Source organism: Cricetulus griseus, chromosome 6, assembly GCF_003668045.3.
Source record: "Cricetulus griseus strain 17A/GY chromosome 6, alternate assembly CriGri-PICRH-1.0, whole genome shotgun sequence".
Classification (NCBI taxonomy): domain Eukaryota; kingdom Metazoa; phylum Chordata; class Mammalia; order Rodentia; family Cricetidae; genus Cricetulus; species Cricetulus griseus.
In genome coordinates, this window is record NC_048599.1 from 70390351 (window position 1) to 70534529 (window position 144179).

At 38.6% G+C, this 144179-nt stretch overlaps 1 protein-coding gene across 1 annotated transcript; it reads right to left on the minus strand.

The window, feature by feature from the left end:
• Positions 1-50094: 50094 nt before the first annotated feature.
• Kcna4 (potassium voltage-gated channel subfamily A member 4) lies at positions 50095-52059 on the minus strand. Its single transcript, XM_027422305.2, has one exon. The coding sequence runs from the start codon at positions 52057-52059 to the stop codon at positions 50095-50097; it is 1965 nt and encodes a 654-aa protein (XP_027278106.1).
• Positions 52060-144179: the final 92120 nt, after the last annotated feature.

Below are 144179 nucleotides of genomic sequence, written 5' to 3' on the forward strand. Positions count from 1 at the left end.
GAGAACTGGACTCTTCCCTGTGCTCAGACAGTAAAGCATGAAACCAGGTGGCCTACAGTAAGTTAAATCAACCAAATCCCAGCCCTGACCAGAGGGTATACACAAAGAACACAAGCTTCTCTACACAAAATATCAGTCAGACTAAATGATAGTTTTAAGACCAAAGGGAGAACTCCAGTTAGCTTGGGCTGGTGGATTTCAAGCTTTTTTGGTCATGGAATCTTTGCTTCACATAAAATTTTTCATACCTTCAGTGAAACTAAATAAAAGTTACTTTTGGAGAAACAAAAAAACAAAGAAGTAAAGGCAGATTCTCTATGTCTTCATAACATAATCATTGTAGTCTGCTTCCTTATTTTATATGTGCAAGAGTTCTATAAGAGGGAAATGGCTGTACTGTCACTTTATAGATAATAATAGGAAATCACAATTTATTTATTCTTTGTAATATTATATTACTCATATATCAGTCGTACGCACTCTAGAAAACAATGGGCACATGGAAAGTTGGCTAACTTAAAGTGAGATAAATAATGACTCTATTTAAAAGATATGGACAGTGATTCCAAAGCCACTAATGTATAATTCAATACCCTAGGAGTGGTTCTTTAGGCTGGCAAAGAATAACATAATAAACAGGAAATGCAAGGAGAGCATCAGGTAGACAGTACCACAATAAAAGTTCTAAACTGTAGCTGAAGAACACACTACCATGATCAATCTTCAGAAGAGGAAATGTGAAAAACTTATCCACCATCCTCATTCATTTTACTCTCTCTGATTCTCCCCAGGACTGGCCATAGCAACTAGATACCAGAGAAGTAAAAGGCTCATCAATGTATCAATCAGCCTTTCAGAGCATAAAAAGCAGTATGGGAAAAAGAAGAAAATAGATATGTGTTGTGATATATTGTTTATGATCTAATAAAGCTTGACTGGAGATCAGAATGAAAAGATAGCCAGAGCCATAGAGGCCAGGCAGTGGCGACACAAACCTTTACTCTCAGGACTCAAGAGACAGAAGCAGATTGATCTTTGTGAGTTCAAGGCCACCCAGGACTACATGAGAGTGAATTTGTCTAGAAAGAACAGAGTTCATGCCTTTAATCCCAACAGGAGAGGTATATAAGATAGGAGCAGGGTCCCAGAGCTGACATTCAGTCTTAGGCAATTAATCTCCAGCCATGTTAAAGACAGGGTCAACCCAGCCTTGGGAGAGGTAAGAGTTCTCTTTTGGTTTGGCTGCTTTCCTTTTATGATCGTCATCTTAAACCTCAATATCTGTCTCTGAGTTTTTATTATTCATGATACAGATATGGAGAGGAAAGCTGACATGGTCTTCTGTACTTAACTAGAACCAGCATCAGGATTAGCCAGGTGTTTAATGGTGAAATCTATGTTCTGGGTTACAGTGCTCTTTTGCACTTTCGTTTGCTCTAATTAAACATACATAACTCCTTGGTACTAAAGCTAGTATTGCATAGTATTTATTTCCACTATTCTATAAATATATCTCATTTATTGTTCTATAAACTTGTGGATGCTGTCTTCAATTACTAAGCAATGCATTGAAAATCTGAGGCACATGCAATTAAGTTTTTAATTATTATTTTTGAAATAGAGGTATGTGTTGGCAGTGGATGTGTTCACATTTGTGAAGGTGCCTTCATAAGTGTCAAATACCCCAGGAGCTGGAGTTACAGGCAGGTGGTTGTAAGCTGCCTGATGTAGGTTCCTAGAATCGAACTCAGGTCCTCCTGAAGAGGAGTACATGCTCCTAACTGCTGAGCCATCTCCACAGTCCATTTTTCCCTTCTTAGTATAAGTCTAAGGCAGAACAATTGTCCTAATGTACTTTATAACAACAAAGTTGTGTTTTAATAGCTTTCATTCCAACATCTTAGTTCACCTAAATGCACAGCAGGTAATTCCTATTATATTGAATATTTAACACAATAAAGAATTTAGCAAACACATTGGACTCTATTTCTTAGCTTATGTATGTAATTAATGACCTGTTGGGTCATATTTCTCTCTTGCTGGTGACAGATACCAACTTCTAAGCATACTCCCACAATCAGTGATTCACAAATGAGTTATAACACAAAAGAGGTGTCTATTCATACTGACAGTGAAGGCACAGAAAAAATGAATATGAGCATCTAAAAAGAACACAAACCTGAATGTCCCAATACATTGCATGCTATTAAAAAGGATATTCAATAGAAATGACTCACTTTGTAACAGACAAGAGAATGTAAACGTATATACAAAAATGTCTGTTCTAAAGAATGATGCTATCTTTAATTAAGTATTTAAACTGTTACAAAATGAATTTGATTTCACAAAGAAACTCTTTCAATGGACATTTGTCATTGTCGTAGGTTCAAACATACAAAGATTTTGCAAGAAACCCATGGGCAGAGTTTCAGCCATGAAACACTTCTTTTCCCTTATAGGAGAATCAAAAAGGATATGAGCAGGGATAAACAGAGATAGAGTGGAGATGATAGAGCATGGAAGCCTAGCCTTTACTCAGAAATTGAAGAATGATGTGAAGTTTCTTATGAAAACCAATCAGAAATTCCCTTAAACTGATACCTCACCCCGTGTTTAAGAATCACTCTAGGAAACAAGGGGAGCCCTAAGAGAGACATACATGGTCCCACAGAGAAGGGGAAAGGGAACAGAGCTCCTGAACAAATTTGAAGCATGTAGGGAGGAGGGGGGTAGAAGAAAGAGGAGGGTAGAAGAAAGGGGAAGAGGACATGAGGGATCAGGAAGATTGAGTGGGGGGGTGAATAGAGGAGATCAAGAAAAGAGATACCTTAATAGAGGTAGCCATTATAGGTTTAAAGAGAAATCTAGCACTAGGTAAATGTCCAGAGATCTACAACGATGACTCAAATTAAGAATCAAAGCAATAAGCCGCGTTGGGGGAGGCAGAGGCAGGCAGATCTCTGTGAGTTCGAGGCCAGCCTGGTCTCCAGAGCGAGTGCCAGGATAAGCTCCAAAGCTACACAGAGAAACCCTGTCTCAAAAAAACAAAACAAAACAAAACAAAAAAAAGAATCGAAGCAATATTGGAGAGACTAAATTAAATGCCCTTCCCCTATAATGAATGAGAATCATGACTACCTTAAATGCTATCCTGGAATGTTCATCCAGTAGCTGATGGAAGCAGAAGCAGAGAACCACAGCTAAGCCCTGAGCCAAACTCATGGAATCCAGTTGTAGAGAGAAAGGAGTGATGAGCAAAGGGGTCAAGACCACACTGGGGAAACCCACAGAAACTGCTGACCTGAAGAAGCAGGAGCCCATGGACACCAGACTGACAGCTGGAAAACCAGCATAGAACCGAGCTAGGCTCCCTGAATATGGATGTCAGTTAGGAAGCCTGGGCAGTCTATAGGGCTTCTAGCAGTGGAACCAGTATTTATCCATAGTGCACAAATGGACTTCTGGAGCCCATTCCCCATGGAGGGATACTCTCATAGCCTAGATACATGAGGGAGGGCCTAGGCACGGCCCCAAATGACTTGACAAATTTTGATGGTCCCTTATGGAAGGGCTCACCCTCCCTGTGGAGTTCATGGGGGATGGGATGGGGGTCAGTGGGGGAGGGCATGGGAGGATGGAAGGAAGAGGGAACTGGGATTGATATGTGAAATAAGATTGTTTCTAATTAAGTATAATTTATATATAAAAAAATCACTCAGTGCCTTCCTGTGAACCAACAGAAAAAAATAAGATCCAAGTAGACCAAGTCCCACCTACCTAATTGTTGCCATCTACATATTTTTTTAAAAATCATTTCCAGAGGCTTTCAAGAATGACACGAATTGACAATCTAGGCAATGGTGGAGAGGATAACCTAAACGCCCTTCCCCTAAAATGAGATTTATGACTACTTTTTATGCCATCCTAGAGCCTTCATCCCATGGCTGATGGAAGCAGAGGCAGACATCCACAGATATACACTGATCTGAACTCTGGAACTTAGTTGCAGAGAGGGAGGAATGAAGATCGAAGGGGTCAGTACCAGACTGGTGAAATCCACAGAAACAGCTGGCCTGAACAAGGGGGAGCACATCGACCCAGACTGCTGTCTGGGAGGCCAGTACAGGACTGATCCAGACCCCTGAACATGGATGTCAATGAGGAGGCCTCTGCACCCTGGTAGTGGATTAGTATTTCTCCCTGGTGTGAGAAGGGATTTTGAGAGCCCATCCCACGTGAAGGGATGCACTCTTGGCCTCGACACATGGGGAAGGGCCCAGGCCCAGCCCAGGATGATGTGGTGGACTTTGGGGAGCCCCTGTTGAGGACCCTACCCTGCCTGGGGAGTGGAGGGTGGATGGGGTGAGGGGTAGGTCGGGGGGGGAGGTGGGGGTGAGGGGAGGAAGAGGGAGAAGGGATTGATATGTGAAATAAGCTTGTTCCTAATTTGAACTAATAAAAAAATCAAAAAGAATGCATTTCTATGAAATGTTCATTGAAAGTAGTTTCTGTCAATTGCTCCCTGCCTTTCTGTTCCAAGATTTCTTTTTTAATAAGTATAAACATATCTTTAACAGTATAAATGCTTGCACGTTCTTTGACTGATTCCAAAGCTGGTATATGGTATTACATAAACAAAAGTCTATACCAGTCTTGATATTGAAAAAGATAATATTCAATTTCTAAGTAGTTTTAACACACCCAACTAATGAAGCCCTAAGCACTGAAGTAAGACTCCTTCTCTCCTATTTTTTTCCTCATAACCGCAATAAAAACCTCAGATTATCAGTCAAGAAGAACAGGAACTAAGAACAATCTTTGGTAGTTTATGTCAAGTAGGGATCTACATTCAGCTTCAGAATGTTCTCATGTAATAAACCTGAGTGTACACACTGTCCATTACAAGTCCTGTGTTTTGGGTAACTGTTCCTTGATGGGTGATTGCAGATCACAATTTTGAATGGCAAGCATATAAAACTAAATTTTTATTCTGGAAGACAAGAGTCACTGGCTGGAATGAAAATATTTGGGTATAGTTGAGAGAATGAGAGGAATCAAGAATTGGGTAGCATCATCTGAGTAAAAAGAACTGGATTAGAATTCAACTTAAATGCATAAGAAAGATGGGCAAAGTTGGTCTCCAAGTCATGAGAGTTCATTTGCAAGTCTTCATTATTATCAGAATACAAAGTGACCTGCGTTCAGTATAAAATGTACTTGCAATTTTGAACTTTGGCCTTTCCCTTGAATATTACAATATAGTTCGTTACTATCTCATAATGTTGGTCAGTAAAAGCCTCTGTAGCTTCAACTCAAATACAAAACATAAGGATATCAATCCATAGTGTGTTACTGACTTCCTGTGTTGTATGGGTTAAGAGTATCAAATGCATTTGCAACTTACAATACTGTCAATTTACCAGGGGTTTTCCATAGCATCTTAAGGGAATAGATAAATAGATTGATAGATGATAGATAGATAGATAGATAGATAGATAGATAGATAGATAGATAGATAGATAATCTTTCATCCCAAACTATATTTGTTAGAAGGAAAAATATCATGCTATTAAAAGTAGCCAACAAGCATACTAAAAAGTTAATCCTAGAAAGATTTGATATTCAAAAGAACCCAGAGAGCTGGGGATACTTGGCAAAAATATAAAATTGAGAGATTTCTTACCCAAATATAGATGGTATTGAAGCAGATAATCTTCTAGATCTCCTCGAGCTCTCTATAATCTTTCCTTATTCTGTACCTTGGAAGTGCTTCTGGGATATTTTTCATGGATTAAGGCTTATAATAGGCAGAACAAGGGCGGGAATGAAGAAAAAAAGAAAAAATCCCCAAAATAAAATTCAGCATGATCCAGAAACATCATTAATAGATGTATGGCCAAAAAAGAAAATAAAAGAAAGGCAAAAGATAAAGAGTTATACTCATTCCTATTTCTATGGAAGCACTGTTAATAAAAGTCATTTTGTGGAATTTGGGTATTTATTGCTGTGTAAATGGATAAATGATATTGTTCAGCCATAAAATAAATCCTTCCTGTCTTTTTGTAGAATATTCATAAAACAAAACAAAATCCTGTAATTTACAGACCTAGAAGATCTTACTTTACAAGCAAAGAAAGACAAATACCACATTTTCTCACTCCTTTATGGAGGCTACAACAGCCAATATCTAAAAGAGTGGAAACTTGGTCATCAATAATGGAGAAGGACAGAGAACATGGATGGGAAAAGCTTGAGAAATACGAACACAATTAGATTAGAGAATTAACTCTTAGTATTCCATCTTTAGAGTAAGGAGACAATCATAGATATGAGGTTACTACATATTCCAAAGCAGCTAGGAGAATAATATCTTGAATGTTCTCAGTACAAATAAATGATAACCATCCAATGACTCTGTACCATTGCACATTGAACACTGTGTCTGCTAAATGTGAAGTATCAATTAAAAATTGAGGAAAATATCATCCCTACCCTCAAAAACAATAATGTAATAATAAAATAACTTTAGATAAAACTTATTTAAAGTATATAATTTAAATGTAACAATCTTATTTTTAGTGTATCTCAGTTTTATCTTATAAATCAAACTATATTAGCTAAAATTCTCATTTGGGAAGGTAACGGGAAATTTTAGGATATCGAAGATGCATAAGAATAAGCTAAACATTTAAAGTAATGCAATAACCACTTCCATTATGTTAGCCAGCCAATAGAAGCTATTACAATTCAGTAGGAGTTGGTGAGAACATAATTGGAAGTCTACTTTTCCATCAATTATTGTGGTGAACATAATAATAAGCATTAAAAAGAAGAGCAAATGATTCAAGCATTAGTAATGGAGAAAGACACCCCAAGAGTTAGTCAGTAGGATTGAAACTTAAAACATTAAATAAACATGAGCCTGGAGAAATGGTGCAGCAGTTAGGAATTTTGCTGCTCTACCTGAGGATCTCAGCAACCATAGAAGGTTGCTCATATATGCCTATAACTCCAGCTCCAGAGGATCTGACACCCTTATAGCTTCCATGGACACCTATACTCACATACATACACAGACAGCCACATGCATATATACATAAATAAAAATAAATACTTAAAAAACCCTAAATAATTCTCATTCTAGTGAAGCACCAGCAAGAAGTATTAAATAAGGGTCTGTGGGGGACATCGTTCATTTTCAGAGCATTTAGTGCCTAGCACTGACCACAGACAGATTATATATATATATATATATATATATATATATATAATATATATATATAGAGAGAGAGAGAGAGAGAGAGAGAGAGGGAGAGAGAGAGAGATACAGATATAGATATAGTGATATAGATATATTTAGATATCTATATATACATATAGATATATGTATGTGTGTATACATTTGAATGCATATTTCTAAAACATAAAAGTTCTGGCAGAATTTTACTTGTATAAATAGCTTTTTTGTTAGTGGGCTGCTAGCAAAATTGAGCTTTTAAAAAGTAGTTGAATTAATGAAGACAAAGAAAAGCATTAAAATTTAAATGTGCCTAGATTGCTCATGCAAACATCATGCATATTTTAAGTTAAATCAAGCTCTTAAAAATAAATAATTAGGAGGTAACTCATAAAATGAGATAAGAAAACCTAATCTATTATAATTATATGATAGAAATTCTCATATTGTGAAAAAAGATGACCTAGTTTCCTTTGGACAATATTTCCTAGACAGTTTAACTTCTATAAAAGACCTACTATACACATGAAAAGGATGTTATTTCAACAGAAGAGAATCAACTTAAATCTCTTTTGTATGGGATGGAAAGATGCTGAACAAGGATTTTCATTCCCACAGGCAGTCATCCAACAAATATTTCTTTAACCTTTTCTATGGACAGAGATTAATGTTCTCCAATATGAGATACAAAATAAATATAGCATAGATCCCAAATAATTCCATTGAACTTTGGAGGTAAGGCAAAAAACTGTACACCCAAACATCAAAACTGCAAAATAATTGTATCTTGTTATAACACAGACAGTATAAGCTATAGAAGAGCAAAATTAATGGTCAGTTGGAGTGCCTAGAGACAGCTACCAATTGAATTAAAAATGAAAAGACTGATGGCTTTTCAAAGTTCTGGAAAGAATAGAAATTATAAAGAAGCTTATGTGGAAAAACTGATACTAGAGACTTCAAAGATAGACAAGTTACAGAAATTGGAAGTCTTGGCTACTATAATGTACACTTTGTGTTTTACTATTCTTGTCTGTGAGCTATTCCTTTCTTTCAGTGTGTATATGGCATTAAATCATACACTCACATAAGTGCTGGAGATCAGAAGGAACCACAGACTGAGGGGTAGAATGTTGAAGACTGGTGAATAGTATCATCCCTCCTACTGACCACAGCAGGATTCCATAACTAACTACAGCACTCCACCACAAGCCTGTGCTTGACTCCAGGTTTCATCTCTGAACCATGTTCCACAAAGCACTATCAATCTCTGAGTTAAATGTTGAGCTTGAATCTTCATCCAGCATTTTATTTTTGTTACTGTGGTATAAAATACACAACTGATAGTCAATAACAGGCCTAGTAAGTTCCTTGCTAGGTACAAGTGGAGGAGAAAGAGGCTCCAAACTCAAACAAAATTGAATTTTCTTTTTGGTGTTTTAAGGTGTGTGTGTGTGTGTGTGTGTGTGTGTGTGTGTGTGTGTGTGTGTGTGTGTGTGTGTGTGTGTGATATCCACTAGAGGGAAACTCATCTCAGATGATGGCAATAAGCATGAAAAAATAATCAGAAACAAGACTTGATACAAAGCTTAATGTAAAGCACTACATTTTATAAAATTTGTATTGAGGGGGTATATGTCCTGGGACCCATGTCATGCATGTGTGCAGAGATAAGAGGACAAATTTGTGGAGTTAGCATTCTCTTTTTTGAGGGCTAGAACTCGGGTCACTGGTCTTATGAGAACAGTATATTTATCCCCTGATCCATCTTGCTGGCCCATGTACCACCATTTTATTATTTAGTTTCATGTCAGATCATTGTGAACATCTTTCCCTAGACATGGCATTCTGCTTCAGGCCTTTATATAGTCTGGTACTTTCTTCTAGAACTCCCTGTTACTTGTCCATCAACTAAGCCATGAACCACTTCTTCAAGGAAACTTCCTTGATAATTGTTTCTGTGGAGTTTCATATTTCTGTAACAGTACCTATCACCCATTTTATTCACTTGTCTTCTGGTTGCTATTGTCAAGAATAGTTTTCCTCATCTTCATACTGATAACTTTCCAGGGTGCCTGCACTCCAGAGGGTGATCAATAGTGTGACTTGAGTAAACAAGGAACAAATTAAAATGATCTTCAAACTTTGTACTATAGGTTTGATCAGACTATTTTATATCTCCTGATGTTCATAGTTATAAAACTAGACAATAAAGAAATTACTTTTTGGGTTTTTAAAAATTTTTTTCTTGAGAAGAAATCCAGACACCTTTATTTAGAGGGAGAGGATGTAGCATATGTACACACTTATACGGGTGTGTGCATGTCTGTGTGTAAGTGTTGGGCATGTGTGTAGAGGCCAAAGGTAGATGTTGGATGTCTTCTTCAACTGTTCTCCACTTAATTTTTGAGGAAATTGTTCACTGAAACTGGGACTCATCAATTTGTCTGGGCTGGCTAGCAAATAAGCCTTGGAGATCTGCCTGTTTCTGCCTCCCCAGTTTTGGGGTTGCAGGCATGTGTGACAATGGCTGGGTGCCTGTGGGTACCAGGGGTCAAAACTCAGGTCCTCTTGTCTGCACAGCAGATACCTTACCACCGGAGCCATCTTCCCAGATCCCTCAAACACAATTCTTTTGAAAAAGAATATTCTTCTACATGTCAATTATCTTGAGACTGTTTTCACTTTTTTTGAGCTGTGGATCCACATCATCCCAGAGCCACATTTAACACTGAAATAACCAGAGACTGGCTCCAGAATATCTTCTCTAAACCTCAAACCTCATTGCACCTGACTGTGTGAAGCCTGGCAATAGGCTGAGTGGAAGCTGAAGACCACCAGAAAAGCGATTCAGGATGGTGAACACTGAACTCCAGCCAAGTCCTACATAGAAGACTCTGCCCCAGGGACAAGTTGTATTTTTCTAGGGTATTACAGAATTCCATTGCTCTCAGGGACCCCGGGGGAAAGCTTTATCACTGTACTTTTCAAAATGAGGAAATAGCCAGTGTGCTCAGCCACATATCCTAGGACTTCAATAATAAAATGACTGAGCTCAGAATTTAATGCAGAATATTATAAAATATTTTTATAATGCAGGTATTATAAAATACCAACCAGTGGACATTTCTGTCAGCAAGAAAATCTAAGTTATCACCTCAGTACCACTGCTGTAACTATCACCCAGTGTTATGAGATTATTTGTTGATGAGGGTCCCATGTGTCCAGACAACAAACAAATCCTAGAAACAATAGTCATAAATCTTCTTTTTCAGTCACCAGAAGGAAAAGTCGAGTACTAAAATTGTGAAAAGTAACTCAAGTCAATTCAGTGATGGACAAAGTAAATGACTGATACTTATGATCAATAAAGTTATAATAGAAAATATACATCTTTAACATGGATAAAATTGACTGCACTACTCTAAAGAACAGCTTGGAAGCATTTATCAAACTTGAAATGTGTATACTCTTACCTAATTTATTCTAGTTTTCAGAATCTCCTTGCAGAAGTATCTGCATGCATGCCTGAGGGCTTATTGCATAATGTTTTCCTATTAGTGATAATAGGACAAGGAAGGTGAGCCAAACATGCATCTGTAGAAGAGGGATGAAATACATTATGGTGTATCTATGTAAAATATTATGGAACTCTCAAAAGTGACATGGTTATGTATCAAAACATATATAGATAAAAAATTTACATAGAAAACAAAAACAAGCCGGGAGTTGGTGGCACACGCCTTTGATCCCAGCACTCAGGAGGCAGAGGCAGGAGGATCTCTGTGAGCTCAAGGCTAGCCTGGTCTCCAAGCAAGTGGCAGGATAGGCTCCAAAGCTACACAGAGAAACCCTGTCTCGAAAAACCAAAAAGGAAAAAAAGAAAGAAAACAAAAACAAAAAATCCATCAAGTTCTAGAACAAATGCTTGATATGATGTGAGTTCTTATACACTGACCTCAAGCAATATGTTCTAAAAATTAGAAATAAGCCAGGTATGGTGGGGTCGAAACAGACAGATCTCTGTGAGTTCAAGCCCAGCCTGCTCTATGTAGCCAATTCTAGGCCAGCTAGAGCTAAATAATAAAATCCTGTTTCAAAAGCAGTTGTTTTTTGTTTGTTTGTTTGTTTGTGGTTTTTTTTTTTTTTTGGTTTTTCAAGACAGGGTTTCTCTGTGTAGCTTTGGAGCCTATCCTGGTACTTGCTCTAGAGACCAGGCTGGCCTCTAACTCACAGAGATCCTCCTTCCTCTGCCTCCCGAGTGCTGGGATTAAAGGCATGTGTCAAAAATTAGGCTCAAAAACAGTTTTTAGAAATATAAGTTGAATGGGAATAGTTCAGGAAGAGAATAAATACTTTTTGAAAATTAGTTTTAAATTATTTGAGTTTTTAATGCTTATTGTATGTGACCACTCTCCCCAAAAATTATATTTGTGATTAAAAGCTTTACAAAGCATTTAATTAATCCCTCTTTTTATTTGCTTACAGCTTTTACAATACATTCCTATTCATCATCTGATGCCAACTTCCATCCACTTATGAAGGTAATACCACTTTGTTAGGATGACTATAAATTTAGAAGAGACAGTGATCTGTCCAAGGTCACACTTGTCTAGAAGAAAGATAAAGAATCACTAATGAACTTACTTCCATAAACCTAGAAAGCAGGTAAATCTCTTAGAGGAGGCTTGGTAGTCCTGGTTCTTAATTAGTAAGTAATTTCAGGTCCCCAGTCAGTACAGAAACATGAAAGTGAATCCCTATGGACTAGCTATATAAAAACCATATACCCGACCTATAGCAAGAACAGCTGTCAGTTATGCCAACTCTCAGTTCTAAGGACAATGAAAGAGACGTTCATCAAACCCCAAGAGAGCCCTACTTTCAGAATAATAACCTTTCAAAAATGAATAACCCAGAAAATGACTTGCTCCAAATAAAAGTGGTTTAAGACTTCATGTTCTTTTACACCAGTTCCTTTCTCTCTTTTTATTTTACTTTTTATCATTCACTTAAACTACCAAGCTGGTCAACTTATTTTAAAGGCTATTCTGAAATATAAAAATGATTCATTTTAAAACACTGTAATTTTTTCAATGGAATAATTCAGCCAGTCTGATTCTGTGGGCTGCTAAGACAACTCATCTTTTTCTTTTCTTTTTTTTTTTGTTTGGGGGGGGATTGAGTACTCTAAAATGACACCATTGCTTTTCTTCAAGTGATAAATATTCAGCCCCCCTTCCTGTTTCTGCCCATTCAGCTTTCTGCACTATCTGAACACACTCAGAAATATGAAATTCCAGCACCATTACTGACTAGCTCTGTAGATTAGATAGTGATCTTCGCTTTATTTTGTATATCTTGAGCTTCAGTAAAGACACTAATAATCCAAATCCACTTTGCAGGAATGTTGGCTAGTACTATCACAGTGGTATATCACATAATAACAAGTGTGATAACAATATTAAGGCCTCTAATATTATCAATAAAAGTTTTGACAGGAGCAGGAACATTAATAGAGAGTAGCTGCCATTGCCCTCATCATTTTCTAATGCCCCCAAGGACTTTTAACCACTGTAAAATTCAAAGTGCTTGGCTATTTGTGACAATCTTCTCTCTCTGGCTTCAGTATAATATGAATCTCTTTAATTCAACAAATATTTTCCAGAATGTGAATCCCGGCCTTCAGCAAAGAATTTCTAGGTTCAGATAATAAATTACTTCATTATACTATTTCAAGTTCCTAAAAGTATGTATATTCATAAAACATTTTACATATTCATTCTTGGACTCCAAACTCTGCCCTTGGAATTATTAACTAAAATCCTTGGCCTTCATATTCCATGGTGAATCAAACCCAGCAAACCCCAAAGCAAGAATCTCTACCTTCCTTCCCCATTATTGCCTTCCATCTTTTCTCTTCTATGCATGATCCTAACAACCCAAACTCGAATGTTAGATTAGAATGAACACGTGGCCCATTTCTTTCACTAACTTATAGTTTTCATTCTGATCTAGCTACATTATTTCAGAATTTCCATACTGTTAGCCTGGATTATTATAGCAGCTTTTTCACAGACTACTCTGCCCTAAGTGTCTTCCCCACTCCTTTTATTTACTACTAAATTTCTCTTTCTGGAACACAAAACTCCTATTTAGTAACACCTCTACCAAAACCTAACTGCCTTTCAAAGAATTTTGACTCCAGGCTCAGTGGATCATGTCTTTCATCCTAGCACTCAGGAAGCAGAAGCAGGTAGATCTCTGTGAGTTTGAGGTCATCATGGTCTACAAAGTGACTTCCAGGACAGCCAGGGCTGTTATAGAGAAACCTTGTCTCCGAAAAGCAGGTAGGTAGGCAGGCAGGCAGGCAGGCAGGCAGGCAGGAAGGAAGGAAGGAAGGAAGGAAGGAAGGACGAAGGAAGGAAGGAAGGAAGGAAGGAAGGAAAGAAGGAAGGAAGGAAGGAAGGAAGGGAGATGGGGAGGGAGGGACAGAGAGAGAGAGAGAGAGACAGAGAGAGAGAGAGAGAGAGAGAGAGAGAGAGAGAGAGAAATTTGGCATTTCTAATGTACATATGGACTCCCTAAGTTCAAGCTATAAATGAACATTTTAAACTATTCTTTGTTATAATCATTCTTCAACCAAGAGGATGCCTGCACTACCCCCTGACAAGAATGGTTTTTCTTTTACATTTTGGGGTCCTTGTAATTTTGTCAACCTGGGATTCATCTACATCTTCACATAGCTTATATTTGTCTGTCTGCTTGGCTTTACTTGGTTTGTATACACTCCGATCCCCTCATTTGAAGGAATATTCTCTTTGTTGCAATGCTTCAGATTTAGTTGGTTCTCAACCAATGGCAGAGTCCTGTTTTTCAATGTTCTAAATTAAGATTGCTGTTTACAATACGTATGACCTCTCTCATCATTACCCCATTTTCTTTACAAATTCAGAAATATTGGTGTCTTTAATGGATGAGTCACTCTTGTATTTAAAAATTCTTAACTAGAGACTTCTTTTGAGATAGAAAACCTGACACTCAGTATGTTATGGGATATTTATTTTTGTCCCCTCTAAATCTGGCATGCTCACCCTGGCACCCTACCACCTACCACTGCTCAGAAACAGGACATCTGGTCAAGCTTTACATTCTGTCGCTTGTACTTGGAGGGAGCAAGCCAGTTTTGTTTCCTAATTATATGACTATTGCTTTGAATAGTTATGAATGTTTGTTTTGTTGAAAAATCACTAGTGCAGTCACTGTGGATGAAGAATGGCAACAATGACGCTGACCACCAGTATTTAGTTACTCACAACTATGACTAGAAACCCCTTGTGAATTTTCTGAATTAGTGATGAAATGGAATAAACTTGCAAAATAAAGTAAAATATCTCCACATGTTTATTCATTTGTTTTGACAAGAGCAATTTTGTGTTAATTGCTTAGAGCAGTAAATGTGCTGTAGCATGTTTTCTCAAATTAATTAAGCCCCATTTTCCCACTATGGCACTCAGCTTATAGAAAAAGAAGAAGGAATACATATATTTCATTAAGATGGGTATGGGTTTGGGGATTGAGAAAAAAAACGTGTATGTGTGTGTGTGTGTGTGCGCGCGCGCGCGTGTGAAACTCTTTAAGTACCTATATTTACATATGCTGTATGATTAACTGGAGAAAATGGTTATTTATTTGAAAAGATAAGCAGATATGAAATGAATTTGCCTTTGTATTTGAAAAGCATTTTAATTCTACTCCAAGGGAAAGTTGTTTCTACTCTCCTGTTTTAGTGATTGTGATTTTCAGGAGTGAAAGGACTACCAATGTTAATATATTAGTAGATAGTACTAGATTTATTGTGATGTATTTTGTATCTCACACATCACATTGTAAAAGGGCTCAGTCCTTCACAGTTAAAAGAAGACTTTTTGTTCTGTGGAGAATATTTAAGTTTGGTGCTAACTTTAAATTCATATATTGGAAAATACATTATCCATTAGGAAAAAGGAGTCTGGAGGCAAATCAACACCTTGTCTAAAATCCACCAATTCTCCATAGTGTAACCTAAGATATTCATTCATATTCCATATATATATATATATCCCTTCTCTTTCTCTCTCATATATATTGTCTCTCTCCCCTCTTTCTCTTTCCTCTTGATTTCTCTCCTCCCTCTCCCTCCCTTCCCCCCTCTCTTCTCTCCATCACTTTCTCTCCTCTCTCCCCCACTCCACTGAGAATGTATCCTGGGCCTCACACATGCTAAGTAAAGGCCCGACTACTGGTACTGCATCCCCGTTTTTTATTGTATTGTTTGTACTTTGAGCCAGGGAGTAAGTTGTCTTATATGACCTTAAAGTTGTGATCCTCCTACCCCACTCTCTCAAGAAGCTGAAATTCTGAACTTGTGCCACAGGTCCAACTGAGGAACGTTCTATAAACTTTCTAAGTCTTGATTTCTAAGTTTGTGTATGCAGCTCAGTGGTCTGTGCACTTGCCTAGCATAATACTCTAGATTTCAAACTAAAAAATAAAAATAAAATATAACAAAAACTTGAAAATAAAATAATAATGAAGTAAACATGGTTGCCCAAATCTCAGTTTATGATCTTTTAAAAGCTCAGATGATGACGACTGACTCCTCTTTTATTGTTCTGAGAAACTGAGCATGTGGCAATTTACTCCATTATATGGTAAGCAATGTCAACTCTGTATATGACTATCACCATTGTCCTCTGTGATAGTTTGAAACAAACACAAGTTTTGGAATCTAGTCGCTATCATTGGTTCACTTACTAATTAGACTGAATTAATGAAGTCTCCCAGTACCCTGATGTTCATCCCATGAAGTTGATTTGGTAGCTGTTCAAAAAAATGTCTATTCCAATTGAACATAAACCCATAACTATCCAACCAAAATCCTCCATCACATAATCAAAAAGATCTATCACCTTTATTTATGTTTACACAAAGTATATTGTGTATATGTCATAAGCCTTACTAACTCATGTGAATACTAGCATATTTTACCTCACAAAATTCTCTGACCCTGGAGGGAAAAGAGATGCCTGACAGACTTCTTCTATCATTAAGTATCTTTCACAAAGAGAGAGGGAAGTAGGGAAAGGTGAAGAAAAGTCGGAGAAAAGAAGGAATAGAAGAGAGGAGGAATGAAAGAAGGGAGGGAGGAGGAAGGAAGGAAGAGGAAGTAGGTAGGCAGGAAAAGGAAGAGAGGATTCAGAGAGGTAAGGAAAGAGAAAATATTAAGTAGCACTTAACAAACCCAAGTCAAACCTAAAAGTGCTACATTTTTATTTTATTTCCCATCACACCCTTGAAGCAAACAGAAGACAATCATGTTGCAGATTGACAACAGGAATCCATTTTCTATGCATGATTAACTGGCTGGCTTCAGGTCCCATTGTAAAAGTATCTTCCACTTTATAGTAAGTTTTCATAATTCTAGTTATTACTCAAAAACTCCCCTTTCTTGTTCTTTAAGGCCCAAAGTCCCCAGGATGTCGATGGATATCTGAGAGGCAATTAAACTTTGAACACAAGTTGATGATTCATTATTCTTCACCAAAATTCTAATGGATGTGTAACAGACAGCAGGCCTGAGCCAAGAGAAGCAATTCAAAGGGAAAAAATCATACTCAAGAATGTTATGTATCAATAGGCAAAAATCTAAATAATAGAATCAGACTCAATGAACGCAAATGCTAAAATAACATATTAGAACAATTGATTTAGCAATGGTCTTAATTAGTTCTTTGAATTAGTTCTTCATTCACTCCAAACCAAGCCTGGCTTTTAATTAGCATTTTCCCTAGAAATGTTTCATGTTGCAGGCTCTCTTACTCTTTTTGCCTAACCTTATGTCTATTAAAACCCAAAGAGATAAAGACATGATGTGAGAATTCGAGTCAATATACTTTCTTTTTCCAGAACAGTGCAGGGATTTGCAGGGAGAGAACTATCAAAGATGTGACTTCCCTCTCTCCAAGAGGATTATCCATCATGCTACCATTAACTCTGTCCAGTACATCAGAGATGCATTTTGAAGAAAGCTTTGTGAAAGCAAATACACAAATATTAAGACTATAAGCATAAGCTTACAAACACCTCTGACACAAATTTATCTTTTTATCTTGCCTGCTCTCCCCATTCTTATCTTTCCCAATAGAAGAATGAGGAAACAATATTCTGTACACATATTTGATTTAGTTTTTTATTGTCTACAGATGCAGTCTTCATTATACAGCAACAGTGCTAGATTTACAGCAGGATATTATGGTAGATGTTGTATTTTTACATTACATTGCTATGATACATACCTTATTATAACAGTCAGAGCCATTCATATAAATGTAAGGAGAGGTTAATATAAAGCAACTCCATATGATTACATACAACTCACAATTGGGGATGATACAACGAAGCTATTTGTTCTAACTATTTTATCGAGGTGGAAAAGCTTAATTTGAAGTTCTATGGGGAACAGAAAACACAACAAAATCAAAACACTATGTACCAGCATCAGCACAGCTTGTGTACAACAGAGTATACACAAGCACCCAGCAGATTCTATGTCACTCAAAAAAGTTGTAGGTTACAGCTAAATATATCCCTGCAGAAACTTAATTCATTCATTTTTCACACTGGACATCTATAGCATGCTGATGTTCTGTCTTGTTCTGACATACAGAGTGTGTCAGACAGAAAAAAGAGTTTTATTTACACAGCCTCAAGAATATGATTAAATCATGATCTAGATTCAACTAATTTGACACTTTGGATATAATCAAAGTCTGGGGTTTAACTTACAGTCCTGATAAAGTAAGTTTTGTAATCAGACAGCAAGAAATATGTTCAACCCTCTGAAGAAGAAATACTTTAATGATTCCATCATTTGTATACAATAGAGGGATACTCTCTCAACCTAGACACATGAAGGAGGTCTAGTCCCTGCCCCAAATGATGTGACAGACTTTGATGATCCCCCATGGAAGGCTTCACACCCTGGGAGCAGAAGGGGGAGGGGATGGGGGGGTTGGTGGGGGACATGGGAGGATGGGTGGGAGAGGGAACTGGGATTGATATGTAAAATAAGATTGTTTCTAGTTTAAATTTAAAAATCTAGAGGAAAAAAAAACAAATAGGGGTTTCTAATTGCATATAACTCTTAAATAATGCACTGTAACAAGACTTCTATCAAGAAGAATTTGCAAGTGAAGAATTTGAGGGGCAACAGTTCTTACTTAGCAGGGGAAAGTAGCTTAAAAAACATTATATTTATCAAGATAATAATGTATTTCATTTTAACCTTGGAGCACTTAAGAAATACATAGCCTAAAAAAGAAATTTAGTACTAGAGACTGTAAATAGAGCTTGAAGGCAACAGTTTTTTAGGTTAGCCTTATTCCAATAGTTAAATACATGACAGCTGATGCAGAATAAATCACAGAAAGCAACGACTATCCTTAGTCATTGACTTTAGTGATATCTTCATGCTTTCTATAGATACCAAATATGCAGTCCAATTTCTATGAGGGAATGTCCCTTCTTATGACCAGAGTACACATCATTAATCAAGAGTGTCTATTTCTCTTAGTATGATCAGATCAGAGCCTTGGAATCATTCTACAGATACCATTTTATATATTAAAGAGTGACAAGAGGAAGCAAGTAGAACAGACATAAATAATTTATTATCTTTGCTTTAAGTAATTAAAACCCCTCTTTAATTACTGGTAAGTTTTTAGATTGAAATTCAGCTAAGACTTTATCCTAAGATGGGTAAATAGGTGTTAAGATGGATACAAGATTAAATATTGGTATTACTAAGCATCCTCCATATATATTTCTATTCAACATTATGCTTTACAGAGCAAACAATTGACTCTCTTGCTAAAAACTTTGTAGAAGGCCATAGAATATTCAGATGCACTCGGAAATTATCAAGGCTCATAGCTGCATGGTGCCTAAGTCTGAATTTGTGTGTGTTGCCTAGGAAACAGTACAAGGGAAAGTTAAACAAATTTTAAGTATTATATAAGTGCATCACCTAGCTGCTTATTGACCACTAGCCCCAATACCTTAATGGAATGGCTCTCTAACCAGCTCATCACCAGACTCCAGGAAACAGATACCATCATTAACCTGGGGGCATCAAACATGTCTAGACGCTTATGACTGAAGTATAGCATTGATGCTAAGTGTGTATATATAATTTTGGAGTTTGTTAGAAATGAAAACAGTCCTGTCTGGAATCCAGTGTATGTATTAACATGTTATAGGCTCTGAGGAACACCACCATGTGGAATACAAAACCAAACAATTTATTTTACTTTATTTAATTCAATATGTTAAAACTGAAATTATTTCAACCATTGACTAGTGATGGTGATCCTTTGGGAAATTTACTATAAACTATCATTTCTTTTAGCTAACAAATATATGTAGCTCACATAGGTCACCTAATATTCACACTTGGGGTCCAAATTTATTCAAAGACCAAGATACAGTGAAATCTCTTTGGTATATCTTGGTTCTAAAAATTCCAAAAGTAAAAAAGAAAACAAAAAATCTTTCCTTGATTCCCAGAATAACATACATCAAAATAAACAGAATGAAATTTGCTGCATTAGATTGTATTCACAAAGCTTCTATTTGCTTGGAGTCCAAAGTAGAGCTGAGTAAGCAATTTGAAACTGACCCCTGTCACTGTCTGAGAACAACATAAAAGGCCACTCAATGAGTTTGATGGCTTCTCATCAGGCTTTCAAGTTCAAAGTCCACAGAGTCACCATGTTGGTCAAGATGAATCACAGACACCAGGAACTGAGTTCTGGCCTGCGTTGTGAATATCCACATAGATTCACAGTGAGAATCTTTTCCTCCAGCTGTCTGAAGACTATAATCAATAAATTACTCAAAAACAGAGTGCCATACAACACTCTGCCAAACTGTTCATTCAGTACATGTGAAGCCATGCATTTAAAGAAAGCCAATATTGCCTTAGGCAGACTGAAGGTGCAGCTAAATGAGAGAAGCTGGAGTGGGAACAGAACAAGAAAATCTCATCCATGTGTTTCCTGTCTGTCCTTCAGATGCCTCAAACTGTGAGTATCTTTACTGATAAACATACATACCTTGTCAAATTCTCAGTCTCTGTCACTTCCAAAAGAAGATATTGAAGTAGGTTCTAAAATTTTACACACTCAGAATTTTGTTGAGTTTTATGCTCTAGACAAAGATTAGCCTAAAGGAAAATGTCAACCAGTTATGAAAGAAGCTGCCCTCCCAAGGAGAGCCAGTATCTGTAACCCATGCATCACTGAGCTGCCCACTCAGATGAGCAACACTTGATCATAGGACTGAAGACAGAATCTTCCATGGAACAAACTGCCACTTGTGGGAGCCCAAATGCAGATGAAGGAACAAAAGAATTGGGTGTCTATTTGGGGAAGCAGATGTATCAGAATCATGAGCAAGAACTCAAAGATAGTGACTTAATACTAGAGGCTCCAAGCTTCCAACCCATCAGCATAAGCACTCATCTATATAAAACTATTACTTCATTCCAAACCCCCCAAAATGGAATACTTGGGTTTATTTTAATAAGAGTCCAAGTAGGCAACCATTCAGGCAGTTATTGAGCATACACCCAAACCTAAATGCATCCTCCTTACACCATTAGCAGCTGTAAATAAGTGCAAATAGCTCTTAATTCCTTATTCTCTAATCAGATATATCCCTCTCAAGGTCAAAATTTCATGCTGAAATTTGAAGGGTAATAAGCATTTGTTACAATTGACAGCCAAAGGAGAAAAGAGGTCTGTTTTAATAGTAGTGCATAGCAACCAACAATGTTTGAGCTACATGTATGTGTAGGTTGACAAATAGATAAAAATGCAGACAGATACACATATACACATAAATATTCATATGTACACACACATACATACTAGATACTGGGTTAAAAACTTTATCCCATTTCATAAAAGATATGTCAAATTTAAATGAGAAAATATGACCACTGTGAAAGTAAGAACAGTGAAATGCTTCAAAAAGGCCACAATGAAGATCATATGACTTTGAAGCTAAATAAGGAAGGGGTGTTCAAATTGTGGATTTCAGTTTGGTCAATCTGTATGTCTGCAGAAGAGAGCTACTAGAAAAAAGAAAAAAAGCTTCTCAGAAGTTCTTCCAGAATGAGCCAATTTTCTAATCAGAGCTCCAGAGGCTAATAGAGGTTGTTCTGCTATTAAAGTGAACTATGATACCAACTCACACAGGTGGAGATAGCCCTAACCCTGTGTGGGCAATTGTCACAGGATCCCTAGTACCACACAACTCGAAGAAACAAACGAAAAAAGACCTATTGTTTTTATAGAAAGAAACTTTTGTTCTCTTGATTCTATGGAAGATGAATACTTCCATCAAGATTTTCCCCCAAACAACTAGGCTCCTGCAAATCAACACCATATGACTAATACGACCTAGATACTGACAGAAGTTATTTAAGGATCAAAAATGATTTTACTCTTAAAACATAGTAAAAATTATTGTATTTGGGACAAGTGTAGTGATTCACACCTTTAATCATAGCACTCGACAAGCAGGCACAGGCCATAGTGAGACCTTCCCTCAACAAAAAATAAATAAATAAAGCATCGTATTAATGTTATGCATGCCTTTGAAAAGTCTGAAGACAGTAAGCTAATCACCTACCAGGAAAGCTCTGCTTTCCTTTGAAAAAACTCACATGGAGTCAGAAGTTAGATTGGAATAGTTAAAGCCAGAAAATGGAAGTGCTGGACAACACAGAAAACATGCATAGGAGAATTAAAGGAGAGATCAATCAAAAAGCAGAAAGAAAAAAATCACAGGGCTGGTTATCTCTACATGCTAAATCCTCCTCTTTTAACAGCCAGCTAAAATGCCATGGAAGTGCTGTGACCCCTGTAGTGTTATCATCTCTAAAGCCCCCAAGACCCTTATCTGGACATCTCATTGCTCCTGCCTGGTACTAGAGGTATTTATAGGCATCACACTTTCTCTCTTAGACTGTGAAGAACAAACATAACATCTCTGAGCTTTATGCTCAGGACCAGACACTGTTATTTAGTATTTCAGGTGCATCACCTCAATGAAATTCCTATAACAGTCCTGTGTGGTGTGTCTATTTTGTTACTTTGAACAGTGGGGAGAAAAGAAAACATGTTCCAATGGCCTAAGTATTTACAGCAGTCTTGTGTTTTTACAGAATCTAGAAATGTAGTCAAGACTTCAAAGTAAATCTGAAGTTGATGGTTTCCCTGCTACGAAAAGCTGCCTCATGCATCATGGTATTCCCAGCACAGTTCTGTGAACACAGGAGATGCTCAATAAGCTTTGCTTACTGGACTAGGGGACACAGAAATGTCTAATGAATATAAAGGACAAGATCAATCATCTTGTGTTTCAAATCACTCTCTAACATGCAGCCCAGAAAGTAAAACAACACCAAAATAACTGGCATTATCCTCTACAAGCCACAAAAACTCAAAGTACAAGAAGAGGAAAAGGGAAATGGAAGCAGTGGGACATTTCTAATCTGTCCTTGGGTGAGCTCCATAAAAGACACATATATGTGCATAAGAACAGGCTGTTCTGACAATAGCATCCTGCTGCATTACACATATGAGACGTAGAAAATCAGATGGCACCACGAGCTTAAAGAGTTTATCACATGAGCAATAGCATACCAGCCATTCAGAAATGTCAATTTAGCCTCTTATTGTGAATATTTCCTAACTGTGTCCTGAATGTGAAAAACCCACAGGCTTTATGTTTTCTTCTCTGAAGGAGAAAAACGTTGGAGTGTGAGACATTAACAACAGTCATGGTCAGACATTTCAGAGGCTTTAGTGGAGATCCTTCAGGCATTATTGTCCTTTTAAATAAATGCCACTAAACCAATTTTAATAGATCTACCTATTCTGTATCAAACAGAGTCCAAGAGGGGTGACTCACTTCACATTACACATTAGCATCTGACCTAAAACACTATTTGTTATTTATTTCTAATGTGGTCTCTAACAAAAATTAATTAATAGCTGAGGATGCTGTGTTAAAAAATGGTGCATTGAAACTGTAAAAAGTCAGAGAAGAGATTAAAAAGACATGGATTTTAGTATGGGGTATTTTAATATTTGTTAAAATTTCCTCATCAAAAAGAGGTTGATTTAATGAATGCACTTTAGAACTGAAGAGCTGTGATGCCCTCTATCAAGTATCATTGTTTGATTGTACATGAAACAACAGGCACTGCAAGGGGTCATGAAATGTCTACATCCTGAGCCTGGTCCTCAAAAATTTTCAAGAGGGATTTCACAGCCATATTTAAGAATCTTGAGATGAATCAATACTATGGAATCCCAGATCATCTATATGGACCCAGTTCAATTTCAAGGAAGGTAAAAGGGTCTGTTCAGTGCAGAGGGCTGGGGGAAAATGGAGAGATGTGTTTGGTGCTTGGAAGAAAGCCAGAGACCCATGTAAATGGTCAGGCCCCGGAAGGCAGAAAAGCAAAGAAGCTGATTCTTCCTAAGAAGCTTCAAAAGCAATGAAGTCCTGCTGACAGCTTCATTTTAAAACTTGTGACCTCCAAAACTTTAAGATAATAAATGTGTGTTGTCTCAAATGCCTAAAGTTGTGATATTTTAAAGCAATAGTAAGAAATTAATGCTGAATTGAATTGCTTTAGTGCGATTTGTACACAGCTATGTCACAAAAAGAAATATCGGGGAAAAAATGATCTTTTGTAAAAACTGTTGATTTGATATCCAAGGGAAAAGTTTCTATTGTTTTGAAGAAAAGTGATAAAGGCCTCAATTATTCAGTGTGCATGTAATCGTGAGATGTCTATAAAAGCACAGCAGAGTCATGACAACAATAATCACACTAAGGAATAAATATTGAGTCCTTACTTATTACATGTGAGGTGCCACGGCAAGCACATGGCAGGTGCTATTATGCCTTGTCTTCAACATGTTCTGATTTCAGTGATCATCCTCCTGGTTGACCTGCCATTTCACATGACATATAAGAACCCCAGAAAGAGGGACAATGTGAAGATGAAAGTTAGGATTCACTAATGTTTGTCAGAGAAAATGCCTAAGCTCACTTGCCCTGCCTCAGTTCAGAATATACTCAGATCTGTAGCCATGAAATAGGAGATGGGGCATCTCATTCTCACATCAGACACTAGTTGACAGTATCCCAGACACTCAACCACCACGTTAAAAAGCCATCTCCTCTAAGCCAAGTGCAGACACTTGAAGGGGAAAGAAGTACATCACAGATCTGCTTACAAAGCAATTTTTGTAGGAAGACTTACAACAACTGCTCATCTGGGATTTACTATTCTGCATTTTCAAGGAAGTGGGAGGAGAGGAAAGAACACAGAGTTGAGCGCAAGGTCCTCTTTGACTCAATTTCCCCAGGAAGTAAAATAAGACAAGTTTGACTATTTTAGTGTATAGTTTTATATTTTATTTCCTGTGTATTGGCATTTTGCAGGTGTGCACACATGTGTACCATGTGTATGCAGTGCCGAAAGAGCCAGAGAGGGTGTCAAATTCAGTCTCAGATGCACAGGCATACATACAGACAAAACACTCTCCCAGAGTTACCATGTAGGTACCGGGTTGGAATAGAACCCAGGTCTCCCAAAAAGTAGCCAGTGTTCATCATCACTGAGACATCTCTCCAAGCTCTAAAATTCCACTATTGAGTAATATCATGCCCCTATTTCGATCATTCTTTATGAGATACAGATGTTTAGCTTACTAAAGCTGTCTCTGTGAGCACATTATAGCAGCAGTGCCTAAATATACCTTGTTGATGATACAAAGCAATTAATCTAATCATAGAAACCAAAACGGGCATTCCTCCATAGTAAGTATCAGTGTCTAGTTCTAGAATCATCTATAAAGCATATGTCAGTCTTTGTCAGAACACCCTTGCTTTACTTTATTGTAATTACTTGCTCCCAGCATCCTCTAAGTATGGACAATAATAGTTCTTTCCATTATTTTATGATTTCAAAGACAAATGACAAATGCATTTAAAGTATACTAACTACTTCACTAGGGAGTAAGCCTCTGTTGGGAAGCACAAGTCCAACTGTCTAATTGTTATATCATTATGACTATGCTAAAGAATACTGTGATTAGTTTAGCATGAAATGGAATGAAACAGAATCCCTGGAGCCTCACACAGTGCAGTCAAAGCAACTAGGAGGAGGAAGAAAACACTGTTATTGAAGTAGAAGAGGAATAGCTTTGTGAGGCTTCATTACCTCCTTCACAATATGAAGATGTGTGTCCTATTTTACACATAGACAAATGCATGTGTGTGCAGGTGCACAGAGAGACATTTGTATTTTATATAAATAACTATTACAGTGATTAAGTAGCAAACATCTTGGAAAACATTTTATAAGTATGGATTTAACTAGAGTTCTCTTTGGATAGCAGTCGGAATACTATGACAAAGATCCTAATGCAGCTTCTAAAACAGACATCCCACCAGGATTAATTCTAGGAGTTCTGCCAGGATATAGGATGCAGAACTTGCTCTGGCAGTATTGTTGAGATTTCCATGAAAGAAGAGCAAAAACTCATAGGAAAGATGTCAAGATACAGAACTGGACAAATAAATTCTCTTTGGGTCTTCAAGCATGCCCTAAGATATCTTTTTGGCTAGAGGTGAGGAGGGTGAGAGAGTAAGAAAGAGAAAGAGGGAGAAGAAGGTGTTGAGCTATGGGAAAATGGAGGAAGGAAAGAGGAAGACTGACATGGGAAGGAAGACAGAAAGAATTGTAAATACAGGTGCACAGTAAAAGAGTAAAAGCACCACACGGAAAGAAGAGATGGCAGGAAGGGTGGTGGGATGGAAAACTTTAAGTGCATGTAGACATTAGTTTTAGATTCAAGAGACTACATCTGAGGATTTCCAAGTCAAAGGTATAAGAGCAACTCTCTAAACTTGTGTCTTGCTTTAACACTCATACAAAAGTTGGCAGATTAAAGTTGGCTTCATAAACTGTCATTTATTTAAGTTATTTTTGAATGCAACCTGTAATTAAGAGTATTATCATGTAAAAATAATAAAGTCTCAAAGAGTTTAAGCTTTCGGTAAGTAATAAACATTTCATTTCATTTACCAACTTCCATAACCTAAATCCTTCTAAGCGTCACTTATGGGTTTTATTTTTTTGATACAAAGAAGTGCTTTGTTGGGGGGTTATATGTGGACCTGTGTGTCAGTATACATACCTACAGAAATCACCAATGCTGCCATCAACGTGACAAAATGAGAAAAAAATAGCCTCTTGGAAAAGAATGATACATATTTGATCTTAATTTCCTTTAGGAAAGTATCTGTTTCAAATTAACGTTTTAAATGTGATACGTCTACTTATGTATGATCATATTACATGAACTCTGAATTGTATATTAGTTCTCCTAAGTACTCCAAGTCATATAGTAAATATCAGAGTAGCAATGAATCTATGATTGAGCAATAAGCAATTAGACAATGTACAGAGTACACAATATACTACCGAAAAGCCACATTAAAGCAAGATAGACTAAATATTCATCAAGGGGAATGATTCATCCATCAAGATAGACCAGATAGCCATCAACATGAACCAGCTATTTATCAAGATGAACTATGGCTGCACAAGGTGCTGAAAACAGTGTTCAAGGCAGCCCACAGAATGAGAAAAGATATTCACCAACCCCACATCTGACAGAGGGCTGATCTCCAAAATATACAAAGAACTCAAGAAGCTAATCAAAAAACACCAAATAATCCAATTAAAAAGTGGGGTACCGAACTAAATAAAGAATTCTCAATTGAGGAATCAAAAATGGCTGAAAGACACATAAGAAAGTGCTCAACATCCTTAGCCATCAGGGAAATGCAAATCAAAACAACTCTGAGATACCATCTTACTCCTGTCAGAATGGCTAAAATCAAAAACATCAATAACAGTTTATGCTAGAGAGGATTGAAGAAAGGTAAACACTCTTCCTATGCTGGTGGGAGTGCAAACTCCTACAGCCAATTTGAAAATCACTATGGCAGTCCCTCAGGATAATGGAAATCAGTCTACTACAAGAACATTCCATTTTAGGCATATACCCAAAGGATGCACATTCATACAAAAAGGAATTTGTTCACCCATGTTCATAGCAGCATTATTTGTAATAGACAGAACCTAGAAGCAACCTAGATGTCCCTCAACTGAAGAATGGATGGAGAAAATGTGGTAGGTACATTACATAATGGAGTGCTACTCAGGGAAATTCACAGGCAAATGGGTGGAACTAGAAGAAACCATCCTGAGTGAGGTAACCCAGTTACAAAAAGACCAAAGTGGTATATATTCACTTATATATGGAGTTTAGACCTAGAGCAAAGTAGTAGCAGCCTACAATCCACACTGCCAGAGAAATTAGGAAACAAGGAGGACCCTAAGGGAGACATACATGGTCCCCCAGAGAAGGGAAAAGGGACAAGGTCTCCTGAGCAAACTGGGAACATGGGGGAGGGGACAGGGAGCTAGGAGAATGAAACGGGAGAAGAGGAGGTGTGAGGAGAACATGAGAGAGCAGGAAGATCTAGCCAGGGGAAGAATAGAGGAGAGCAAGGAAAGAGATCCCATAACAGAGGGAGCTATTATAGGTTTAAAGAGAATTCTGGCACTAGGGAAGTGTTCAAAGATCTGAAAGTTTGACCCCAACTAACAATCTAAGCAATAGTTGAGAGGCTACCTTAAAAGGCCTTTTCTGGTAATGAGATTGATGACTACCTTATATGCCATCCTAGAGCCCTCATTCAGTAGCTGATGGAAGCAGAAGCAGACACCCACAGCTAAACACTGAGCTGAACTCTGGAATCCAGTTGCAGAGAGAGAGGAGTGATGAGCAAAGGGGTCAAGACCAGGCTGGAGAAACCCACAGAAACAGCTTATCTGAACAAGGGGTTGCTCATGGACCCCAGACTGATAGCTGGGAAAGCAGCATAAGACTGTTCCAGACCCCTGAAAGAGGATGTCAGTTTGGAAGTCTGGTTAATCTATGTTCCTCTGGTAGTGGATCAGTATTTATCTCTATCATAGGAATGGACTTTGGGAACCCATTCCACATAGAGACATACTCTCTCAAGCCTAGACACACGGGGGATGGTCTGGGCCCTGCTCCAAATGATGTGACAGACATTGAAGATTCCCATGGAAGGCCTCACTCTCCCTAGGGAACAGAAAGGGAATGGAATAGGAAGTTGGGGGGGGAGGGGAGGAAAGGAGGGGGAGGGAACTGGGATTGACATGTAAATGAACCTTGTTTCTAATTTAAATTTTAAAAAGGATGAAAAATAAAAAGAAAATAGTGTTCAATCCCAAACAAGAAAATCTAAGGTTCAGAGAACTAGTGTTAGAGAGGGCAGAAAGAATATAAGAACCAGATGATAGGTAGAAGCACTATGAAATACCATCTTCTGTGCAAGACATAGCAATTGAAAGTACAGACTCAGAGCATCTGTAGATATCGCCATGAGAATGAGCAATCAGCAGTTAGGTATGGATAAAGCAATCTACCCCTCACTGCTGAACTGTGAATTCTTATGAATTCTGTTCAGTTGTATGCCTCAATAGATTAAATGCCCCCAAGCAAAAACAAAATTTATACCGCTAAGGAACTGCTAAGGATGGGAGAGAAGAGAAGGGAGATAATAGGGTAGAAGTACAATCAGAATATGTTCTACACATTTATACATGAATAAAACTGTCACAAAACAAAATTAATAAAGAAGTTGAGAAATATATTGTAGGTCACAGGTAAATGAAAACTCAAATGCATGGATATCAGATTATGGTATCTGCTATTATCCCTAAACTCACCATTGATTTATTCCACAAAGGGAATAGATACTTTGAAATGGCTTATATCTAAATTATAATTACCTAATATTTTTGAAAATAAAATTGAAACAGATATCCATCAATATCAAGCAAATATCCATCAAGGCAAATCAGATATTTTTCCAGGGATATAAGTAAATATCAAGATGGGCCAACTATCAAACAATATGGAATAGATATCCATTAAAGTAAATAGACTATCAACATAGATCAAATCTCCATCAAGATAGAATACCTGTCACAATAAAACATATATTTATCAAATTATACTGGATACCCATCAAGATACAAGAGAATAAAGCAGAATTGCTGAATCTCTGCTTCAAACAGTATCTAACAGTAAAACAAGAACAACTGATGGACTCAATACAATAGATCAAAGATTTCATGCTCATGGAAAATACCCCAAAACAAGAGACCCCAATGTAGTTGATTCTAGTTTTCTAAAATCTAGAAGTTTCAAACAGATGTAGATGACAAAATAAATAGTTTTCTAATTTGTTGTTCACGTGTGACCATGTGGAGAAATAGATTACGAACTTCAAAGGTTTGTGGTGATGATTATAGAATTCCAGTACATGTTTCTTAAACTTTATTTCATTATATATTTAGGTGATATTGTTATGTATCACTAATACTTTAACAAAGAAAAAGCCTGGTGCAATGTTGCACAATATTAATTATGCATCAGAGGCCTAGAGAGATTGCTTGGTGGTTAAGATCATTTGTGTCCTTGCAAAGGATCTGAGTCCAATTTCCAGCAACCCATGTCATAGCTCACAACCATCCGTAACTCCAGTTCCAGGGGATATGATACCTCTTCTTACCTCCAGAGTACCCAGAACACATATAACAAATAAAGCTAAAGGACTTTTTTAAAGGGCACAAAGTTGGCTGTGTAGGGAAGGACAGTCAACCAGGGAAGACTTTGGGAAGAGACTGAATATGATTAAAACACATATAAAACTCTAGAAGAGCTAGCAAAGTAAGTAAATAAACCAATACCAAAAACTGTGAGAGAATGCTTGAAAGAGATGATGCATAAATATTTTTAAAATCTAGAAGACAGAGTTTCTGAAAACTTTTACTACAAAGTAATTATACTTGAGGAGACATTATGCAATGTATACATGTATTAAAACATACTGTTCTCCATTAATATGTTTTATGTATCAATCAAAAATAAATTTTATTAAAATAGCAAAATAATATGTAAAAAGTTTCAATGCATTTCCCAAGATAAATTCAGAAGCCATTTGAAATTTCTAACCATCCTGTGATGAATGAGTAGAAGTTTTGTAGTAAGAACCTCTCCCCTCATGATTTACCTATTGTTTCTGAAACCTCAAATTCACTGATAAGTAAGGAATGAATGTCACTGACCTCCAGTGATGCAGGAGACCAAACCCTGGAAAACCTAATGATCCTAGAAGACCTAAAGACCCTGAAAGACAGCCACAGGGAAGAAAAAATGGCCCAAGAAAACAATGTCTTCTTTTGCTTCTGGAATGTCATATGCCTTGATGTGAAGAGACTTATCTAAAATTCCATCAACTAGGTTAGGTACAGAAACAAGCCTATGCCCTGGCAAATTTTAACAAACATTTCCATATCTCAAAATGTTAAAATCCCCTCAGTCCTAGTCCCTTCATGCTTTCTTCCTAAACACATTTTCCCCTCTGGCTTGAATATTGTCAACCATATAATTGGGCAAAGAGCACTAAGAATGGCATTTCATTAAGTCTCTTGTTTCCACATAAAAAGGTAACAAAATATTTCTGAAAAAGCAAGTAGCTTTGGACAACTCCTGTCTCCTCTAATTAAATGCAGGAGTATACTCCTCTAGTCCTTGGGAATGGAACAAATATCAAATGAAACAACTCATGCCAAACAATGAATACAATTATTTTCTGGCTAACAGCTATTTTAAAAATTATATTTATTCCATATTCATCCCCCTCTTTGTAGCCACAGGATTTTACTTCTAGGATTCCTCTCAGATACCCAATCTGTGAACACTAAAGTCTCTAACACTAAATGACATTTTATTTCCATATATTCACATCTTCCCATATGCTTTAAATCATGCTGAATTACTTAGAATGCCCATAACTATTCAATTGATATGTAAAAGTTGTTAAACTGTCTTGTTTATGAAATAATGACCATGATAAAAGATCTGTGTGTCCAGCACATATGCAAACATTTGCAAATATATTTCCTTCACAGTTGGTTGAATTTACCAGTGTCACACCCACAGATGCAGAGATTTGGTTTTGTTATAGAAAATTTAATCTCCATATACCCAGAGCACATTAAGTGCACTATGTTTCCTTGTGTGCATAGAGAACTGACTCTGTGTGAAATGTACTTGTTGATGGTATCCATAGAACAGGTTTCTTTTCAGTTATTAAAAAAGCAGGATGCTGCCCAAGTCCTGCCTTCTTCATCTTATAATGGCTATTTGGAAAAGAAAGGCAATTCTTAAGCATGAATATGCAATATAACAAAGGAAGCAGTCAAAATCTTTTATGAATAAGAGCAAAGTATTTTGAATGATGAGAAGCAAGAAACACAATCACACTTGTATTTACTCAGCCAAAGCATGAGAGATAATTAAGTAGCTAATAATATATGACTATGGGTAGATATGAGATTTTTTTAAAAAAAAAAAATAAATTCCTCTGTTCAGCAATTATTTTTTCAAGGGCTCTACAAAAAAGTAGTTAAGAATATACTAGCACATATGTTAATAAGCACATCTTTATACCTTGGGGAAAAAGAAAAATAAGTTAACTCTCAAGTTGTTTCTCAACATGCTTGTCAGAAAATTCTGTCTCCTTATCCAAAGAGTGAAACACAACCATGGCCAACATGGCTAGAGAAGAATGGAAAGTAAAACAAAACTGCTATTTATGACTGGAACCAGCAAAGATGAGTCTCTGAAATCACCTGAAACTTAGTGGACAGCTATGAATTTACCAGCAAGATGTACTATCTCCCCATTTAATGTTGCATGGTCAGCAAACTAAACTGTCACTGTTCACTGGGTAATGGCACTCACATTTTCTATGTGTAAGAGGACAGAGCCCAACTTGGACTTGCATTTTCTAACCAAACACCGTAGGACATGAACATTAAATTCACAGAAGAAAGCAATGTTTAAATTCAAGGCACAAAAAGGTGGCAAAAATTATTAAGTAATTATTGTGTTCTAATAATTGTTTCTAAACAACTACAAAAAGCCGCAATGAGTCACAAGAAAATATAACAAATATATAAGCATAATTGCTATGAAATTTTTGTCTGTGCAGCCAGGGTAACCTGTAGTTTAGTCAATAACACTGTGTGTGCCCCTAGACTGAGAAAGATTGCCAAAAACACAGAGTGAACTCTCTGTTCCTCAAAGCTTCCAATTTGCTCCACACAAAAAATAAATATAAGAACTAAAACCTAATATAGATGAAGATAACTTTAAAACACATTTAATAAATTGTTATCTCCAAAAGTACATAAAATCTAGAGACCACACATATCCTAAGGTTCAAAGGCAAAGAGTTTGAAAGACAAGTTAAATTGAACAACTCTTTTCAACTGCATTGTTTCTACATATGGGGACAAGTTATCTATAATATTGCTTCTGGGGAAAACTCTTCATGAAAAGAGATGTGGCAATAAGCTGTCAAGAACTAAAGAACATGGATATGAATAGTTCATAATTCTTGTCATCAAACAGTGAAATCTGTCTCTATCACCTGAATCTACAATTGGCCATATGACTTGTTTGGCTAATTAAAACATTAACAGAAAAACAAAGATAATATAAATAAATGCTTGAGTGGTTCATCCATCACATTTACTTTATCTAACCTACCCTACCTACCTGGGTTTTAAAGATGGATGATTGGTCATTCATGTGATATCTGGTTAAGACACTTTGGGGTAAATTGCCCAAGAGCATACCTGAGTGCTGACTATATTCCAAAATGAGAGCTCTGATAATCCCAAAAGAATGAGCCAGGGTATTTCAGACAAACTGCTAATATATAAAATCTCTACATTCTGAAGCAGGTTGGTAATTTGAAAATGCTAATTGATACATGTGCTAAGCTTCTTACAATGAAATCATGTAGCAATTTGAACTGGGGTTTATGGGCCTATTTATTGTAAATTGGTTTCATTAGTTGCAGGATTAATGTGTATGGACTGAGGTCTAGTAAAAAGGAAAGAAATAATAAAAAAAAAAAAAAGCCAGGCATTGGTGGTGCACGCCTTTAATCCCAGAACTCAGGAGGCAGAGGCAGACAGATCTCTGTGAGTTCAAGGCCAGCCTGGTCTCCAGAGTGAGTGCCAGGATAGGCTCCAAAGCTACACAGAGAACCCCTGTCTTGAAAAACCAAAAAAAAAAAAAAAAAAAAAAACAGGAAAGAAATCTGGAAGATTGATTTCTGAAATATAAGCAGACAGGAAAAATATTAACAAATTAAACTCTAGAACTAATAGTCTCATAAACTAAGTCTCATAAAATGATTATATAGTCTTAGAATTGGAACTGAGTTTTGGAATTCCTCAAAGGGTTAAGAATTTACCTTGAATTCACAGATCTTAAAAGGATACAAGGGGGGATATTCCATAAAAGGATACAATTCCAAGATCCTTCAATCCTTCATAAGATCTAGGAGAACAACTTGAAAATAATGGCCATGGTGGTATGGGACCTAAGAGTCTTTCATTAAAATTTTGAACCTGGGAAGTTAGGCAGACAGACTGTTCCTCAAGGGCATGAGACAGTGCTAGAATAGCATGTATTGTTTCCAGAATACAGTGAAAACATAGCATCTGTTCTCCTTAAAACCCAGGGGTCTAAGCAATTGGACTCTTTTAAGCAGGGCATAGGATTCAGTCCTCCAGTGCTAAGGTGCTAAAAGACAGGTACAAACAGGAGAAACATTTACTCCTCAATAGTAACACATCAAGTCAGTGAACAGTTAGATATTCCTTTATGAAAATAAGAAGAAAAGGAATAAAATGGAGGAGGAAAATGAAAAAGAGAAAAATGAAAATGAAGCCTGTGTTCAAGTATAAATCCTTTTCATGGGAACATTCCTGTGAATCTGCTCAGAAATGTGCAGATATTGTGTATCTTAGGACATTATGTTTCTTGAAATTGAATAAATGGCATAAGAGATGATTATGATGGCATTAAGAGAGACAAGGGAACTGAAGAGAGGATCCCCGGGTAGAATGAGAAGATAGGCATATAATTAATCTGATCTCTGTTATCCACATGAGAAGGAACAGGGGACCACTTAGACCATGGAAAACTAATAGAAAAGACCTTGCGTTCAACTGCTCAAGCAACGTTTGTCATTCTAAAGCAATTTGCTATATGAATAGGCAAAGCTGAGGTCAACATATAGTCATTCTATTATTGATAATATTTAAATGATTCATGCTGCTGAGCTAAAGAGAACACTAAGTGATTCCCAAAGTTGTATCTTGCCATACTAGATTCATTATTGGTATAATACACCCTCTTGTGAAAAAAGGCAATGTCAGAGAAATTAAAATTCTTTTATTTACAAGTGGTAACTTTCTCTGGAAAGCAAGCATAAAAAGATGTCTAAAAACTATCTATATGTATGTTAAGATACTTATCACATATTTATTCATACTAAAAATGTTTGAAGTTGAGAAAATACACATCATATTAGAATGACCAAGAAAAATAAGCACATTGAATGAATAGAATATTGTCTATGTGGAAAACCTTAGTAAGAAAATAAAATAAAAATAAATTATGTAGTAATAGTAAGAAAATGGTAACAATATATGATCAGGGACAAATACATTTTGTATTATAAATATATGACAATTGCTATGAGGTAGGATAAAGATGCATAGAGTAAAAGGAACTGGAGAGAAGCTTATTAAAAATCTTTCCCTCTCTGTTCAGGTTTATATATTAAAAATGTAATATAGCTATATTATTATAGTAAACCAGTTATTTAAAATAACTCCTAAGGTTTTTATTACAACTAAGGTTTTTATAACAATAACTATGGCTTCCTTTCATTAACACTGCATGCCATCATGGTTACTTGAGATCATTTTATTAATCTATACTACTATATTACTGTCATAAGATAAACATATTTCAATAGCAGTCTTTAAAAATACATAGAATTGACTTGCAGCATTTACAAAGCAATGAGCAAGTAATATCTTCAGTCTTCTCAGTATAAAGGTATAAGCTGAATCTTCCAACAACGTGTGTGTGTGTGTGTGTGTGTGTGTGTGTGTGTGTGTGTGTGTGTGTGTGCCTGTGTCTGTGTCTGTATGTGTACATGTGTGAGTGCCTGTAGGTGTGTGTCTGTGTGCTTGTGTGTGTGTGCATGAGTGGGTGTGTGTGCCTGTATGTGTGTGTCTGTATGCCTGTGTGTGTGTGTGTGTGTGTGTGTGTGTGTGCATGTGTGCGTGTACCTGTATGTGTGCGCCTGTGTGCCTGTGTCTGTGTTTGTGTGTGTGTGTGTGTGTGTGTGTGTGTGTGTGTGTGTGTGTATGTACAAGTGTATACATGTGCGAAAGTGAGAGACAACCTGAATGTCTTGCTTTCAGCTTGTTTGAGACACGGTCTCTACTTGTTCAGTTATGTATCACCAGGCTAGCTGGCCTATAGCTTCTGGGGAACCTCCTGTCTCCACCTTGTATTCTGCCACAGGAGCTCCAGGATTATGAGCCAGTGCTACCATATCTGGCTTTATGTGAATGCTGAAGATCTGAACTCAGGTTCTCACTCCTAGAAGCAAGCTCTTTACTGATTGAGACATCTCTCCAACCCCAAAATATCATAAATTGTTGAAATGCATACCACATCCCCGTGGGTCTCTACATCACTGAGTAGCATAAGCCAGGGGACTTAGGTCATTTAGCTTTTACTAGAGTAAATGCAAATGAAGGCACTTTTCACATTTGCATATTAGTCTCTTCTAAAAGACTTCATAGAAATAAGAAGCAAATATTAATCATTTTATTCACTCAAGGCATAGAAAGATATAGGTGGCTTTATTTAGATGTGGACAAATCAAATGACCCAAACTACATATTCACCCAACTCTTTCTCCAAAATCTATACTATTGCATATGGAAAAGCCTAAACATCTCCTCCTCTGAGAAGCTGAAAGAGTTTTTGTTTTTGTTGTTTGTTGTCATTGTTGTTTTATAGCTTTAAGGACAAATATGTCCATTGTCCTAGTAGAGGGGCAATGATAAATTCTGGTCAAGTTGCCCTTCAGCTGACTCCTAGATGACTGTATTTAACTCCATCCCCACACATCCATAGAAAATAATAAATTATTAGAATGTGATGATTTAAGCAGGTTTATGATGGAATCACTAATCTAATAGGTTTGTGTTTTAATCACGCAAGCAAGTATACAAAGACAAGTTTTAATTATTGATGATTAATCAAGTTTTCAACTTTTTGTTCTTGTTATCCATTGAGAAAACAAGAAATTCCTCTTATTAGGACTTACATATAGAAGTAATAACAGTATCTACATTAAAATAAAATACTATTTCATTTCATAACAACCTTCTCCCCCCAATTTTATTTGACCATAGCTAGCATTTGACCATTAAGGTGAAATGAGAGGTTGGTGCTAGGGCAACACTGAACCTAAGAACCTGTGCCCAGTACCTTCCATTAAATGTCTAGGAGCTGCCTGGAACACTGTTCCTGAGTACATGACATGAAGCCATTTTTCTGGCCAGAGTTTAATCATTCCTATTCTATGGAGACTACAAGGCTTACTTCTTCATGGCAAATGGTTCAGTTTTTATATGTATCATGACTAGTTTTTATATGTATCTATGAAGTCTTTTAGAAGAGACTAATATGCAAATTGTGAAATTGTGTGTTTTAAAATATTAAGGAACAGAAAAGCATGATTACTGAAAATTTGTTTTAAATAGCTAATAGAAAGAGAAATTACTGTGACCTTAATTTCTCTGGCCATCAATCAGGACAAACCATTCCTCTGTTTTAAGTATAAAGCTTGATGCTTCTAGAGAACTATTAATAATTAAGTAATTGATAATTAATGTTGATTAATTTGTCATCTAGTGTCATAGAATCCATCCATTTGATTCTAGAAAAAAGTGAAGCCTAAAATCAAGTCATAAAGTCAAAATCTAAAATAAAAGTTAAAAGTAATTAGACTAGTATATTTATATTCAAATACATACATACATATATAAGGAGTTATTTTCTTCTGAAAACATCACAGCCCTTGCAGGGATACAAACCTTCAAATTGTCAAAGTTTGTTCTGCTATCATTCAAATACAACTTATAGGTTTTAAAATATTGTCCAAAACAGGATAATATCATATGGTATAAAGTTATTTAATAAACTAAGAAATGTAATCTACTTAATGTAATATTTCAATTCCAAATTCCACTGTCTAGTTAGGTGAAGATGCATCTTACATGCAATTTCTTTCTCTTAAAATGCTTCTGAATGACCCACACAGAAAATTTAGGTATTCATTACTTTCAATCTGTTTCAGAAAATGTAAATAAATACATGTCCTTCCATCTCTAATTTCCAATATTAAGAAAAATGTCTACATCATTTCCTCCTTCATAATGTATCAACAATCAAGTGAACTGCTTGTCTAAATAGCTTCAAACATTAATAGTGTGCTGGCTAATTTAGAACAGCATACATTTTCAAGGCAACAGATACTGCAGATACTTTCACAAAATTATGTAGTATAGAAAAAGTCTTACTCTCAAGAAGTTGCATTTAATACACAGCATGTCATATTTTGAAGGCACCAGGAATAGTTGCTGCTTCCTAAAGTAAAGGCAAGAAATCCCAGGAGACTGATGTTTTTTACAATTAAAGGTATTTCTCCAGCAAAATGGCTAGAAACTGAAAAGCTTCCAAATTTAAAGAGAATCCAGGATGCATTTGATTCTAATGGCTTTAATGAAGCAGAATTGAACTAATGTGTCACAAGTCCAAGCAATCCACTTGGCTTTATTTATTTATTTGTTTATTTATTTATTTATTTTTCTTTCCATTTGCTGACCTGACCAAGTGTTTTGGCTTTAAGTAGTAGCAACTTCAATTAAAGATAATGCTTATTTGGCTTGAATGAAGAGTCAAACCAGGGACTCTAATGTAAGTTCTGAGATACTCAGAAAACAAACAAGGTAGTCCTTAAGGCACACTCCACAGAAGAGTAGGCTGTTCTCAAAGCAGTGAGAGCAAGTGAGATCCGAAGATGCTATCTCAACTGCATCTCAATAATGGAAGCCTTACTCCCAAGACAGAAGGTCTAGACAAGGTATGAGGTTTAAAAGGGAAGCTGGCACAAGGTTGCTTTAAGAAGGAGTTTCATTAGGAGACATATATTCACCACCATACTCAGCCATGACCAAGTCTCCAAGGAGGAGAGCATTAGAAATGATAGCTACTAAGTATAACATGAAGGGGTGTCCTAAAGAGACAGACCCTTAGCTGGGCGTTGGTGGCACATCCCTTTAATCCCAGCACTCAGGAGGCAGAGGCAGGTGGATCCCTGTGAGTTCAAGGCCAGCCTGATCTCCAGAGCGAGTGCCAGGATAGGCTCCAAAGCTACACAAAGAAACCCTGTCTTGAAAAACGAGAGAGAGAGAGAGAGAGAGAGAGAGAGAGAGAGAGAGAGAGAGAGAGAGAGAGAGAAAACAAAAGGGATTTTCAGTGGGATCAGGAAGTTTGGTTCATACCATGTGACTTAGCTAGGTTTAAGCTCTCTCACAAGGGGCACTAGGCAGGTACAACAAGCTTACATAACTATAACCTGCAAGGCCACAGCATAGAATGTTTTCTTATCAACTTTCTGTTTCCAAAACAGACTGCAGGGATGGAAGCATGGCCTGCTCTCTGGAAGAGAGAAGAGGGTATATAGAGTTTCTTAAAGCTAACAAGACAGGGTCTTGAAATCAAATGAAAATCTGAGCAAATGCCAGCTATATCTCAGCAATGCAGGCAGTTAGTCCTACAGAAACATTAGAGTTGACTTCACATTCTCTCACTTGGCCAACTGCATAATACAATTCCATTATTTTACCTCACAGAAATAGCCAGCCAAAACAAGCAAGCAAACAAAAATAACTTTTTGCATTTAAGAAGTAAATCTGTGCCCTTATTCGGGTCAGAATTTGTAAAAGCCTTATCAGTTATATTTTTAAAAGAAAATATTCTTATGGGAACAGAAAAATGATGATCTCAGAAATGATACTCGAGATTTTTTAAATGACATTTACTGTTTTTCAGATGTTTCCGATTTGTGTTGTCTTCTTTCACTTCTGTACACACACACACACACACACACACACACACACATATATATATATATATATATATATATATATATATATATTCATCATCATTACCACCACCACCACCACCATCACCATCTGTCCCTATACTTCTTTCTCATTATAATGTTGAGAGGTAAAGGCAGGTGGCTCTGTTAGTTTGAGGCCAGCCTGGTCTACAAAGGAAGTTCCAGCAGAGTCAGGGTTATACAGAGAAACCCTGTCTCAAAACCAAAAGGGAGGAAGAAAGGAAAGAAAGAAAGAAGGTAAATTCTATGGAGGAAATACTTTCTACCCAATCACATCACTATTATTACAGCTTTAATAACTCCCCCCAAAAGTAAGCTATGTCATCTTGAATTTAAAACTATTTACTATGCTGTTGGTTCAGAAGCTATTCCAAAATACGTACATTTCAAGAAACAAAATTTGATTTTTTTAATGGTTTTTTGAGACAGGGTTTCTCTGTGTAACAGCCCTCGCTGTCCTGGAACTCACTCTGCAGATCAGGCTGGCCTTGAACTCATAGAGATCTGCCTGCCTCTGCCTCATGAGTGCTGGGATTAAAGGTGTGGGCCACCACTTCCTGGCAAGATTTGATATTTTATTTTAAAGTGTCATTTATGCATGACAGCCTGGCAGTTGAAGCTCCAGTAAGAAACTAGGCCCTGCCACACATGTAGGTAGCTTCTGAGAGAAGAAGGCATAGGAACAATAGTCAAAAATACTGATTTTTTACAAATTCATTTTACAAAAATGAATCATTCTATATCTCAAAAATTCATTTACCAAGTTGTGACTTTCTGAAAATTCAGTACATCTTGCATAGCCAGCCTGCACTTAAGGAACATCTATGGAAAAAAAATAACTACTGAATGAGAAATCTGCACACAGTTTTTTTCTTCTATTTTTAGCCTGGGTAAAACACCAATAAACATCATCAGAATTATTTTTCCCTTTGATAATACTATACAGTAGTATAAATCTGAAAATCTTCATAATAGACCACTTCATTGTCTTTGCTCGAGCTTCCCAGTCAGAGTTGAAGTCAGTCACAAAGAGACCAACCTAAAAATAGACCGAGTGAGAGGACTATAGCCTGCCTGCTGTCAGCTCCTCACGTTCACCCTGAGTGAAAAATTCAGGTGCTGCCTCTTTGTGTATAAACATCTCCCCTTAAGCAAATCAATATAGCAGTCAAAGCAGAGTTTCAGTAGCCTAATGTATAACACAGGAGGCATTTTAAAAGTTGGCAAATTAACATTTTAACTAGGAATCAAAATGAGACTGATGTATTAGACTTGTTTATGAAGCAAAAGACAATAGACTCCCCTTAATTGTGACTCAATGCCTAATAACTGTATCAGAACAGATTTTATTGTTGTTATTATTATATTTCCTGGTTGTTCCACACCAGCATTGTTTCTACACAGTGCTAAAGCATCTGGGTGAAAAATAAGAGGAAATAATCAGTAATAGACAGAAAAGAGCTAGCATAACAAGACACAACAGACCCATAATGCAGGTGACAGTAGGAGCTCTCTGGATGTGCACTGCTATGACCTGATTTATAAAATAGCAAGACATCTTCTTAAATCACACACAAATAGCCCCCGGCAAGAAATATGTGAACAGAGCATGGCAATGTCCTTCAGATTGTAGTCTCAGGTGGAAGTAATGACATATGACCAGAGGTAGGGTCCTGGAAAGATGGGGGAGCCAAACATTTCCTTTGCCTGTCTCTTAGGCCTTAAAATATGCTTAGTAATCGGATGAAAGATTGAAAAGCAAACAAAAAATGACATCTCTGTATAGTTTACTTTTTCTTTAGACATACATTAGAATCTTCAAACTTAACTAATTACCAAACCCCTCCAGGGAGGCAACAAAATGTTTTCAAGTCAAATGGCTTTTTTTTTTTAATCTCTTGCAAAGGTTATAATGCAACTATGGCTTTTTGAAACTGAATAAGGAGAAAAAATACTTCCAGCATGTGATTACCAACATGTTTTAGCAGTGAAGGTAGGATTTACCTCCTGTGACACCAGACTAATCTCTGAGAGTGACACCATAGGGGTACAAGGAGGAAATGGCAGTTCCTGAAGAGAACTGCTCCCATCTAAAGATTCCTCTCTATCTCTTGAGAGAATAAAAATAGGCTGGCATCCCAAGATGACTCACACCTTGAGATACTGTATGGTGCTTCATGCTTATCTATCTAATCTAACCATTTCTTTCTTACACTGCCCGGGAGCCTGTGAAATATGTGGATTCTGGTAGTGAAATGACACATCTTCTCTGTGTGGATGAAAAGTAGTCACTGCAACAGCTAAACCATATGACAGCATATGACAGCAGACTTCTAATTAGGTTGCACAACTTTTATGATTTCTCCATTCCTCTAAGTATTACACACAAGCAATAACCGACATAAACATATCATACAACTCTGTGTTAGTGATGTTCATTCCCAGGGCTTCTGTAGATTATTTGGCTCAGTTTCAATGCATGACCAGTGCCCAAGTGTCAGTCATTTAAAGATGTGAGAATCCCCTTCTCAGAGTGAAAAGGTGAGTTTCATCCTTATTTTGCAGCAGCAGGTGTAGCTTTTGTATGTAAGTGTTCTGGGAGCTCAAAAGAGAATTGTAACAGTGGAACATGCACATCCATATGCCTACTCTAGGAGATGAATATGCTCTTCTGGATAGCTTGGGCTAGCAAAAAAATAACTATTATGAAATGCAGTTGTTTTTAGACTGATCTATCTAATCATTCCAACAAATTGATGACTTCATTTAGGTATCACTCCTTGCTTCTTGCCCACCTGCCTCCTACTCCACCTGTCTCTCAGTTGGCTCTGGTCCTAGATCCTGATTCTGTTCTGGAAGAAACTGGTCAAGAACTTTGAGGTCACTTTAAGATACTTGGAAAAGGTACCCTAATATTCCACTAGTATCTGTTGACTGTGTTACAGAGAACAAGTACATTTTTGTGTTGTATTTTGTAGTTACTAGAGTTAGTTTAAAAACAGACCACAAACAAATGCTGCAAAAAAAGGCATCAAATACACATGTCATCATCCAGTCAATGCATAAGTGCCTTTTACTATGTTAGAAAGCCAAAATGTTTATAGGAAGCCTACCAATAAATATAATATTGAAAGTCAAGAAAGGGAACACAAAAAATGCAAAGGGGTTGCATGATACCTTCAGGAAGAATGAATAAATATGTGACCATTTCTAGGCTAAATCTCTTTCCAAATCAATAGTTTTGATTATATGTTGCAACCTCCAAATAACTTAATTTCTTAAAATAGTTATCAAGAGATATGCCTGATGTTAATAAGATAATGTGAGGCTTGGTATGTCTAACTACTCTTTTCTTAAATCTCATTCTCTTATTAAGAAAATCAACCTAAAATTGAAAACTTCTGTGAGACGGACAGCTAGTTTACTTAAGGGCTGCTCCTAGGAGGTCAAATGCATTCCAGTGAATGACACACACCCAAGAATAGACAGCACTAATGGGCTTGATATTTTTAATGTAGGCACAAAATTGGATAGCTATGGAATGGGAGATAGATCTGGGAGGAGATGGGGGAGGGGTAAATATGATCAAAATACAATGTATGAAATTCTCAATAATTAATAAAAATATTTTTAAATAGATACTAAGTTATTTAAATTCTGCTTCAACCAGAAAGGGCTAATAAGCAAATAAATTTTAAACCAAAGGCATTCCGTAGGGAGTCTATAACCTCTTCACAGACATCGGACATCGGTCCAAAGACAGACTCATTAATTATTTCCTACTCTCTCTGGTAGCAACTGAAAGCATCATTTGGATCATGATCCCTACCATTGAGAAGGAAAAGAAAGACTCACTCAGGTGCTATCAATGCCATGAGTGTTCTTTGGGGAAATCACCAATCCATTCAAGTACAAGCTTATTCGGTCTATAAATAGAGCAGCGTGGATCTTCCAAGTTAGCTAATATGGTCCTTATCATGACTGAGTACGAATTCGGATAATTATCACCTGGACTTATGAGAGAGCCTGTATTCTCTATCTATTTTATGTGAATGCCTTCACAGACTAAGAGACATTAAAAATGTAAAACATTTTTAATGTTATAGTTAAACTTCGGACAATTGAGGAAAAAATATCAAGCAACAGTTATAAGGAAAACACAGAAAGACAATAGCTTTAGATACGTCTGTTTCCAGAGAATGCTAGGTATATCCACAATTCCTTTCCATGTGCATCTTTTATAGAGTAAAAATAATATGCCTAAAAATAAACATTTTGCAGTGTCTCATAAAAAAAGAATTAAGCTTTCCTCCTGAGATAGATACTCCATATCCCTGTATCCCATAGGACTCCTCAGAGGCTAACTCTAATGTCATTGAAAGCCTAAGACACAAAATCCAACCTAAAGTTTAAAGAAATGTTTTTTAATCCTCAAATATCACCACTTCTCCAGAATGCATATTTTTCGACTAGTGCAAAATTTCACCTTTCTGCTTTAGACTGTCTTTTTGCAATTTCTCAGACTACTCATTAGCTTATACATAGTTTGTCCTAACAAAGGAAGAATAAGAAATGCATTATACATGTCACATAAATGGATGATATGGAAATGTGATTCTTTTAAAACAAAATTATTTGGTTCAGCTTTAGTTGATACTCACAGACTCTGTTTATGTAACTGCTTTTATAAGTGATGGACCTCCAATAACCAGTAACTTAATAAACTATGGATTTCCAATAATCAGTAACTTAAGAAGCTTTGGACCCACAACAACCAGTCACTAAGTAAGCTATGAATCCCCAATAACCAGAAACTTAAGAAGCTATGGACCCAAATAATCAATAACTTAAGAAGCTGTGGACCGCTAATAACTAGAAACTTAAGAAGCCACGGACCCTAATAACCAGTAACTTAAGAAGTTGTGGACAAAAATAACGTTTGTTCTCTTGATACATGGAAAATTGAAAAGAATCAAGCACGTTTCTACATAATATTAATGTATAGAAGAAGAGAAACCACCTCCTATACTTAGTGAGTTTTCCTAAGTGAACACTGAGAGTACTGCTAAAGTGGGTTAACATGTCATCTGATATTTCACAGAAGATTTTACCTTGTATAATTGATCCATAGCTAGTTTCTGTTTTACACCTTCTATAGCAGTCACCTCTTCATTATCTATGAAAACCACAGGAAGTATGACAAAATTGTCCTGTGTATTTCATATTTAACCCTGGTTAATTTCCTGCACTGGCTCACCAGACTTAGCTACACAGTTATGGCTTGCTTATTTTCTGAGTTATGGTATGCTTTCTCTTTTCTTTACATAGTGTTTCTTTTTTGTTTCTGTTTCTGTTTCTGTTTTGTTTTCTTGAGTCAAGGTATTGATGATATGTAGCCCTGAAACCACTTGTGTAGCCCAAACTGATCCTGAGCTGGTGGCCTTCCTGACTCAGATTCTCAAGTACTGGGATTAAAGGCATGTGACACTATGTTCTGATCTTCACACTCTATTAATGTACCCTTTTATGGTTTTGCATTTTTCCAAACTGTCTATATATCAATAAAAAATAGAATTCAGATGCTGAGTAAAGGCAGTCCCAGATGACAAACCAACTATGAATAAGCTACAAAATAGACCATTCCCAGGACAGAAAGCAAGAATTAATTAACTATTTTGGATCAAATATCAAAGTCATATAGATATTGGTGACCTCTATATAAATTTACATTTCAAGACACCAGTGACAGCAAATAGATACAAACTAGAGCTTAGGTCAGTCCCACTGTGTCTCATGAATTGGAGAACATGATTTGCAGAATGATAAGGCTTCATTTTGGAACAGGGAATTGACCTTATAAATCCACTCTGATCTTGAAATCTGAATGAAGAATGGTTGACTCCCCTTAGGGCCTCAGTTGATAAACGTGCTATGATCTTCAAAGCTACCAAGTCATGCCTGGGGGTTAATCTTTCTTCCTCTCCCCCAAAATAATCATATTTTCTGAACCTCAAATTGGGCCAGATGGCCTGATACATATTAGCATACTTTTATAAAGAAGATACTGTGAGAAATCAAGACTGCTATGGAAACAGACAACGAAGCCAGAAATAAAATTCCTATCACAGTCCTAATCTTAATTTACTTTTTAGAAGTACATATTCCCATTTATTGAAAAAATATCTTTGGTTTCTTCAATCTTGAACAACAACAACAACAAAAAATACTCCATCAGCCTTCATTCAAATAGGAACTTAGATTCCAGTATTAGAAAGCAAGATTGTGGTCTAACCTAGGGAAGCTACATTGGTCTGGAAAATTCTATACTTAGAATCAAGTTTCTTTTCAGCAGGAAAACCAAGAGGTACCTTTTGTCCATATCAAATGTCCCTTGCAGAATTCAGAATGACTTTTGGGTCAAGAAGATTTCCTGGAACAGGCCCTTTTATCACTGAATGACAGCCCATAACCATTCTAAACTGTATCAATAAAAAAAGACACAAAATATCCATTACACTCTGCATGGTGCACATGAGCCCATCACCATAGGAACACTTTTTAAAATGTAAACAAAATCTCTATGTATATTTCCACTCTACTTCATAATAACATTAATATGACAGATGCACCAATGCCCTGAAAATGAGAAATGGACAACCCCATTTTTGAGTCTGTTGAAAAGCAAGGTCCTGCTGTTATTATTTAAATTAGTTGAAAATCATTTCCCATTGATTACTAATGATATTTTATGAACTAGGACAATACTTGTGTTAACCCTATATTCTCCTTGGCTGTATCTTATTCATAGGTTGGGTTCTACTTAAATACATGCATGCTTAATGAAAGGGTTTTCTGTTTTGTTTTACAAAGCTTTAATGGTTCAATGTGAGACAAACTAGACAAGAAAAGTGAAAAAAGTGCTTGCAAAGTACTACATATAAAATAATTTTCCAGCACAGGTCAGAATACCATGACAACACTGATCTTCAACAAAGTAAAAAATAAAAACATTTACTTACCAACCTTCACTTGTATGTATTCAACTGGAGACAAAGGAGGTGTATTTCATTAATTTAATGCCTTCTCTTTATAAGTTTGTAGAATAATGAGCTTCAAAATACATCCTATTAATCCAGTTTAGTTTATATTTTAAAATTCTCAAACTCCTGCTTTTTCAGTTAATGTTACAATGATTACAAATATTATGCTGTTGTTACTTAAAGAAAATACCTAACCTTTACAGATTATGTTATCATCTCAATGGGGTATTTAGTTAAATCAAAATAGTCTTATCAACTCCATGGTAGAATTTGGGTACTAAAAAGGACAAAATAAAAATGTACCCTAACATTCCAATTTTTATTTTTCAAATGAAGTAAAGAAACAATGAAATCTAAGAATCAAATGATAGTCTGTCCACAGTTCTCATGATCCCCTGAGTCAGCTATCACTCCTCTGGCACCCTCTCCCTATCACAGAAATGAAAAGAATATCTGTCCTTCCTTTCTTCCCCACAACCATTACACATCACTGCTTCCTTTCCAAGAACTTACAAGAAATAATAGTGTGTTCCCCTGTGAAAGGATCCTGATTAAGGTGACATTCAGACAGTGTGATCTAGTTAATGTCATCTGAAAAGGACCTCTGATCCCAAGCATCTTGATCTTGAATGGGATCACTTCTCTTTTTCTTCCCCATAGTGTGAACCTGTATAGATTTCAAACCTGTATAGTGGCATCTAAGAAAATAGTTTCCTAAGTCAGTTTACACAGCAGCATTCTCCTGGGTAGGAAATATTCACAAAGGTTCTAAAGTACTTTGCATAACTTGAATTTGGGACTCACTGTCAATTCACAGCTTAGCTGAATAGCTGACTTCCACAGAAGAGCTACATGTAGAAATCCCCACCCCCCAAGGCAACGGGGCCTAAAAGCTTTCCTCTCAAGGTAGAATTGATCCATGCACCTTAAGATAAATGCATCTTGAATGGAGGAAAACACACTTTGAATAGCGGTCTAATATTTGGTTTGAAAGAACATAACTGACAGTTCAATCAGTTTCCAAAACAAACAAACAAACAAACCTCTCTGTGAGATAAAGGAAACTTCAGGATTCTTAATTATCTGTAGTTTACAAAGTCTCAAAATTATTATTAAATATGTTTCCCTCTTTGTCACAGACAAAGCATTGCTGTTACTTCTGCAAAATACTCAATGGATGCTCTATGTTAGAGAAGCAGCGTTAATTGATTTAGAAAATATATCAATGCATATTAATGCATAGAAAACATGCATTAAACTCAACATTTCAAAGTTTCCAAGCTTCCTTTGTTTTCTCAAATCCTATGGTTTCACATGCTTTCCTGATCATAAAAAAAAAATGAGGTATGGACATGTTTAAGTGATTTTGCAAAGGGATTGTGACCATGCATGTCAAAGGCTCATTACATTTTGCTCTAATACAATGTATTAGAATCAGAATGTCATTTCTGGAATCCTGATCACAAAGTGACACCATGTCTCTCAATCACCTCCGCTGCTTGCTGTCTTTCCTTCTCCTTGTGGAGTTCCAGCAAAATGCTTCCCTATGAGTACAGACAAAAGACAGGGAGAGAGGAATTGATTGACTAGAATTCTTTTCACTTCAAATACCATTAAAGGAGAGGTAGACAATATCCAATGGTTTCCTGCGCCAAAAGTATTTGAGAAAACCAATGATAAGGGTGGTGTAAGGTGTTTCTTTTGTTGTTTATTTTTGGTTTGTTGGTTTTTTCCAATTTGTCAAGTTTGAATGAAATGCAGAATGAAATGGTGGGTACAGGATTTTCCCATAAGTTTCAGGGCAACTTTGGTAAAGAAGATTGTGTTTTGTTTTATCTGGATATATATATATATATATATATATATATATATATATATATATATACATATATATATATATATATATGAGAGTAAGTCTTATGTGTTTATACTGAGTGCTCTGAGCTATCTTTCATGGTGATACAGTGGTGCAAGGCTCATCACTTGGTGCTCCAGCAAATTCAAGAATACCTCTTTTAAGTTAAATGGAAGTGTAGTACTCCAAAACCCCCAGTGATAGATGTGATATTGATTCCAGTGGCAATGAGAAAACCAAATGTTCTAAAACCATTTCCCTCTAGCTCAGTGTTAGCAGAATGCTGTAGCATTTAAGGTGAACTCCCCATATTTTGTGTTTTGGGGTTTTTTGGCTGTTTATAGCTGCACACATACACACATACACAAAATGAACATAAATCTAGCATTTTGTTGCATATTTAATAAAAAAGACCTTAAGCCATAATTGCTGTAGCTGCTGGGTGCCTTAATTCTTCAAGAATTCTTTCTGTGCATGCAATAACTTTGGTTAATTTATTCTGGAATTAAAAGGCATAAGAGTATTTAAAATAGTATGGTTTCTGAAGCATCGTTGTATCAAACCAATTTCAAAAGATTCAGTTGTTGAGTTTACTTCATAGTCCCTTTGTAGATCAGTTGTTCAGATTTTAAAACAGGAATCGTGTGCTGTTCTCTGTGTGGTCATTAGTCTCACAAAAGGAAAAGAATGATAAAATAAGACTAAGAAACCATTCTTCCAATGATTGTCATTGAACTGATTGGTACATTAGTAAACATTCACAGTATGAAGTCTCTCTCGTTCTTCAGCATAGAAAGTAGTGCAAAAGAAAAAAAATTCCAGTCTTACAACCTGTGAACAAAACGTGTTACATTTCCTCCAGAATGTTAGGCATTTGCTATTATACCTCCTCAAAATTAATAATAAAATATAATCAATTTCTAAAGGCCCCTGCAGCCTTTTCAAAAGTTAATTTCCAGTTAAAAATAAACTTTAATTAAATCCAAGATTAAATTGTGACCTATATTCTATTAAATAATTTACTTTCTCTTTCTTTCTACACAGTAATTCTTACAATTTCTAAAAAAACAACTACAGAATCCAAAGACATAGGAGATGTTATTAAAACACTGATAAAAGACTGCTCAAATTCATCAGTTCTTACATAGTAAATACTTCAGAATGCCAACTTTTCCAATCACAGCACAATTCCCAACAATGTTGACAATTTACTTACACACCCGTGTGCACACACACTCTAACACACACACACACTCTAACACACACACACACACACACACACACACACTCCTCAGGACCATCTTTACTATTAACATCTTTTCCCATTATGTGCAAAATTCTTGCATTCTATTAAAAAATATAAAGATAAATCTGCTCTATTTAAGCCTCCCTCTTCTCCAAGATGTATCATTTATTTGATATGCAATACAAATTTAGTCACAATTATGCCGTGTATTACCATTAAACAGTGTACTACTGTATGCAGTGCAATCATTTGCATATTTCATTTTCATAACTGCACTCTCTATGCATGAATATATTTGGAGATGTGGGGAGCAGTGGCAGGTGGAGAAAGCGCTTCACACATCGGTCTCCACCGCTTTTGCGTTAGAACAGTTGTTTTTATCTGTCTCGCTATCATCCCCCTTTCCCTGACACTTCTCTTCCCTTCCACACAAAGATTCCTTGACCCCTTCTTCCATCTCTAGATACTCTGACTTGTCCCCTAGGGATGAAGAAGTTGAACTCCGAAATTTCTTGAGCAAATTAGAAGGGAGGTATGGGCAACTGACTGCATTTTGTGTCAGCTGGGTCTGTTCCTCATTTTCAGTCTCTCTGTGGTAGAAATAGTTAAAGTTAGACACAATCACCGGCACAGGCAAAGCAATGGTTAAGACACCCGCAATGGCACACAGGGACCCCACAATCTTTCCTCCCACTGTGATGGGCTTCATGTCCCCATAGCCCACAGTTGTCATGGTTACCACAGCCCACCAAAACGCATCCGGGATGCTTTGGAAATGGGTAGTGGGTTCATCTGCCTCTGCAAAATACACAGCACTGGAAAAGAGAATGACCCCAATGAAGAGGAAAAAGATCAGAAGGCCCAGTTCCCGCATGCTGGCTCTGAGGGTGTGGCCCAGGATCTGCAGGCCTTTGGAGTGTCTGGAGAGTTTGAAGATCCGGAATACTCGAACTAGACGAATGATCCTGAGGATGGCAAAGGACATGGCCTGCTGCTGCTGACCATTGCCACCTCCTTGCTGCTGGGCCAGATCAGTGCCCAGAGTGATGAAGTAAGGCAAAATGGAGACGATATCAATGATGTTCATGATGTTTTTGAAGAAGAGAGCTTGGCTGGGACAAGCAAAGCATCGAACCACGAACTCAAAGGAAAACCACACAATACACACTGTCTCCACGATGAAGAAAGGGTCATTGAATATTGTGTGCCCTGAGTTGTCCAGGTGGGGTGCCGATGTGTCATTCAACAACCTGCTGTGCCCACCTGCACTCAGGGCCATGATGAGATCCCTATCATCCCGGAACTCTGGCAAGGTTTCCAGGCAAAAAATGACAATGGAGATTAAGATGACCAGGACAGATACAATGGCTATGCCCCTGGCAGGGCTAGAACTCTCCGGATATTCAAAGAGAAGCCAAATCTGTTTTTTAAATTCGTTCTCTGGCAGAGCCCTGTCCTCCTCTTCTCTCACAAAGCCCTCATCCTCCCGGAACTTGAGCAGGGCTTCCTCTCCCAACTGATAGAACTTCACCTCCTCAGTGAAGATATCAAAGGGCACATTGACTGGCCTCTTCAGACGGCCTCCTGACTGGTAATAATATAAAATGGCGTCAAAGCTGGGTCGGTTCCTATCAAAAAAATACTCATTGCGCAAAGGGTCGAAGTACTGAGTCCTCTTCTCAGGGTCTCCCAGCAGAGTTTCTGGAAACTGGGCCAAAGTTTTCATTTGGGTTTCAAAGCGTAGACCGGACACATTTATCACCACACGTTCACAGCAGTCACTGTAGCGGACTGAACTGTAGCCACCACCACCTCCATCATCCTGTGGCAGCAGGTCTGTGTACGAACACCCATCCCCATGGTCATCTTCACTATAGTAAAACCTTCCCTCCTCTTCCTCCTCTTCTTCCTCCTCCTCGTCTTCCTCTTCCTCACTCAGCTCCCTCAGGATCTTCTCTTCAGAGCCACTGGGCATCAGGTCTGAGCAATGAGGAAAACTGCTCTGCCGATGGTGGAGTTTCTTCTTTTCAGTTCGCTGACGCCTCCTCCTCCGACTACCTCGGCTACCTTGAGGATCATGGGAGGAGTAGGCCCCACGCATCTGGTGGTGATGGTGGGGACCGCCACCAGAACCCCCAGTACCTTCCACAGCAGCCGTGGCAGCTGCCACAGCAGCAGCTGCAGCTGCCCTGGAGTGAGCAAGTCTCTCCCGCTCACGGGCCCGGGCCTGGGCGGCATAACCATAAGGCATATGACTGTTGCACCCTGAGCTCTCTGCACTCACCATTGCAACCTCCATGGTGGTGGTTTTGGGAAATGGCTAGTTCCAGTTGTAAGAGAAGAAGAAAGAAAAATAGGGCAGCTTATTTTCTTACCAAATTAAGGTAAGTTTGGAAGCCTTAAGCAGATTGCCTGGAAGACTTAGGATATTTTCAGTACAACTTTGCATTTTCTGTTTTTAAATCAGCACACCCCATGCTCCTTCTTCTCAGAGATTCAGCGTTGCTTTCCAGAGCTTGGCTAGTCTAGACAACAGCCTAGTGCTCCTCAAACATAAGTCATGAAATGTTGCGGTCTCCCAAACACCTACGTGTTTTGGGGTAGATGTTCAAATCTGGAAGTATGTCTGGGATGCGCTGGGTGATGACGCTACAAGACTCAAAGGCAGCAAGTATCTGACAGCCAGAAGTTGTGCCTAGAAAATGAAATATAATTTTCTGCATGGAAATTGTCCAAAACCCAGTCCATCCAATTTAAATAAAATGCAAATAAGTCTTTAGTCTTAGCACTTGCCGTGTAGTGTTGGCTTGACCCATGTTAAGATGTGCCTTAGAATATGTCCAACCATTGCTGCTCAGTCTATGAGGAAGATTTCCCAGGCTCTCTCTAAGATCATCAAAGGCTTCATGGACCCACAGACAACGCCAAGTGGTAGATAGAGGCAAAGACCTTGGAAGGCAGAGAGGGTGGAAGATGAGGCTCCAGCAGAGGCAAATCCAGCTCTGAGGTCTCCATAGAAATCAGGAAATGAAGAACATTCTTTGGCTAACTCATTCAGAAGAAGCACTTCACCTGAGGAGGGGTGGGAAACAAGCACAGGAGAAAAATAAAAAGAAGCAAAGCATAGAGAGCAAACAGCCCTTTACTCTACACGCACGGCTTCTCTTGTCCTCAGGCCAATTGGGAGGCACACACCAGGAGACCATAACTTTTCAAGAGCACAGGGCAGGCTGCTCTAAAATCTCTCCCACTCAACATCCATCTTGCTTTCTTCTTTGTTTATTAGTTCAGCTCCGTCTATTTTTTTTTTTTGTGGCAACTCATTTGCTTCTGTCCATTCTCAACCCACATGGTTCTTGCTTTTCTCTGCCCCTTCACCAATGCCAGGTTTTAATTCTCACTAGCATCCTCTTCATTCCACAACAGCAATGCTGTGAGTTTACAGCTGTTTCCATTATTCATTTATCTCAAGGAATTCTCTTTCAATTTTTTCACTCATAAAATGTTGCTGAATTAAGCACCCTTAAAAAAACAATTTTCTTCAGTTTAGATTCAAACTACTTGAATGAACATCAGTTACCTCATCTATAAAGTGTAAACAAGAGAATCCATTCCCTCCACTCCACCTTTGGAAGGACCAACTGAGATCATGGATGCTATTAGGATAGCACACTATCTTGCATATAATGAATGGCAATGAATATGACAGTTATGGATAACACAGCATTAAACTGTATTGTCACCTATCCACCCACTCCCAAAATTCACATTCTTTGTCACTGTCTGAAGTGGGGAAGGACAGAACTTGAACACATCCAAGGTACTACTACGACAGTCACCAATGCCTGTAAGAATCTGCATCTCACATTCTCTGAGTCCATGAAACATTCCCCTGTTGTTTGTTTCTCTACTCCAGCTTCCTGAACACTCCCTACCACCCACGTCCTAGACGCAAACCCCAGTTCCCACATTGCTTAGTAACTATCTCCTCTCCTTGAAACCTCCATGTTCACCTGCTATACTCCTCTGAAATATGTGGATCTTGCCCTTGAAGTACACACTTTACCCCCTTTTAATTTAATCCTGCTCTCTCATTCTCCAATTCACCCCACAATTTTTTGGCAGACCCCAATCTGTCCTGCCATCACCTCCTGGCCCTCTTTTCTTTTCTCTCCTAAATCCATTGGATTCATCTCCTCAGCCAGGACTTCGGAAATCTTCTGCCCCTAACTTGTCTCCTCCTGCTTCTTCCGAGAAGTCTTCTAAGAATACAGGAAATGACCCAAAGAATGGGAAAGGATGGTAACAGGTAGAATTCAGGACATCCTCTAGCTTCTATTACTGGAAACACTTGGACAGCATGAGAGCATTGGCTTTCTGAAGCCATTAACAAGATCCCACCCTTGAGCACCTGCTGCTCTTTGCTGTTGGTGTCAGTCCCATAACTTAAATGACAATCAGGGAAATGGCAAACAGAGGGTATCTCACATGCATATATCCTTGATTAGACAAAAAAAAAAAAGAAAATACACCTCAGCAGTTATCCCTGGTGACATCCCCTCCTCTGTCTTACATTCAGATGTGTTTACCATGGAGAAGTCTCCACACCTTTCTTATAAAACTGTCCTATAGCTACATTCACTGTGGCATGTCAGCCAACATTTGGCATAGTCCAAATAGCCTGAGAATTTGTTCAACTTCTCAACACCCACAAACAGCTTGCATAGATATCACTTAAGTAAGTCCCGAGTAACTGACATGCTCAAATATTTACAAATATGCAGATGCCTCTCCTACCCAAAAGTCATGAATTAGAGGGTCTTACAGATCACTGTTAATTCTACTAGCCCTAGAACTACCTTCTTTCTGCCCCACAGCAAATGCTTCCTTATTCATTTATTTATTTAGGCTTGTTAATTACCATTTTTCTAATTCACTCTTACACATTCCAAAAGCAAACTGTGTTTCTTTTAATTGTCTCCTAGTTGCCTCACTCTGCTAGAGTGACAGAAAGAAGGAAAGGGAGAAGGGAGGGATGGAGAGGAGGAGGGAGGAGTGGTGAAAGGGGAGATGAAAGAAAGAAAGAAAGAAAGAAAGAAAGAAAGAAAGAAAGAAAGAAAGAAAGATGGAAATGAAGAAAGAAAGGAAGGGAAAGGAAGGAAGGAAAGAAAGAAAGATGGAAAGAAAGAAAGAAAAAAGGATAAATCCACGAAACCATTTTTCCCCAACAAATCCAACTGTTTAAACATCTCTCTTTCTCCAGGTATTCTTAGGAGAATGAAACATACTTTATGCAAGAGACCTTTTCAGGGTTTCCTCCCTCCTTTCCTAGCACCAATAAACTAATAGGATTTTTGCAAGGCACCTATTCCTGTCTCTATGTTCCCAAACACCAGCCAAGCATCCCTCTTCTCCTCTTATCCAACAAGAGCAAGACTGTTTTCCTCTCTAGATGCTTGTTTCTGCTACTGTGTTAGGGTGGTACCTGAACCAAATCTGAGAGAAGGGCAGAAAGAAAGGCGACAAAATTAACAATTAAAAAGGTGATAAAATCAGAAAAGTCAACACCATAAGAAACACATCCTTCAACGCACACCATTTATCCAGTCCCTGTGGACTGCTCAAACACTGAAAATGCATGCCATACTAATGTTGGGAGAGGCAGCAATACAGACCCGCTCATCAGCTGTTCGCAAAGGAGAGGAACGGTGAGGCTGGGATCAGGCAAAATGAAAACGATGCTGAATCTAAACCCCACCTCATTGGGGAACGACATCTTTAATTGAGCTCTGGCCTCCAGACCTGGGTTCCCGCTCGGGCACATTAAGCAGAGCGCACTCGCCCCATCCCCTGGGTTGCCCCCCGGAGCGCAGCGTTGCATCTGCACCTCCCTTCTCCCACCTCCTGGTTTATTTTTAACCGCCTTCCATTCATGTCCTTCTGTCACATTCTCGATATTATTTATTGCTCAAATGTCCACAGTTTCTCAGCAGCCAAAAGAGGGTGGAGGAAAGATAAGAAAGGTATCATACTTACCGTTCCCAGCAAGTGAGAAAAATAAAAACAGAGAAAATTCCCCTGGTGATTTGTTTTCCCCCTTCAAGCTGCAACAGCTGGAGGAGGGGCAGAATCATGGGGGTGGGGGAGCAGTACAAGAAATCACTCGGATTTGGCAGGTGGAGGCTCCCAAATATCCACGGAACAAGTTCTGTCGCCTTGGCCAGGGGTGGGGAGTGGGGGGTGTCACAGAGTCCTCGTTACTGGAGACCAGAGGTGGGGATTAGGGACGCTCCAAGGTAGACCCCGGAGATTCCTGGTTCCTCTGGAGTTCAGCAGAGCAGACCTAGGCTGGGAACGGCAGTCAAGGTTCCCCCGAAAAAGACTCAAAATCCTAGACAGCAGCGATCACTTGTTAAGCCTGGATTCCTTCTCCAGTATCCATCCCAGTCTTGCTCTCTAGCTGGCTGCAGGAGCAGCACACGCCTCCCCTGGCTGCCAGAGCGCACGGGCGGGGGCGGGGCCAGGCCAGGCCGAGGGTGTGGCCTTTGAGGCTGTCACCCTGGGCGCCTCCCCGCGTGGCTGGGCGGGCACAGTCACGACGCTGCGACCCCACCCGTCGGCCCAGCCCCCACGACTGCTTAGCTCCTGGAAACCGTCCCAGGAACACTTGACTATCCCCAAGCGAGGAGCAAATCCCGGAGACAGATGTGTCCCGCAGGAGCTGGAATAGAAGTCCAGGACCACAGCACAGGTGCCACTAGAGAAACTGGGAGAGGGACTTCGATGGGAGATGCAGTCCAGAAAATTGGGGCGGCTTGGGGCGGCTTCCCTCCCTACCCTTATCTTTCTTCATCTGCCCTGGCACCGGTCCTCTGTTTCCTGCCAGAATGTGCAGAAGTAGGGCTCAGGTGCATCTCTGGGGAGACTGCAGGTCCAGGAACCCTTGTTTCCCCTGTGAGTACATCCCAGCCATAGTTGCAGTCTTCCTAGAACACCAGAGTCTGCAGCCTCAGCTCCTGGGTCCAGTCTCCCAGGCTCAGAGAAAGATCAACTTTACTCATAAATTAGACCGTATATTAAAGAGTGAGTGTTCGAATCTGGAAAGTCACCCTGGAGGAAGGTTACTGTGCACCAGGGGCTTAAATCGCAACAGGAGGGAGGTTTGAGTATTTTGAACAAATTACAAAATGGCCTAGGCTGGAGGCTTTGGAAGGCTGAGGTGACCCCTCTGTGGAAGTGTTGCTGTGAAAATATCTGAGTCTTAACCAGAGGCTCCATGCAGGGGTGTTGGGGAGACTTTACATTGGAGTCCCTATCTTTATTGCAATCCACCTACTCTTTTAAAAAAGTATTCAACATTACCGTGCCCTCGGGGCAGGGAAGTGTGTCCCAAGAAAGGCAACCCCACCCCAAATGAACTTTAGATGGTTTCACAGGCGGTTAGTTTGTGAAATGTCTCTGAGAAAAAGATGTGGGTGTGCAATTTTGAATAATCCACAGAAAAGAAGGGTTAACTCAGAGAGAGGATGGGGGAGGAGGGAGGGGAGAGATCCATGTAATGATCAGGCTCAGGTCTCTGGCATCTTCCCCAGCAACCCTGATGGGTCTAGCAAGCACAATGGCACACAGATCCAACTACTGGAGCAGATCCTACCTGGGTTGTTCAGTTGGCACCTGGGTTGCCATACTTTCAGGCAGCTTTGTTTGTGGGCCCTATTGGGCTTCCTTCTTTTGTGATTCCCAATTAATTATTAAGGGAAATATTCCTGAGCTGAATTATAGATATGCTGTGTGCACGGCACTCACCTAGCCGCTGCTGACGCAGGGAAAGACACCTGGAAGACTGCTTTACTTGTTTAATTTTTTAAATGAAATGCGGGGAGGGTCCTGAATTGCAGTTAGTGGGGGAGAAAAACAAACAAATGAAAACCTGGTGTGGGGTCTGGTTCACCTAACTCCTTCCAGTCAGTGCCCCTTGAGATTTTGGTATGAGTGAATTTACCTAGGAACACTCTCCACCCCCACCCTAGCTTTGACTGTAGGTTGAGGAACAGAGAAAGGTACCTCCAGGCAGCTCTAGAGAACCTGAATGCCTCAAGTCATTCTATATTGGAGCTCATTCCAGCAAACAGAAGGGCTGATTTCTCCAAATCTGAAAGCAACTATGTTCACTTCCAAAATAGGCTAGGTCACTGTGCAGCCTCACAGGTGCCAGAAACAGATGACTAACTCAGTGTTGGACCATCAGAAAAACGTGTCTTGGGATGAGAGAATCAGGGCTGAGAGCACACAGTATAAGATCAGGGGACCAGTTTCCAAAAGCAATTTGGAGATCAATCCACATCAACTGTGGAATGCTTCCAGGGAGTTGAAAGATGAGACTGAATATTGTACCAAAGATAAAGGTTCTATTAAAGCTTAGATGTTTTAATTGGATCATGTGGAAATTTTGGGAATTATGCTTCTGTATGTCATTGGCTATTTATTCTTATTATAGACCAGAGAGTTTTAAACACTTAAAAGCTTGAAATCTCTAAAAACATCTTTATTTCTTAGGCATCAGGAAGAGCAACTAATAAGTCATAGCAATAACACAGCTGAATAAAAGTCACTCTAATGAAGATACTCTTTTGGGATATAGAATGAATACTTACTGAATACTAGGTCATGATATATAATAATCATTGAATGGCCAGCCCATCACTGACTATGTTCTAAGTTCTCTGCATGTACATTGTCTTGTTGAAGCTGCATGACTAAACACTTTGTATGACAGGTACTATTATGTCACTATTGTACAAGGAAATTGAGATTTGCATGGATTATATAACATGGCTAAAGTTGCCTAACATGATATAGTAGCAGAACTAGGCCTTATATGTGTGACTTTGCAATGTGGGCAGAGCCTGCACTCAATGACAGCAGTTCTGCACCATCTATGCCCACATATCCATGTAAGCTAATAGCTGTCCCAGATACACAGGGTGGTGATGAATCGAGACGACTCAAGCTTTAATGCAGATATGAAAATGCTGTGTCTGTGGTACAAAGAACCTAACAGCATGCAACAGAAAGGAAACAAGCAAGGACTTCCAAGGAAAAGAGACAGTCTAGAGATGTGTGAGATTTACAATGTCTACTATAGGAAAAATATTGGCTCTGGTTGGGAAGGAGGTAGCACTAGCAGGTAGAACTATTGGGTTAAGATGAGACTGTCAGGGATGAACGTGGCCCTCTCTCAGCCCTCGGCCCCCATGCCAATACACACACATGCAGACATTTGCATCCACATGTATACACTACCTTTTTTAGTTCTCTATCCCCATTCCAGCAGACACAGCCACATGATACACACACTCATGCAGATACAGACATGCACACACATATCACTTTTCTTTAGAAAAGCTTTCTTGCCTTTCTTAATCATCACCTAGTCAAAACTTTAGAGGCATCCCCACCTTCACACTTACCTATTACCTCAAATATTTATCCTTGGATTTGTAGTGTCCCATTCATGGCACAAATGTTTTTTTTGTTTTGTTTTGTTTTCATTCTTCCTGACTAGTGTGCCCTGGTCCCAAGTGAATAGTGATGCTCAGTTTACTCCTCACTGACTCTTCACCAAGCCTGTGATCCTTGCTGAGAACAGGTGCTCTATCTTCAGAAATGAACACTGTATCTGGCCCAGACTGTGGATCAGGAAAGAGCTTTCCATCATTGAAGGAAGTCAACTGGGTGTGCTGGGGAAATCAAACTGGAGATGGCTACTTTTTTGCCTTCTATTTGCACATCCTCAGGTCTTCAATTTCAAAATTCTGAAATGATGAAAAGAAAGAGATACAGCCAGGAAGCTTGTTTCCAAGTCACCCCCCTCCAGATTCATAGGTAAAGATCCTCAGGGCAGTCCACTATTCTCAATCCAAGTGAGCCACTCTCCTAGGTGTCACTCACAGTTTGATTTTTCAATGACTCCTCATCCTCATTTCCCATTCTATTATGTCTTACAATTATGCTACTCAGGACGTAAGAATTCAGGAAGGCATATTTATTTCTGACTACAGTCCATTTAAGTTTCTGTAACAAAATACCATAGACTTAGTGACTTACAAAAAATTTATGTCTCATGATATTACTGGCAAAGAAATCCAAGAACATGATGTTGGCAATACTTGTATATGTAAAATACCTATCTCCGAGCTTACAAAGCCTCCTTCTAGTTAAGTCTAAGATGCTAAGTTAGTTCTACAGGACTTCTTTTATAATGGCACTAATGGCATTCTAAAGGGATTTTCTGGAATAATGGTAAATCACATCCTAATACCTTTCCATCAGGGATTAGATTCCCAACTTTACAACTGGGGATGGACACAAGCATTCAGACCACAGTAGAAAAAGATGGACCACTCAACTCAGTGACCTTGATCATAGCACTTGCCAGACAGCAGACAGGAAGATATTACCTACTGCCCTGAGTGGAAGCTGGTAGTCCATAGGTGAGAGATAAAGAGTCAACCTACTAATGTGATAAAGCTCTGACAGAAGTCACACAGTGCACAGGGAGAACAGATGTGCAGTGGAGGTTACAAGGAAAGGTTGTTGGGCAGAGGTGGGTCCACACAAAAGGCTCATTGGAGAAGAATGGTGTGTGAGAGGATAAGCAAGCACCCGCAGAGGAAACAGCATGGAATGCAGCATTAGTTACTTCTCCAAAGCATTTTTAGATACAGTGGTGCTAGAGTGAAATTGGTATGGTCTTAGTTACTACTAGGTAACCAAGGCAACTCACATAAGAGTTTACTGGGGCTCGCAGTTGCAGATAGTGAGTCTATGGCATCATGGCAGAGAGTATGGCAGCAGGCAAGCAGATACAGAAGCAGGCACTAAGAGCTTCAATCTGATGTACAATTGCAAGGCAGAGAGAAGTAACTGAGAATATCATGGGCTTTTAAATCCTCAAACTCCACCCTTAGTGACACACATTCCTCCAACAAGGCCATACCTCTTAACTCTTTCCCAACAATGCCACACACTGGAAACCAATTATCTAAACATATGATTTTCTATGTTTAGTGCCATAGTACACCATGCTCAGACTGGGGAATATGAAAACAAAATTGCAGCATGTGGTTGCTAATCCTTTCTAACTCCACACACAAGGCATATATGTAAAGTGCCTATCCCTCCTCAAAACCAAGTTAGCCACTTCATGGTGAGTAAATGGCCTGACTCACAGAATCTCCTGTCTGTGATGACACCTCTGTCCTCCACCTATGAATGTATCTTAGAAGTCAAGTGGAGGAAATGAAATAGGCAGAACCTCGGATAAAAGCAGACATAGATTTCTAATTGTAAGCTATTCGGAAGATAGCCCAATGAATTAAAGTATCTCAGCCTCTAATGCCATCCACATTAACAGTCATGCACCACTGCAGTTGAAATCCACTCTGCTAAAGATACTATAAAAGGGTAAAATGGAATCATCCTTTTATCTCCTTGTTCTGTTTTTTTTTTTTTATGTGATTAGGAAATAGGGCAGTGGTGTGACTTGTTGAAGATTAAGCAGACATTGGTGGAGAAAAAACATCACTCTGCCCTGGTTTACTTATCCTACCCCAACCAGAAACAAGCTTGAGTCAAGGGTGGATCAAGGCAAGATGAAGTAAGGACAGTATTTCAGTTTTGCAGACACCGATACCACCATGCCTTCTGGGGCAAATACTCATAGCTTGTATCAAAGAGTTTTTCACAGACACCCACATGTGGGCCTTTGCAATTTTAAAAAAAATCCTAGACTACAGTACAGTACTTGTGAAAAATGAATTCTAAGCCCTCTTAAGGAGCCTTTCAATGGCGTCATTGATGTTAGGCTGAGCCTCATTTTGTTAAAACTTGGACTCTCCCTACTTCCCCTGTTTTGACTATAGTTGGCATTCAGCCTCTGAGGACAGGCATCACCAATTCTTAGACAACATCACTGTTCTACAGCCTAAGTATATCCATGTGCTGTTTCCAGACTGCTAGCACCAATGCACCCTTGACTTTTTCTCCTTCACCAGGCCCACATTCCTTTCAATTTAGACTCATTAGGAAACCTTGCCTGGGAGGTGCTTAGCAAAACAAGAACCATCCATGTAGGAGAGATGCTATGATAAAGCCAGAGGGAAGATAGTTCTGCTGGACAAAGATCAGTTATAAAAATTGCACCAGGTTTGAAGAGATGGCTCATAGGATAATAGCACCTGATGTTCTTGAAGAGGACCAAAGTGCAGATCCCAGCACCTATCTTTTCCGCACAAGCATCTGTAACTTCAGTTCCATTCTGATATCATTTTCTGGCTTCTGTAAGTATCTTTCACCCATGGCGTGGTAAGTGTACATACATACAGGTGAAAAACTCAGACTCATCAAATAAAAAGAAATCTAACTGTTGTGCTTGAGAGATGGCTCTGTGGTTAAGAGCACATATTCCTCTTTTGAGGACCCATGTTCAGTTCTTAGCAGCCTTGTTTGGCATCTCACAATCACTTGTAACTCCAGCTATGAGAATCTGATGTCCTCTTCTGACATCTGCAGGTTCCAGCATGCACATAGCTACACACAGACATGCATAAAATAACTAACTAAATTAATAAAGTATCTATGAGATGAAGAGATAGCTCAGCAATTAAGACTATTTCCTGCTCTTCTAGAGGACCCAAGTTTTGTTCCCAACAATTATGTTGGGTGGCTCACAACCACCTGTAACTCCAGCTGCAGGTGTCATCCAGTAGCCCTCCTGGTCTCTGTAAGTATCTGCACACACATTGGCATATACTCACACAGATAGACACAGACACATAAATAAAAACAAATCAATAAAATCTTAAAATAAATATAACCAGCATTATTTCTTCCACTTACTTCCTTTTGGTTGAAGGTGGAAACGCAGTTGTGAGTTAGCAATGTTTCAAAAGAAAACTAAAAACCAAACAAGGTTGAAACTATGACTGGGATAAGGAGGCTGGTTTACAGTTTCTTGTCCTTGACTACAGAGTGTAGACAGATACGTTTGGGGCTGCCAGCTCACACAAAAAAATATCTGACATGGAGATATTACTAATTATGAAAGCTCAGTCTATAGCTTAGGCTTGTCCCAGTAGTTCTTGTGACTTAAATTAACCCTTTTATACTATCAACATTTTGTCTCATGGCTTTTTACCTTTCTGTCATCTTGCACCTCCTGTTTCCTCTCCATGTCCTCTGGCATCTCCCTCACCTGGATCCATCTCCTCTTCTCTCTTTGCTTGGAAGTCTTGCCCAACCTCTTCCTGCCTAGCTATTGTCCATGCAGCTCTTTATTAAAGCAATCAGATGACAAAGGCACATCTTCACAGTGTACAAAAAGATTATTCCACAATGGCAGAGAGCAGCAATCTCTCATCAGCTTTTATGCACACATGGAGCCACACCAGTTATTTCTCAGGTTGCCTCATAAACCCAGTCCCTGTACTAAATAAGCCCAGAGAACATAAGCTGACATTGCCAAAGGCCACATATGGGGCACATACTGCTCAGTTCCACTCAGGTGTGTCCTACAACAGCTGATGGGATATAGTATGCAGCCAAGAATAAGTATGGATTAGATAAAATATAACATAAAGCATGATAATTTGGGGGATTTTTCCTTCCTTTCTTTTCTTGGGACATAATTTCAAGGTTTCCTAGCATGACTTTATGATAACAACATTGGATTCCTTTGTGATATCAAAAACTTGGACCAAACTGCATGACTTTTAGAAAAGAGCTCCTATCTGAATTCATATGTACCCTTGAACTTGAGCTGTATTTCTAAGTTTTCAATTAGATTCTAATGATTCACAATGGTACTTGAGGAAAAAATTAAACATAAACCAAAGAAATTAATTCTGGACAGCTTGATGGGCTAAACTAAAGGCTAGAATTGGACTGCACAATGGTTTCTCTGGCCTGTGGATTTCATGAGCCTCAGTTTCCTCATTTGTAATACTGAGAAAATCAGCATCTCAGTACTATTCCACAAGATCATGAGTGTGGGTCTTATAAGAGAATGTATGACAAGGTATTCTAGGAGCATAATGGTGCAGCATGTTCGGAGGGCACAATATTTTAAGACAGTAAGTATCTGCCACGCGCTGCCTATGTGGAATGTGTCCTCCTTTCTCCTAAATGCATATGCTGAAGCTTGTACTGGCACAATAATGGTCCTCACATGTGGATCTATGATGGAGTGACAGGGTTGGATGTAATCATGTGTGTATAGATAACACAGTTCAAACTAGTTTGTGTGCATCAGAGCAAGAATGAAGGCAGAGTCAGACCTTTCATTAGTCCAGAAAAGAAAGGAAGACTAAGATTCAGTAAAGTCAATAATAAGCTATTAAGAAGTGACCCCTCTCTCTACTTCTCCTTCACATACTCCTCTTTCTTTCTCTTCTTCCTTACTGTGTTTCTTTCTATTTCTCTATTTTCCTGGCCATCCTCTTTCCCATCTACTGAATCTCTGCCTTTCATTGTCTCTGTGTATGCAGTCCTATATAGCTGATTTAGCCACTTGTTACATGCCCATTGAACAAAGAGAAGAATCTAATTAGGATCTTTTTGTAGCAGGTAGCTCAAATCACAGATTTTGGACATAACTTGTCAAGTCACCTGAAGCCTTTGGAGAGTCACTCATTTGGTGATATAGATGGGATGAGATTTTCTCAACAAAAATATTAGAGTTACTTTTCTCTTGCTTTAATAGAGTATCTTACCAAAGTAACTCAAGGAAAGAAGGGTTGCTTTTGCAGGTACAGCCCATCATTCAAGGAAGACATGGAGGCAGAACCACAGGGCAGGTGGTCACATTGTATCCTCAGTCAGAAAGCAGAGAGATAGATATGGAAAACTCAGCTCACTTTCTTCTTTTTATTCAGCCCAGGATCCCAGCACATAGAATGTTGCTATCCACATTCAAAGTAGGTGTTCCTTCTTCAGTTAAAACTCACAGACATACCAAGAGGTATGTTTCCATACTGATTCTCAGTCCAGTCAAATTGAAAATTATAATTAACCAACATGAGAAGCATCCCAAGGCCAGCACATTAATTTTGTTAATAGCATGTCTGATTCTTTCAAGATCTTGGGGCAGGCCTGATGGTAATCATAGCTAGCTTCAGCTACCAACTGAAGTCACTTGGGGAAATGGAACTCAGTTGAGGAACTGCCTACATCAAACTGGCATGATTCCTTTTCTTCTTTTGAAATTATTTATTTATTATTACTTTATGTCCACTGGTGATATGACTATAGGTGTATCTGTTTGAGGAAGCCAGATCTCTCAAATAGAGTTACAGACATGTAATGGCTATGTGGGTGCTGGGGCTTAAAGCTAGGTCCTCAGGATGAGCAGCCAGTGCTCTTAACCTCTAAGCCATCTCTTCAGCCCCCTGGTATATATTCTTATTGATAGTTGATGTATGATAGCCCAACCCACTTTTTGACAGTGTCATTCCTAGGAAGACTGGCCTGACTATTTAAGAAATGTCATTGGACAAACCAGAGGAATGATCCAGTAAACAGTGTCCTCCATTGTCTTCTGCTTCAGGTTCCTACCTTGAGTTTCTGTCTTGGCTCCCCTCCTTGATGGACTGTAACCTATAGGATGAGTAAGTCTTGCCTTTCCTTATCTGTTTTGTTCTTTGTTTTATCATAGCAATAGAGACAAAAACAGTGACAGTGGTGCATATCTGTAACTCAGCCATGGAGGAGGTTGAGACAAGAAGAACCCCATGAGATTGAAGACACCCTGGGTTACACAGTAAGAATGTGTCACAGAACAAACAAACAACCATCAATCAAAAACAACTTGAAAGACTCTTGAGGTTTGCACATCCCCAGAGTGTAATACTCAGCATGCTTGAAAGTGTTTACACATTTGACACTAAAGTGGTGTCTAGTTTACAATCTTACACTGAAATTTTGGAGCACGTTGTGTTTTTAAATTTTTCCACAGCTAATAATAATTCTAGTTCAGAGCATAAACACTGTGGCCCTCATTAAAGTTATAGATACAAGACAGTCCAGAAACAAGCCATCTGCCCTGCATAAAGAAGTGGGCCTTTGATTGCTGATGAAAACACAGATTCTTTCACTTTAAGGAATTGTTCCATTGCCCCATGGGTTGTTCAACTCTGAATTAAAGGTACACCTGTTTATTTGTGCATGATTCTGCACTGATGTGGATGCATCCTGTGTTTATGTTGTCTTCTATGTTGTGTGTAATCTATACTGGGAAAGCTAATTATTAAACCCTGAAAGTGTGCCCAGAGGCTACTGTGAGAGATGCATCCAAAAATTAATCTAAAAATAACTAAGCAATAAATAACCATTTGCAGATGGGAATTGTTCATGCAGTATTCCAAGAAACAGGGAGTTTTTTTGTTGTTTGTTTGTTTTTAGACATAGTATTTTTGCATTTTTTACTATGTATATTAAATTCAGTCTATTTAAGGCAGATCATTTAGATAACTGTGATAAAATTGACTCCAAATTAATATTATTTTAAAACACAAGATTGAACTGTGGCACTTATGTTAGAAGAGTGTCACGTGCATATTTTTATACGTTATTTAAAGCACCCATTTCTGAGAGGCAGAGCATGCCAATAATTATTTCAGATTATATTGTCAGAAAGTGCAAGGGCCATTCTTCAAAGTAATAACTTGACTGCTCAGTATTTTATTTGTTCACATTAACTGACAGTGAAGAAATATAAAAGAAAAAACTAGACATAAGATGTCCACTGTAGCCTGGGATTGTGCTACATAAATGTGACTGTATCTGTGACAAAGTTGAAGAGTTTTCACTGAAAAACTTAGAAATGTAAGGAGAATAAGGGATTCTTAGTTAGGGGTGTCATACCAACCTTTACAGGGCAGTCAGGTGATAGTAAATGAGCAAGACATAGTGTCAACATATACAGAATTGAACATGATTTTTGGTAACATTAAAGGGCTTATTCCAGTGGTTCTCAACCTTCCTTGTGCTGTGACCTTTCAATAAGTTCCTCATGTTGTGTTGACCTCCAACGAAAAAATTATTTCATTGCTACTGTTATGAATCATAATATAAACAATGTAAAATAAAATCGTGATATACAGATGATCTTAGCTGACCCCTGTGAAAGGGTCATGAGACCCCTGGGTTGAGAACCACTGGACCCAAACAAAATGTTCAGTGTGCCTTTCAAAGATGCTCTTGTTCATGTGGTCTTCTGTCATTACTAATGCATATACAGCTAGTGGTCTGTCCATGTGCTTCAGACTTGTTCAATAAAGCCACTGTACTCCAACTTAGAATGCAATTAATTGTCCTATTCAAGGAAATACCCATCCATCAAATGATAGACTTTGGCTCTGGTTTTAGGTTTGAAGAAAAATACACTTACTGTAGGATAACTTGCTGGATACTTCGTTCCTCTGTCGAATAGACTATGTGGAAAGAATACTGTGACTCTTTTAAACCCTTTCTTGTGAAATACAGTTTAACAGAGCAAAAATACAGACTATAAAATTCCAAAATCTCATCACTTACGAGGAAGAAAACATAAATTTAAAAACTCAGATTTCTTACACTTTCCAAAAGTAGTGTTCTCCTCTGCTAATAAAGGATGGTGATAGAGTCAGGTGTAGTCATGATGTCTCTAAATTGATTTATTAGTACTTGGAAGGCTGAGATAGGTGGATCATGCATGAGTCTGAAGCTAGTCTTTGTGACATAGTAAGTATAAGGCCAGTATTGCAACAAGTGAGATCCTGTCTCAATAAATAAATAAATAAAATTTTAAAACAGGTTATTATAACCTTTTTATAAGAAATCTGTGAGAACTGAATAAAACATGAAAAACAAATATATGTGACAATTGAAATTATTTTATTTAAATTACATAGAGAATATTCATTAATGAATGAGGAAAGTCAAAGAAATAGTGAGGGAACCAAGATTTATATAGAGGGTAATGAGGATACCACCATGCTTATAAGCTGGGAAAACATGAAAATGAGTCTTAACTCAGAATATGCATGGATAGACTGGTTGTTTCGGTTCCTAAGCTAGATGAAGAAAGGTTGAAGAAATATTCTGAGTGATTCTTGTTGTTCTTATTTTTATAAAAGTAGTTAAGCCATCTGTTGCAAGCTCATAGCAGGGCTGAAAAGATGCCTCAATGGAAAAGTCTGTTTCTGTGCAAGCCTGACTACCTGGATTCATGTCCTCAAACCTACATAAAAAGCTAGATGTGGTAGTGAACATGTTTGTAATTCCAGAATATTCTTACAAGGAAATGTAGAACTGGGACAGGAGAATCCCAGGATCATATGGCCTGGAATATACAATGATAAACAAGAGAAAAGACCTTGCTTTTAAAACAAGGTGCAAGGTGAGGCCTGACACTAAAAGTTGACCTCTGTCTTCACTACATGTTCTGTGGCATATATACATCTGCACATTCATCATACACATGAATGCACAGTTACACTAATCACACACAGAGAGAGAGAGAGAGAGGGAGAGAGAGAGAGAGAGAGAGAGAAAATAAGAAGGGTTATAGGAAAGATTATTAGTTTGGAACTCCATATATAAGATCGATGCTAAGTATGATGAAGAGAAATACATAAAAGGCTACAGGAAATAGTCAGATGCTAAGTTCAGTGTAACTAGTTTGGTACATTGTAAGAGGTTAGTCAGAAATCTTTTGTTATATAGCACCCTTGTTAAATGACATTGAAACTCCCCAGATAGTGCATAGAGAATATATTCTTGGTGATGCTATGCACAGTCATGCTTGCCTCCACATCCTAAGTAATAATAAAGACATAAAAAGTCACCATAAAAATAACCCTAAGACCAAGTCAATAATATAAAAAATGTTATCACTTTTACAGAGGACAAGTCTAAATTCTAGCTGTAGAATGGTATAATACTTGATAATAAAGTGCTTAACCTTAGTGAGCATTATCCATGGCAAATGAAATTCTTATACCACAAGTTTGTTATTTACTCTCCAGAGAACATAATTCCTCAAACCAGCAAAAATGAACACCTTCACTAATGAGCTAGGATAGTTATATATTATTGTCAACCTGTTTAGATTATAGAATCAGTGACACGCATCTCCAGCTGTACCCATAAGGTCTTTCCATAGAGAAAATACCCACCTATGCTCCGGAATCTTCAGCTGAGACCTGATCTGTCCAGGTATGAGCTAGTAGCATCATGTTCTTGCTGACAGTCACCCTGACGACCATGCCTTTCCTACTGTGCTGACTGTACCTTCGAACTATGGGTTAAAATAAACCTTCTCTTAAATGCTTGTGAGATATTGGCTCACAAGAATGAAAGTAACAAATTCAAGACCCAAGCATGTAGTCTGTCTATAGAACAAGAGGGTAAAAAGCAAAGGTATGTAAATGTAAAACTATGATAAATAATATTTCAGTATTCTATGCTACTTGAATCTAATCTATATCCAATAAATTACTATTTAGTATCAGTCTAAGTTTTGCCTACTAAATATCTTAGAAATTGCCTTCTAGCTAGCATAGTATGAAATATAACTGCTTATGAAATAAGTATTTTGAAATAATTTTTAATTTTTAAATATAATGTAAAATTTTCATATCTTCAACACTAAGATTAAATATTACCATATTTACCAGTAAACCTATACACACTTAGAAAATCAGATATGTAAAAGAGCAAAGATATATTAGAGCTAAATTTAATGTAAGTCAGAGAAGACAGTTGTTCCTATTAAATTAAAACTTTAAAATTTTATTTACCAAAGATTTGCCTAAATTTTGTGAATTTGAAATCTCTATCTGAGTTGGTATTTGAAGGATAGCTTTAAACTTTAACATACTAACAATCTTAGTAATTTCATCTCTTTAATGTTTGAGAATTTTTGAAATATTTGATATATATAAATAATAATTTACCTTGAAATCTGTCAGAATTGAAATCCTTTCCAACCAAATTGGAAAATGGCATTTGGATATAAGGCAAGAATATACAAACAGTGAAAGGTAAAGGGTAAAGGCTTTTTAATGACAGGCATAAACATGCTAAGGAGGAGCGGGGGAGCCCATGGGCAGTGTTCTAACTTTACAGAGGGAGTCTCCTAAGCACAGGAGTACGCTATTCTCTACCTAGCGCTTACAAGTTTGCAGCTGATTAGAATTCAAAATGCTTGTGCTAAAGAGATTGTTCATTAGGTTAAGAGTGATGAGGAACTTGGTTTGTATACCCAGCACTCCTGTAAGAAGCCAGTTCTGGATGTAGAGTACCACAAACCCAGTGCCAGTGGGTGGAGTGGAGGGGTTTCAAACAGAAGAGTCCTGGGATGAGAAGCAGTCCCCGGCTGCCAGCCTAGCAAAACCAATGAGCAAAAGGTTCGGGGAGAGGTGCTATCTAAAAAACAATAAGGTGTCGAATAAGAAGAGGCTATGTGACTTCCTCCTTTGGCCTCCACAAGCACATCAATGTAAGGATGTAAAGGTACCCTTCATCCTTTACCCTTGACCCTTCCATCCACATGCACATACCTTCCTACCCTCTTTCCAAAATGTACACATACCCAAGAACAGAAAACTAACAAACCAGTGTACCTAATATCCTTACCTGATACACATATACTCCCCATTAATCATTAATTCCTTTACATAAATAACCAAACATTCCAATGACAAAGCCAGCACCAAAAGAGTTCAAGTCCAATCCTTATAGTGTTTTCCATACACAAGCACTCATAACACAAGTTTAGGAGTCAAACTCACCACAGGGTCACAGCCAGGTAACCAGACCTGAGAACTGCACAGAGGCCTCCAGGGAACCTTCCCTGAACGCAGAAAGGTTACAACAACAAGAAAGCCTGGTCCTGTGTGAGTTACAATAGCAAACTTGAAAGGGAAATGTGTCAAACAAGAATATTTTCTCTAGATCCTTAAAATAAAGAAGATACTCACTAATGAGAAAGTTTCAAAGAAAATGAAAGGGACCTCAGGCATCATAGAGGCATACAAAGCCACTTAGGAATTTGTCGACTCATGAAGAACGGAGGTGAGTTTGTCTGGAAATCCACTAGTTCCAGATGATTCTGATGGTGACAGCATTTCTTAACCATGTGGCTTTCTGAAAGGAGAGAGCACAAACATTACCTTGCTTGTTACTGAAAATCTTACTCATAAAAGGGCCAAGGTTGTTGATTACTGTTGGGGAACAAGACAGTGCACTTGCCAGTGAACTTTAACTGCTGGTGTCAAATCCTGCCTGTGTCCTTCAATAGATTGTAACTTTAGGAACACACATAATTTCAGCCTTAATTTTCTAATCATTTTTCTGGTCATTAAAACAGTAGCTTCATCATAAAGTTTTTATGACTCAATAAAACTGTAAAATTCTAGAAAGAGGTTGTAATAATGGGTGAATTGTCATAAATGAAAGTGAACCATTGTTACTTTAGCTGTTTAAAACTAAATGAATGCTATAAGCAAATGTATTTTATTCCTAAGGCCCATAAGACATACATAGTAAGACTTTCTATAACATGATGAGTTGTTTTTTTCTTTTTTTAATCTGCCAAGTTGGCTTGTTAGTCTATATGGAAATTTTAATATTCTTTAACATAATAATTAAAGATTTTTGTCATTAAGACAGAGGGAAATTGAAAGGTAAATGCAAGGATGCTGAGTTGTCCTTCAGTAATCAATTGAATATTAACAAATTAAGCCAAAATCATAGTCAGAACAAGCAGAATGATGTCTTTCTGAACTTTGTTACTTTTTTCTTTTTCATATTCCAGCAGATGTAAACTGCACATCAGCTGTCCAAGGGTGGTTTGTGCATTATTTTTCTTTTATCTTAGCATCTTCATTCCTTTGGGTAAGTGAAGTGAATAGCAAGAGAACATTGCTAAAGGAGCATGGTTCTAACTTTTATTGTTGAAGAATAGAATACAAAGGAATGTCAGAAATTCTTACACAACCATGTGTTTCTCTCTTCCCACTGAAAGTTTTGTCATAGGATCTAGTCTACAGTTCCTCCAGTTCTAAATTTCCAACTGAAGATACGCAGTTTGATGTAACCTTATAACCTCTATATTTTCAAGAAAAAGATTTTGTATTCTGAATTCTTTGACTCCCTTTCTAGGGTAAAAAGGGTCTTTTAAAACTGGGAGCAGTGCTCAGCCCAGTACTCGGCTATGGGTAACTACATGTGCTTCCATCAGTTACTGGATGTAGGCTCTATGATGACAATTAGGGTAGTCACTAATCTGATTACAGTGGAAGGCCCCTTCAGACACCCTCTCTACTATTGGCTGGGAGTCTTAGCTGAGACCATCTTTGTTGATTCCTGAGCATTTCTCTAACACTAGGTTCCTCCTTAAACTCATAATGGCTCCCTCTATCAAGACATCTCTTTCATTGCTCTCCCATTCTGTTCCTCCCCCAACTGGATCTTCTTAATCCCTCATGTTCCCATTCCCCATCCTCTCCTGTCTATCACCTCCAGGAGATCTTAACTATTTTTCCTTCCTGGGGACTTCCATTTGTGTTCTTCTTAGGGTCCCCCTTTTTACCTAGATTGGGGTTGTGGATTGTAGCCTGATTATCCTTTGCCTTACATCTAATATCCACTCATTAGTGAATACATACCGAGTTCGTCTTTTTTAGGTCTGGGTTACCTCATTCAGAATGTTTTTTTCCTAGTTCCATCCATTTGCCTGCAAATTTCAAGATTCCATTGTTTTCTCCCACTGAGTAGTACTCCATTGTGTAAATGTACTTCATTTTCTTTATCCATTCTTTGGTTGAGGGGCGTCTAGGTTGTTTCCAGGTTCTGACTATTACAAATAATGCTGCTATGAACATAGTTGAGCAAATGTGGTATGATTGTGCATCCTTTGGGTATATACCCAAGAGAGGTATTGCAGGGTCTTGAGGTATATTGATTCCCAATTTTCTGAGAAACTGCCATACTGATTTCCAAAGTGATTGTATAAGTATGCACTCCCACCAGCAATGGAGGAGTGTTTCTCTTACTCTACATCCTCTCTGACATAAGCTGTCATCATAGTTTTGATCCTAGCCATTCTGATAGGTATAAGATAGTGTATCAGAGTCATTTTGATTTGCATTTCCCTGGTAGCTAAGGATGCTGAGCAATTCCTTAAATGTCTTTTGGCCATTTGAGTTTCTTCTGTTGAGAATTCTCTCTTTAGATGTGTATCTCATTTTTAATTGGATTATTTGGTATTTTGGTATCTAGTTTTTTGAATTCTTTATATATTTTGGAGATCAGCCCTCTTTCAGATGTGGGCTTGGTGAAGATCTTTTCCCATTCTGTAGACTGTTGGTTTTTTCTCATTGACCATATCCTTTGCCTTATAGACGCTTCTCAGTTTCAGGAGGTCCCATATATTGATCGTTGCTCTTAGAGTTTGTGCTACTGGTGTTATATTTAGGAAGTGGTCTCCTGTGCCAATGTTTTCAAGGATACTTCCCAATTTCTCTTCCATCAGGTTCAGTGTAACTCGATTTATGTTGAGGTTTTTGATCTACTCAGTTGAAGAGAGGGAGGAGGGATCATATGAACAACAGGGGGCCAAGAGCATGATGGGGAAACCCACAGAGACAGCTGACCCGAGTTAGTGGGGGCTTACTGACTATGAACTGAAAGCTGGGGAACTTGCATGGGACTATACTAGACCCCTTGAATGTGGGTGACAGTTGTGTGACTTGATCTGTTTCAGGGAAGGGAGCTTATAATGATTGCTGAAGACTTACCCTGAGTGCATGAACTGGCTTTTTGGGGTCCTTTCCCTATGGTGGGATACCTTGTTCAGCCTTTATAAAGGGGGGAGGGGCTGGGCTTGGTTCTGCCTCAACTTGGTATGGTGGACTTTGTTGACTCCCCAAGGAAGGCCTCACCCCTCTGAGGAGAGGATGGGGGTGGGAAGGGGTGATGGGGGTAGAAGATGGGAGAAAGGGGGAACTGGAGTTGATATGTAAAATGAAAAATAAATTTTTAAATAAATAAATATATTTACACACACACACACACACACACACACACACACACACATATATATATATATATATATATATATATATATACACATATATATGAGACCAACATAAGAACCTGGGGTCAGTGGTAAGATGAGAAGGTAGTTGGTGTTATTTTTGAGCCCCTCCACTTCCCATATGTAAAGGACATTAGAGTAATTGATTTGGGAGGACAATAGAACTAAGAGCAATAAAATTATTTGTTTTTAAACACACTTTTTCTTACTTAGTGTACATAGGTATTTGTGGGGGGAGGAGCACATGTGACATAGCACACACACAGAGATCAGAGGACAACTAGAATGAGTGAGTTCTTTCACCTCACGGGCCCTGGGTATTGAACTCAGGTTGTCAGACTTGGGACTTGGTGGCAGTTACCTTTACCTGCTGAACCATCTTGCCATTCCTACAAAATCATTTAGGTCACACAATATATTAGAAGTAAGACTATTTCCAAAATACACAACTGGACACAAGGCAGAGATCAATGGATAGTGGGGAGCTCTGACCCAACTGATATGTCTGTAACATAGACATATCTGTGCCCTTGGCTCAGGAAACATCATGCAAGAATGGGACTGGAAGATTTTAAGTGCCAGATTACCAGAAAATCTGCTGTGAGACTATGTCTCCCAGAAATGGTTGCCCAAACAAAATCCAAACAACGACAATTATCAGTACATGACATCTTAGTCACTATTGTGTGGCTATGAAGAGAAACCATAACCATTGTAACTACTAAAAAAGAAACTATTAATTGGATGACTTGTTTACAGTTTCAAAGGGTGAGTCTGTTATCAGCATGGAAGGGAGCATGGTGGCTGGCAGACAGGTGCTAGAACCTCATGATCTACAGACAAAGAGAGAGACTAGTCCTGGCTTAGGCTTCTGAAACCTCAAAGCACACTCCCAGTGGCACACTTCCTCCAACAAGGTGACACCTACTCCAATAAGCCCATACTTCCTAATCCTTTTGATCTTTTAAAATAGTTCTGCTACCTTATAACTAAGCAATCAAATATATGAAAAATATATGAGCCTTTGGGGGTCATTATTTTTTTGGTTGGTTGATTGGTTGGTTGGTTAGTTGGTTAGTTGATTTTTCAAGATAATGTCTCTATGTATCCCTGGCTGTCCTAGAACTAGCTCTGTTGACCACAGTGACCTCTAACTCAGAGATCTACCTGCTTCTGCCACCAGAATGTTGGGGTTAAAGGAAGGTGTGCACCACCAAGCTCTGCTTCAGGGATCATTGTTATTCAAACTACCACACAAAATAATTTGTAAACTGAAATATTTTCTCAATACCCCACCCCTAGACAAAGAACTACATACAATAATGATTGCTGAGAGTGGAAGAGCTAAACCCTTCTAAGGATGAGCCCCTAATTGATTATCCAATACAAAGTAGTCATCCCCAAAAAAACTTTATATACACGAACAACAGAAGTGGCAAGATCTGTTTATATATTTGTGAATATATATCCATCATAATCAAAGCAAACAGCCATAAACTTTAGGGAAAGGTCAACGAGCATGAGACTGGACATAATAAAGGGAAGGGGTAATATAATTATATTTTAATTTTCAAAGTGTATTAAAAAGGAAGAACAAAAGAAGGAAAAATAAGACAAAACTTTCATTCAACCCAAAAACTTAGCAAAATGATAATGAGCAACTGTGGAAAATGGGTATACCATTTCAGGTCTACCTAGACTCCAGAGACCCCACAGAGCCTTTCAGCAACAGCGAATGCTAAACAAGATGTGTGTGTGTGTGTGTGTGTGTGTGTGTGTGTGTGTGTGTGTGTGTCCTGCAAAGTTTCATATCCTTCACCCAAATTCTCATTCTATCACCTAACTACCAGGGGCAAATAACTTAACAACTCTAAGTTCTAATATCTCCCTCTGTGAGAAGTGAGAAGAATAGAAACCCACCAATTGAAGGACTGGTGTGGGAATTCAAAGAGAAAATGTCAATGTTTAGCTCAGTTCCTAGACATGGTGGTAACTCAGGGTAATGAACTACACAAGTAGTAAATGTTACAAAGAATTTTTATAGCATCTGTACAGGTAATCTGCAGTTAATGTATTCAGTAATATACAAATAAATTGTAGAACGGCACAGGCATCAGCATCATAGAAAGTCAAAAGGAAGAAGAGAGGGGTCATCAATAGGGAAATTGTACCCTGAGTAGCAGGTAGTAAGTTCTTGGTAAATATTATACACATTTGTTATCACTGCTAAACAAGTAGAGTTAGTAGAGGATGATAAGTTTGAAGGGAAACTCAAATGAGTGAGATGAGGATTGTACAAGGCTCTCTTGCATAACGACATGTCAGGAGGGAAGTTGCTGATGGGGAAATTACTATGTCAGACCACTAACATGAAAAACATCAGCCTAGTAAGAGATAGAAGAAATAAGCTTCAGTTTCCCTGTGGGCAGTTGTAATCATTCTTATCCTTGTTCTCATTAGTAAAAACCTTCTTTTTGTAGTGTTTATGTGCTAGTTGTGGTGATATTTTATTTGTGATATAACAAATAAAGCTTAGCTTAAGATCAGATTGCAAAGCAAGCCACACCATTTAGCCATTGTGGTGGTACTCATTTTTAATTCCAGCACTCAGGAGACAGAGGCAGATGGATCTCTGTGAGTTCAAGAGTACCCTGGGCTATATGGGAGTGAATCAGTCTGAAAGAGAAACAGGGCTCACACCTTTAATCCCAGCACTTGGGATGACATGCCTTTAATGCCAGCATTAGGGAGGGGAGACAGGAGTGATATGGCTGGATGAGAGAGGAATATAAGGCAGAAGGAGAAAAAACCTCATCTAAGTCTAGGCAATCTGAGGCACAGTGCAGTTTGGAGATGCAATCAGAGGACAAGATCTCCCCTTCAGACTGAGCATTAGTAAAGGTGAGAACTCCCTACTTGCTGGCTACTTTGCTTCTCTGGTCTTCAGAGTTGATCCCAATATTTGTCCCTGGGTTTTTATTATTCTTGCTATAGCTAGTTGCTGTGATAGTAAGCCAAATAATGGTTTCCACAGACATTCATCTCTAAACTGAAGCTCAAACGTGTGCCTATCACCTGAGTTAGAAAATGTGCCTTTTCCACATGGGGAAGGGCCTAGGCTTGGCCCAGCATGATGTGGTAGACTTTGGGGAGCCCCTTTTGTGGGCCTTACCCTGCCTGGGGAGTGGAGGGGAGATGGCTAGGGGCAGGTGAGATGTTGGGGGGAGGGGAGGGAGAGGGAGAAGGGATTGCCATCTGAAGCAAGCTTGTTCCTAATTTGAACTAATAAAATAAAATAAGAAAAAGAAAATGTGTCTTTTCAGGTATTATTAAGGATCTCAGGATGAAGAGATCTGCCTGGATTATCATGCAGGCCCCAATGCATTGCAGAAGAAACACATCAGAGAGCCACAAAAAAGGCAAGGTGACCCCCAAAGCACAGAAGGAATGATGCACACTAATTAAAAATGCAGATACCAGAAGCCAAAGCAACAAATGATGGACTGCCATCCAGAGCATTATAGGAAGCAAAACAACTATGCCACTTTGATTTATAATTTCTGCTCCAAGAAATGTGAAAGAATGTATTTCTGGTTATTGGATTAACCAGCAACATTGCAGTATTATTTTATAGCAGCCACAGAAAACAAACTATGCCAATTACTACCTTTATAGCCTCTGACATCTATGACATCTATAATCTTGTCATTATCATCAATACAGGTGCTTCAGGAGTACTCAAGGGACACAGCTATTCCAGCCTAGAGAAATGGCCAGAGAGCACTTATTAAAGAATTGCTTGAAATACAATCAGATGGATGGGAAGGCCTTAGCTAAGACATGAACTGACAGGAATAAAAACCAGGCAGAGGCACCGTATGGAAGTATAAGAGACTGAGCAAAGTTTAGAGATGCTTGAGAACATAGAATTCCAGAAAAGAGCACTAGAGGATGACCAGGATGGAGGGACTCAGATTAGTCTGGGATGGAGGTTCTAAAAGACAGGGTGAGAAGAGCCTGGTAAGGACATCACACCAAGGAGACTAATCATTGACTAAAACAAGACTGCTTTGGCCAGTCCACCCGGTACAGAGAGCTTATTGCTTTAAAATTCTTATGTAGAAACCTATTCCAGTGTAAGAATATGTAGAGGTGGGGACTTTGGGAATTAATTAGGTCATAAAGGAGACTAATGCTCTTTTAAAAGCTCTTTCTGAGACCTCCCTTCCTGTCTGACATGAGAAAAGACAGCAAGAATACACTGGCCATCTATGAATGGGGGGGGGGGGACCAGACTTCTAGCACCAACAACTGAGAAAGTTAAACCTCACCTAGTTGTACCTCATCTCTCTTATGGTGGGACTAATACATAGCTAGTAAACCACTAGCTTTTTTGATGAATAATAGATTGCAGGATTATCTTAACAAATGATCCTGCAGGGGGGTAAGAGCCACAAGGAGGAGAAGAATACACATGGAAATTGGCATATGCTCTCCAGAGTTGTATAGAAACCAGCTGGTGACCCCAGAAGACAATCAATAACCACTGCAATGCTGTTTCCCCAGATTTATGACTGAGTTCTCCATGCTCTCACTAGGTCAGGTCAGCTGTTTCTGCGGGTCTCTCCAGCACTGTCTTGGCTTCTTTGCTCCTCCCTCCTCCCTCTCAGCAACTGGATTCCAGTAGTATGGTTCAGTGCTTAGCTGTGGATGCCTGTTTCTACTTCAAACAGCTACTGGATGAAGGCTCTAGGGAATCTCATTATAGAGGAAGGGCATCAATGGCATTTTCTCCACCACTGCTTGTAATCTTAGTTGGGGTCATCCTGTGGATCCCCTAACATTTCCCCTGTGCCAGACCTCTCTCCATACCTGTACTGTCTCCTTCTATCAAGGCATCTCCTTTCTTACCCTCCTCTATTCCTCTCCTGACTGAGTCCTCTTGTTCTCCTTCCCCTCCCTTTCTTCCCCTCCCTCCTCCTTCCTCTCCACCCCTGCCCTATGCTCTCACCTTGTTCAGGGGTTCTTGTCCCCCTCCCCTTCTTTGAGAGGCTATGCAATCTTCTCTTAGGGTCCTCCTTGTTTCCAAGCTTCTCTAGCAGTGTGGATTGCAGACTAGTAATCCCACTTTCTTTTCTAATAGGTTCAGTGTAGCTGGATTTATGTTGAGGTCTTTGATTCATTTGGACTTAAGTTTTGTGCATGGCAATAGACTTGGATCTTTCTGCAGTCTTCTACATGCCAGCATCCAGTTATGCCAGCACCAATTGTTGAAGATGCTTTCTTTACTCCATTGTATATCTTTAGCTTCTTTGTCAAAAATCAGGTTTTCGTAGGTGTTCGGGTTAATATCAGCATTTTCAATTTGATTCCATTGGTCTACCTGTCTGTTTTTGTGCCAATACCTAGCTGTTTTCAGGACTATAGCTCTGTAATAGAACTTGAAGTCAGGGATGGTGATGCCTCCGGAAGTTACTTTATTGTACAGGGTTGTTTTAGCTATTCTGGGTCCTTTGTTTCTCCATATAAAGCTGAGTATTGTTCTTTCAAGGTCTGTGAAGAATTGTGCCAGTATTATGATGGGGATTGCATTGAATCTGTAGATTGTTTTTGGCAAGATTGCCATTTTTACTAGCATAGGAATGGACTTTGGGAGCCCATTTCACATAGAGGAATACTCCCTCAGCCTAGACACATGGGGGAGGGCCTAGACCCTATCCCAAAGGATATAACAGACTCTTAAGACCCTCCTTGGAAGGCCTCACTCTCTCTGGGGAGCAGAAATGGTATGGGATAGGTAGAGTGTTAGTGATGGGCAAGGGAGAAGGGGAAGGAGAAGGAACTGGGATTGACATGTAAAACAATCTTGTTTCTAATTTAAATAAAAAAGTGGAGAAAAAATAAAAAAGTAAAAAGATATATAAAATAAAAAAATAAATACCTCATTTAAACGACTCCTCCTACTGTTGAGAACATCTAGCCTCCTTATGACAACCCACATGTTGCAGATGACCAGAAAATACCCCTATTTCTAACCTCACCAGTATTTCCTTCCTTCTTCCTGTCTTTTCTTTCCTTTCATTTGTTGAGACAGATTCTGGCTGCCAAAGGTAGCCTGTAACCTACAACCCTCCTGACTTAGCCTCCCAAATGCTAGGATGAGAGCTGAGTATCACCATACCTAGATGCCTTCTAGTTTCCTAAACATATCAAACTGCCTGCATGTTCAGGACCTCTGTCCTCAGGGTGTTCTGGAGTTCTTCTGCCTGGAAGGTGTGATCTCAGTTCTTCGCATGCCTGACTCTTTGTCATCATTCAAGTTATATTCTACTCTCAGAAACCAAAACCCCTGAAGCTTCATCCCCAACACTGTGCTCTGTTTCACACTATGCACTAGCAAAGGCTCCTACTTATTTTTTCCTAGAATGAAAGCATTTTTGATACAGAAAATTTTTCATCAGATCTTACAAAGTATTCAATAAGTATGTGTTAAATAGGAGGGAGAGAGGGAGAAGCAAGAGCAGGAAGGAGAATGATGGGTAGGTACAAGGGCACATGCCTACAACCCCAGCATTCATAAGGTGGAAGCAAGATTGAATTTCAAGGTTTGTTGTAGCTACATAGCAAGTCCAAAGACAGCCTGGACTATGCGGGATGCTACTCAAAACAACAAAAAAAAAAGCAAAAGATTCCAGCTAACTGGATCTAGAAGAAAGCAAAATACACTCTCAGACTTAGCAGACCTGATAGCTAAAGAATATGAAATTGGGTTAATTTCTATAAAGTAGGACCAGTAAGCTGACTCTGTGGGTAAATGCATTTGCCTCTAAGCCAGGAAACTGATGACCTAAGTTTGATCCCCATAACCATGTTGTGGAAGGAGAGAACCACTCCCTCAAAATTGATGCTATACCACATGGGTCAAATTACTTATAGTTTTAAATTGGTTGATATGTTTAAATGTTTAGCTACATTTCTGTTTTATTGCCACTGTGAGTGTGTATATGCATAAGTTGTGGATTTGTTCTCCCAGAAAATATATAAATAGATTATTAAGCACGTGTTCCTTTAATGTAGTTAATTCTGACCCTGTTGGCAGGAACATGGGTAACTCAGCCCTGTGGGCATGAGAACAGGAGAGCTGATTCCTCCACAGGCCTATCCACAGTGCCATGTGGTGGCATGGGTGAGGGAAAGTGTCCTCCTCTGCCACACATTGCCACCTGCAGCAAGCAGGAGAGCTGGCCTTGCACTTCATCAACTGCAGCACTTGGGAGAGTGCAGGCCCTGATGGTGTGGGTACCAGTGAGCCAGCCCTCCGGGCCCGAGAGCAGGAGAACTGGACCCACTCCTTGCTGCCTGCTACAGTGGATGAGTTAGTGGAGGCAGTGCTGGAGACCTCCTCGTGATGATGACAATGAGAGAAAGCTGACAGGCTGATAACTCTGCTACCACCCAGGACCAGAACCAGGGCTATAAATTGGCCCACCCCAACATCCGTCTCATCACTGAACTGCTGGAGCAGGTGAAGTGGCCAGACCTGCATATCCAAAGCTCCAGGATCTCCATGACACAGGGCAACATCAGGATATCCAAGAGGAGTTCCGGGGGGCCCAATTCCAAGGATATAGCAGAAGCCAGAGACCTTGAACCAGACCAATGACTCATTGCAATGAACACTTGAAAGTAAAGATGTGTAAAGAATAAAATGTGTGACTCACAGTGTCACACTATAGCTTCCATGACAACATTTTTGTTTGTCTGTTTGCTTGTTTTGTTTTGCTTGGATTTTTAGTTTTTGATTCTTTTTAAGATTTATTTGATTTTGGAGGAATCAGTTGCAAGGGCAGAAGGAGAAGATGAAGGGATGAGAGATGAACAAGATCAAGATACATGATGTGGAATCACAAAGAATCAATAAAAAGTTTAGTATAAATATATATACATTTTATATGTTTTGTTTTAGTGATTTGAGGTTCTGATGCAGATAAATATTTGCTATATTAAACATGTGTTCTCCATCTACTCAAAGAATTTGGGTTAATATTTAATATGAAATATGCTGAAAACACTGAGTTTACTATTAACTTCCTCTTCTTTTTCTGCCTAATTAAAGAAAACATGAAGCAGGAAAAAAAAAGTTCTCTGACCTCTGTATGTGTGCTACAGTACACACACAAAAACAATATATACTAAAATGTAATGTATTTATATATAAACACCTGAAAAAACTTAGTAAGTGTATGGTTTTTAAAGCCTTACACATCACATACTTGTTTCTAATATTTCACTGGCTTCTTCAGTGTGTGTTCCCTAAACATACCTCTAGTGGACCAAATTGTTCCTAAGTAAAGCAACTTCACAGTCAGAACATAGAATTGAACAATAAATGCTGTGTCACTTAGCATTTCTTATGTAGACTCAGAATCTGATGGATGCTGCAACTGTAAAGTGTTTCATACTGAATTCTGTTACCAATAGATTTCTAAAGTAGATATTTGGCTCCCTTGTTTGCAGTAGGGACTAGTGAAAGAATCACTCCATACTGGGTCCCAGTGTGATACCTGATACTGGCTCTCTGTGTCTTGGCCCTGTATTTAGTTCTCCCTAATAATAGCCAGAGTGCTTTCTTCATCTGCCAGGCAGCCATGCCTGTAAGGCCTTTCTTTCCTCTCTGTAAAGTCCTCTTTTATCACAGTTTCACATATGCATCTCGTTTGGTCTCTGCTCGATGTGATTGCTAGTGTGTAGAACCTGTTTGATCTTGATGGAGCGATAGAAGTAGAGATGGGAATTTAACAGCATCTCACAGGCATTGCCCTTTTTCTCCTTCAATTGTATTGAGTGTCTTAGAGATAAAAATAAAGTGGCATTATTTTCAGAATGATTCCCATAGAAACCTTCTTGTAGCTAAACAACTAATAAAAGACACAAAATGGACCACAAAGCCTTTGAACTATATGTATGTGGTTAAAAATGCTTTGAATCAAATGTATCCAAAGAAACAGATGTTGGCAGGCACAAGGGATATATTACCTCATCTAGCAACCCTTGTAACAAGCCACCTATCTACTTCCAGCAATATGAAAATTTCCATGTACAAAAATACATTAACAGTCCCATTAAACAACACTTCTGAATTTTATTGAATTCTAAATTTATAATTCCATATTGACTGGTATGTTATAGCCTGTGTTTACCATGAAATGAGGCATAAACAAAATATAAAAATGCTTCCCATAGTATACTGAGGCCAAGACAAGGAAGTACTGAGGAATAAAATAGCATAATTCTGTGTGGTGATAAGTAGCTCTTCTCCAATAAGCATGGTGTGATTATACATTTTTAAGCTGTAGGCAAAAGTTACAAATGAATCATGCCACTATAGAGTAGCCTATTTGGCAATTCATTCTTAGATTCAAGGAACATTTACTGTATGCCAAGTGCTACGCTAGACATCGCCTCATGTTATTGCACTTATTTCTCATAATTACTGTATGGAAAATGCACAATTATCATTTTTGACATATGAGGAAAACTTACAATCAGAGAAATGAACTCACTTATGCTTAGTTGCACAGCTAAAAATGGCTTTGGGAATGACATCTGGGTGTAGCATTCCAGTAGATTTCACAGTTACAGAGATAACCAAATCCTAAGAAGCTAGAGGCCATGGTATATATGTGTGGAGGGAAGAGGTAAAAATAAGTCTGTGGTTCTGAGAGATAGCAAAGCATTTGCTACACATAATGACCTGAGCCCAATCCCTAAAACCCATAAAAGACATTCAGTGTAGTAGAACAGAGGTAAAACAAGCAGGCCCCTGGAGATGGCTGGCCTACTTGGAGATCTCCAAGCCATTGAGAAACCCTATTTCAAATATCAATGTGGATTGTGCCTGAGGAATCACATCTAAAGTTAGATGGGCCCCCACCCGCACATGCACAGAAGTGTGCAGACGCACATGCACGCACACACACACACACACACACACACACACACACACACACACACACCAGTTTGTGACTGAAAAGTCTTGGAGTGATAGAAGAGACACTAATAAGTTTCCTATACCTAAGGAAAAAGAAAAGCAAAAAGTAATAAATTTCTAGCTTTTATTAAGCTCTGCTGCTTCAACTTGCCATCCTGTTTCTAACTGCAGATGATCCCCAAAGGCTCCTCCCTCAGGGCCTTTCTTAATTCCTCCCTCAGTGATGCATCCTCTCTATGCAGTTCCCAAACTGATGCCTCCAGGTTGACCCCCTCAAAAACTTCCTTTTCCAAATTCCAAGCGGCAAATATGGAGAATAAACAAGTGGCAAACTCTACTCTTTAACACAGACTGCAGCCAGTAATTGTGCAACAATGTCACAGGCCATTCACTTCAGGATTTCTTTTCTTAATGAGAAGGTGATAGCTGCTCATGCCATAGGTCAGAGCGAAAACTGGATAACTATGACATGATGGACAAGGCAGTGTGTTCTAAAGTAAGAACATTGTGTGCATGCACACGTGTGCATACTGTGCATACTTTACAGCATCGTGTGTAGATCTTAAATGGGCACAAATAGGTTTTGGTCAGGAAATATACTCTCCTCTTGAAACCAATATTTGTAAAAGAAATAGCGACTCTCGTTGTCCAAGAGTACCCAAGTGAGTCTTTATTCTGCTTCCTCTATGTCTGCATATTGCAACCCAGCCATCCAGATATGCTGGCTCAAAATTCACCATCATTCTTATCCCTTTCTCATCTCCCAAACTCTACAATTGTCACTGGGTCAGATGAACCAAGTCTTGCTACCTTTCATATTAACACCTCTGACCTATCACATGTATTAAAGGACAATGTTGAATGGTAAAAATGAAGGATCATATTAGTATGAGATAAAAGTGTCAATTGTCATAACTTATTAATCAATAAGGCAGTCATAGGATGTTTTAATCATTACAAGTACCACACGACTACAAAAAAGAAATGTTGAAGTTGACCTACAAATAGATACAAAGCACTTATAAGTAAAGCTGGATGACTACAAAAGTTGAGCGGGAAAAGATAATGAAGTGATTCTTCTACAACAGACAGAACTCAAATGGAAAAGATTAATCTGTATTGTGATCAGTTAACTACAGCTTATATGCATTAAACATCATATATAGAACAAAAATAATATAGAAGAGATCACAAATTTGAAAGAGGAGTTTGGAGAGGGCATAGGTGTGGAAAGGGTGCAAATATGGTGTGCTTATGTATTAAATCCTCAAATAATAACTATGCAAGCAGGAAATGAAGTAATAACTCAGAGGTCATGATCACTTTCTGCTCTTATTGAGAACATGGGTTTAATATGGTGGCTCATGACAACTTATAACTCTAGTTCTAGGGAATCTGACACCCTACTATAATTTCCATGGACACCTGGTATGCAGAATGTGCACACAAATTCGTGTAAACAAAACACTCATACCCATGAAACAAAACAAATAACCCCCCCAAAAAAATCTTAACAAAAATATAAAATCAGATAAAACCAGTTTGCAGACAGTAAAAGGCGCACACCCCATAAATACAAATAAGCATATTGCACTACAACAAATATATTTTTTCAACTCTAAGCACTTACTACTATTTTTGGTTCATTTCAAGCTCTTTTTATAAACTTTCAAAATTGAGGTACTTCTATATCCTCTAGTTCATTTCCCTGTATCCACCCTGTGAGGGAAGAGTCCTTTAGACTATACTCAAATGACCAAATTGTAAGCCAGTGTGTGTGTTTTTCCATTTCTTAGAAACAATGAGATGACATCATGAAAAAGCACACATCCCATGCAATCTTTTAAGAGGGAGGAACTTAACTTCTATGAGATCCAATGGACAATTACATGTGAACTGTCACATTGATCAACTGCCCACCTAACTCCTTCAGCATATACCACTAACACATCTCAACAGTGAAAGCATCTTTTCCTTTTGCTTTATCAGAGTTAAGTTCACTCTTTCTCCCAACTGTAGCAGTTGCAGATTTAAATAAAGTTGTCCTCAGCTGGTAAGCTAGTCTGGGGTATTTTTTTGTTCTGTCTCTACCCTGCCCAGTCTATCACAAGCATTGACTTTGTAAGCATTCACCATTCAATGTATAATCTTTTCTTTTACTAAATTACTATCAACCATGCACCTTTAGGCAAATGATTTTATACAACCCACAATATTACTTGGGGCTCTCTAAAGGGAAAGAGCCAACTTAATACAGATATAATTTTAAGGGGATATTTTAGGCTGGTTGTAGGTGAAGCTGTAGCCACGCCTTCTTAGGGGCTGGCCACAGGTGTGCCTGACCACGCTTGTGAGGGCGTGGTCAGAGTGACATAGTGTGACTGTGTTTGCGCTTTCGTAGTGTGACTGCATTTGTGCTTTCGGTTTCTCTTTTCGACTTGCATACAGGCTGCTGCCACGCAGGCTGGCTAGGTCGCTCTGTAAGTAAGGCTTTTCCCTATTAAATACCCTTATATTTCTACCTGACTCTGTATTGGTAATTTCCCACTATAGCTGGTTCATACCATCAGAGGCAGGGTGGCATCACAATGGCCTACCTGGATGAACAGCAAGGAAATGTAGCTATTCAGTCTACAGAGCTGGAAAACTCAGCACAGGAGGGTCACAGTGCATGACTGAAGACCTAGAAGCTGCTTACAATGGTACTGGTCTATAACCATTGTCAAATGCTGAATGACTTGTAATCTGATGTCCTTAAAGAATAGCAACACTTAAAAAAAAAAGTCTATTCAAGTATCTTACCCATAAAGACGTGATTCCCATCTTCATGATTTCCATCTTCTGCTTTTTGAAACTATTTATTCATTTTGTTCTATGAGTGATTTTCATGCATGGCTTTGAGTGCATCATGTGTGTGCAGTGTCTGCAGAAGCCAAATAAAGGAATGGGATCCCCTGAAATTGAAGTTACAGAAGGTTGTGAACTGCCTTGTGAATACTGCACTCTAACTCTGGTCCTATGCAAGAGCAGCAAGTGATCTTAACTGCTGAGACATCTCTCAAAATGAATGCTTTGTCTCTCATTCCATTCTGCTAAGGCAGACTCTCCCAGGACCTCTCTAGAAGAGTTGTTTGTTTTTCTTTTGCTTTGTTTGTTTTGTCTTGTTGGTTTCTATACTATTCTCATCTGGAATGTGCTTGCCTCTTTTGTTTCCTTACCCTTATTTTAACCAGCAAATCTCACTTGAGATTTGGAACTTAAGCCCATGCCACCTTTTTGAGTCTCTACAACTACCACAGCAGCATCTGTATCCCTGGTTATCGGTCGCTGGTGTCTAAGTCACAACAGCATGTGTCAGTTGCCCCTTCAGACATGAATGTTCACCATGCTATCCAGGCCCCCAGCATCTACAGTGCAGGGCTTCAATATGGTTAATTTTATTTTTGTTCACACACAAAAAAAATCTGCTTTAAGGTTTGAGGGGGTGGATTTTGAATTTCCCCTCAATCGTCATAGACCTTGATCCAACATTTTATATTTTCATAAACTCAATAAAGTAAATAAAATATTGATAAATAGCCACTTGAGAAACGTGAGGATTTTTTTTTATATCAAAGGGACTTCAGAGACAAAATTCCTTGTATAAAGCAACTAAAAATTGTGATGTCATATATCAAGGACTTACTTTCACCTCTACAAGATCTCTTCACTATGTACAAGCTGTAATATTCATTTTTCTGAGTCTAAAATAAAATGATGTAGACATGCATATGAAAGAAAGAAACAACGAGAAGAAGGCGAAGTGTGATGTGTGAAGAGAAAATCCTTTCAGTCTGCAAACCATGGAGCTCAGATCACTGACAGAACTCTCCCACTGGGGGAATCTTCAGTGTTTTAGTTCTTTACATTTGGTGGCTTCTAACAACATGCCTTTACTGTCTTTCCACTTCATGAGGCCTGAGTTCCCTGTAGTTTCACTGAATGTTTGGCATCAGTTAAGAAGGGCCAGCTGGGGCGCATTTGCTTACAGACTTGCTCCAGCTCATTTTCTCAGAAGGGTTTTAATTCCTTAGGATCTACTCACTTTAACTTTGGGGATTTAGAAAATTATATAGACACAAACTCTAACCACATCCAAGAAAATTAAATGTTCCTAGTTTTTATGCATTAAGCTTATCACTTATGTATTGTCATCTCTTCCTCCCCCATATGTATACTTTTCTTATGTTTTCACTGTTAATCATGTGATTCTGATCCTTTTCGTTCTACTATATGATTCTATGCTCTAATGACAAAAGAGCACAGACTGGATATGTTAGAAGGGACGTTTATTTTGATTAACAGTCTAAACCTGGTAATAGAATGCTGAGATGAGGCAGTATTTTGCCCAGTGGGAGACCAACAGCAGCTCTAATTGTGTGTCCTTCAGCTTCCTATGTTCACACAAATTCACCAAAGATTCATCGTTGGTTTAGACTCTCATGGTCTCACAGAGGTTCCACCTCTAAATACTGTAACGATTTTAAGTGTCTACCTTCGTAAGTACCACATGGGGATTGAATATCAGCACATGGACCTTGGAGAATACACTTAAAGAATAACCATGCTGTAGTGCTTGATATTAAAGGAAAAAGTAAAACAAAAAAGTATATTATAGGTTATTATATGAATGATGCTTTATGGTTCAAATTTAGGGAAAACTTTGTTTCCCATTTACTGCCTGGACAATGCAAATAGCACTGGCAACACCATGGTACATCTTACAAAGGGCTGCTGCATGCTGCTGTTCCCTGTGCAGGAGCTAGCACACAAATGATGCCAATACATTAAAAATTATCTTTTAAAGGTAGTAGAGCCTATCAGTCTGGGTGTTTGCCTTGACTCTGTAGAGGACTGCCTTGCTGGTCCATGTGTTTCTCTAATTCTGTCCAATTTTAAAAAATTAAATATGATACTCTATGATTCTGTGTGTATAGCAGTTAGACTACTCTAACTAATACATATTTGGTACAATAATGTAAATCATATAGTTAATAGATAAAAATTACATTTTTGTTAACATTAAAATATTTGGTAAAATTTTGTTCTCACTCCTTGTATCTACTACTTTGGGGTTTTTTTTTGTTTTTTTGTTTTTTTGTTTTTTTTTTTGGTTTTGGTACTCAGGAGCTTGAGCATGCTGTGCAAGTGCTCTATCACTGACCTACTTCTCCAGCCCTTGTATCAACTGTTTCCAATGTCCAAAAGCATCTTTACCTCCTCAAAGTTCAAGGTTTTGTGCCTGTATTTCTAAATATTCTAGGGAGTTTTCTAGTTTTGTTTACACTGGCGTGACCCAGCTTCTGCCAACTGATCCCATGGCCCAATTAATATGAAAGCCAAAAGAATGTAATGATTTGTTTAAACAATAACTTTAATCTCTTCCTAAGTGAGAAGAATACTTTGCTTCTTTAACCAAAAAAGGGGGTAAACTTATTATATTGCTAGTATTGCAAAAATAGAGATCTGTCAAGATTCTGCCTACAAATACAAAATAATACCGCCCATTATGTTAGTGACTCTTCGATAAAAAATAGGTTCAGGTGATTAATAGGCATCTGTTGACTTGATAAAGTCACTTATCCAACAAGACCAGTAAAAGAACCAATGTTAAGGTTGGTGAGATGGCTCAGTGGTTAAGAGCACTGGCTGCTCTTCCAGAGGACCCAGCTTCAATTCTCAGCACCCACACGGCAGCTCACAACTGTCTGTAACTCCAGTTGCAGGGGATCAGACACCATCACAGAAACATACACGCAGGCAAAACACCAATGCACACAAAATAGAAAATAAATATATCATTTAAAAACAGAAGAACCAAATATCATCTCTCTCTCCTCTCTCTCTCCCATCTCACTCTCTCCCTCTCACTCTCTCCCTCTCTCTCTCTCTCTCTCTCTCTCTCTCTCTCTCTCTCTCTCTCTCTCTTTCTCTGACAAAAGGCCCAGAGCACTAGCAATGCTTTTGACCAATAATTAGTCCTTCATCATCCAGGCTTAGCATATCGTTACAAAAGGTTTTGTTATCTAACAGTGTTTGAGGTTGGCAGACAAACTTCTAGTTACAACTGTCTATTGATATATGGTTATTATCTTGTATGGAAAATAATGTTGGTTTACATTGATGGAAATAATTCATATTTTAAAATTCCACATTTACACAAATGCTGATCAAATTCCATCCTTTTCTTATGCAGTGTGCCCCCCTGGAAGTTTTTGAAAGCAAACATTTGATATGTTTCTCAGAAGTGGAGATGATGTTTATCATTAAAAATAGTTATTATCATGACCAGCCTGTTTGCTATAAATACATTTAGTTTGCTTCCACAGAATCCAGTATTTGCTCTTATCAAATATACTTACTCCCTGACTTGATGTGATTTCTGCACTAGTTTTATACTTTCAAAATCAAGTTACAAAACTCCAACATGAAGCAGCTTGAGGAGGACAGTGGGGGAGTTAGCTGATTCTCACTAACACACCGGACAAGCTTGGGGAATTTTAAAACCCATGCTTGGCTGGGCCCAGAGGCTCCATGTCTTCATTTTATTGGACAATTGTCTCTCAAATGGTGATAGTAGTAATAACAGTTGTCAATTCTGTTCTTGCAACCTACTTAGAGGTAGATGTTTGCTAATCTAGAAGCTTCTAAGATGTTTGCTCTTGTATTTTCTAATCCATTGCATATGTTGTGATAATTCTTTATCCACTAACTGTCCTGTATAGACACCGATTTGTATTGGTTGGGTCTTACTACCTAACAATACATACCAGAACTTCAGCACCAAGACAAAGGATTTTATAACAAAGGAATGGAGAATGTGATAATGACATTCAAATGCACTTGCTATACTTTACCTACCATAAGCCACAATTAATTCTGCTTCAATTACTGCCACATGGAGGAGGTATTAATACCAACAAGGAGAATGCATCATTACTCATACTTATATTAAGTTGTCATTTCTGAAACATATGCCTCTATGATTTTCCTTGTATATCATGTAAAGTGCTATTGTTCATATATGGATACTGTTTCTGGCAGATCCCACTCATGTTCTTAGCCATATATCTCTTCCAGCTATGAGAATTTGTCAATTAACTTGTAAAATTTTATTTTACTAATCGATTTCTGATGGGTAGAAACAGGAGTCACCTTCACTCTTTCATATGGTGCCTTTTAGAGAAGGTGTAAACAAAAACCAGGTCCCTACTTCACCAACACAATGGCTTAATCCATGAAGCCAATCATGACTTATCAGCAATAATATTGCTCAAATAAACTACCAGAGAAGAGATGGAGAGAGGGAAAAAAAGTAGAGGAAAGGAAGAAGGGAGGAGGGGAGAAAGGAAGGAAAGAAAAAAGGGGAGAAAGTAAGCCATGGTCTAGATCTTTGTCAGTTTCTAAGCCCACAGTGTCAGAAGGGGAAGATAGCTCTCATTAATATTAATTTTCATTAAGCCTAATACAAACTCTGTTTCTATGCTTACTGCACAGAAAGATAATGGATCAATTACTGTTTAATTCTTTACCATTCCTCTAAAGTTGTGAAAAACACTAGGATCAAAATACTACTAAGATTGGGGCAACACTCATCTGCCGGTTGCTCATCCATACCGGTACCTACTTGGACAAACAGTATGCCTGTCCTCATCAACACTTCATGGGGGATGTGACCTGCTGCTTCCTTGGAAACATGAGATTGTGTCTTTTATGCAAGAATGGAAGGTCTAGAAGATGTTAGCCATATCCCTCTTAAACATGTTCCATGATCTGCTTCCAAACTCTCCACACATTGTGAACAGTAGAGCAATAGCTTTAAGACTGAATAAAATGAGAAGAGAGGGAAAGAGGAAGAGAACTGAAGGAGTACATCAAAGCTTCCACTTTCCACAGAAGACATTACAAACTTTCTAGGGGCAAAAAACTGCAAAACAAGTCCACAACTTTGAAATGAGAGGAAAGGATCATGGTTCTTATTTCCTGCTAGAGGACCATGGACAGCATTTCATGAGAAGGAAAAGGAAAAATATGGGAGAAGAACAAAATAAATTTAGGATATTTAGGAAAATTGATAAAGCCTCTTATCCTTTATGAATTGGTTTTTTTCATTTCATGCTTTATTTTTGTTTTTTTCTTTCATTTTTGAAATTAACATATTTACATACTTTCTCCCTTACTTTACCTCACTGCCATCCTTACTGTGCTTTGAGTTATTTTAACCCATCCCATTTCTGTTTTCCATCTCTCTGATTACCTTCAAAACCAATAGCCATACAACCATGAGTCCTGCAAAAACTAGCAGACCATTAGCTAACAGAGACAAAAAAAGTTTTATAGAGTCCCAAATGTCCCATTCTCATCAAAATGATGCTAGTTGACTATTCTAGATGTTTTCTGAATAGCTCCATTCTCAGGATTTATGTTCATTTAACCTAATGCAAAGCGTTCAGTACAAACAACTGTGTCCCTACAGTATTCCTATCATACTCCTACTGTACCCTTACCTTATTCCTACTGTACCCCTGGTGCATTCATCAGAAACAATCAGGACAATTGTTTAATGTTGTGTCTGCTCAAGGCAGTAAGGTGACTCAGTACAAATGCAAGGCTATAAAAGATACTTAAAAGAAAATAACTTGAGAATAAGTTGGCTACAGAAATCTTGAAAAATCACAAATATATTCCTTTAAATATAAAATAAGACCAGACATCCCTTGTGCAGAGTTATGTTCATGTCCATGAACAAGGTAAAATGTGTGTATAACCTCTCACTTAGAGCTGAATTTGAGGCTTTATCAAACAGTAAGTGAGAGCTAAGATCTCAGCAAAGACAGACACTCTACACAATTTTCAGTACAGTAATGTGTGTTAGGAATTTGGAGTGGAGGATCCTTACCCATTAAGAAAACTGAGCAAAAGCCACAATGGCTAGACAATGCACACCATGGTAAAATCTTCATGCCATGGATAACCTGTACCTTGTAAAATTACTCCAGGAAATCACTAAAAAAAGTGTAACAACAACAACCCAGGAAAAGGGAGGCCTTGGAATCCAACGTCAATATATGTATTTAGTTTATTAAAAAGTAAATTAATGATGAAACAATAAAATATAAGCCAATCACAAGGAAGAAAATATAATCTGGAGTAGGTTCCTGATGAAGCCAATAGTTGGAACTACTAGACAAAGACTTTAAATTTGTTACAGTAAATATGTTCAAAGACCTAAGGAAAACCATGCCTAAAGAGTTCAAGAAAAGCAAGATGGTAGTGGCACATACCTTTAATCCCATTACTGGGGAGGCAGAGGTAGAGGGATCTCTATGAGTTTGTGGCCAGCCTGGTCAACAAAGTAAGTTCTAGGATAGCCAGGGCTGTTACACAAAGAAGCCCTGTCATGTAGAGAAAAAAAAAAAAAAAAAAAAAAAAAAAAAAAAAAAAAAAAAGGATAAAAATGATGTCATGCCAGATAAAATCAATTTTAAAAGAATCAGATGAAAACTACGTAGTGGGAAAGAATCAGATCTAAAGTGATTACGGGGATCAGCCACAGAAGTGAGCTAACAATAGAGTCAGTGAACATTTGGGTCAATTGACGACATTTTCAAGTCTAGGATACAGAAAAGGGAATGAATGAAAAAAATAATAAAGCCTCGGTACCTGTTGGATATTACTGAACATATCACGATAATCATAATGAAATTCACAGAACAAGAAGAAATACTAGGAAGATTTCCCCAGATTTTCTCAGAACCATTCACCTAAGGCCAGTCAGATGACAGTTAACATGAGACATAGAAAACTAGATTTCATCAGTTGTTCCATACCATAGAAAACAGGTAATGATTGGAGTCAGTCATTCTTAAGGTGCATGCTAGCACTTGACGTAATAGACTATCAACTCTGCTTGCTGAGGGACACACAGTAGGCCACATTTCTGGAGCTTATATTTGTTTCACTTGAGTTTCTGGCTTGGCAGAAGACCATGGGGCTAACACAAGAAATAGGAAAGTGTAAGCAAACATTCAAGAAGCTTATTGCTCAGATGCATTTTTTCTAAGTCATTGCTAGCCTCCATCCAAATGCAGGTGTGTGTACAAATCTTAACCTGAAGCCATGCCTTTGACCACATATCTAATTTTAAACATGAAAGAGACAGGAGAGGAATAGAGGGGGCAAGAAAAGAAGATTCCTTGATAGAGGGAGACAGTACAGGTATGGAGAGAGGTCTGGCACAGGGGAAATCTTAGGGGATCCACAAGGATGACCACAACTAAGATTACAAGCAGTGGTGGAGAAAATGCCATTGATGCCCTTCCCCTATAATGAGATTGATGTCTACCTTGGTTACCATTCCTAGAGCTGTCATCCAGTAGCTGTTTGAAGCAGAAACAGGCACCCACAGCTAAGCACTGAACCATACTACTGGAATCCAGTTGTGGAGAGGGAGGAGGGATGAGCAAAGGAGCCAAGACAGTGCTGCAGAAACAGTTGACCTGACCTAATGAGAGCAATGAGACCCTAGTCATAAAGCTGGGGAAACAGCATTGAACCAAACCAAACCCTCTGAATGTGGGTGCCAGTTAGGAGGCTAAGACAGTCTATGGGACCCTCTAACAGTGGAGCCAGTCTTTAACCCTAAAGCGCAAATGGACTTTAGGAGCCCATTCCCTATGGGGGATACTATTGCAGCCCAGATACAGCAAGGAGGGCTAGGCCCTCCCCCAAACATTATGACAGACTTTGAAGGTCCCTGATGGAGGGCCTCACTATCCCTGGGGAGGAGTTGGGGAATGGGTTGGGGGGGGTTGTGGGTAACATGGGAGAACAGGGGGGTGAGGGAATGGGGAAATGGATATGTAAATATGGGTAGCAATTAAAGAATTTAAATAAAAAATAGCAAAAAAAGAAAAAGAAAAATGCAATCAGTATATTATACTGAGTAGCTGCCCTGGAAATGTATAGTTAGTTAGCTTTGAACCCATAAACCTTTATACTGGCCTTCCAAGTATAATCTGACCCTAGCAACTTTTTCCAACCCTTCAGAAAGGATAGAAAAATATAATAAGACTTTTTTTGATCCAAGAGAAATGAAAATCCCTTGGCTTCTCTTCACATTGATCTAAGTTACACTTATTTTCCCCTTGTCCTCTGTGGAGTCTACTGCACTGAGTTCAAAGGCACAGCTGTAACTTTATTTGCCTCCAGTCTTTGGGTGGTGAAAGTTTAATTTTGCCTACTACAACTTAAATCCTTTCAGCCTAATCCCTTTCTATTAGAAAGTCAAATGTGATGGTTCCTCTGTCTCTCTCTCTCCCTCTGTCCAAAGGGATTATATAAATTCTTAGGAGAATTACTTATCTGAGTGAAGAAATGAATGAATGCTCTGCTATTCACAGATTGCCTACACACTGCTCTTTGTATCTGCTGCAAAGTTCCTCGATCCACCAGACTCATGTGACAACCCTCCTTGTTCTCAATACATCTAGGTTCATTCTTCACTTGTAAGCCTGGCAACATTTCCTCTTGTATGTTCATTTGCTAAAAAGCTGCATGCATCTTTCCTTCAAAATATGGCAGCTGTTGCCCAACTCCGGGATCTCCCTCCTCTAGATCCTGAGATGCAATATTTTGGGCTCTTCTTTGGAGGCTACTTGAGTCTGGCCATTGCTGCTCATAAGATCTTGTTAAATAAGATTCATAGCCCAGTTGCTCTTAATTACCAGCCTAAGCATGCTTTCTGCTTGGCTTTAAATCATATGGTAGGTATTTGGTTTCATGGAAAACTTTATGAATTTCAGTGATTCCATGTGCTCTGTTCCCCTCATTAAATGGGTGTCTTCCTAATGACTAGACTCTATTCATCTCAATGTTTTACAAGCAGGTGTTTATTTACTTTATAAGAACAAAATGTTTCCTTGAGGAAGTCCCTGTCCACCTCACAAAGTGATGAGTTTGGCCCTTAGTGGTAATAAGGGGGAAAAATATAATCCCAACCAGACCTGTCAGTTTTGTTGCTTTTGGCAAAGGAATAAAAATAGACATGTGCCTGGTGGGAGGCTGACCTTAGGAGTGTGAAGATACCTTTGAGCTTCACATGAAGCAGAGAGCACACAGAGAGTGCAAGGACAGAACATTCAAAGGAAATATGCACGGCTTTATCTTTCCTAAGGGGAGAGACTGTTTTATAATCATTCTTTATTACATTACATGACATATTATATGTTTCTTATGAAAAGATTTCTTTCTCACATTAAAACTGACATTCGTATGCTCTGATATTGTAGTTATTAACATTCTGGCCTTGGAAAACATCCTATGTTGACCAGAACTGAGTTTTCTGTATCGTTTGAATCATCCTTCAGTAGCTTGCACCTCTGTGGGCGCTAAAGAAAAAAACAAGAAAGGAGAGAGAAAAAAGAATTTGTTGACTAACACTCCTCCTGGAGAAAAAAATAGACTACATAGTAATTATCTTCTCTCTTTTAAAAATGGAGCTACTCTTACCCTTTTAGATCCACAGCACCTACAAAGTTCAAAACACTCTCCAGGAGACTCAGAAACATGTTACAATCCTAACCAGAAATAAAATGAAATAGTTTGCACTTTATAGGCATTCAGATGAGATATGGGGGAAAGAGGCATTTTTTTTCAGTCATGAAAATATGATTAAACACTTAGATTTGTTGCAGGTTTAACATGTGCTGAGTGGTATTCTACAATTTGCTGTACAAAGCCCATTTGGCTCAGATCACTATTTGACTGACTATATTGCTGACTATGTTTTGGCAGATTTATGAACAGATAAGCAGCTGGTCAAGGCCACCCTGAGTGTATGTGGTAGAGTTGAAAACCTTAGTGTATTGTCACACCATATCTTCACCACATGCAGGCAATGAAGCTTCATGGTGTCAAACTGGAGCTCAGCTCCCTTCTTAATTGCAGTAAGCTATTTATAACCTTTGAGATGGAAAACTAAGATTTGAATAAGTTCTCTATGATGGAAAATGAAGAGGTACTTCTGGACAAACCTGTCCTTATTAGCAAAGACTCGATGGGGGATGTCTTTCTGTACATATGTTTCTCTTATTGGTTGATGAATAATACACTGTTTGACCAATGAGGCAGAAATATAGGCAGAACTAGGAAATAAGGACAATTCTGGGAAAGGTAGGCACAGAGAGCCCACCAGAAACAGATGACATGTAGCCACCAAAGGAGATACAGGTCCAGGAATTCTCCGATAAGCCAAGACCCTGTAGAAATACATTTATTTGTAGAAATGGGTTAATAATTAAGACAGAGCTACCCTATAAGAAGCCCTAGCTATCAGTCAACAGTTTAATAATTATAAGTCCTTGTGTATTTATTTGGAGCTATGAAGGGCAGCAGGACCCAGTGGGACAACAAACCACCAGCAACAAAGATTTAAATATCCACTTAAATTTTAGTTCCAGAATGCCACACTAGAAAACCAAGTTGTGCTGATCTCTGGATCTCTCAGGTAATTGATATCTACCTTTGTGTCAATGGTGGACAACATTTTCATAGAAGAATTGCTTCATGTCTTATATGCATGGCATAGTTATAAGAAGCATCTCTGATATCTAACTGGCCATCTTTTGGTGGAAAAGATGCTAGAAATCTGATCCAAGTTCTTTTGTGTTTCCAAATAAAATTTAAGATTTTTTTTCAAAAAAAAAATCTTTCCAGTAGTGCTAGTAGGTCTGAATGTTCAAAACACAATACCAACATCTGGTAATCTCTGGTTAAAAACTGAAAATTGAGGTCCAAACACAGTAGGGCAAACCACATGGCTAAGCTTTGCTGCTTCCTACAAATTACTATATAAATGCAATTGAAGATTTAGCCTATCAAAATGCTATTTGTCCTTTTTATGGTCACAATATTGTTCATCACTTGTCAAGCAAATTGCATAAAATATGTATGAGGAGGACCTATTTTAACTCAGTGACTGATATAGTTCAAGGAGTACCTTTGGACAGGTGTCTCATTTAGAAGAAAGAAGAGACCTGTGAATTCATTTTCCTGCTTGAGGAAACAGGAGATGAACTCTCCAGCTTAAACTCAATTGGTTTCATGGTTATAGAGTGTGATACAGGTCAAGCCAGTTCTCTTTCATCCCTACATCTAAAATGTCTTAGTGTGTGGCTGTTTATGGAGTGTTGTCCTAATTTTACTCTATTCTTAAAGTAAGGCTCAAGCAAAGATGGTATGTAGTCTGCCTTCAAAATCAGAATGTCTGAAGACTGGCTAGATACAGATGGCATAGCTGGTAAAAGTGCTTTTCATAGAAGTCTCATTCAATCCCTGTAACCAATAATGGAAAGAAAGAATTGACCCCTGAAGGTGCACATTCATGTGGGTGTGTATGTGTGTGTGCATGCACACACACACACACACACACATACACACACACACACACACACACACACACACACACACACACACACACGAGATAGAGAGAGAGAGAGAACTGTTTATTTACTTTGAAACAAAATTGTTTTACATGTAAATCCCATTCTCTCTCCTTCCCCTCCTCCCCTGCCCCCCACTAACACCCTACCTATCCAATACCATTTCTGCTCCCCAGGGAGAGTGAGGCCTTCCATGAGGGGGGTCTTCAGAGTCTGTCATGTCCTTTGGAATAGGGCCTAGGCCCTCTCCCATGTGTCTAGGCTGAAATGAGAGAGAACTTTTTTTAAATTAATTCAGAACATGATGTATCCCACCAAATTAGCCTTGAACTCATGATCTCCCTATCTTCCCCAATACTCAGATTAGAGCCATTCTCCTCCACATCTGTCTCCTCATAACTTTTTGAGCATAGGCAAGTTACTTAATTTCTCTGGAACCTAATTTCTCCTCTGATTAAAGATAGTTTATAAAACTCCAATTAGTTAATATGTATTTTAAAGAAGAAACCGAATGTTCCTTGCCATATAACAAGCTCTTTGTCAAGGAGGATGCTCTTATTATTGCCACGACTAAGAGATGTTAAACAGCAGGAGTCTTCCCACTAGGAAGTGATGCTAGCCCAGGAAACACCCATGAAGACAGACCATTGTGCTTGCCCCAGCATTACATGCCATGGCTCTTATTTCTCCTGCTCTTGAGTGAATTTACTCATGACTTCTGAATAGGACCCAGTGGTAGGTTTCTACCTCTGAGATTAGATTGCATATGCTCTATTCTTCTTGCAAATGGTCACCTGTTACGTTATCAGGCAGACTCATGAATAAGTCTATGCAGAAAAAACCGAGGGAGGCCTCAAGTCAATGCTTAGCAAGGGAATGAGACCCCAGTCCAACAGCTCTCAGGAATGAACACCCACATGAACCCACTGGAAAGCAAGTATTCCTCCTCTAGAATTTTCACATCAGTCTTGAGAGTCAAGCAAGAGCCTGGCTGCAGCCTCCTGGAGGAATATAAGCCACAAGCATTTGGGTAAGCCAGGCTCAGCTTTCTGACCCATAGAACGTTTGAGGTGATAAATGTATATTTGAACCATTGCCTTGGGCTTTAATTTGTTACACAACAATGGATAACCAATACACACCCCATGTGCTGTACAGACATAGTCTCATTGAGCACTAACATTTGCTCTGTAATGCAGATATAATTGAATTGACTTAAAATCCCAGGAGTGAACTTTGCCTGCTTTCAAAACCCATGTGTAGCATGAATAATAAAAACCCAGAGACAGATATTGGGGTTCAAACTGAAGATCATAAAAGTACAGCAGCTAGCTAGTAGCTCTTTCCTTTACCAAGGCTGAAATGGAGATCCGGTCTACCCTGTGACAGGAAACTGAATCTCACATGAGACCCTTTGTTTCTTCCTTACATACCTCTCTAGTGCTGGGAGTAAAGGCATGAGCTCTGTTTTTCTTTTAGACTGATTCACTCTCATGAATAACTCAGGGTGATCTTTGACTCACAGAGATCCATCTGCCTCTGTCTCCTGAGTCCTGGGATTAAAAGTGTGTGCCAGCACTGCCCAGTTCCTATAGCTAACTAGTGTGACTGGCTTTGCATTCCGACCTCCAGTAGCTTTATTAGATCATAAACAATATATCACCACACCCATGCTTCTTTTTAATCACAATTCCAATTTCTCATTGACTTGTTTTTATGTTACTTTTTATTCCTGTGTTTGGCTTATGGTAATTAAAATAAGTAGTGCTGAAATCATTCAGTAATTGAGCTCAGTCTGATTTTGACCCATGCTATTGGTCTTAAAGCAGAACTCGGGAAGCTGAATAAATCTCTGTTAGCAAAATGCTGGTTTTACCAACATGTATGCTGTAGGCAAAAGGACCCAAGGTTTTTATAAACATCAAATTATAGTCCCCAAGTCTGAGTTCTTTGTTCTAACCTCCTCATTATTGTTGTCATTTATTTTTGGAACACTGCCTTTAAAATAAAAAAGTCACTCATGGTACTTAAGTTAATTCATGGCTTTAAGTCAGTGAGGGTAGTCAGCCATCACCCACTCACTCTCATCTTCAAACAGAATTCCAGTCAACAAACTGGTGGTCATGTGACTCTGGGACATTGACCCTGGACCCAGAAACATTTCTGTTTCATCATTGGAAATAGTTGAAGTCCTGAGACAGTTAATGACCCATGCCAAACCATTAGAAAAAGCCTCAGAGCCCATTTAAACTCGCAGTCAATCCTGAAGTCAGACATGAAAGAAGAGATTTATAACTATTCCAGATATAGCTCAGACCTCAAAAACCAATTCTTTGACAAAGTCCCTTCCTTCTGCCATTTTGAAATAATTAGTGACTTTCACTCAATGGCATATTAAATTTTTATCTCTGGTTACTGTAGCAAATTGAGAACAAAATGAAAATCATTAATCCCAGCAATGAAGATGTCAGTTATCTTGGGTTTAGACACATTCCATTGGAATGTGTTATTAAAATGACTAAGTGTGTTTAAAAGTTTCAGACATTTATCTATCATTCATGTGAGAGTCAGTCTATCAATAGTAAAGCCATAACTAATTTTAAAATAGGCATATTTGATAATAAAGAGGTCTTGGGTCTCACTAATGACTTAAAAGAGAAACAATCATAGCATTGGATAAAAACATTTTGGAAGGAAAAACATTTTATTTCTCAGTTACTATGTTGGCAAAATTCAATGAGTTGTGTTTCAATATGAAATTTCCATATATTGTACACACACACACACACACACACACACACACACACACACACACTTGCACTTCACACTTAACTCTGTGGCTTTCCACTCTCCCCTACAGCTGGTCTACTTCCCAAGTAGTTTTCTACTTTCATGAAAAGTGCCATCCATTCCCCTGTCTTAGTCCCCACCCCTATCTTTAGAATGATCTTCCACTATTATTGTCCTATTGCTTTATATCTTATAAATATAGAGACAAAGGGAGGACTCAGAGACAGAAAAACAAAGCGGGGATACCCTAGTTAAGACTGCATATGAGTGAAAACAAGTTATCTTCTTTTCAGACCCTGAATTACTTTATTAATATAATAACCTCCAATGACATCCATTACCGGCAAATATTTCAGTTTAATCCTTTATGGGTTCAGATGTCCAATTATGTCTAATAGATTGTGTTTATAGAAGTTGAATCCTTATTTTTGCTATTGTGATTAGCACAGCAATAACAAGGATGTGCACATATATCTGGGGTATGCTGACTTAGAATCCTTCAGTTATATACCAAGAAGTGTTATAGCTGGGTCATATGTTAATCATATTTTTCAGAAGCTTCCATATTGGTTTTCACAGTAGAAATCATTCACCAGCAATTCAGAAGAAGATGTTTTTCCTGACATCCTCACAAGACTTTATCTCTTTTAAACTGACTTCCGTGTGTGTGTGTGTGTGTGTGTGTGTGTGTGTGTGTGTGTGTGTGTGTGTGTGTGTTACACAAAGAGGCCAGCAGAAGGCAGAAGATCCCATGGAACCAGCTAGAGTTACAGGTTATTGTAAACCACCAGATGTGAATGCTAGGAACCAAATCCTAGCTCTATGCAAGAACAGGAAGTACTCTCTTGCCCTGAGGCCCCTCTGCAGCCTCTTATTTGTTTTCCTGATGATGGCTCTTGTCTCTGGAATGAGTTTGAATCTCAAAGCTCTTTGTCTTTTCCATTTCCCTGATAACTATCAGTGTTGTACACTTTTCGATTTCTTTATTGGAGAATTGTAATATTCACTATCCTATTTATTTATTAGATGATTTGGGATATATGGCACTCAATTCAGGGGATAGTTTATACTTTCTAGGCAACAGCAATTCACAGTTGGAGATATGCATGCATGCATGCATGCATGTATGTATGTATGTATGTATGTATGTATGTATGTATGTATGCATGCATGCATGTGTATAGTTGGTTAAGGTTTTCCATCATTTTGTGGGCTGTTTATACTCTGTTGATAATTTTCTTTATGTGGAAAAAGAGTTTTTATTTCATGAAATTTCATTTATCAGTTCTCAAGGTTATTTCCTCTGCTATCAGACTTCTTTACAGAGAATGCTTGCCTATACCTGTATCTTCAAATATTTTTCCTGTTTTTCTATAGAATTCTCATGTCTTAAGATATTTAACCCATTTTAAACGTATTTTCATGCAGAGTGAGAGATATGTATCCAAGTTTTGTTCTATACATGAAAATTGAGTTTTCCCAGCATGATTTTCTGGGGAGACTGTCTTTTTTATAAGGCAATATTTCAAAGATTACATGGCAATAAATATATGGGTTTATTTCTAGATCCCCTATTCTATTCCACTGACCTATGTGTCTGTTCTTGTGAGACCTTTTGTTATTGTTGTTTTACTGAACCTATAATTTTAAGTTTCATTGTCTCTTCATGCATGAATGTCATATACTTTGCTCATATCAAACCCCTCACTATAAGACTTGGTTTTCATGCCCCTGACTAGTTTATGACTCCTCCCCAAAAGCTCCTATTCTATTTTTGTGGTGTGTGTGTGTGTGTGTGTGTGTGTGTGTGTGTGTGTGTGTGTGTGTGTTAGGTTGAGAAAAGACAAAACATGCCACATTTGTCTGAGTCTGGCTTATTTTGTTCAGCATGCTATCTGGTTCTATTTGTTCTCTTAATGAATGTCAGAATCCTAGCCTTTTTTTGTTTTAAACATTTTAATTGTGAGACAGGGCTTTGCTGTGTTGCCCAGACTAGAATTTAAACTTGTGGTCCTCCTGCCTCTGACTCCCAAGAAGCTGGGCCTGCAAAGTGGCATCACAAGCCCTAACTCTGTTTTACAGTGACAGATGTTCTGTCTTGGTGTAATTTATTTCCATTTCCCTATGGCTAGAGATATTAAATATTTCTCACATATATATTGGCCATTTGTACTACTCTTGAAAACTCTTTGTTCAATTAATTAGCTTATTTATTGATTTAACTTTTGGCATTTAAATTTTTAGTTTTTTATATGTTTTTGATATTATCCCATTGGCTGATATCTAACTGGCAAATAATTTCTCTCATTCTGTTGCTTGTTTCTTTGTGTTTCCTTTGCTGAAACCCTCTTTAGACTTGATCATATTTAACATGCAATATAATTAAGGTAGACAATGGAAATCTGTGTCTTAAGATAACATAGTACAAAAGTTCTTGTAAAGTTTACTTTTGTCATTTTAACAGCCCATTTAAGATTCAGTGTGTCTCATAGTTTGTGCTGAGAACATTGGTGTGTATGTAGAGAACATGCAAGTTTGTGATGAAGATGAGCTAATCATGTGGTAGGCCATGAAAATTAGACTCAGAAGGTCTGAAGAAATTGCTCAAGTGAAGAGCACTTGCTGCTCTTCCAGTGGACCTAAACTCGATTTCCCGCTGCCACCATAATGAGAGGCTCAAAACCACCTATACATGCAGCTCCAGGTAATTCACAGCCCTCTTCTGACATCAGTGGTTAATAGAACACATGCAGAGTGCATGCACACATGGGTACACACACACCACACACACACACACACACACACACACACACACACACACACACACACACACAAATAAATAAATAAAAATGAAAACCACTCTTTTTTAACTAGATTCATATCTCTCATTAGTAGCAAAAAATTAAAATTCTCTGTTAAATTGCATTCCTTGTTCTATGCCAAAATCCTCTCATTTGGAGATGAATTCAAAACCATTGTTATAATCTCTACCTTGACACTATCTTTAGTTATATTCCATATAGTATAGGGAGGAATAATAATAAGGGAAACAGATTTATGTTTAAGAGGTATGTACCCCTGTTTTGCTGTGATGTGACTTATGCACTTTTGAGAAATGTTCCTTACCTCTCTAATGGTAATTATTTTTGTAGTAAGTGACAAGATTCATATTCAAAATCCCCACAGATGTTCCAGGCAAATTGTGACAAATATATCTTCACATATTCAAAAAATTCAACTTCTAAAAAAGAATGGTTGGTCTTGTGGGGCACTAGTAACCCAGGCAGCATCTGTTTCCTAAGACAATGGATCTTCACTGCTCATGAATTACACATTAGTCAATTCATCTCCACACTAAAATCTGCATATAATCCCAAAATTAATAATCATGCTATTTTCATGGTCATTCATAAGCATGTATAGTTTTGAAAAAAATAACTCACCCAATGAAGATGTTTACAACTGGGGCTAAAGAAGACAATACTCTGGCTTTTTCTTTCCATCTCTCTTATTGTAAACAAGTAGCAACTTTTATGCCCTGAATTTTGCTTTCTTGATGATTATTCTATTTGAAATAGTCCCATAAAATGGTGCTAAAGTTCTGTCTACAGTTGCTAATCTTAAGGAAGATGTGATGTGCCTTACAGAATATTAAGTAAGTATTGTTGACCTATGACTTACAGTACAGCTCTCCATGAGTTCACGGCCAGTTAATCCACATACAGTACATATTACAGTACCTTTAAATGAACACACATATAAACAAGATTGTGTACTTAAATACAAATAAAACTGTTGTAATAAGGGCAGTGTTGCAAGACCCCAATGATATCATTTCCCCTAGAGAGATTGGGAAATATTCTTTCAAGAAGTGTTCCTTCTAAGGAAACTTTTAATAAACTTACAGTAGCCTTTTATTGCCAGAAAGTGTTCCAGATGCTCATGGAAATGCCTGGTATGGTCACCATGACATAAAATACAGTCAAATATTTAGGATTCTGCTGTGTTCTTTCTTATTATTATTGCACTACTGTCTGCATCTTCTAAATTTCATCTTCATTTTCTAACTTATTTCCACTTGAATTGCATCTAGGCAGTTCAAGATTTCATTTGATGTTATAACTATCTTTGAAAATGTCATTTTGCAGGGTCTTTAGTTTCGTATCATCCAATATAACAGCCCCACAGAGTGTACATTCAGCCTGCTCAGCATGTGGTCTCTAGGGATGTCACAATAGTTTTGACAGAAGTATGTCTTGCCATTTTAATAGACTGGAAAAAGATGTCCAGAAAGTAGAATACAGGTATGAGAGCAATACAACTACAAAGAATTCATTTAATCTTCCAATAATAAGAATCCTCAAACCCTGCTACCTGAACCATCTCTGGACAATTTTGATAAAAGGAAAGAAGAGGAAGGGTTGTGGAGGGTCTTGATATTTCACCCCTGTGTTAACATGTTTGGCAGAATTATTGCACTTAAGTTAAATCCTGAAACTACCACAAACATATGTGTATGAGGGCTTTAGGGGAATTGACACTGTAAGTTAAATAAAGAGATAAACATCCTGTTTAACATATAACAATCTGTATAGGATGTAATAATGTGTTGGAAAGTTAATTGATATTTTATTCACACTGTCATGAGTAACTTATACTTCTCCCTCAAAAGAAGGCACTGGGACAACTTCTTGCCTTTTGCCAGAAATAGGAAAAGCAGGAGAGTATGTATAAAAGGGTTCCTACACATACTTGTTTTAAAATCCAGGCCCATAGAGAATGTGGGATTGAATTATACCACTGTCTCAATTTTGAGGTTAGGAAAGAGAATCAATTAGCTTTTGTGTGAGATTGACCAGTAAGAATTTTCCTGGAGAGTGGGAAAGCAATGGGCAATGATGACCAGACTGATCTTCTACAACCAGAAGGATAGCATATCTTGGGAAGATGTCTTCTGTAAGGACTGCAGCACCTGGGCCACAGACGAGGTCTCAGTGCTCCTCAGACATGTGTTCTAGTCTTTTTTGTGACAGTATGATGAAATTACTGAGGCCAGACAACTCTGTCAATAAAGAAGTTCACTTCACCAGTCTGGGGAATCAAAGGCAAATCACAGCTGGTGATGGCTTTTTCTTTATTTATTTATTTTGAATAAAGCATTGAGGTAATGTCACAATGACACAAATAAAAGAGTACACCCATGTGTATCTCTTCTGGCCTCCCCCTCCTTAGAGAGCCACCAGAATTCAGTCATGGCACTCAGCCTGGTTAACATACATGATCCCAAACGTTCTACCCATTGTAGTCTGATTAAGTTTGTGATCCCCTTATAACTAACAATAGGAGTCCAATTTGAGTTCCTGGCCCCCAGTGGTACACATGAAAGCCATATGCAAACTTGTTGGGAGCCATACAGTTTGGTGTGAACCTTTAGGCAAAACTTAGCAAGCCATATAGACATATATATATATATATATATATTATATATATTATATATATATATATGTCTTTTGATTATAAATGGCTTCTAGAAGTATGAGCACCCAGAAGGAACAACATGACCCAGACGTCAATCCTTTGTTCCAACCACAAGCTCACTTAGCTAAGCAAACCTCCCGCATCCCACCACTTACCTAAACAACTTCCTTCTTCCCACCACTCACCTAGGTAACCCTCCCTCTTCCCACCATCCATGAACTTTTCACCCTGCCAACATCCTCTTTCTATAGTTTTCTAACATCCTGCTTAAACTAACACCTGGCTCTTGGCCTCTTCTCCCCCTCCCTTTTACCCCATACTACTGACTATATAAGCTAGCCTGGAAAAAATAAAATTTGCCGCTTGATCAGAAACCTGTCTTGTGTTCATTCTCTCGTGTCCCTGGACTTCTTGGTCTAGGTTGCTGTCCAGAGGGTCGGGACAACTACACAAACCACAGCTATAGGTAACCTATCAGCTTTTGTGATGGTATGACCCTGACCTCCTCATGAAAATGTAAATTTTAATTTTTTAAATGGTAAGGAAAGATTCAAACTCATTTACCTGATTTTCAAAAGAAAAATAAAACCACATTTCTCACACTAAATAGACATAGATCACAGCTATGTGTTAACCATCTAACACTCCCTATGATACAGATACTATTAAACCCATTTTATAGATGAAGAAAGTGAATCAGGGAAAGGTCAAATGTCTTGCTTAATGTCACAGTACAAGGAAGCAACAGAGCTGGGACTTGAAAGTAGGCAGGTGAACAAATACTCAACACCGCAGAACATACCAGGGCTCTGACTATCCTGTCCTGCAAAACCCCCCTTTTGTAATTTTTTTTGTCAAAAGTTATTTTTAATTTAAATTTAAAACAATGTTATTTTATATACCAATCCCAGGTCACTCTCCCTCCCATCCTCCCACTCTTTCTACCATCTCCCCATCCCACTCCTATCCATTCCTCAGAGAGAGTGAGGCCTCCCATGGAGGACCATCAATGTCTGTCACATCATTTGGGGCAGAACCAAGGTTGCTCAGCTGTTAAAAGCTAGGTTCACAACCAAAAATACAAAACCCCTTTTAAAGTCATCTACTGATTTTTGTGAGTTAACCTTGTATACAACCATTCCACTGAAGGTTTTTATCAGCTATAGTACTTCCCTGGTAGAATTTTTGGCATCACTTATGTATATTATCATATCATCTGCAAATAGCAATACTTTAACTTCTTCTTTTCCAACTTGTATCAACTTGATCTCCTTTAGTTATCTTATTGCTCTAGCTGGAACTTCAAGTACTATATTGAATAGATATGGAGAGAGTGGACAGCCTTGTCTTGTTCCTGATTTTAGTGGGATTGCTTTAAGTTTCTCTCCATTTAATTTGATGTCCCTTTGGACTTGCTATATATTGCCTTTGTTAAGTTTAAGTTGTTCCTTGCATCCCTGATCTCTCCAAGACATTTATCATGAAGTGGGGTTGGATTTTGTCACGGACCCTTTCCACCTGGTGGGTTGCCTTATCAGCCAGCCTTAATAGGAGAGGAGGTGACTAGTCTTGCTGCAACTTGATATACCATGGCTGGCTGATACACAAGGAAAGCCTGCACTTTTCTGCAGGGAAGGGAGAAGGCATAGATTTGGGGGAGTCTAGGAGGAGGGACTGGGAGGAGAGAAATGATGGAGGGGAAACTGTGATCAGGCTGAGAAAAAAATAATTAATTTGATTGATTAATTAATTAATAAAAGGTGTATCACCAGAAAAAAAAGTCATCTACAGGACTGGGGAGATGGCTGCATTGATAAGAGCTCTTGCTATGCAAGCATGAGGTCCTGGCTTCAAATCTAAAGTACCAATATAAAATGCTGGACATGACTATGCATGCCTAGCACTTGGGGTGATGAGACAAGTCAACCCTGAGGACTCCTAGGGCACTCAGCCTAACTAAAATAGTTAGCTTCCAGTTCAGTGACAGACCCTATCTGTCGTGACCCAGCATGTCTCAGCCTTAGTCCATGAGGTTCTACCTGAGTCGGGGTGTGTGGACCTAGAAGCTCCAAGCAACCCAACGGCGATAAAGACCAAACCACAGGCATCTTGTCATCTTCAGAGAGCTCTCAGTTCCATGTTGTGGAACTAGAGTCATTTCTTTATTAGCCATCTTTTCTGGTGTTTCTTAACCATCCTGCTAATACCATGAGGCAACCATTTCTCTCTTTGTTCCCTCGCTGCTCTGACTGCTCTCTTGCCTCTTTTCCTAACCTTCTATATTCACAAGTTATTCACACACCTCTCTCCTCCACCCAGGTGAGGGCCTATTCAGATGCTTAGGCACATACAGATGCAAATAAGAGGCATATTACCCTCAGGCCATGGTAAACAGTAGTAGCCTTACTGACATTAACAATACAATAGTGGGCCGGAGCTTTCCGATGCTCCATGTTAAGTGAGACCCAAGGCTGAATCTCAAAATATTCCATAGAAGAAATACTTTGGTCCCTCACACCTATCTCAAGGCAACATAACAGAAAGGGACAGAAAAAGACACCCTATATCATGCTTTAGCCCCCACATGCATGTGCATGGTATGTTCTGCTACAAATAAATACCGAACACATATTCAAGCTTCTCTTAGCCCCTTGAGAGCTGGCATGCTTCTTTTTTTGTATTTCCCATGATGCTTGATGTGAACTTTGGGGGGGGCACTTTCATGAATATGCAAAAATCAACTTTGCTCATAAAATAGCTCTTCACACCTCTGGGTGAAGAGAGGGGGGAGTGATAGTATGACCAAAGGGGTCAAGACCCTTTGGGGGATACCACAGAAAGAGCTGACCTGAGCCAGTGGGAGCTCACGGACTCTGGACTAATAGCTGGGGAACCTGCATAGAGCCAAATGAGGCCCTCTGAATTGACAGTTGTGTGGCTTGGGCAGTCTGTTGGGCCACTGATAGTGGGACTAGGATTTATCCCTAGTGCTTGAACTGGCTTTTTGGAGCCCATTCTCTTTGGAGGGATACCTTGCTCAGCCTAGGCATAGCAGGGAGGGCGTTGGTCCTGCCTCAAAGTGATGTGTTAGACTTCCTTGACTCTTCATGGGAAGAATTAACATCTCTGAGGAGTGGATGGGGGGAGGGAGAGGTAGGGTGAGCAGGAGGAGGGGAAGAAGTAGGAACTGGAATTGACGTGTAAATGAGAAAAGATTGTTTTAAAATAAAAAAATGATTTAAAAAGTTAATAAATAGCTCTGAATACATCTATGTTTAAACAAAGACACACAGAGAGCCTTTAAAATACAGGTGATGGGATGGGATTGATCAGATTAAATAGAATGAATACTAGATTAGAAGCCTCAGCTATATTAGCCACATATTAAGTATATTTCCACTAGCTCTTCTTATCTGTTTTCTTCTTAACATCAGAGTGTGTAATAAAAATGGTAATGAGATGGATTTTTAAATGCAGCTAATAAACTGCCTCTGGGTTTTATTTGGAAGGTATTTCAGATCTATTCTGAGTAAGTACCATATGACACTTATTAAACCATCTATAGCTAGTGTGGCAGACTGTGTTGTACATACCTGGACTTTCCTGACATGAGAAACAGGCCCTCCCTACTTCAAGAAGGATGACCAGCTGCAAGCCCTCTGTGCTCAACCTTACCCAAAATTGCTTGCTACCTGCAAGTTACACCTGTTATCTCACAAACAGCCTGCAGCTCATGACTAGAAATGCAGAAATAGAAATCATTTGGAATTTGGGGGTGGGGCAGTGAACCTAGCCTTTAATGGGTGAACCGTCTCTCCAACCCAAAATATTTGACTCTCCTTTTCAAATTTTTGGATCTGGGCTGGAGAAGGATAAAGTCTTTGTCTTACTTTATGAGGATCTGAGTTCCATCTCTAGAGGCTTCATTTTAAAAGCCAGGAGTAGTGACACATGCTCCTAATAACACTACTAGGGAGGTAGAGATAGGAAGATCTCTGGCTCTCACCAGTCAACCAATTCTAGCATAATAATTGATAAGCTCCAGGCCAATGAGAGAATGTGCCACAAAAGGAGATAGACTGTGTTTCTGAACATGGTACCCAACAGTGTACTCTAGCCTACATGAATGCATGAACACACACACACACACACACACACACACACACACACACACAGAGAGAGAGAGAGAGAGAGAGAGAGAGAGAGAGAGAGAGAGAGAGAGAGAGAAAGAGAATGAAAAAATACCAAAAAATGGACCATTATAATTTCTAAGTTCTGTTTGAGTACCAGCTGTGACCATCACTGACACTGTCTAAAGTCCAGTTTTCCCCTGGCCTAATCCTATGAATTTCTCCTTCCTTCCTCAAGTATTGATGCTGAGAGTCCTCCAAATGCGGCTCTGTTAGCCAGACCTCATATCAGCATCTGCTTCTGGTGGAAGATAAGCTGGGAAGCCCAGAGTGTAGGAGGGGATGCTGCATGCTCACCTGGTATTACCTTTATTTCTCTGTGGCCATGCTCAGTATACTTTCTCCCAGCCATAAGACTTACACAGTTTAACCTAATGGAAGCAGATTATAGCCAAAGATTCAAGAAGCTTATCTTGCTGTGTTGTATTTCCCAACATTATAATGAAAATATCCCTTTCTAAATAATTCTTAGATCATTTTGCCACAGCATCCACTTCAGGAGCTGACACTGAGTATTCACGGGGTATCAAGCACCAGGCCAAAGGCTCTGCATTTATTCTTTCATTTAAGCTTCTTAGTGCCTGCATGAGGTTGGTGCTATTATTATTTCATTTCACAGTATGTCTTAGAGTAGTAGTTGGGTGACTTTTTAAAGGTTACATGGTGACATGGCTTTTTTTGTCTACTGTCTCTTAACATTACCTATGACAGAACTGTACAAACTTCAATAAAGCACTTAAGTGATTTCTATTATATTCACTATAAAGGAGCACCTGAATTCATCTGAAACATAATAAATAATACATTACTAATATCTCTATTTGGCCTACAGACAGCTTTTGAAGCTCACACACAATTACAAATTGCTTTCAAATCCTCTACATTTCTTATGAGGTCATCTCCTTATACCTCAAATTTTACTATTACTTGCCTTAGATAATCTACCTATCTCTCTTATGTGAATGAATAGTCCTAATGTCTAAGGCTATAGACTGGCTTTTCATGCCTTAAAATTGTGCATAAGGTAAAGAGGGAATCAGAAAAATGGAAAAGTTCCAAACTGACAAACATTAGTAACTTTGGAAAACAGAAACTCAAAAGATTAAAGTGCAATGTGTTAGTTTGGCCTGGTCATATTCTAATGATGGCTGCTGCTATTATCCCTTGAGAGGCATCTTGGGGAAAGAAGGCAAGTGCTCCAAATCTTGAGGTTTTCAGAAATACCTCTACTGGCAGAAGTAAACCAAAGACATAAAAATAATGCACAAAATTTTTTTCACGGAAAAAATGTTCAGAGTAAAAGTCATATCTAATGGTGAACTAGAACAAGAAAATGCCACCAAATTGGAATGGTCCCTACCCTTGGTACATTTTTAATTAAGCGAATTCACTGAAGGATTTTAAGCAAGCTTCAATGTAAAGGGCAAATGAGTTGATTTTTTCTATATCTCTTCCCACACCGATATATAACAGAGCAAGATGTGTGATAGGAGGAAGAAATGGAAGGGGAAATGCCTTTGGTGTATTCGTTCTGCCCATGAGCATAGGAGATATGGAAATAGAGAGTTAGTTCGTGTGGACCTGATAGTCAAAAGCAATTGAAGTTATATCTAATCAAATAAGTGATCTAGGTAGACATTCCGTGGTGATCATAAATCAATGAAAGAAATCCTGTGTGTGAGTGTTCTACTGTCACAGATGATAAATGAAGAACTCAGTCTAGAAGAAAGTATAAAAGTAATAAAAGAAAAATATGCTATTTGAATGTACCAAGCTGTAGGTAGGACACAACAGAAACCACATGCAGATAGAAAAGCAGATAGATTAGATAACTGCTAGAAAGCAATTAGAAGTGAAATTCCAGAATCAATAGAGAAATCATAGCCAGCAAGAAAGTTTGATGCAGGAAGATCTAAAGAGATTATTCAGTGGTTAAGAGGACTTACTACTCTTTCGGGGAACCCCAGTCCACTTACCAGCATCCACATGATGGCTCACAACTATCTGTAACTCCAGTTTCAGGAGATCCTAGCCCCTCTTCTAGCCTCCTTGAGCACTGCACATACATTATACACAGACTCACAGGTACACATAAAATAAAAATAAACCTTTAAAAATTTATTGTTAAAGAAGAGAGATTGAGTTAGTTAGTAGTCATATTAAATACAAGGAAACAGGAGAAAGGACAAAGTATAAAGCACTATGTAAGTAATAAACACAAAGAAAATTTCCCGTGTGTACTCTGTGACTCAAGATGAGAATCTGCCAAATAGACCAAACCGTATATTCAAAGTTAGGATACAAAAACCCAATACAAGACCCACAGATTAAGGCAAACAACATTTCATCATGGATGGTGGAAGGGCACATGAGGCCCTATCCCCTCATAAAAGACTTTTGGTGATTAATGGTTGTTGGAGGAAAGAGTGTCATTTTCTTCAGTGGTGTAGCCACTGAGGAGCTTCTCTTGCTCCAGCAAATGACCCCAAGCAAGAACTCAATCTCAGTGACCACATACAGAAAGAAGATATGGAAGTAGGAGGGAACTTGTGGAGGTTTCCAGCAATAAAGGCCGGGGGAGAGGGAGCTGAAAGACAGGAATGGAACATTAAAATGATGAAAATTCTTTATGTAAATGTATGAAGCACTCAAATAACTAAAAAGTTAAATAACCTGAAATAGGGAACTAGAAATTCTAACGTAAGAGTTTTAGAGTGTTGAGAGAAACCTAAGAGAAAACTCATTGGAGCTAGATTTGCTTAAATATTTGAAGTTATGAAGGTAAAGGAATATATCTTCAACAATACAGGCAGGATTGGGGGGGTGAGCACCAATGAATGAAGGCCAACAGAATTATTATTTTATGAGTGTGTCAGTATTCAAAGTCACAGTTAACAAATGGATAGGGATTTTGAGAGCTGTGGCCTAAGAGTAACTATTGACTGAGCCATGAGCTATAATTCATAAATAAAGGATCTGGAAGACATTTCCATCATGACAGAACACAAAGTAAAAAATACTAAAGAATCTTCAAAAAAAACAAAAACAAAAACAAAAAACAAGAAACACCAGCATGACTACAAGTTTTGAGTTTGAACAATTCAAAGATGAATGGAAATTATCTAATGACTGTATTAAAACAATGTTGGTGAAGCCCAAAGATAAATAAAATATGACCAAAGGATTTTTTTAGCCAAGTTATACTTTTAAGTAAACAGGGCAAATCATGAATACTTTTAGACAATAAAAACCTCAGGGTACTTTCCTTGAAAAATCTTTAAATAAACACAACACATTGAGAACTGAATCAAAATAAAGAACCCAGAGATATAAAAATGTAAGTGAGCAATGGCTCCACTCACATATACACGTGATCCTTGGTAAGTAACACTTATTTTGGGAAGCAACAGAAAAGAAAACAAAGGGTAATGCTCAGAGCAAGTCTTCTGGCTGGTTTTATGTCAAGTTGACACAGCTATTGTCATCTGAGAAGAGGGAAGCTCCAGTGATAAAATGTCTCTATAGGTTATAGGCAGGCAAGCCGAGAGAGCATTATCTTAATTAGTGATTAATGGGGAAGGTCCCATCCATTGTGGTGGTCCTGGGTTCTATAAAAAATCAGGCTGAGCAAGCCATGGGGAACAATCCAGTAAACAGCACTCCTCCATGACCCCTGCATCAGCTCCTGCCTGGCAATTACTGTGCAGTTTTGAGTTTCTCTCTTGGCTTTCCTCAATGGATTGTGATTCAGAATATGTAAAATAAATAAACACTCCCACACTTTTGGTCCTGCTATTTCATCAGTGCAACAATAACCCTAAGACAGCATCTTAATGCCAGCCACAGATAGGTTTATATAGAAATATTAATAGTATCAATTTTGTGTGTGCAATATAAACAATTAATATAAGAATATGATGGAATTAGACACAGAGCAAAGGTTACTTTGAAACATGCCTGCCTTTCACAGTAGGTAGGTATTCAGTACAACTTCAACTTGAATACAGAATACAAAATATGTCTGCCCTATATCGTGTTTCACAATAAATTTACCTAAGTTTAGAGAAGTCTATGAAGAACTAACAAATGTTTAGGGAAGAATAGTCATTGGATACTCAACTTTTGATTTTTAGTTTATTTTATTTTTAATGGTTACAGTAAATAAATAGAATCTATTAATTTATAGAGGGATGTAGTCCTGGACATCTATCCATATGCCCCTCATTCTACCTGTTCTCACTGGAAACTATTTGCTATTATATTCACTCAATGATTGTGGTTTTCTGTCCAGGGTGATTTTTCATTCCTTTTAATGTCTGGCATTTTATTTTTGCAAATAATAGGTCTTATACTTGGGGTTGGGAAACTGCCAGGGGTCTGGAGAGTTTGTTTGGTTGTTGACAGCACTTGTTGCTTTTGCAGAGAACCCAGGTTTGATTCCCAGTACCCACATATGAGCTCACAGCCATCTGTAGTTCTAGTCTCAGGGAATCAAATGCCTTCTTCTGACCTCTAAGAGTACCAGGCTTGCACTACATGTCCATACATGTAAGCAAAAGATTCATATAAACAAAATATTAAAAATATGTGATTTAAAAACACTACCAAGATAAGAGTATAAAGATTGTTACTCAGTTTGTAATAGCAAGAATCTGCCACCATCACTTGAGTGTTAGCAGAATAAAGGAAGACTTTGGGTCTCTTCTTCTGGAGGCTGTTGGCATGAGGAAGCTGTAAATAGGCCAATTAGAAGTGGGACTTCCTCCACAATTATTTAGTGGTGTACATTTATCTTTCATTAATTTTTTCCCTAAATTAGAAACAGAGATTAGGTAAACTGTCCCAAATTAACCAAGATCTGACCACATATAACTATTAAAGGTCTCATGGTTAGGCTGCCACAGCTCATTACTAGTGACAACAGTCTAAATTCCCTTAAATCTGACTTGCATATAGTAAGCTGGCTTTCTGGGATTGCTTCTGTACTTAAGAGGTTGTTTTTCATAGCTAATCAATACATGTGTGAGTTGGAGTTCTGTTGTTACATTAATGTGTATCTGTATATTTTGTCTGTCACTTAAAATACAAAACTAACAAATCAAGTTCTGAACAATTCTTTACTCTTGAGATCCTGTTGAGGGAAGGTGTTCAGTTACTTGTATATATTATATGTGAATATAAGTATATACATGCACAATCTATACAAGTATACATTTGTATATATATTATATGTATTTATATATGATGAGTTGGGACTAATTAATATATATTACATATATATGATTACAAAGTTGGATAATAGTCAGTTATATCCTATTCATCAGAGCTAGAGCTAGGAAATACTAAAATTTGGCATAAGTATCAATATGACATTCAGCTCATTATCCTAAGATGACACTTTCTTGCCCTCTGACTGGTGAAGGTTAAATAGATCTTGTTTATAATAAATGTCTCAGCTTGGAGAAAATATACAATCATTTTAATCTGAAATATACTTTATTGACAAGGAAATTATTCTGTATTAAACATAATGTATCCTTTTTTCTACCACTACTTGAAATAGGCAGCTACTATATTAAAAAAATAGTATTGTCATCGTAATGTTCTAGTTGCATTTATGATTATTTTAATCCATATTGTATTTCATTTAATCATAATGAGACTATTGCTAATGGAAAAGAACAAATTAAAATATCTTTCATTCTTAGCAACACTGGGCACCTATATTTCAGTTTGTTTTTGTTTCTTTTTTCTCCTGAATGAGTAACTGTGTCTCTTTTATTTGCCTTTAGATACAGTGTTAAACCTATGCCTCAAGCCATCAAATTTCTTCCTTATTTATTTGAACAATGTACCTAAACTCCAGAGTTAATGTTCTTCCACATTTGTATGCAGCCTCAGAACCATATAAAAGTTGAAATCAGCCATAAATGCCACTTTTGTCTCTTCATAGACATATAACCTATTCCACTGGAAAGTTAGTAGGTCCCAGTGATTAATTCATAGTTCAATGTTGAACAGATCTGAATTCTGATTTTCTGTGTGACCTTGGGGCTGTTACCTACTTAACTGAATCAGTTTTGGTTTTCTGAGTCTCTAAAATGGAGAATAATAATAGCCTTTGCTTGCCTAATGTCATTAGGTGTCTAGTCTAACTAACAAAAGCTATACTGTTTCCTCTGTAATTACATGGTGTAGTTACTCTGAGAAAAAGGTTATTGTGTCTCCCCCATCAATTAAGGCCATCAGTCACTGAACTTGGTTAACTCAGCTCTCACAGATGGTCTGCTTTCACAGGGGTGGCACACCTACATGCCAAGGCATGGACCTCATTGAAAACAGTAAGATAAGGTTTTGGTAGACTACTAGCACCTAAAGCCATTGGTATCCAACCAGATGTTTGTTATCATTAAACATAGAGGCTCAAACTCTAAAAGTCTCAAAAAACATTGTCTCTTTTGTGTTTACTGATGTCAGCCTAGAACCATATGCTATGTTTGAAAGTAACTATATATAGGCATTAAGTACTGAGGCTTAGTTTTTCTATATCATAAGATTATTGTAGCCAGGCTTTGGTGGCACACACCTTTAATCCCAGCACTCAGGAGGCAGAGGCAGATGGATCTCTGTGAGTTCAAAGCCAGCCTGGTCTCCAGAGCGAGTGCCAGGATAGGCTCCACAGCTACACAGAGAAACCCTCTCGAAAACCAAATAAAAATAAAAAAATAAAAAAAAATATTGTAGCCCAGCAGTGATGGTATACACCTTTATTCCCAGCACTCAGGAAGCAGAGGCAGGCCAATTTCTGTGAATTCAAGGTCAGCCTCATCTACAAAGCAAGTTCCAGGAATGCTACAGAGATACTCTGTCTCAAAAGAGAGAGAGAGAGAGAGAGAGAGAGAGAGAGAGAGAGAGAGAAGAATAGAAAAAAGACAATTGTAAATATTATGCAATAACTACATATTACTTTTAATTATTAAAATAACATCAAAGAAAAAAGGCAACTGTCAAAATACTGAGTTTTTTAATTTTAAAATATTTTAGCAGATTTGTTTGTATGCTTATTAGGGGAGAAGGCAACACCTATTGCCATGGTATTCATGTGGTGGTTTGAGAACAACTTGAAGGTGTTTATTTTCTTCTTCTAGCACATGGCTTCCAGGGATCAAATTCAGACTGCCAGTCTTTTGCCCTCTGATCCCTCTCTCTGGTTCCACATTGAATTCTTTTCATTGAAATTCTTGTCTAGAAAACCATTATGACAGAGGTTGCAGTTTAACTATGAGATATCTCACATAGGTTAATGTGTTTGAGCACTTGATACACAACTGTGTTTGTATTAGTAAACCTTCTACCACTGTGATAAAATATCTAAGAAATTCAACTCAAATGGAGGGAAGATTTGTTCTGGCTCAAAGTTTCAGAGGCTTCAGCACATGATTGTTATATCCCATTGAGGGTGCATGGTAGAGCATAGGATTGGCCTAAAATGGAAAGGGGGAAGAAAGCTACCCTTCTGCAGCTATCCACAAAATAGCATTGAGAATCACAAGGAAAACAAGGATCTAGTTCAGAAAATGAGATGCACGAAGCCAAGCACATCACAAATCAAGTTCATGTTTTCTTATCAGAAACTAATTCAAATAGTCTGCCCTCATATCTCCTTATGTGTAGGCATTTTGAAATAAGGGCACTAGAAAATTATCCCACTGTTGTTCAAAAGCCAAAGAAAAATTCATTCTCCACCTAGCTCTCCATGTAGACTACCAAGAATGAGCTTCGATTTCATAAAAGCTAAGTATCTCATTTTGGGCTATCTGCTCAGTTCATAACAACCCCCCATATCTTAGACTTTGCCATTTGTCCAGTGTGGTGATATGTTGCTTATGATCTAATAAAACAACTGGACATTAAAATGCAAAGCTGGCTCCAGCCACAAAGCCAGGGCAGTGATAGCACACACCTTTAATCCCAGGATGCTGGAGACAGAGGCAGATGGATCTCTGTTAGCACAAGGCCACACTGAGCTACACAAAATTGACCCATTCTAAAGAGAAACAGCTCAAACAAAGGTGATCTCAGCATTTGGGACCACATTCCTTTAAACCTAGCACTAGTGAGATAGAGATTGAAGTGCTATGGCTGGGCAGAGAAAGAAATATGGGGCAGGAGGAGACAGAAACTCAGAGGATTGCAGTCTGAGGTTGATGGAGACAGCATTGTACTCTGTGGAGACCATATCACCCAATTCAGCCTGAGGTAGAGATAAAAGCTAGTGTCTGGCTGCTTTGCTTCTCTGATATTTCAGCTTGAACCCCAATATCTGTCTCTGGGTTTTTATTATTCGTGTTACAGTATGGCCTCTCTGTTTAGGTGCTATTAAAACTCTTGGGACTTGATTGGGGCACATAAAATCAGATAGTCTGCCTATACATATGAATAAAACTCTGGGTCAGTGGACTGGCCCAGAATGAAAAGAGAGCAAAGTCATAAACTGAAAGAGACAGAGACAGAGAGACAGAGATTCCTGATAGCTTGGGGTTTGTAGGCTGCAACCTCTGTAGTCTGCTGCTTGCTTTCTCTTAGTCCCCTGGTCTCCACTGCAATTGCCATGCCTAATTTGCAATTCAAATTAGATCTATTCACCAGTATTAATATTCTGTTATTGGTCCTTACCTTCTTAGAATTTTAGTATTTAATTTACACAGTCAGGTCTTCAGAAAAGCTTTTTCAATGAGTCATAAAAGGCTCATAAAAGATATCATTCCACACTATATCTTATGGAAGATAGAAAAAGAAAGGAGGGAGGGGAGAAAGGAAAGAGGGAAGGAAGGAAGGAAGGAAGGAAGGAAGGAAGGAAGGAAGGAAGGAAGGAAGGAAGGAAGGAAGACAGAGACAGACAGGCACAGATAGACACACACATAGAAAGGGGGTGGGGTCTTCCTCAGTTTCCCAGAACTGAACTGAGAGGTATCCTTCCTCTGGGAACCAGTTGTAGGTTTCCATTCAATCCAGAAAAGCCCTGATAAAGTGACAGTCACTCTCCTCATGCGTGTTGACTGAAAATGTTGGCTTTTTCTAAATGGAAACCTAGCAAGTCCACAGCATTATAACTGCAAACCTCAATATCATGACTGTTCCCCAAAGTCCTGTTGATGTAAAATCCACAGTTCTCATCTCAAAGGGAATAAGAAATAGTTAATTTTGGAGTCCTTTTGAGTGACTATGGCCTAGAAACACAGATATTGTTTACCCCAAACTCCATGTTCCAATGTGGAAGCAGTTTCACAGGGTTTTTATAGTTTTGTGGAACAAAGAAAGTCATGGATCAAGGCAAGATTAAAGAAACCACAGGGGAATGCTGCTTACTGGCTCATTTCCCTAGCTTGCTCAGTCTGTTTCCTTATACAGCCCAGACCCACAGTGGGCTGGGTCCTCCTGTATCTATAAGCAATTAAGAAAACACCCCACAAACATGGCTAAGGGCCAATGTGATCTAGGAATTTTCTCAGTAGAGGTTCTCTCTGGAATGTGTCAAGTTGACAATACTGAAGATAACTATGATAGTATGTATCTCTGTAATTGCTATCATTTTATGCTTTAAAGTAGAAAGTTGCTTTTGTTTAGTAAAAGTGGTAGCATAGTATAAATGAGGAAATTTAATTTTATTGGCTTGAATTCAAAAAAAAATTCTAGTATTTACTCTCTGTGAAAAACTGAGCATATTTGCTTCCCCTCTGGTTATGTATCTGAAAAGTAGGATTATGAACCAAGTTTATGGGGTACTTTGAAAATTCGCTAGGAAATAGATGGATGATAGACAGACAGATAGATAAAGAGATATTACATAATATGTTCTATGATAAATATTAATGCAAATTATAACAATTATAATATTAGCACCTATTAAAATTTATTTTTAAAAAATCCAGATACCACAATATTTCCCTAAAACCTCCCAGCCCAGCTCGGCTGTGCAAATGTGTGCACCACATTATCTGAAATGTTGTTTGAAGCTGCAAAATGTGGAGAGAGAGCTGACCTCCTAAAACTCCTTTCAATATCTCTCCTTCCATTTCTATTCTTACATTCAAAAACAGGAAATGAAAACATTATAAATTCAAAGAGAAAATAATACAGTTTTTTTTCTTTTATCAGCGTACATTTGCAGCATTCTTTTAAACTTAAAGCAAGAGTCAGCATTTCAACGTGTTTCTTTTTATTTCTTCTGACCTAATGGCAAAAATAATGTTCTGTATTTATGAAGCAAAATGCTAATCCTGACAAGATTGTGTTCATCCTCTACATCTTTCCTCCAGGCCATCATTTCTTAGGGCTTCAAACAAAACACAATCTTAATTATAAAGTGTATAGTAAAATTAAAAAATATTCCTGATCATTCTCAGGACCTGATTGGGAGTAAATTATTTATACTAACAGACTTTTATTTTCTTGATCTGTTTTCATTGAGGTCCACTTAAAGAAACAGAAACAGGAACTGAATGTAGAAGCATATATATATATATATATATATATATATATATATATATATATATATATATCCTCAATGCCTAGGAATAGTGAGACCCAGGCCAGCCTATGCAATAAACCAAGAGCTTATCTCAAGAAAGAAAAAGAGAAAGAGAAATACAAAAAAAGATAATTGAGGAAATAGAGAAAAGAATGAAGATGGAGGAGGGGAGAGAGGAGAAGGGAGGAGAAGGGAATGGAAAAGGAGAGAAGAGAGGAGGGGAGAAGAGAGGGGGAGGGTAGAGGAGAAGGAGAGGAGACATGCTGTTGACACTGCTTCCCAGTAAATGATCTGACCATATCAAATAATCAGTTGTCTTGATAGCAATAGTTGGCATTCCTCTCGTTTAAACCCCTGCCTTTCTTTCCTTCTTTCTTTCCCTGTCTTCTGCATGGAGATTCCTCACATAACCTTTAATTTCAGCCTTTGTTTTCTAGAACACAGTGTGGCCTTGGTAACACTCAAAGAACAGAGTTAGAAGTCCAGAGTGAGTGATCTGAGTCATAACATACTTTGATATAGCAATATGACTTCTAGAGAATCCTTCAGCCACTCAAAATCCAAAATTTACATATTTACTCATGAGTATTTGTTGGAAGGGTACTCTAAACAAAGCGTGGTGCTAGATATTCTGATGAAAATTGGAGGAGACTTTGGTCTTGGCTCTCAGGGACTTCACATATTAAGGAATGACAAGTTTACCTTACCCAATGAATAACATAAAATAAGATGAGATCCCGTGTGCAAGATAAGAATGTCCTCTGTATCTCAATGTGTCCATCCCTTGTCTGTGCTACCACTCAGCAGATGAGGGGGCGTCTGGATCAGTTCTCTGGCTCTCACACCCTCCGGACCAGCTCACCCGCCCTCCCCACTAACAGGGTCAGCTCTGTCATGCTGCCCAGGCAAGGTGCTGCTGTGGGAGAGGGGCAGTGACAGCTCCCCCTAGTGTTACAGCTGGTGAGGGGCAGAGCCAAGTCTGTGCAACCCCATCCTCATGGCCTTCGGTGGTAACAGAAGCCATGGACAGCAACACAGACCATGGCTGTGGCCAAGGATGCAGACAAAGCACTTCGCAGCAATCCACACCGGGATATTACCATGGCCCTGGGCGGCAAGCAGGCCACCCATCTCAGCCCATTCCTCACTGCCTTCACCTCTTTGGATCTGTCTCTCTTCATAGGACATTAACCATTCTGCCTTTCTCTCTTTTTTTATGTCCCAGTATACAAGGCTCCAGGCAGGCCTATGCTCTCTCTGCCTGCCCCAAACTCTCAGAGGGCAAATGAATCCTTGTCTTCCTGGTGCCGGGCATGCTCCTTTTGTCTCCTCCCAGTGTTGGATGGGGAGCGTCGGGCAGGTATGTTTGAATGAATTTTTATAACAGTGCATTTCATAAAGAGACGACATTGACACTAATACACTTTCCATACAGAAGAAAAACTTCCACAAACAGCTTTTTGATGGGATAGCAAGCAATCTCAAAACTTAATAATAATGTTTGCTTATGGCATTAAAGAATATTGGAGATAACTTGAAATGAAAAATGTTTCATATTTTAAATTAATAGGTAAAATATTCTGTATCTGTAAAATTACATGTATGAACACAAACCTGAAAGGAAATGTTGGGAAATATTAATATTTGTTGCCTATGGATGGTACTTTCTCCATATATCTTTTTTTTCTACAGAGAGTTATTTTTGAACATTAAGGCATAACAGGGCCAAAATTAAAAAAAAAAAAAAGTAATCTACAAGTCAATTTACCCACTCAGGCATTGCTACGAGGGGCATGACAAATTATTATTTTTATACTACGTGCTTTTTTGTGTTAATTTACTTGAAACCAGCAATGATATTAAATATTTTCCCCACACATACAAAAATCAATAAGTAAAAGTGAAACCCCCCTCTGTGTTATTTCCCATTAAATCCCCATTTTTACAAACAATGTTTGCAAAGTAACAATTTTGATGTCCCTTGGAGCTCATTCAGTTGAGACGCACCCTGAACAGTGAAATAAATGTTTTGCAAGCTGCAGCAGAAGCAGGTGGAAGCTAATAGGGAATAGGGAAGATGTTCTGAGAGGCTAGAGTCCTGCCTTCCAATCCCAGACTCCTCCCCTCCCCCAGCAGCTTTCAGTGTGAGACTTAGGTTCCTCAGCCGGAAAATAGAAACAGTAAGAATGGTGGGACCCACTCTAGTATACCAGGGCTTTCACAACATTTCAAAATATGAGGAAAATAAAAGAGACCAAATATATTTTTAAAGTGAAATACCAGTGGAAGGCTGAATGTTTTTATACCAACAAGTACGATAATTCACCCAAGATCATTTCTGAGTGATTCCAATTTGAAACAGGCTTTTTTTTAATTTTTCACAAACTGTAGTATATTATTCATGGTTTGTGTGCTTGTTTGTTTTTAGAAAAGAAGATGTTATCTGTCCTAAGGGCAATTTTACTTCAGTGTACCTTTCCACGTCAGGAAATTCATTTTCTGGATTGTTCCAAAGTGCTGCTGAAGGATACTGTTAAACAATTCTCAATTCACTATGCTGCATCAGCCTCTCCCACAGTGAATCTCTTAAGTGTAAAACTTCAATCTCTTTCTTGTCATGGTAGTACTATTACAAAATGTGGAACATTAGAGAGAGAAAAGAAAGTAAAGAAAGAAAAAAACAGAAAGCTAATGTTTTTCAATAAAAGTTCAAAATGCTCCTGAGAATGAATTTGTTCTGAAGATAATTTCTTACGTAAAATGACTGTTGATCTAGAGGAAAACAACTGAGCATTGAAATAGAAATCAGTACGTAGACATCCACAGATCTAATGTCATTCATTCCATGAGGGAGCTGAAATGACTGTTTCCTCTCAATATGGTCAATGTGCCTACAGCCTGGATTTTCAGTTTCCTCTCTGAAGCTTCAGTTTGGTTCCTGCCTTAGAGGAGCAAGCTATGATATCCCCTCCCCCTCCAGACTTCGAACCTGCTCTACAGGAAAATGGAAACTGGTTGGAGATATGATGTCTGAAGGACTTCTGGCAACAGGAAGCTTATAGCAAAAAACAACAACAACAAAAAGACAAGGATTATAAAAAACCTTGAGTTATCTTTATGTTTTTGCAGAAACATGAAACATCTAATGAAAAATCTACAGGGCCCAGTGTCTCCAAAGGCAAAGAAACTGGAATAAAAAATAGTAACACCACAGTGATTGGCGCCCACTGCCAGTCTTGTACCTCATTAAGGTCCCACAATCTTTGCAAACAGGCCTCTGAGGGAAATTGTATTATTAGATGGAGAGAAATAGAACTGGGTGTGCTGTTGGGTCATGGTCCCTTGAGATACCAACCAGTTTTTTTCCTTGGCATTAGGGAAAATCGCACATTTTTAAAGTGAGCTCATATTTCTTTTCTCTTTAAATTATACATTATTTGAAATGTCCCAGCTTCTAAGCACCAGGCCAGTCTCTGTTCCCAATTAGAAGTTGCAAAGCCCGTAAGTGAATGAATTCAACCCCTCAGCTCCTGGCCAATGAAGAAAAGGGAAATGAGGCTATAAAGTCACCTTTCATTTCCCCAGCAGACCTAGCAGTTTGGTATTTTCTGACCTAAAGAAAACCAGAGAGAAGAGAGAGAGAGAGAGAGAGAGAGAGAGAGAGAGAGAGAGAGAGAGAGAGAGAAACTTCTAGCCTCCAGGCACAATTATGTACCACATAAGATGAGGGTTTGAGTAGAGTGAGCAGCAATAGGGTTGTAGCAACTGTGGATGCTGCAGGAGAAGAGGCTGAAGCAGCTAATTCAGCCACAGATAAACACAGAAGGCAAGTGAGGGGTTAGTGCTGTATAAACAGTGGGTCCACCAAACCTAACTGGGTCACTCAAGGAAATCTGTCTGATGAAAAGTCAAGGTGGCAGACACCAAGGCCTTGAGTTTACTCCACAGGAAGAGAAGAAAACAGTCATCCTCCTCTGCCTGAACAAGAGACCAGGAACTTCTGCTCGGAGGTGTAGAGGGAGGACACCCAGCTGCAGGAAAGGACAGGGCTTGGCTTCCCTTGGACTCTAGTATCCCTGGGGAAGAAATGGAAGATTACCAAATGACCCTGAATCAAAGACTAGCTGTCTGATCTTGTTTAAATATCTCTATATTCACCTCACAGTACACATCAGTCTTTGCTTCATCAGTCTCTTGAACTTCCCAGTTTGCCCCTTGATTCCAGATATTTACCCACAAAGCTTCATGCTTTCAACAACTCTGTCTCTCCTCATTACTACCTGTCAAACACATGTCCCATCCATTTCCACAAATGAGAGGTCTTTTAACTCATGTTCAGGCCCTCAGAGTAGACTTCAGTGACACCTGCGCTCCTAAAATCCCCTTTTACAGGTAAGCTTTACCAACTATTGATGGCCTTCAAAAATTTGTGCTTCAGAGATGTGAATACGGCAAGATTAATTTCCAGACGTTTTTAATGAGTGGGTTTAAGAAGCTTCTAAGACCTCTCTCAAATCCAGCTGTTCTCCTCCCCACTGTGAAGTTCAAACCACATAACATCTTACTGTTATTAGCCCCAAAGCCCCCTCACATCTCTTCTCCATTCCTGCAGTTTCACACAGCACCTCTACAGATCTATTTATGCAATGTAATGAAGTAGTTTTCCTAAAATAACCCCTGACTGTATCAGCGCTCTGCCTGAATTTTATCAATGACTTCCATTGCTCTCGGGAATCTATATCAATATCATACTAATGCTTGATTGTCCCTTCATGCCCCCTGTCTGTTTCTTCAGCTCCCCCTCCTTGTCTCTCGTCCCCTCACTATATCCTGATATAAACCACTGCAGCGATGTGGACACATCAGATGAATGACCTAGTGTTTAAATCCTGTGATGCTTCCCCTATTGACCCCTTCTTCTTCTATCTTTAGCTGGCTAATTTCTACATACCCTCTTGGCTTTGGTTTTCACCAGGAAGCCTTTGCTGCTCTACAAAATTAGACGAGGTCACCCTTTCTATACTGCCACAGTATTTTGTTCTTTGTTATTCTCTGATACTTAAATGGATCTTCTAATGGCTGGTGACTTGTATACCTAGATTCAGTTCCCTTCTGCAAGACTAGAGACACTAATTCTTACCCTTAAGGAAGTCCAAATATAAAATGAAAACACATACATTTCAACATATAGACAGACATTCTTTCATAGCAACTTGTGTGAGACAGAGTTATAGTGAGGGAAGGAGAGTATGATGTTGAGAACATGTCTCTTAGTAGGATAATGATACCAGCATTTTTGAGTAAGGGTATAAGGTCTGGTAGACTTTGCATTCCTGAGTGTGAGCTTTTTCAGTCGCTAGATCAATACATTCATAGGCTCATTTGTGAAGCTTGAAACTTTTATAAAGTTGTAGAAACAGAATTAGGATATGAGAACATATCTAGAAACTGTCCACATGTATAAATACACACAACATTTTGGGTCTTCCGTAAATCTTTAGTCTCTATTCCTTTCTTCATTTCACCTTGATTAAGAACCGTCGTCACCAAGACTGACACAGCAAGAAGGAGACAGCCAACAGTGCAGAGTCCTGTCACCTGGGTTGCTCACCAGTTTCATCCCTGAATTTGTAACCTTGGCCAATTTAAACCATGTAGGGCCTCAGTTTATTTGTCTACAAAGTGAAAATAACAGAATGTATTCACAAATCATTTTGATGGAGACAGAGTTTGCCATAATTTTTAAAGAATGGAGTGAGATAAAGCATGAAAAAGTATACGGAGTAAACACTAGTTATTTCCAACTAATAACATTATTCCTGACAATATATTTGCCAAAACAGTACATAAAAAATTAAGTCAGAATGCAGCCACGTAGTCTCAAGAATGATTGGTTGAATCACAGGTAGCCATGGATGGGAAGACAAAACAGGATACGCCCTGATTAAATTCATGTTGGTGTTGAAGTTCTTTCTCAATTTCTTCAGAAAAGGACATTCATTTTCTCTTCTTTTTGTGTGTCACTTTGAAAAGTAGTTAGCTCTGAACTCAGACATGTCATTGTATTTCATGATGCAATGCAACTTGCTAGATTAAAGCAATCTTGAGTGAGTCAGTGCAAGAACACTGCATCATCCAGACAATTTTATCTTCTTAGCAGGGAGGAACAGAGTGCAGTGTTTCTGAGCTCCTCGGGTTGTAGCTGTGAATACAGGTAATTTTAAAACAAAAGGCACCTGTTTCTTTACATTGTGAACAGAATGTTAAGAATGTGGATTCTGATGTTGTCCCGCGCGATATTCTCGCCGGCAAGAATCACACAGGACATTCGGATCCTTCTGCAGGAAAGCTTTAATGCATCTTGAGAGAGGAGAGCATAAGCTTACCAGAGCGGAGACCCCGAGCCAAGAATCCCGTCCCCTAATAAAGGCTGGCAGCCCCGCCTGGGACATGTCACCCCTATGATTGGCTTCAGCTCCTCAGGCCATATGAGCCACGGAATAGGCAGAGATCAAGGAAATGGAAAATTACCCAGCGCCTGCGAAATAATTTACATTCAGTGCCTGCAGGCACCATCATTGTAATGGAGAATGCAGGGACGGCTCCCTACAGATCCCCCTTTTTTATTAATTAATGATAAGGCTTTATATTTTTACAAGCAAATAGGTCACCCATATGTTGAGGGATAGAGGCAGAGGTTGTACCTTCCCAATCAAACATTAAGACTGTGTACAAGAGTCGCCATCAGGCTGTTAGCTTGACCCGAAGCGCTCTCGACCTGTCCTCTGCCGTTTTTCTGGGAAAGGGAGACTAGGGCAGGCAACCCTTATGCAGGACAACATGCCTCCCAGAGAAGCCTGCATACTGGGCAACTCTCTGTGCGATGCCTTGCTCAACATCCCTCATGGGCTGCTCAAACCAGACACTCTACCCTGTGCAATGAGCCTAGGCTCCGGGTGTGCAAGAGCTGTCTGGCCGGCGGCCTATTGCTTAAGCATTGTTAACCAAATGTCAGTGGAAGCCCCTTGTTTCAAAGCTACAAGCGCTTGGGCGATAACCATCTTGTCTCTCTTAGTTTGAGCCCTGAGCCTACAGACCAGCCAGAGAAGCAACACCAATCCACAGCAAACGGCTGCACCAAACAATCCCATCCCCACCCCTTAAGCGATCTATGATGATAATCTCTCCGTCAAGGACAGGAGTTAATCTGGATAATAATAGCGGCTCTCAACTCCCGGGGAGAGGGTGGAGTTTCGACTTTTGAAGGTCCAAAGGGACTCTTTGTGTGAGTCTTTTCGGGATCCACAGGGGATTCTCTTCATCCTGTGGAAAAACACATAGCTCCCCTGGATCTTATGAGAATAGGATCCGGGCCTCTCCAAAGACCAGTTAAGATATCTTTCCATTTTACCATTTCCTTTGGCCTTTCAGGTTCTGAGGTGTGACGCTTGGCCACAGTATGGCCCCGAGCGTCAATGTTTATGAGGCTTTAAAGCCCCAGGCATTCCAGGCCTCCAAGAAGTGTTGAATAACATGCATGGCCTTTTCCCCTATCAAAGACTGGGAAAGCCATCTGTAATTTTCTACGCTCCTCTAATGGTAAAAAGGAGTCAGTACCAAATAATGGGGGTGTTGATGGAAGTACACCCGCTGGATTAACAGGTCTCTTAAATTTACCGGGGTGTGACCGGTTATCCCCTATTTTCTCTCCCTCCTTTTTTGTTTCTTTTTCATCTAGCTGAGCTGTTTCCTCTAAAACTTTATCTCTTGAGCTTTTAGAGTCATCAGAGCTATCAAGATTTAAAGCTTTAAACTTATTTACAGAATCATCTAACAAATTACTCACTCCCTTGTCATTAGACATCCCGGGAGGTCCTTTTTCCTTATTTGTTGTTGTTTCTCTTCTTATACACACTCCCTTGTCACTAGACATCCCGGGAGGTCCTTTTTCCTTATTTGTTGTTGTTTCTCTTCTTATACACACTCCCTTGTCACTAGACATCCCGGGAGGTCCTTTTTCCTTATATTTTATTGTTGGGCGCGCCCCATCTCTCACTACATTCGGTTTCTGACATGTAATTCTGGACTTCTTCAAGATTGCTACAACAGTGAGAAAGGTCAAAATGGCTCCTAGTAAAAGCACAGAAGCCTCTACACTAACCTCCCAAAATAGCAACATTCCCAAGCCAAAGTCCAGAAAAGACATACCTCTCCGAATTTACCACCCTGCAGTTCTGAATCCGCCCCGTCCGAGGGGTCTCCACGGTGCCGGCGATGTTAACAAGTTCCCAGGTTTCGGCACCAGATGTCCCACGCGATATTCTCGCCGGCAAGAATCACACAGGACATTCGGATCCTTCTGCAGGAAAGCTTTAATGCATCTTGAGAGAGGAGAGCATAAGCTTACCAGAGCGGAGACCCCGAGCCAAGAATCCCGTCCCCTAATAAAGACTGGCAGCCCCGCCTGGGACGTGTCACCCCTATGATTGGCTTCAGCTCCTCAGGCCATATGAGCCACGGAATAGGCAGAGATCAAGGAAATGGAAAATTACCCAGCGCCTGTGAAATAATTTACATCATTGTAATGGAGAATGCAGGGACGGCTCCCTACATGATGTCATACCAACGCTGGGTCTAAATTCTAGTCCTGTTCCTTGCTAATTGTGTGACCTGTGATCTATTTATCCATTGCATGGCAGAGAAAGCTACTATTCATCCAAGATGCTTTTCTTTCATTTATTTAAGTTGCCATTTTAATCTTTGATCAATTACAAATATGTGAAGACTTTTGGAGGGGTTAATTTCATTTTACAACTCTCGGGTCAAAATCCATCACTAAGAGAAATCAGGTGAAGAACACAAAGAAGGATCCTGGAGGCAGGAACTGCATTAGAGGCCCTGGAGGAGGAATGTTTACTGAACCTCAGCCTACTTTGAGTCATAAGTGCATTGATTCTATTGATTTAGAAGGCCTTATTTTCTTGGTGTCCTTCATCTCTGGCTCTGACACTCTGTCTGCCTCCTCTTCCACAGGGTTCCTTGAGCCCTAAGTGGAAAGATCTTATGGAGACATCTCGTTTAGGATTGAGTGTTCCAAGGTGTCTGACTCTCTGTACAATGCATGGCTGTGCTGTAGGTCTCTATATTTGTTTCCATCTGCTACAGGAGGAAGCTTCTCTTATGATGACTGAACAAAGAAGGCACTGATCTATGAGTATAGCAGAATGTCATTAGGAGTCACGATATTGTTATGGGTTTTTGTTTGCAATGGGGCCTTGCTGTTAGTTTGTAGAGAGCAAGCTGTAGTCTTGGCAGCAGCCTGGGTTGTTTGTGATTTCCCATGGGCCAACCCTTTTGGCCAACGACTCAATTAGATGTAGCCCAATCCTGGTACTGGAAGCTTCTTTAGTGACAAGAGATGGACAGTTGGAATTCTCTTCCCCCATTATTTAGTAAGTTCATTTAGATCACCTTCATAGATTTACACACTTTAGGAAGCTTCTACTGTATTAGGTTTCCATACTATCCCTCAAATGACCCTTAATTTTATCTGCCTCTCCTTGTATTCCTTCTCTCATCCCTCTCTTCCTTCTACCTCTCCATTTGATCCTCCCATTCCTGTCCCCTAACCCCATCAGTTCATGACTACATATTCTATTTCCCTTTCCTAGGAAGATATATCTGTCCTGGCTCTCTAATCCCTTACTCTGTACTTAACCTCTATGGTTCTATAAATTGCAGCTTGGTTATCATCAAACTAACAGCTAATATCCATATATAAGTGAATATATACTATATTTGTCTTTCTGGGTCTTGATTACCTCACTAAGGATGTTTTTTTATTTAGTATTGTTTTTCTAGCTATATCCATTTACCTGCAAATTTCATGATTTCAATTTCTTTTGATGGCCAAGTAAGACTCCATTTGTAAATGTGCTACATTTTCTTTAAGAACAATAGTATTCAGTTTTACACTAGTCCTCAGGCTATCTAGTCTCACTATCTTGGTCACTCAAGGAGTGTCAATAATGGGTTCCACCTCATGGAATGAGCATGCTAATGGAATTCTGCTATACTCATACATCAGTGACTTTCTCAGCCAACATCAGAAAGCATCATTGAATATGGCTGTACAAATGTCTCTGGGGTAGGATGAAGCATCCTTTGGATATATGCCCAATAATGTTATAGTTGGATTGTGAGCTAGATAGATCCCCATCTTCCTGTGGCAGGGCCACAGTAGTTTCCATAGTGACTACACAAGTTTGCACTCCCACCAGTAATGTATGAATGTTCTCCCCTTACCCTACATCATCACCAGCATGAGCTGTTACTTGTTTTATTGATTTTAGCCATTCTGACGGATGTAAGATGAAATCTCAAAGTAGTTTTGATTTGCATTTCCCTGATGACTAAGGATGTTGTACATTTCAAGTGTTTCTCAACCATTTGAGTTTCCTCTTTTGAGAATTCTCTGCTTAGATCTGCACCTCATTTTTTAATTGGGTTGTTTGTTTTCTTGGTATCTAGTTATTTTTTTAGTTCTTTGTATGTTTTTGTATATTGTCCTCTATCTCAAAGGTTCTCAACCCACGGGCCATGACCCTTTGGCAATCAAACAACCCTTTCCAAAGAGTTGACTACCAGATATCCTGCATGTCAGACATTTACATTATGATTCATAACAGTAGCAAAATCACAGTAAGAAGTAGCAATGAAAATTATTTTATGGTTGGAGGTTACCACAACATGAGGCACTGTATTAAAGGGTCACAGCATTAGGAAGGTTGAGACCCACTTAGGAGACTATTCTATTTGATACAGTTGGTAATCATCTTTCACATTCTGTAGGCTGACACTTTGTCTGAATGACAGTGCCTTTACTGTACAAAGGCTTTCCAGATTTATGAGGTCCCGTTTCTTAACTGTTGATCTTAGTGCCTGTGCTAATGTTGTACCATCAGAATGTCTTTTCCTGTGTCAATGAGTTCAAGGCTATTCTACACTTCCTCTTTTGTCAGGTCCAATGTGTAAGGTTTTATATTGAGGTCTTCAATCCATTTAGAGGTGAATTTTGTGCAGAGTGACAAATATGGATCTGTTTGGATTCTTCTACATGCAGCTGCACAGGTTGGTTAGTATCATTTTTGTTGAAGTGCTTTTTTTTTTTTTCAGTGTGTATTTTTGGCTTCTTTATGAAAAAAAAATCAGGTAGCCATAGGTATGCAAATTTATGTCTGGTTCTTCAGTACTGTTCCACTAATCAGTGTGCCTGTTTTTGTGCCAATACCATGAGATTGTTAGTATTGTATCACTGTATTACAACTTAAAATTAGGCATGGTGATATCTCCGGTGCTTCTTTATTATTCAGGATGTTTTAGTTATCTTGAGTTTCTGTGTTTCCATGTGGAGCTGAAATGGTCCTTTCAAGATCTATGAAGAATTGCATTGGAATTTTGATTGGCGTTGCTTTGAATCTGTAGATTGCTTTGGTACGATGTTCATTTTTGGTTTATTTAATCCTATAGATCTATGAGCATGGGAAATCTTTTCATTTCCTAAAATCTTTAATTTCTTTTACAATATCTTGATGTTCTTATCATACAAGTCCTTCACTAGCTCAGCTAGATTTACACCAACATATTATATTTGAGAATCTTGTGAAAGCTGTTTTTCCCTGATTTCTTTCTGTCTGTTCATCACTTGTCTATTGGGGATCCACTGTTTTGTTTTGTTTTCTTTTTATAGCTTATATTGTATCCTGTTATTTCACTGAAAATGTCAATCAGCTATAGGAATTTCTCAGAGGACAGAGGAATTTTTTAAGGAGATATATATATATATATATATACATATATATATATATATATATATTCATATCATCTGTAAAAGAAGATACTTACTTTCCAATTTGCATCCCCTTCATCTCTTTCAGTTGTCTTACTGTTCTAGCTAAGACTTTTTAAGTGTTATGTTGAATACATATGGAGAGAATGGACAATCTTGTCTTTTTCCTGATTTTAGTGGAAATACTTTGAATTTCTCTAACTTTAACTTGATGTTGGCTATGGGCTTGTTGTAATCTGCTGTTATTATGATGAGGTATGTCCCTTGCATCCCTAATCTCTGCAGGATTTTTATCATGTTAGCAGTTTTTGTCAAAGACCTTTTCTTCATCTAATGGAACAATCATGTGAGTTTTGTCTTTCTGTCTGTTTATATGGTAGATTACATTTATCAATTTACATGTTTTGAAACATCCCTGTATCTATAGGATGAATCCTACTTAGTCATGGTGGATGGTCTTTTTGACGTGTTCTTAGATTTGATTTGCAAGTAGTTTATTGAGAATTTTTGCAGCCAGATGTTCTTCTCTTTTCCAGAGGGCAAATCTTTCATTAAAAGGTAACTACACCACCAGCAACAGAACGACATTTTCAAGTCTTAATTAAGTCTGGAGATGGACATGTGAAAATTCTACTCAGAAGAATATGGGTAAAATTGATAGAAATACCAGCCTACAAAAATCATTCTCCAATTTCTCTTTCTTATCCCCATCTTCTAGCTGAATGTTGCTGCCCAAGGCCACAAACATGTCCTCATAGTAAATGATGGTTCCTTTATCAGCCTAGATTTCTGAATGACTGTGTGGTTCACACTTCAACTCCATACAATAATTCCTGCCAGGTATCAATAGTCTGTCTTTTCCTGTATTCTGACTGTATAAAATGCATTTATTTCTTGAGAACAAATTCCAGCATTCAAGAGACAGCCACACAATAAGATGGCAGCCACTCTGAGAGAAGCTAGCAGGCTCATTTTAAGCACATCTAGGGGAATTCCAGAGACACTTAGGTTATCTCCATCAAACGTGATTGGCTAAGCAAACAGTGGTTAGATTAGTTTATATTTGGTTGGCTGTGGCACCTTTTAGCAAGTCTGCCCTTCTCTGATTGCATGGCTCTAGCCTGTGGTTTTTTAGTTTTTATATTTTTGTTAAAGAAATGGTAATTCAGCTACTAATATTGAATCTGAAGTCTAGTCTACAAGTCCATTGCTCTCAGGCAGGTCATGGCGACCCTTAAGCCATGCATGGGACAGCCTTTCAACCCTCCAAGAGCCAGGACTGCAAGTCTCAAGAGCAAGCTCGGGAGGAGGCCGCAGGCCAGGCCTCACCCCCGAGAATGGAGAAGTGGCAAACCAGAAGTAGGGCTGAAGGCCTTGCCAAAGCCTGCGGCTGAGTCAAGCAGGAATGGCCAGCCACTGTCGGGCCCAGCTCTGCAGCCACACTCACCTAGGGTACTCTACTTCACTGTGGCTTGGCACTGGCTCTGCAGGCTCTGCACTGCTTCCTTGCCGTACTTCCTGGGCAAGCAGGTGACCTTAGGCATCCCTAGTAACCATGTTCCGCCACCACTGCCACTGGCTGTCTCATGTCTTTTAAATAACTCAAAGGCTTGCTGAAGATTGTTTATTGGTCTTGGATGATGGCTTGCAGCAGACTTGTATCTATTATCACACTTTTTTTTACTAACAAAATGTTAAGGCTGGCTTAACAGTTGCAGAATATTATTCTAAGATGTGTTACATTTCTTTATGCTGTGGAACATTTGTTTAATAATGTAAAGATTATTTTATGTTGAATTTGTTTAACTGTGAAGCTGCTACTGTATCTGTCTAAAACACCTGATTGGTCTAATAAAGAACTGAATGACCAATACCTTGGCAGGAAAGGACAGGCAGGACTGCCAGACAGAGAGAATAAATAAGAAAGCATTTATAAGAAATAATAAGCCTCCATGTGATATATTTGGGAGGTGGGTAGCAGGCCTCTCAAAAGAGTAAAACAACCAACTACATTTTGGCTCCCAACATGGGGCTCTCAAGTTTCCATCGGGCCCAAGAAAGCAAAAGAAAGAAAGAAAGAAAGAAAGAAAGAAAGAAAGAAAGAAAGAAAGAAGGAGGGAGGGAGGGAGGAGGGGAGGGAGGGAGGGAGGGAGGGAGGGAGGGAGGGAGGAAAGAACATAGCTCCTTTAAGAGGCACTGCTGTACGGAGTACCCTTGGATCTCCCGGAATTCACTCTGTAGACTAGGCTGGCCTTGAACTCACAGAGATTCTCTGCCTCTCAAGTGCTGGGATTAAAGTCATGGGCCACCACTACCTGGCTAAGGTGGACCTTTCTAAAGTGACAATCTGGGCAATCAAGGCACAATGCTGGCAATCTGAGTCTTTGCCTCGTCCAACTCATTCTCTTTATGCTGGTTTGCTGATACGAAAACTCTCAGAAACTGTGATAAATTATTTCTCATTAGAGAGCAATATTTAAAATCCCCAAAGAGACAAGTCCTAGAGTGGTAAAAATGTCCCCCTTCCAGATTACTAATTCCTCAACTCATAGATGGTCTGTGAACTTTTGAACTCTTAAGATGAATATCACAGTCACCAATGGTCACTTCAAACTGGGACTAAGGCTATGGTAAGTTAATGATAACCAAATGACTCCAGTTTTCTTTTAGTTCTCCAATCAGTGAATAGCAAATGCCAAATCACTTTTAACAGTTTTTCCAAAGTCTGTGCAACATCCATGCTGCCACATCAATGTTCTTTTTGTTTTAAGAACATGTCCCTGGATGAGTCATGGAGCCTTGAATAGATGAGCAATAGAAGAGCATCATGGCCAATGAGGGCAATTATAAGAGAACCAGGAAGTCAGGGTAGGGAATCTACAGATTCTAATATCATGCTCACCAAGCTGTTCCATTTGCCACTTGTTTTACCCTAGACAGGGCAGGTGACTCACCTTCACTGTAGTTGGTTTCCTGGCCTGTAAATGGGGATTCTTAATTGTGTCAGCTTCAAGACAGACTTGAGTGTAGGGGGAAATGCTGAACACGCCCACTTGGGGGCTGGCACAGCTTATGCTGACCACACACACTTGGGTGTGGTCAGAGAGATGTAGCAAGGTTTTAAATATGAGATTCGCATGCATGTGGCTCTCTCTGTTCCCTCACCCACCTAGTTGTATAAGACTGGCTCGGTTGTGTGAGTACTTTCCTAATAAATGATCTGTTTTTCAAACTAGCTCTGATCCTATTGCTATCCACATTAACTGTGTTTCTCAATACTTGAGGAATAATTAAGTGTAAATTGCTTTTGATAGAAATTGTGAGTTGCTAGCTATGGCAATAGCCTATTCCAAACTGACCTTTCCATGGCCCTCCACCACACTCTCACTACCAGCCCCCTTTTGTAGCTCTCATCTTTCTTGTTTTTTTTTTTCCTGTTCTCTACTCATCTGGGTTTCTAACTTTGTGCCCCACTTTGGTGTCTATCATTTCTTGGTTAGGTACCATAGGTACTATATTAAATGATTTGAAGCCTCGGTCTCCCTCTTCCCATCCCCTGCCAGGTATCAGTAGTCCTCACTGCAAAAAAATGCAGACAGTACTTAGGCCAGACAGAAATATTAATTTATTCTCAGACTTATATATTCTTTATTCCCTCCCAAGAAAGCATTTCTTTATACTTGCCTTTTGATTCTCTGTATCAAGCTGTTTTCATTAGTTGATGTTTCTTTCTTTCTTATCATAGGCAACTTGATCAAGATTCTCTAACATTTTGCTTCTGTGCTGTGCTTCCTCGCTTTGACTCTCACCTCTCATGAGTTCAGTTTCCTGAACAATACTAGATGTTCCCCCAAGCAATACTAGATGGTTTCAGAAACTGGAAAACTTCTGTTCTCTCAACCCATTAGCTTATCAACAGGACTTCATATTACTCAACTTTCTTTAACCTACTAACCCTTAAAAGGACCCTCCACTTTCCTCACCCATATTTATCCCCATATCCTTGTCATATCCTTTCTCTAACTCATGAGTTCCCTTCAACATAGCTCCCTATTTAAATGCTTGAAGCTGGCATGAGATTTTCAACTTCTCAGACACAGAGTAAAGGCATTCCTTGTTACAAGTGTCATTTTGACTCTGCCTGACAACATAAGGACAGTCCTATTGACTTGCAAAAGAAAGCATGTCCCCATTGTCAAATAGAAAATTGTCTCTGGGTGCTCTGTATAAAAGATGCTTTGTGTAATTGGAAGAAGAGATGAGAATGAATAGAAATTCAAAATGTATTCTCCCTTGCTACATATCTTATTTTATTCAGCATATAATTAAGGGAAGGACTTGGCACTTATCTCTGACAGAGGGGATAGAACTTCTCAATGAATTTTGAATATTCAACCACCAAGGTTTCTGTTTCTGAATGAACAGCTTGGTTAAGATTTTTGTTCATGTACATTGAACGCCACCCAATGAAGCCTAATTCACAGTTATCAGAGTTTGTGCCTAGCACACATCTTTCCCCTTTTGTCTAAGATGCAATGCAAAGAGTTTCCATATTGTTCTAATAGAGTAAATTCAAGCTATGAAAAAATTTAAAATGTAGTTTTTAATAGTTTAAGATAAAAGGGATTAGGAGCAACTGTTTTTTAATATAGTTTTTTAATTGTATGACAATTTGATTCTGACAAACTTGATCTCTAGAATATCTACTTGATAATCACCAGAACTTTCTTTGAAGTAAATGAGAAGATGCATGCAATCACCTGGGGTAGATTCTATCACAGTAAGTGCTCAAATAAATCCTGAACTGAATCAGAGTTTCCCTGACTAGTCCAATCACAAAAGCAGATCTTCTTCCCTACCCTGATTCTTCCCTTAATTTTATGAGTTACACCTGCATATCCTTCAGAGCATCTATCTACCTTTTTTGAGGTGGTGGTGGAAATTGGAAGGTGAGAGCTCCAGAGATCACCTGGAAGTAGTGGTGATTTATATAAGGTCAAAGCCAGGTAGAAATAGATAAGATCTAGCTCAGTGTTCAATGGGGGTCAGAAAATCCATGTGTATAGTGTAACTTTATTTCTAAAATTATTTAATATTCTTCTCAGTATGAGAACCTACCAGACAAAGGAATAGAAGAACATATTTCTTTTTTATGATGGTTAATGATTTTACTAATAAATAGCTAGATAAAATTATAATTAATTAAGTCTTTACAGATAGTTTAAACATATAATCTGAAAATAAAATTAGGCTGCATATTGAATACATGGTGACTTCAAAATATACAGCTTCTCAATTCATCAGGAATTATTTTTTCTCCATCTTTTATTTAAATTAGAAACAAGATTGTTTTACATGACAATACCAGTTTCCTCCCCTCGTCCCCTGCCCCCTCCAACTAACACTCTACTTATCCCATACCCTTTCTGCTCCCCAGGGAAGGTGAGGCCTTCCATAGGGGGTCTTCAGAGTCTGCCATATCCTTTGGGGTAGGGCCTAGGTTCTCCCCTGTGTCTATGCTCAGGGACTATCCCTCTATGTGGGATGGGCTTCCAAAGTCCATTCCTATGCTCTAGATAAGTACAAGAGGTCCCATAGATTTCTGAGGCCTCCTCACTGACACCCACCTTCATGGGGTCTGGACCAGTCCCGTGCTGGTTTCCCAGCTATCAGCCTGGGGATCAAGAACTCCCCCTTGTTCAGGTCAGCTGTTTCTGTGGGTTTCACCAGCCTGGTTATAAGACCATATTTCATGATGAATTGTGATCCCTATATTGGCAGATCCTTCAATCATCCTGAAAGCAAAACCATAGCTGCAACTTAAGCAAATCACAACAGATTTATATATAACATCCTGAGACTTTTACAGCCTGTTACCCTATTTAACCTTTTAACAGCATTTATTTGCTCAGATTCTAAGGCATATCTTGAGTCAGAGAAGGGGAACTAGAGTTAATGCATTTATTATGTAGACACATGGGATCCTGCCTGACATCACAAACAATGTTCCTTCATTGACTCAAATTCTATAGTTAAAACAGCTCCTTCCTCTAAATCTGTTCCATAGATACCACTCTCTATAGAGTAGTACCCAATAAACACTGATGATTTACTCCTACTTATTCTTTGCTAAAGAACTATTAGTCTTTATTTAATCTTGACTTTTTATTTAATCCTGAGGTTGGTTGCAATGGGTCACAGATAAGTTTCTTCTCTATATCCACACTATATTCTCTATATTTTAGTGTGGCAAAAAAATAAGTGAGTCTATCTTCCTACTTATTAAATCTAACCTTGATTATGTAGCTTGCTTTGGTGAAAGGACAATTAGAAAATACTACATAGGCAGAAGAGGGGGGAAGTGTATGTTCAATGTCTCCTGTTTTCCCTGCTGCCATGAAACATGTTGGGGAAAAGCCCAAGCTAGCATATGAATGATACATAGAAGTCAGCTGAGACTAGCTCACTCACCCAACCAGCCTGGCAGCCATTGCACACAGGAGGGGTGCTAATATGTGCTGACCCTCCTGCCAGCTGCCAGCAGAACTGGTATTACTTCAGATTACAACATGTTGGAATGGCTTCCTTTGTAGCAACAGGCAGCAGATATTTCTGGTTTGACAGTACCTCATCAGCCACCTTCTCTAGATAATAAAAAGTTTGCTTTTTATTTGAAATCCATCAGATGGTGAAGTTAATATATTTGTTCTGGTGCCTGTTTGGTTGTGTAAATAGTTTAAGATAAGTGGGACTCATAAAATACAACTAGAAAATGAAAACAAATAATAGAGATGAGGTTAAAAGTAAAAATAAAGAGGAATTTTAAGATACAATAAAGAATCCAAGCTTGCTGGGCATAAAGGACTATAGAGAGGATAGGGGTTATCCAACTTTTCTTGAAGGTGCTTGGCAGTAAAATGAAAAGTTACCTATTTTCAATATCAGCAAAAGTAAACATATCGGTTCTTTAGGATGAGACTATTTATTGCACTGAATTCTCATATTCTAAAAATATGAATTGTTTTCACAGGAGACAGGAAGATCCATGAAAGGAAGTGTTACCCCAAAGCCCATCTAACAGCTAGTATTAGAATGTAATAACTTTCTACAAAAAAAAAAAACAAGAGTATAACATGAAACGAAAATTTGTGAAGAAATTATTCCATATGCTGCTGAAATGAAAACTCTTATAGAAAGTTTAAGAAGTGGATGTTTAAGTAAGAAACATGAATAGTAGTTAGAAGAGAATGAATCACATTTGGTTTTGAGGAAAAAGTGTCTTTAAAAAGTTGCCCCTTGCTTCAACCTTTGAATCTGGTGCAATGTGGCATACAGATTAACATTACACTGTTATGAATTTCTGCAGTAAACCTCATCTCAAAGACTCTTTGATTGAATTTTCTCTTTTGGATTGGCAGTATGAGGAAGGAATAGCATCAGGAATCAACAATTAAAAGTAACTTTGATCACTCAGTACAGACTCAGGTTTTCTTTTCCTGGCATAACTCACCTTTAAGATTTCTGTTAGAGAAAATGTAAATAACTTTCCCAGTTCAAAAATAGGAAAATTAGAATCTGAACTCAGGTCTTTCCAAATTAAAATCCAATATCTTGAAAACTACAGTGATAATACAAATGGTTAGAGAACAGAGTCACAAAAAGATACAAAAGTATTTCAGTTTCTCTGCAAGAGCTTATAGAACTTTATCAAAGAAAATACTTGTCAAATCATTTTCTCCATTCTTTCATGGAAGAGCAAAATGGATTTACAAAGCCTCTGTTATGTCACTTGAATGACCAACACATAATTACAAAGCTGGAGCCAAGACTACCCAAGCACTCATTGAGGCCAAAGAATCCACAAACTATTAATCACAAGATGACCATTTTCTCACTAGATTTTGAAGTGAACTATTTGCTGTACTTTAATGACTATGAAAACCATAATGATACCTGCATTAGAAGAGAAACCTTGGTATCTGTTGCAGAGTTTTCTTGTCCCACCAGATCCCACCACCACTTCAGCCCCAAATAAACACATGGACGCTGTATTAATTATAAAATTGTTGGCTGATAGCTAGGCCTTCCTATTGACTAGCTCTGTCTTAACTATTAACCCATTTCTATGAATCTATGTATTTCCACATGGTCTTGGCTTACTGGAGAATGCCCAGACCTATTACTCCTTTGGCAGCTACATGGCGTCCATTCCTGGTGGGCTTTCTCTGCCTACCTTTCCCAGAATTCTCATTGCCCTAGTTCCACCTATCTTCCTGACTTATTGGCCAACAGTGTTTCATTCATCAACCATTAAGAGAATCATATATACAGAAGGACATCCCCCATCAGGTATCTGCCCTTGTGAACATTTTATAATGGAGAAAACTAAAATGTGGTGTCAATACTACTGTTTTGAAGACAATCATCCATGTTTAGCAAATCGGGGAAATACATTCTCCTGAAACAAATGTCATTTGAATAAATAATTGACCATATTAATATGAAATATCAGCATGAAAATTGCCTAAGACACAATTACAACACATGGCCCTGTGTATAGTAATAACTAGAATATTAATGAATCCTACTTACCCTGACTACATAATACCTAAGTGGGTCATTTGTGTTTATAGCAGCTAGGTGATGATCAATGAAGAATTAGCTGATGGTAACAATATTATCCTTTTTGAGATGGAATAATAGCCAAAGTCACAATAGGCTAGTATAATTAATAGTCTAGGTTTCTTATGCCCAAAGGAGAGCATTAAGTAGTTTCTATGTTGCTAGTCAATTATCAAATATTTATGTAAGTTGTTAGTCAATTTTTGTCATGTATGAAACAAGTTCATGAACAAGATAGTTTTTCCTTTAAAGAGTGGGACACACATCTAGAAAGAGAGACACTAAATATTACTAGTGCATTTAATTATGAGTGTGTTGTCCTGAAGTTCACAGAATAAAATGATGCTTAGGGAAGATAAATAATATTCCCAAGGTCATAGCTGATAAACAGAGTCTGGATTTGAGCTTGAAACTAAGGATTTTGCTCTTCATTGCACTGTTGCATTTCTGTGCCTTCCAGATTTGTTGATTAGATGTCCCACTGGCCTGATTTTGTTACCAATCATATAAGTCCTTTTCCCTGCTTCTTTAGTATATCTATCCAGCCAGCGATAAGCATGTTCTAGTTGCTATTCCAGGCAATGTGGACATCATCCCCATGAGTGAGCATACTCTGACGTAGGTGAGTACTGTGTGAGAGTCTGCCCTACTCCCTGTGTTTGTCTGATTCCTTCCCAAAGGCAGTTTCTGATCCTATTCTTACATTACACAGAAGCTCTTTCTGTGTCTAAGCAACATTCATTTTCATCTGAATCAATGTATCACAGCTGAACAGATGCTCATGAATGAATGCTAATGTCATTTAACAGATGCTCCTGAGAAAGAACCCTCCCATTTTGACTTTCAACAGTTTGGCGACATTTCTTTCCATGAGAACCTCTTTAAATTCATACCAGTTTTGAATTTGGGTATGAAGGAAGAGAAGTACCCAGGATCCTTAGAGAGTCTATGATTATATTCCACCTTTCTATTGTAGATTCATACCATTAGTGTCTTACCAAAAATGTTACCAAAGAATTAATTAGGTTTCCTAGATACATTCCAAAGATTTCAAAACTTGGAAACACACTAAACTAACCTACAGAGTTTATGAAAATAGACATCTGAATGTAGATTAGGGGAACTAACCAGAGAGCCAACAGACAGACCGAAACATGTACAGCAAAGATAAAGGGCTATATTAGCTAATGTAGGCAAGATCACAGAATACCATAGAATTATGACTTCAACAACAGAAACTTATTTTTCCTAGCTCTGGAGGCTGGGATATCCTGGGCTGGCAGGATTGCTTTCTTTCTGAGCATTTTCTAGTCTTGCAATTTGTCTTTGTTCTGAATGCATGTGTCCCCGGTGTTTTGTTGTGTTGTGTATCTCCCACGCTCCTATAAAGACAGTGGTCAGATGGGATGAAGAGCCAACCTGATAGCCACAGTTTAAGTGAATTATCTTTTTAAAGGTTCTGTCCTGCTGAGTCCATTTGGGTTGTTTATGTGTATATGTTTTCAAGGTATATATGTAACAGATATAATCAAAGAAATGGAGACTGTCAACTTGATAGTGAGATAGCATGGGAGGGTTTGAGGGATGATAGCTGAGAGGGACTGGATGAAAAAATGAGGGGGGAGTGATACCATTCTATTTCAATTTTTTTAAAAAAACTTAAAGTTTCTAGCCAACTCCAGTCATGTTGAGTTATTGGAAGTTCAGGTCTTATACATATGAATTGAGTAGGTGAGACACAATCCATCCATTTATAAACTAATAAGAAAAGACAAGCTACTTGCACCAATAAAATACTGGTAATAGATATATTTGGCAAGAGATTTATAGAACTTAGGGAGATACTTTAAGACATTGGAAGGTGTCTCGGTGGTGGAGTACTTGCCTGAAGAAAACAATCAATAAAAGAAGACAATTGAGAAGGAAAAGGAGCAAGAGATCCTTAACTGACTAAATTGTAAGTCAGTTGACATTGCTATTATAAATTACAGCAGTTAATGAGTCATTAAAAACAAGCAACAAACAAAAATGCCCTCACTGTAAATTTGACAAACAGGGGTTGTGATGGTTATTCTTGGTTTTCAACTTGACTATATCTGGAATTAACTAAAGCATAAGCAGGTGGGTGCACCTGTGAGGAATTTTTCTTTCTTTCTTTTTTTATTGGGGAGGTGGGTTCTCCAGACAGGCTTTCTCTGTGTAATAACTCTGACTGACCTGGAACTAGCTCTGGATCAGGCTGGCCTCAATCTCACAGACATCCTCCTGCCTCTGCCTTAAAAGGACTGGAAATAAAGGTGTGTGCCACCACTGACTGGCAGGGATTTTTCTTAATTAAATCACTTAAAGT

Excerpts from the sequence above, each read along its gene's own strand:
- Kcna4 (XM_027422305.2), bottom strand. The coding sequence starts at position 52,059 with ATGGAGGTTGCAATGGTGAGTGCAGAGAGCTCAGGGTGCAACAGTCAT.